Raw genomic sequence first — 138,825 nt, forward strand, 5'->3', positions numbered from 1 at the left:
TTCTTTAGCCCACTGTGCCACCCCAGTTCAGACATGGCCATATGCAAATCAATCTGACCCTGTGCCTCATGGGAACCGTCCAGCCCGAACTGCCAAGCCATGCCTTCCCTGAACCGGAAACAAGCTTCCAGGACCGGTTTCTGGCATTTCAGCCGTCTTCAGCCAGGCTTGCTTGAATCCAGTGGCAAAGTGAGCAAGGGACTCACGTCTGAGCATACCCTGCCAACTTATGGCGAACAAAGCGGTACAAAAGGGGGTGGTGATGGACGGATCATCTGAACCAATCAAACACTCACACCCAGTCAACAGATCTGGGTTTAATCCATCGCCGTTCTTTTGCCCACTCTGCCACCCCAGTTCAGACATGGCCATATGCAAATCAATCTGACCCTGTGCCTCATGGGAACAGTCCAGCCTGATCTGCCAAGCCATGCCTTTCCTGGACCGGAAACAAGCTTCCTAGGACCGGTTTCTGGCATTTCAGCCGTCTTCAGCCAGGCTTGCTTGAATCCAGTGGCAAAGTGAGCAAGGGACTCACGTCTGAGCATACCCTGTCAACTTATGGCGAACAAAGCGGTACAAAAGGGGGTGGTGATGGAAGGAGCATCTGAACCAATCAAACACTCTCACCCAGTCAACAGATCTGAGTTTAATCCATCACCGTTCTATAGCCCACTCTGCCACCCCAGTTCAGACATGGCCATATGCAAATCAATCTGACCCTGTGCCTCATGGGAACAGTCCAGCCCAAACTGCCAAGCCATGCCTTCCCTGGACCGGAAACAAGCTTCCTAGGACCGGTTTCTGGCACTTCAGCCGTCTTCAGCCAGGCTTGCTTGAATCCAGTTGCAAAGTGAGCAAGGGACTCACGTCTGAGCATACCCTGCCAACTTATGGCGAACAAAAGGGGGTGGTGATGGACGGATCATCTGAACCAATCAAACACTCACACCCAGTCAACAGATCTGGGTTTAATCCATCGCCGTTCTTTTGCCCACTCTGCCACCCCAGTTCAGACATGGCCATATGCAAATCAATCTGACCCTGTGCCTCATGGGAACAGTCCAGCCCGAACTGCCAAGCCATGCCTTCTCTGGACTGGAAACAAGCTTCCTAGGACCGGTTTCTGGCATTTCAGCCGTCTTCAGCCAGGCTTGCCTGAATCCAGTGGGAAAGTGAGCAAGGGACTCACGTCTGAGCATACCCTGTCAACTTATGGCGAACAAAGCGGTACAAAAGGGGGTGGTGATGGAAGGAGCATCTGAACCAATCAAACACTCTCACCCAGTCAACAGATCTGAGTTTAATCCATCACCGTTCTATAGCCCACTCTGCCACCCCAGTTCAGACATGGCCATATGCAAATCAATCTGACCCTGTGCCTCATGGGAACAGTCCAGCCCAAACTGCCAAGCCATGCCTTCCCTGGACCGGAAACAAGCTTCCTAGGACAGGTTTCTGGCACTTCAGCCGTCTTCAGCCAGGCTTGCTTGAATCCAGTTGCAAAGTGAGCAAGGGACTCACGTCTGAGCATACCCTGCCTACTTATGGCGAACAAAGCGGTACAAAAAGGGGTGGTGATGGATGGAGCATCTGAACCAATCAATCACTCACACCCAGTCAACAGATCTGGGTTTAATCCATCACCGTTCTTTAGCCCACTCTGCCACCCCAGTTCAGACATGGCCATATGCACATCAGTCTGACCCTGTGCCTCATGGGAACAGTCCAGCCTGATCTGCCAAGCCATGCCTTTCCTGGACCGGAAACAAGCTTCCTAGGACCGGTTTCTGGCATTTCAGCTGTCTTCAGCCAGGCTTGCTTGAATCCAGTGGCAAAGTGAGCAAGGGACTCACGTCTGAGCATACCCTGTCAACTTATGGCGAACAAAGCGGTACAAAAGGGGGTGGTGATGGAAGGAGCATCTGAACCAATCAAACACTCTCACCCAGTCAACAGATCTGAGTTTAATCCATCACCGTTCTATAGCCCACTCTGCCACCCCAGTTCAGACATGGCCATATGCAAATCAATCTGACCCTGTGCCTCATGGGAACAGTCCAGCCCAAACTGCCAAGCCATGCCTTCCCTGGACCGGAAACAAGCTTCCTAGGACCGGTTTCTGGCACTTCAGCCGTCTTCAGCCAGGCTTGCTTGAATCCAGTTGCAAAGTGAGCAAGGGACTCACGTCTGAGCATACCCTGCCAACTTATGGCGAACAAAGCGGTACAAAAAGGGGTGGTGATGGATGGAGCATCTGAACCAATCAATCACTCGCACCCAGTCAACAGATCTGGGTTTAATCCATCACCGTTCTTTAGCCCACTCTGCCACCCCAGTTTAGACATGGCCATATGCACATCAGTCTGACCCTGTGCCTCATGGGAACCGTCCAGCCTGATCTGCCAAGCCATGCCTTTCCTGGACCGGAAACAAGCTTCCTAGGACCGGTTTCTGGCATTTCAGCTGTCTTCAGCCAGGCTTGCTTGAATCCAGTGGCAAAGTGAGCAAGGGACTCACGTCTGAGCATACCCTGCCAACTTATGGCGAACAAAGCGGTACAAAAGGGGGTGGTGATGGACGGAGCATCTGAACCAATCAAACACTCACACCCAGTCAACAGATCTGGGTTTAATACATCACTGTTCTTTAGCCCACTCTGCCACCCCAGTTCAGATATGGCCATATGCAAATCAGTCTGACCCTGTACCTCATGGGAACAGTCCAGCCCGAACTGCCAAGCCATGCCTTTCCTGGACTAGAAACTAGCTTCCTAGGACCGGTTTCTGGCATTTCAGCCGTCTTCAGCCAGGCTTTCTTGAAACCAGTGGCAAAGTGAGCAAGGGACTCACGTCTGAGCATACCCTGCCAACTGATGGCGAACAAAGCGGTACAAAAGGGGGCGGTGATGGACAGAGCATCTGAACCAATCAAACACTCACACCCAGTCAACAGATCTAGGTTTAATCCTTCACCGTTCTTTAGCCCACTCTGCCACTCCAGTTCAGACATGCCCATATGCAAATCAGTCTGACCCTGTGCCCCATGGGAACAGTCCAGCCCGAACTGCCAAGCAATGCCTTCCTGGGACCGGAAACAAGCTTCCGAGGACTGGTTTCTGGCATTTTAGCCATCTTCAGCAAGGCTTGCTTGAATCCATTGACAAAGTGAGCAAGGGACTCACGTCTGAGCATACCCTGCCAACTGATGGCGAACAAAGCGGTACAAAAGGGGGCGGTGATGGACAGAGCATCTGAACCAATCAAACACTCACACCCAGTCAACAGATCTAGGTTTAATCCTTCACCGTTCTATAGCCCACTCTGCCACCCCAGTTCAGACATGGCCATATGCAAATCAATCTGACCCTGTGCCTCATGGGAACAGTCCAGCCCAAACTGCCAAGCCATGCCTTCCCTGGACCGGAAACAAGCTTCCTAGGACAGGTTTCTGGCACTTCAGCCGTCTTCAGCCAGGCTTGCTTGAATCCAGTTGCAAAGTGAGCAAGGGACTCACGTCTGAGCATACTCTGCCTACTTATGGCGAACAAAGCGGTACAAAAAGGGGTGGTGATGGATGGAGCATCTGAACCAATCAATCACTCACACCCAGTCAACAGATCTGGGTTTAATCCATCACCGTTCTTTAGCCCACTGTGCCACCCCAGTTCAGACATGGCCATATGCAAATCAATCTGACCCTGTGCCTCATGGGAACCGTCCAGCCCGAACTGCCAAGCCATGCCTTCCCTGGACCGGAAACAAGCTTCCAGGACCGGTTTCTGGCATTTCAGCCGTCTTCAGCCAGGCTTGCTTGAATCCAGTGGCAAAGTGAGCAAGGGACTCATGTCTGAGCATACCCTGCCAACTTATGGCGAACAAAGCGGTACAAAAGGGGGTGGTGATGGACGGATCATCTGAACCAATCAAACACTCACACCCAGTCAACAGATCTGGGTTTAATCCATCGCCGTTCTTTTGCCCACTCTGCCACCCCAGTTCAGACACGGCCATATGCAAATCAATCTGACCCTGTGCCTCATGGGAACAGTCCAGCCCGAACTGCCAAGCCATGCCTTCTCTGGACTGGAAACAAGCTTCCTAGGACCGGTTTCTGGCATTTCAGCCGTCTTCAGCCAGGCTTGCCTAAATCCAGTGGGAAAGTGAGCAAGGGACTCACGTCTGAGCATACCCTGTCAACTTATGGCGAACAAAGCGGTACAAAAGGGGGTGGTGATGGAAGGAGCATCTGAACCAATCAAACACTCTCACCCAGTCAACAGATCTGAGTTTAATCCATCACCGTTCTATAGCCCACTCTGCCACCCCAGTTCAGACATGGCCATATGCAAATCAATCTGACCCTGTGCCTCATGGGAACAGTCCAGCCCAAACTGCCAAGCCATGCCTTCCCTGGACCGGAAACAAGCTTCCTAGGACAGGTTTCTGGCACTTCAGCCGTCTTCAGCCAGGCTTGCTTGAATCCAGTTGCAAAGTGAGCAAGGGACTCACGTCTGAGCATACCCTGCCTACTTATGGCGAACAAAGCGGTACAAAAAGGGGTGGTGATGGATGGAGCATCTGAACCAATCAATCACTCACACCCAGTCAACAGATCTGGGTTTAATCCATCACCGTTCTTTAGCCCACTCTGCCACCCCAGTTCAGACATGGCCATATGCACATCAGTCTGACCCTGTGCCTCATGGGAACAGTCCAGCCTGATCTGCCAAGCCATGCCTTTCCTGGACCGGAAACAAGCTTCCTAGGACCGGTTTCTGGCATTTCAGCCGTCTTCAGCCAGGCTTGCTTGAATCCAGTGGCAAAGTGAGCAAGGGACTCACGTCTGAGCATACCCTGTCAACTTATGGCGAACAAAGCGGTACAAAAGGGGGTGGTGATGGAAGGAGCATCTGAACCAATCAAACACTCTCACCCAGTCAACAGATCTGAGTTTAATCCATCACCGTTCTATAGCCCACTCTGCCACCCCAGTTCAGACATGGCCATATGCAAATCAATCTGACCCTGTGCCTCATGGGAACAGTCCAGCCCAAACTGCCAAGCCATGCCTTCCCTGGACCGGAAACAAGCTTCCTAGGACCGGTTTCTGGCACTTCAGCCGTCTTCAGCCAGGCTTGCTTGAATCCAGTTGCAAAGTGAGCAAGGGACTCACGTCTGAGCATACCCTGCCAACTTATGGCGAACAAAGCGGTACAAAAGGGGGTGGTGATGGACGGATCATCTGAACCAATCAAACACTCACACCCAGTCAACAGATCTGGGTTTAATCCATCGCCGTTCTTTTGCCCACTCTGCCACCCCAGTTCAGACATGGCCATATGCAAATCAATCTGACCCTGTGCCTCATGGGAACAGTCCAGCCCGAACTGCCAAGCCATGCCTTCTCTGGACTGGAAACAAGCTTCCTAGGACCGGTTTCTGGCATTTCAGCCGTCTTCAGCCAGGCTTGCCTGAATCCAGTGGGAAAGTGAGCAAGGGACTCACGTCTGAGCATACCCTGTCAACTTATGGCGAACAAAGCGGTACAAAAGGGGGTGGTGATGGAAGGAGCATCTGAACCAATCAAACACTCTCACCCAGTCAACAGATCTGAGTTTAATCCATCACCGTTCTATAGCCCACTCTGCCACCCCAGTTCAGACATGGCCATATGCAAATCAATCTGACCCTGTGCCTCATGGGAACAGTCCAGCCCAAACTGCCAAGCCATGCCTTCCCTGGACCGGAAACAAGCTTCCTAGGACAGGTTTCTGGCACTTCAGCCGTCTTCAGCCAGGCTTGCTTGAATCCAGTTGCAAAGTGAGCAAGGGACTCACGTCTGAGCATACCCTGCCTACTTATGGCGAACAAAGCGGTACAAAAAGGGGTGGTGATGGATGGAGCATCTGAACCAATCAATCACTCACACCCAGTCAACAGATCTGGGTTTAATCCATCACCGTTCTTTAGCCCACTCTGCCACCCCAGTTCAGACATTGCCATATGCACATCAGTCTGACCCTGTGCCTCATGGGAACAGTCCAGCCTGATCTGCCAAGCCATGCCTTTCCTGGACCGGAAACAAGCTTGCTAGGACCGGTTTCTGGCATTTCAGCCGTCTTCAGCCAGGCTTGCTTGAATCCAGTGGCAAAGTGAGCAAGGGACTCACGTCTGAGCATACCCTGTCAACTTATGGCGAACAAAGCGGTACAAAAGGGGGTGGTGATGGAAGGAGCATCTGAACCAATCAAACACTCTCACCCAGTCAACAGATCTGAGTTTAATCCATCACCGTTCTATAGCCCACTCTGCCACCCCAGTTCAGACATGGCCATATGCAAATCAATCTGACCCTGTGCCTCATGGGAACAGTCCAGCCCAAACTGCCAAGCCATGCCTTCCCTGGACCGGAAACAAGCTTCCTAGGACCGGTTTCTGGCACTTCAGCCGTCTTCAGCCAGGCTTGCTTGAATCCAGTTGCAAAGTGAGCAAGGGACTCACGTCTGAGCATACCCTGCCAACTTATGGCGAACAAAGCGGTACAAAAAGGGGTGGTGATGGATGGAGCATCTGAACCAATCAATCACTCGCACCCAGTCAACAGATCTGGGTTTAATCCATCACCGTTCTTTAGCCCACTCTGCCACCCCAGTTCAGACATGGCCATATGCACATCAGTCTGACCCTGTGCCTCATGGGAACCGTCCAGCCTGATCTGCCAAGCCATGCCTTTCCTGGACCGGAAACAAGCTTCCTAGGACCGGTTTCTGGCATTTCAGCTGTCTTCAGCCAGGCTTGCTTGAATCCAGTGGCAAAGTGAGCAAGGGACTCACGTCTGAGCATACCCTGCCAACTTATGGCGAACAAAGCGGTACAAAAGGGGGTGGTGATGGACGGAGCATCTGAACCAATCAAACACTCACACCCAGTCAACAGATCTGGGTTTAATCCATCACCGTTCTTTAGCCCACTCTGCCACTCCAGTTCAGACATGCCCATATGCAAATCAGTCTGACCCTGTGCCCCATGGGAACAGTCCAGCCCGAACTGCCAAGCAATGCCTTCCTGGGACCGGAAACAAGCTTCCGAGGACCGGTTTCTGGCATTTTAGCCATCTTCAGCAAGGCTTGCTTGAATCCATTGACAAAGTGAGCAAGGGACTCACGTCTGAGCATACCCTGCCAACTGATGGCGAACAAAGCGGTACAAAAGGGGGCGGTGATGGACAGAGCATCTGAACCAATCAAACACTCACACCCAGTCAACAGATCTAGGTTTAATCCTTCACCGTTCTTTAGCCCACTCTGCCACTCCAGTTCAGACATGCCCATATGCAAATCAGTCTGATCCTGTGCCCCATGGGAACAGTCCAGCCCGAACTGCCAAGCAATGCCTTCCTGGGACCAGAAACAAGCTTCCGAGGACCGGTTTCTGGCATTTTAGCCATCTTCAGCAAGGCTTGCTTGAATCCATTGACAAAATGAGCAAGGGACTCACGTCTGAGCATACCCTGCCAACTGATGGCGAACAAAGCGGTACAAAAGGGGGCGGTGATGGACAGAGCATCTGAACCAATCAAACACTCACACCCAGTCAACAGATCTAGGTTTAATCCTTCACCGTTCTTTAGCCCACTCTGCTACCCCAGTTCAGATATGGCCATATGCAAATCAGTCTGACCCAGTGCCTCACGGGAACAGTGAAGACCGAACTGCCAAGCCATTCCTTCCCTGGACCGGAAACAAGCTTCCTAGGACCGTTTTCTGGCATTTCAGCCGTCTTCAGCCAGGCTTGCTTCTATCCAGTGGCAAAGTGAGCAAGGGACTCACGTCTGAGCATACCCTGCCAACTTATGGCGAACAAAGCGGTACAAAAGGGGGTGGTGATGGACGGAGCATCTGAACCAATCAAACACTCACACACAGTCAACAGATCTGGGTTTAATCCATCACCCTTCTTTAGCCCACTCTGCCACCCCAGTTCAGACATGGCCATATGCAAATCAGTATGACCCTGTGCCTCATGGGCACAGTCCAGCCCGAACTGCCAAGCCACGCCTTCCCTGGACCGGAAACAAGCTTCCAGGACCAGTTTCTGGCATTTCAGCCGTCTTCAGCCAGGCTTGCTTGAATCCAGTGGCAAAGTGAGCAAGGGACTCACGTCTGAGCATACCCTGCCAACTTATGGCGAACAAAGCGGTACAAAAGGGGGTGGTGATGGACAGAGCATCTGAACCAATCAAACACTCACACCCAGTCAACAGATCTGGGTTTAATCCATCACCGTCCTTTAGCCCACTCTGCCACTCCAGTTCAGACATGCCCATATGCAAATCAGTCTGACCCTGTGCCCCATGGGAACAGTCCAGCCCGAACTGCCTAACCATGCCATCCCTGGACCGGGAACAAGCTTCCTAGGACCGGTTTCTGGCATTTCAGCCGTCTTCAGTCAGGCTCTCCTGAATCCAGTGGCAAAGTGAGCAAGGGACTCACGTCTGAGCATGCCCTGCCAACTTATGGCGAACAAAGCGGTACAAAAGGGGGTGGTGATGGACGGAGCATCTGAACCAATCAAACACTCACACACAGTCAACAGATCTGGGTTTAATCCATCACCGTTCTTTAGCCCACTCTGCCACCCCAGTTCAGACATGGCCATATGCAAATCAGTCTGACCCTGTGCCTCAATGGCACAGTCCAGCCCGAACTGCCAAGCCATGCCTTCCGTGGACCGGAAACAAGCTTCCTAGGACCAGTTTCTGGCATTTCAGCCGTCTTCAGCCAGGCTTGTTTGAATCCAGTGGCAAAGTGAGCAAGGGACTCACGTATGAGCATACCCTGTCAACTTATGGCGAACAAAGCAGTACAAAAGGGGGTGGTGATAGACGGAGCATCTGAACCAATCAAACACTCACACCCAGTCAACAGATCTGGGTTTAATCCATCACCGTTCTTTAGCCCACTGTGCCACCCCAGTTCAGACATGGCCATATGCAAATCAATCTGACCCTGTGCCTCATGGGAACCGTCCAGCCCGAACTGCCAAGCCATGCCTTCCCTGGACCGGAAACAAGCTTCCAGGACCGGTTTCTGGCATTTCAGCCGTCTTCAGCCAGGCTTGCTTGAATCCAGTGGCAAAGTGAGCAAGGGACTCACGTCTGAGCATACCCTGCCAACTTATGGCGAACAAAGCGGTACAAAAGGGGGTGGTGATGGACGGATCATCTGAACCAATCAAACACTCACACCCAGGCAACAGATCTGGGTTTAATCCATCGCCGTTCTTTTGCCCACTCTGCCACCCCAGTTCAGACATGGCCATATGCAAATCAGTCTGACCCTGTGCCTTATGGGAACAGTCCAGCCCGAACTGCCAAGCCATGCCTTCTCTGGACTGGAAACAAGCTTCCTAGGACCGGTTTCTGGCATTTCAGCCGTCTTCAGCCAGGCTTGCCTGAATCCAGTGGGAAAGTGAGCAAGGGACTCACGTCTGAGCATACCCTGTCAACTTATGGCGAACAAAGCGGTACAAAAGGGGGTGGTGATGGAAGAAGCATCTGAACCAATCAAACACTCTCACCCAGTCAACAGATCTGAGTTTAATCCATCACCGTTCTATAGCCCACTCTGCCACCCCAGTTCAGACATGGCCATATGCAAATCAATCTGACCCTGTGCCTCATGGGAACAGTCCAGCCTGAACTGCCAAGCCATGCCTTCTCTGGACTGGAAACAAGCTTCCTAGGACCGGTTTCTGGCATTTCAGCCGTCTTCAGCCAGGCTTGCCTGAATCCAGTGGGAAAGTGAGCAAGGGACTCACGTCTGAGCATACCCTGTCAATTTATGGCGAACAAAGCGGTACAAAAGGGGGTGGTGATGGAAGGAGCATCTGAACCAATCAAACACTCTCACCCAGTCAACAGATCTGAGTTTAATCCATCACCGTTCTATAGCCCACTCTGCCACCCCAGTTCAGACATGGCCATACGCAAATCAATCTGACCCTGTGCCTCATGGGAACAGTCCAGCCCAAACTGCCAAGCCATGCCTTCCCTGGACCAGAAACAAGCTTCCTAGGACCGGTTTCTGGCACTTCAGCCGTCTTCAGCCAGGCTTGCTTGAATCCAGTTGCAAAGTGAGCAAGGGACTCACGTCTGAGCATACCCTGCCAACTTATGGCGAACAAAGCGGTACAAAAAGGGGTGGTGATGGATGAAGCATCTGAACCAATCAATCACTCGCACCCAGTCAACAGATCTGGGTTTAATCCATCACCGTTCTTTAGCCCACTCTGCCACTCCAGTTCAGACATGGCCATAAGCACATCAGTCTGACCCTGTGCCTCATGGGAACAGTCCAGCCTCATCTGCCAAGCCATGCCTTTCCTGGACCGGAAACAAGCTTCCTAGGACCGGTTTCTGACATTTCAGCCGTCTTCAGCCCGGGTTGCTTCAATCCAGTGGCAAAGTGAGCAAGGGACTCACGTCTGAGCATACCCTGCCAACTTATGGCGAACAAAGTGGTACAAAAGGGGGTGGTGATGGACGGAGCATCTGAACCAATCAAACACTCACTCACAGTCAACAGATCTGGGGTTAATCCATCACCGTTCTTTAGCCCACTCTGCCACCCCAGTTCAGACATGGCCATATGCAAATCAGTCTGACACTGTGCCTCATGGGAACAAAAAGGGGGCAAAATTATTCCGGTCCACCACTGACTTTGTCAGATTGTTGTGGAGGGAAGACGGACCTGCAGCACGCCCTGGAAGTGATTACGACTTCCGCATCATTTCGGCGTGCAGGTTAGCAGACCAGTTCTTTTCCCTAACCCTGCATAAAAGGACCATTCTTCTCACTCCCTGCTTGATTCACAAAGCAAGGTAGATGTTTTTCGTAGCGCCAATTACCCAAGCGTCGAGCGCAGTTCTTCATTAGTTTATTTGGATGCATTGTTTTCTGTATTTTAATTCTGCTTTTAAATTGCACGTTCTCACCTATTTTCTCCGCTTCCCTGGTCCACCGCTGACTTTGTCAGATTGTTGTGGAGGGAAGACGGACCTGCAGCATGCCCCGGAAGTGATTACGACTTCCGCATCATTTCAGCGTGCAGGTTACTTGGATACCTAAGTATAAAAAAGGACGATTTTCCAAACGCGCAGTGGACCACCAAAGGCGCGCCAAAGGCAATCCCGTCTGCGACTGTCCGTGCCTGGTCCGGCCCTAGGGCCAACCCCCTGGTCCCCCCAGCCAAATAGATGGCGACAAGCCACTGGTATACTCTCCTGATCAACTCAAGAACTTCCGAGACTACGGTAACTTGCCTACCAATCCCCACACCTCATACCGTAGAATTCTTACCTATCCATTCATGCCCTGTCATTCCAACTGCTATGTTCACACATTTAATCATAAATCATCCTATTCCTTAGGACACAACATACATATGGCTCTGATAAATGCCGCTCCCTTCCTAAACATAAATACGACATTCAGGATCTTATTGAGAGCTACAAACTGGATATTCTTATGATAACCGAAACTTGGGCGATGCAACTGCTGGCCCTGATTTTCATACAGCAACCCCAGACGGATACTCAGTCTGTAGACACGACAGACAAGGGAAAAAAGGTGGAGGCCTTGCCATTATATACCGGAATAGTTACTCCCTTAAATCAGAACTAGTCCCTTCAAAAACATGTGAAGCCTGTTGCTTCACCATCTCAATTGCACAATCTCCCCCTTTCAAAGGCATTCTCCTATATCGTCCCCAAGGATCGCGTCCGCAATTCCTGCTCTCCTTAGACACCCTATTAGAATCAGTTGCAGGTGAAAACAACTTCTCTATTTTAGGTGACTTTAATTTTCACTTGGAGGCTCAAGGGGATCAAGATTCAACAGCTTTAAGGTCCAACTAGAGGTGGTAGGCCTTCCACAACTGGTTTCCTCTCCTACCCACATTGCGGGACACATTCTTGATAGAAATTTCTCTAATAACCAAAATCTGACTGTAGGAAATATTATACCTTTACCATGGACTGACCATCACGCAGTATTTTTTGACATCTATCATAAAAATAATCAGGCTTCCCGCCCTATCACCGCACTCCCTAAACAGTTTAAAGCATGGAGCAACATTGATTCCCTTGAATCCACACCTCGGTACTCACTAATCAACCTGTCATTTCCCCTATTGACCCTGACTTAGCAGCCATTTCATATACTAATTGGATAAAAGATGCAGTCAATAAGGCGGTACCCACCAAACGCAGATCTAATAACAGAATCACTCCTTCTGCGCCATGGTTTAACAAGTCTCTTAGGTGTGAAAAGCAAAAATGTCAAAACCTTGAACGCAGCTGGCATTTAAACTACAACCCCTCCAATAAATCAATTTACAAACAATCTCTTGTCATCTACAAACGCCTTTTAATCACAGCTAAAAGTCAATTCTACTGTCACCAAATTACTCTGCACACAATTCCGCTAAACAACTATACCAAGTGGTATCTAAACTTGCAGGGCAGGGTTCAACACCCCCTACCATCGCTACGCAGAAACTCTGCAACTCTCTGGCAACATATTTTCAAGAGAAAGTATGCTCCATCTACAATGTTTTCGCAAATACCAATCCCTCCTCCATATCCTTGGTGGACTCTAGTGATCCTGGCACATCTTCTGCCTATAAAAAGGATATCATCCCCCCGGTCTCCCAATCCCCGACTTTTGATGAATTTACTTTAGTTTCTGCTGACATCATCCTACCCCTCATATCATCATCAAAATCGGGATCTCCTGAGGATCCTTGCCCCCCCTGCTATCCTCAAACTTAACCCGGATATTATTGGAGCCAATCTGGCCACCATAATCAACTCTATGTTCAAGACTGGAATTTTCCCTACTGTATGGAAAAAGACAATTATCAAGCCTCTCATCAAAAACCCTAACCTGGATCCAGCTGAAACGGCTAGCTACAGACCCATTGCCTCTCTCCCCCTCCCAGCAAAAATTGCTGAGAAGGTGATGAACATTCAACTAACCCAGTTCATCGAGCAACATCATTTACTTGATGATACGCAATTCGGTTTCAGAAAGGGACATGGCACAGAAACCGCCCTTATCAAAGCCTCGGATGAGATTAGAAAGATAATGGATAATGGAGGAGCGTCGGTACTTGTCTTGCTTGAAATTTCTGCAGCATTTGTCACGGTTGATCATGCTACTTTGATCGACCGTGTCACTGCCCTAGGAATCGGACATAGGGCCAGGGACCTGCTAGCATCATTCCTGGCCAATCGCTCACAATCTGTTATGCTAGGCCCTTTAACATCTCCCCCATTCTCATTCCCATGTGGGGTCCGTCAAGGATCCTCGCTAAGCCCAACTCTATATAATATCTATGTGCTGGACTTGTCGAGGGTCATCAAATCCTACAATCTGGGCCTTACCTCCTATGCTGACGACACCCAACTTGTGTTAGCTATACAAAACGATGGTGCCAGGGTTGTAGCCAACTTTCAGAAAGGAATGCTTGCTAAAGGCTCCTGGATGGTGGATAATTCCTTGAGGCTGAACTCTAGTAAGACAGAGGTCATGATTTTTGGTAATCTGACCCCAGCCTGGTCAGCTCTTTGGTGGCCAGCTGATCTGGAAACACCCCCTCTCCCAGTTACCAAAGTAAGAAATCTAGGAGTCATCTTCGACACCAAACTTTCCTTTATGCACGATGCCAACTCGGTAGTCTCATCCGCATTTCATTCTATTAAAATCATAAAAAAGCTTATTCCATACCTTCCAGCCTCAGCTGCCAAAATACTGATCAGCACATTAGTAATGTCCAAAGTAGATTACTGCAATGGACTCTTGGTCAATGCACAAGAAAACGTGCTCAATAAACTCCAGCTAATTCAAAACACGGCAGCCAGACTCCTGACAGGTACCCCCAAATGTAAACCTATTTCCAAAGTAGTTCGCCAACTCCACTGGCTACCCATTAGAAGCAGATCCATGTTCAAGGCGCTCTGCATTGCCTATAAATCCATCCACACAACTGGCCCCAACTTTCTCAAGCAGTCTCTCTGCCCCTACATTCCCCCCAGACAACTCCGATCATCCAGCACCAATCTTCTTATTGTTCCACAAACAAAAAAGGCTTCCTGGGGTGACAGATCGTTCCTACACGCCAGCACCAAACTTTGGAACAAGCTTCCCTCCAACATTAAGACTAGTCCTTCCCTGCTCGTTTTCAGGAAACAGATAAAGACCTGGTTCTTTAACCAATGATCCATCTTGTCCCTCTGCTTTGTTGGTCTGCAGCGTCGAGACACCTTAGGGTATATGTGCGCTTTACAAAATGCATAAATAAATAAATGAGCAAATTCCTACCTTAAATCAGTACAACCACGACACAAGATCGGCAAACCCCAAACTATCTCTACTCTCGGGTTCCGCGTAGTTAAGACCTACATTAACTTAAAATTGTATTTTACTGCCCAGAACATTTCTTCTCAATGCTGCCACGAGAAATGAAGACCCACACGAACTTGAATGGTTTTTTATTGTTCAGAACAAGTCTTCTCAATGCTGCTACTCCTTGTTACTTGCAGACTATGTTTCTTTGTATGCAATGCTCCCCTTTGAATGTGTTCACCTTACGCCTTATGTAAAGCGCTCTGAAACCCTAGCTTGGGTATGGTTCGCGCTCTATAACACTATAAAAATAAAATAAAAAAATAAAAAAATTAATGTATTTATTAATTAATTTATTTTATATAATATTTGTAGCTTTATGTTATATGCAATGTATATTATATGTGTTCTTTTTATATGTTTAATATATTTATTTGTATATTTTTAAATATTGTTTATTTCTTTGTATGATTTTTTAAAAATCTATTGTTTAAATGTTATTAGTAATTTCTGTTTTTCAGCTATCCAACACTTTCCCTAATGTTGCACTCACGGAGTGGGAATAGTAATTTTTACCCCTCCGCTATCTAGCACTTTCCCTACTGTTGCACTCACTGGAGTGGGAATAGTAATTTTTACCCATCCACTATCCAGCACTTTCCCTACTGTTGCACTCACTGCAGTGGGATTAGTAATTTTTACCCCTCCGCTATCCAGCATTTTCCCTACTGTAGCACTCACTGGAGTGGGAATAGTATTTTTTACCTCTCCGCTATCCAATACTTTCCCTACTGTTGCACTCACTGGAGTGAAAATAGTAATTTTTACCCGTCAGCTATCCAGCACTTTCCCTACTGTTGCACTCACCAGACTGGGAATAGTAATTTTTACCCCTCCGCTATCCAATACTTTCCCTACGGTTGCACTCTTTGGAGTGGGAATAGTACCTTTTAATCCTCCGCTATCCAACACCTACCCTACTTTTGCACTCACTGGAGTGGGAATAGTAATTTTTACCCCTCTGCTATCCAATACTTTCCCTACTGTTGCACTCTTTGGAGTGGGAATGGTATTTTTTTCCTTTCCGCTATCCAACACTTTCCCTGCTGTTTGTCTTACTGGAGAGGGAATATTCAGGTTTGCCCCTCCGCTATCCAACACTTTCCCTACTGTTGCACTCACTGGAGTTGGAATAGTAAATGTAGCTATTTTGCTATCCAACATTTTCCCTACTGTTGCATTCATTGTATTGAAAAATGTAAGTTTTATTACTGGCAGATGCATCAACGTAGCCTTTTGCTATTCCTAAATAGCGATTTTTAATGAATCGCTATTTAGGAATAGCAAAAGCCTATGCATGTAGGAATCGCTATTAAAATAGCGATTCCTAAACATTCCTTAATTGCTACTCGCAAATTGCTAGTCGCAATTAAGGAATGCTATACCATTCATTCCTATGGGCCTACAGTTACATAGGAATGAATTGGAGATTGCATGAGCAATTTGGGAGTACCATTAGATACTCACAAATTGCTCATGCAATTTCAGGGGTGCAAGGGTTTCAAAATGACACCCTTTTTGCACCCCTGAAATTGATCTCTGCACATATGTTGCACACACACATGCCCTAAGGGCATGTGTGTGCGCAACATGAAACTGTGAAAAATGCACAAAAGTGCTTTTTTCAAAGTTTTAGCAAATTACCATGAAGTTCAACTTCATGGTAATTTGCTACTCCTGTTAGCGAATTCGCTATTTTTTTCGACATTCATGCATTGCATTTAAGGAATCGAAATTTGGGATTCCCTAAATGCAATCGCAATTTAAGGAATCTCAATTTAGAGATTCCTTAAATTGCGATTTTTGCATTTGGGATGATGCATCCCAAATGCAAAAATCCCGGTCGAAAATGGGCAGATTCTGAGAGTCTGCCCATTTGCGACCGGTATTTACTTTGATGCATATGCCTGATAATGTTTTAATTTATTGTAAGATAATAGTTAAATATATGTATATGTATAAAATATTATGTTTGTGTGTTCATATTTTTTAATTAAGTTTATTTGTTATATTTAGTTAAAATGTATATTAAATTTAATTTATTTTGTTAAAAATAATATTAATATTTATTACATTTAATTTATTTTATGTATATTTTTTAATCAATATTTTTTACATCTATATTTTTAATTATATATTTTTGATTCAATATTTACCTGTTTAAGTATAGGGAGTTGATATTTTTGCATTCTATATTTTTTCATCGATATTTTTGTCATTGAGATGTCAGTGAACCGCTAGTGCTCCAATGCCTTCAGGGCGAGTTAACACTATATACAACTGCAAAAACAGTCAATTTAGGATTTTGCCTCTTTTGCAGTAGTGTACGAACTCTTGGAGAAGTGAGTAGTGGAGGGGGGGAGTTAGCTGTAATCTTATCTCCTTTAATGCTATCACTTAAGTGGCTAAACATTCCATACCTCCAGAGTCCCTTAACTGAAGTTTGAATGCTCAGCTGTGTCTTTTGCCACTGGGCATCATTACTCAATACCTCTTGCCTTCACATATTCTGTCAATATGAGTGAAATACACTCAAGATTTGTTTCTACTGCAACAGCACTTCAGTGCGTGTATGAGTGTCCGCTTTCTATGTTTAGCCGGAGGTAGCTGTAGTTTACCAAAGCAGGCGCACCTGTCTGTTTTTCGTAAACATGATCTTTTTTCACTATCCATACATCAGTCGGTTCCCATTCCATTATGGCCATCTCAGCAGACTTAATTAGGCTGCTGCAAGATGTCCTGAATCTGGATGACAACCTGTAGGCTTGGGAGTACATCCTTTTATGCATCTGCATGTTTGTCTGTTTCTGTTCACATGTCTGTGTGTGTTTGCCTGGATGTTTGTGTGTGCAATTCATGGCTTTTTACAACAAGGCAATCCGCTATTTTCAATCAATCAATCAATCAGAGCATTTATATAGCGCACTACTCACCCGGAGGGTCTCAAGGCGCTGGGGGGAGGGGGTCCGCTACTGCTCGAACAGCCAGGTCTTGAGCTGCTTCCTGAAGGCGAGGTGGTCCTGGGTCAGGCGGAGGTGGGTCGGAAGGAAGTTCCAAGTCTTGGCGGCCAGGTAGGAGAAGGACCTTCCTCCTGTGGTGGCTCTTCGGATGCGGGGGACGGCGGCGAGGGCGTGGCTGGTCGATCGAAGCTGGCGTTTGGGAGCGTAGAAGTTGAGGCGGCTGTTGAGGTATCCTGGTCCTTGGTTGTGTAGGGCTTTGTGTGCGTGGGTGAGGAGCCGGAAGGTGATTCTCTTGTTGACCGGGAGCCAGTGCAGGTCTCTCAGGTGTCCGGAGATGTGGCTGCGGCGGGGGATGTCCAGGATGAGTCGTGCTGAGGTGTTCTGGATCCGCTGGGGTCTTTTCTGGAGTTTGGCGGTGGTTCCGGCGTAGAGGGAGTTGCCGTAGTCCAGACGGCTGGTGACGAGGGCCTGGGTGACCGTCTTCCTGGTCTCGGTGGGGATCCAACGGAAGATCTTGCGTAGCATGCGCAGGATGTTGAAGCACGACGAGGAGACGGCGTTGACTTGTCTGGTCATGGAGAGGGAGGAGTCCAGGATGAAGCCCAGGTTGCGTGCGTGGTCAGTTGGTTTGGGTGCGCTGCCCAGGGCGGGGGGCCACCAGGAGTCGTCCCAGGCGGAGGGTGAGGATCCCAGGATGAGGACTTCCGTCTTGTCCGAGTTCAGCTTCAGTCGGCTGTTCGACATCCATTTGGCTACGTCTGTCATCCCTTCGTGCAGGTTGGCTCTGGCGGTGGCGGGGTCGTTGGTGAGGGAGAGGATCAGCTGGGTGTCGTCGGCGTAGGAGATGATGTTCAGGTTGTGCTGGCGTGCGATGGCTGCGAGGGGGCTCATGTAGACGTTGAAGAGTGATGGGCTGAGCGAGGAGCCTTGAGGAACACCGCAGATGACTTCGGTGGCCTCCGATCTGAACGGGGGGAGGCGGACTCTCTGTGTCCTTCCGGCGAGGAAGGAGGTGATCCACTCCAGTGTCTTCTCCTGGATTCCGACGTTGCTGAGGCGCTGTACTAGGGTACGGTGGCAGACAGTGTCGAAGGCCGCGGAGAGGTCCAGGAGGATGAGGGCCGCTGTTTCTCCGTTGTCGAGCAGGGCTCGGATGTCATCGGTAGCTGCGATCAGGGCGGTCTCGGTGCTGTGGTTGGCCCGGAAGCCAGACCGCGAGAGGTCGAGGGAGCCGTTCGTCTCGAGGAAGGCGGCCAGTTGCTTGTTGACGGTCTTCTCGATGACTTTGGCCGGAAACGGGAGCAGCGAGATGAGGCGGTAGTTCTTGAGGTCGGTAGGGTCTGCTGATGGTTTCTTGAGTAGAGCGCTGAGTTTGGCGTGCTTCCAGCTCTCCGGGAAGGTGGCGATGTTGAAGGAGGTGTTGATGATGTCCCGCAGGTGGGGTGCGATGACAGCGTCGGCCTTGTTGAAGACGTGGTGAGGGCAGGGGTCTGTCGGAGATCCGGAGTGGATGGAGTTCATCGTGCGGATGGTGTCTTCGGTGCTGATCGGGGTCCAGGCGCGGAGGGTGGTGGTGGAGGGCGGTGGTTTGGTCGTGGCGTGCGTCGGTTGAGTGCTGAAGCTGTTGTGTATGCCCGCGATCTTGTTGTGGAAGTAGGCGGCGAGGGAGTTGCAGAGGTCTTGCGAAGGGGTGATGTCGTTGTTTCCGGCGTTGGGGTTGGAGAGCTCTTTCACGATGTTGAAGAGTTCCTTGCTGTTGTGTGCGTTGTTGTCCAGTCGTTCCTTGAATGCGGTTTTCTTGGTGGTGTGGATCAGCTGCTGGTGTTTTCGGGTGGCGAGCTTGAGGGCAGTCATGTTTTCCGGTGTTGGGTCTCTGCGCCAGGTTTTCTCGAGTGCTCTGCAGTTCTTCTTGGAGCTCTTGAGTTCGTCGTTAAACCATGGGGCTTTCTTGCTGCCGGGTCTGCTCGGCGGGGTCTTCAGCGGGGCGAGGTCGTCTGCGCAGTCGCTGATCCATTTCGTGAGGTTGGTGGCTGCTTGGCTGGGGTTTGTTGTGCTGGTGGGAGGGTTCTTGCTCAGGGAAGTAGCGAGCTGGTCTGCAGTGATCTTGTTCCAGCTTCTGCGGGGAGCCTGTTGCTGGTGGTGGTGGATCGTGGTCCTTCTGAAGCTGAAGTGGACGCAGTTGTGGTCCGTCCAGTGGAGTCCTGTGGCGTGGCTGAAGGCGATGTCCTTGCTGGAAGAGAAGACCGGGTCGAGCGTGTGTCCGGCGTAATGGGTGGGGGTGTCTACCAGTTGCTTGAGTCCGAGGTTGGCGAGGTTGTCCAGCAGGGTGGTGGTGTTGCGGTCGTTGTTGTTCTCCAGGTGGAAGTTGAGGTCCCCGAGGAGGATGTAGTCGGCGGAGGGGAGGGCGTGCGGGCTGATGAAGTCGGCGATGTCTTCGCTGAATTGTGTGCGTGGTCCCGGGGGTCTGTAGATGAGGGTGCCTCTGAGGGTGGTCTTGGGGTTGATGTGGATCTGGAAGTGCAGGTGTTCGGCGGGTGCGATGGTGTCGTCGGTGTTGGTCGTGATGCGGATGGAGTTCCTGTGGATGATGGCGATGCCTCCTCCTGTCTGGTTGACGCGGTCCCTCCGGATGATCTTGTAGCCGTCCGGGATGGAGATGGCGATGTCGGGAGCAGAGGAGGCGTTCATCCAGGTTTCCGTGAGGAAGGCGACGTCTGGGTCTGTGGTGTCGAGCAGGTTCCAGAGCTCGATGGCGTGTCTGTGGACGGAGCGGGTGTTGAGTAGGATGCACTTCAGGTGGGTGCTGCTGGAGTTCGGCTTGGCGGGTGCTGGTGTGGCGTGGGTCCGGTTGCAGGTGAACTTGCAGGAGTGGCAGCTGAAGGGTCCGTGGGTGCGTCTCGGTGTGGCTCGGTAGCAGCCCGGGGTTCGGCCGGTGTTGAGTGCGTTGAGTTCGGTGGCGTCGTAGGTCCGTCTGGTCGGCTTCCGGCGGTGGGGGCCAGGGGTCCTGGCACTGGGCGCGGTCCAGGCGCGGACGGGCGCAGACGGGCTTACCTTTGGCGCACCGTCGGCGCTCATTCGGTGCTCCCGCTGCGGGCGTCCGCTGCGCGGTCGCACTGGGGGCGTCATAAGAGGGGAGCAGGGAGGGCGGGTCAGCTGGGAGGCGGGAAGGGGTTACCCAATCGTCCGGCGAGGGGGCGGGCCGCAGGCAGGAGGAGCGGGAACGGGACCGGCAGAGCGGGCGGCCCAGCGGCGGCTGGGGCGCTGCTGGCGGCGTCGGCGAAGGAACTCTGTCAGTAGGTCAGCAGGGGCTCTGTGGCAGGCGCGGAGAGGAGCAGGGGGGCGACCAGGCCAGAGGCGCAGTGGTCGCTCCCCAGAAGCAGGCGAGGTCCCCTTAAGAGGGGAGCAGGGAGGGCGGGTCAGCTGGGAGGCGGGAAGGGGTTACCCAATCGTCCGGCGAGGGGGCGGGGCCGCAGGCAGGAGGCGCGGGAACGGGACCGGCAGAGCGGGTGGCCCAGCGGCGGCTGGGGCGCTGCTGGCGGCGTCGGCGAAGGAACTCTGTCAGCAGGGGCTCTGTGGCAGGCGCGGAGAGGAGCAGGGGGGCGACCAGGCCAACGTTTGTGGATAAGAGCATCACTGTGAAGGTGCTGCATATGGAATTGGTGGTTTGGGGCTGGTGTACTTTAGTGCGAGGCTTTTTGGCAGCGTAGGCCATGGTGCTGCAAAGCCAGCGGTGTGGTGCTCTCCTTTATTAGCACCCCTCCTCCATCAGTCCCATGATCCTGCATACATGGGTCTGAGTTGTAACATATTGCAATAGTACCTAGGAACAGCACAGGCCTGATTCTAACAATATGCCCTCTCACAGTCAGATAACAATTACTAGATACACCCCCAACTGATACTGAAGTTATTAATTTTACAAATACTCTCTGCTTCTTTGGCTTACTTTTGGCCAGTCACTCTCTAAGAGAGCATTTCAGCAGTCTGCCCCCGCTGCTCACTCCCTCCTACTGTGGTAGGTAAAATACATTGCCATTTAAAATGCCAATAGCTCTAACTTTAAAAAATTTAGATCTATTGCATTTCCTATGCTTGTTGTGCCTTGAAGTTGGGTTTCAGCTGTGCTTTGTCCCACATCCGGACTTCCAGTAGTGGCTGGTGAACTATGCAACTGATGGAGGGTAAATACCTACCTAGCTGAACTGCCTGCGAGGAGAACCAGTAGTGATCAGTGGGTCTCCACCTCTGAGAAAAGTGTGCAAACAAACACAGAAAACAGATAATTTCACAGCAAAAAGAAAAGAATTCAGTACATGTCTTAGGATTTACATGTATCTCTGTAAGGCCACTCATGAAATATTCCAGTGCTTCATGGTCTCCCAAGAGAATCAGACCCACCTATTGGGGGCTTGGACCACCAAGAAAATTAAGTTAAAATTAAGGGGCTCATTATGATGGCGTAACAATCGCCACCGTCGTAATGAGAATTACCCACCGCCATATTAGGATGACGGTGGGTATCGCGGCGGATGCAAAGTCCGTCCGCCGCTTTTCCGCTGGTGGCAATCGTTACGATTGCCTGCTGGGCAGACCTGGGCCACATATTAGGATGTGGGTGATGTATAGGCCTTTCCATGGCAGCGATGCCGCCATGGAAAGGCTGGCGGGGATTGGCTTTGGGGGTTTAGGGGTGGGGTGCACTGGGGGGTACCCCCCTGCAGTTCCCTGCATCAAGTGGCAGGCACTGCCTGGTGCCTGCCACTTGGTGCAGGGAAATGCTGTCCATGCTCTTTTCATTTCAATCTTTATTTCGATCAGTACAGATCATAAAAGATTACAACAGAAATTGAAGATTAAAAAAAAGGAAAATCAGTTTGTAATTTAAAAATTAGGTAAAACAATGGAGATAAGCAATAATTAAAAACATTCCTGGGAATAATGTAAAAGGAACAGTTAGGGAGAATAACAATTTTAAAGATCATCAAGCAATGCTTTTGTCCGTACTTAGCTTGATACAACGATTACGAATATGCCACATAGCTGTTAAAAACTTCGCCACAGCAAACACAATTGGGGGAAATAGGTCAGTCTTTAATATTCTATAGGCTGGGAGATGGAGTCTAAACCCAAGATTTTTCAAGAGTGGAACAAGCCAGTATTTTCTTGGTCTGTGGTAGGCTTTACAGAAAAAAACAATGTGGAGATCATTTTCATGAGGATGTCGGCAGGCTGGGCACTGTGTAGGGGGCTGGGACCTAACCCATGCTCTTTTACCATTGCGGACGGTGCTGCAGCCAGCAATACCGTCCGCCATGGTAAAAGGCCAGGATGGCCATACTGGCGTGCGCATCCTAATTGGGCTGGTGGGACTGCTACACGTCTGGCGGGTGGTCCCATCACCGTTATGTTGCGGGCGGACTGATGTTTCCATTGAAAAGGTTTTGTTGGCTTACCTGTAACGTTGGTGCTGCTTGATGAATCTGCATGAAATTTGGGAGTCTCAGCACATCGGGCAAAATTACAGCACATCAAGTTTTTGCAGAACTGTCTACAGCTGGAAAACCTACAGCAGGGGAACCGAAAATTGATTCTCCTTGAGCCTCCCACAGGAATGTTTGCTGACCACCACGGGATATATGCATAACGTGGTTTACAATTATGCTGTGCGTTCTTGTACTATTACCCCCACCTTTCTTCAAACAGCCGGATTAGCTCAGATAATATCCTTCATGAACATCTTAAACTGATCCCAGGACTCCAAGCACCAAGCAGGCATATCCTTCACCTACAGTCGGTCCTATATGCTCTCCTTGTCACCTCCAGGTCATTCTTATACTGTGTGTCCTGTTTGTGAAAACTGATGCTTAAATTAGCACTACAACGAAACACTGCCCGTTGCTTAGTTCTGAAACAAGATTAAATGAACTGAACAAACCCTAAACTACCTTTATTCCCATTATCTATGAAAAGCATTTCATCGTGATGCAGGCAGAGTTCTAAAAAGAACTAGTCCATTTGATTGATCATCTCCCTGCATCTTGTGCACACAGACTGCATTTCTGCACGGCAGATGGTAGATAATATAATAGCTACACTTCCCTTAATTACAATCTGTGCGCTCGCCTCTTCTCCCCCTTATTTATTAAGTAATCACATTATTTGCAGGTGGGCTTCTTCTGAATATGACCACATTTCTGCCTTGGGTCCTTCTTTGCTGCCTTGTACCCGTGTGTTTCGTTATGTAGACGTGAGGGGGCCTGTAACTGACAATGTACTCCATATTGCGTGGAGTAGTTTGGGCACGTGTGTTGCCCCATTCTCATCGGCCCCACTTGTGAGCGCTGTCTGCCACCGGCAGGTATTGATTGGTGCGGTTCAAACCCACCGCTACCAGCCTCACTACTGGGCCTTGTAAGGGGTGCAGAGGAAGATTGAGGGGTTCGAGACTGGGCGGCTGTCAAACACGAAAGGTGTGGACGATTTTCATAATGAGGGACATCAAGGAACCTGTGGCCTGTGACAAGAGCCTAACCTTTGACTGACACTGCCCCAGCCCAACTATCCTTTCAGAGGCTCAGACCAGCTAGGAATCCCACGGTTTCTGCCTATTCCTCCCCACTTCTGAACACAGTGCAAAGCATACGGCTTATTGTGCAGGCTCACAGTTTCAGCACAGACCTGCCCACTCCGCTTGGGCATACTGGGGCCAGCGTCCCACTGCTCTCAAAAGGTCCAATTTTGCATAGCTTGCTCTGTAGTCTCCCAATACCATCTTATGCCTGTCCACTTTCTGCATGTGGTGTGTGCACCCTTCCTCTGCAGTCTCGCAATTTTCTCATAGGCCTGTCCACTTCGGCATATACTGGGCTCAGCCTACCCTTTGCTTTGGTGTCACATTACTGAGGTCAGAGCGCCCTTTGCTCTTCAGGGCGCTATGGAGCTCTGCTTTGCCCCACAGAGCTGCCCGACACCGCATATTCTGACATGCCCTCTGCACCCACCCCTTCTCCCTTCACTCTTTTGCCAGGCGCTCCTTGTCCTGCTTCTGCAGATGACCCACGTATTAGGCAGAACAATGGAAGGTGCCTGGAATAGTCTATCATTATCTCATGGGCAGGGGTGACCTCGGCAAGGGCCTAATATGGCTGTAAGAGGAGCCTGCATCCTTCAACTATTAATATCCACCTGGCCTTTCTCTTCCAGCAGGGGAGGCGAGGAGGGGGGCGTGGGGGCAGCAGCCCCCGAGCCAGCCCTGCCAGACAATGCCTCTTCATTCCAGACCCGGCCCCGGCACGCGCTGGAAATAGAGCTGTCCGCGCGAGCCCAGAAATGACACCCACGTCAAGGGCAAACCACGCAGCCGAAGGCCCCGCCCATTGCAGGTGCTGAGGCTGAAAAAGGACACGGCCCTTTAACTGCAGCTCTCATCCCGCCGCCGGAACGTGGACAGGTTCTCCCGGAGAAGGATAGCGGAAACAACTGGGGGGATCCTTAGATGGCACGAAGGAAAACATGTCATTTTCTGTTAATAGTTTGCTACACATTTCATCGATTCTGTGGTTAAGCGAGCCTCCTACCAAATCCTGTAGTGGCCCATTTATGTGTTAGGTATGCATGATATGTTATTTGACGGAACACTTCGTTATTGTCTGTCACCCTCTCCCAATGTCCTCAACATATTGCCATTTTGCTCTATTTTCCATTTCCTCCCTCAATCTAGGTAGGCCTGGGGTACCATTCCTCCCATTCACCGACATCTTTCTCTCTCCCTTCCTCATTCTAGACGACAAGCCTCCATCGTGGCACAGAAAAACACATTCTCTAAACTGAGGAAAATATTTATTTCTAAGATTTGAACAGAAGAGATTGGTGCCAAGCCATGCCCAATAAATGAAGCAGGCGCTGTTGGCGAGAGCGTCCGCAGGGGGCAGGGATGGTGTCCATGGTTCGAGGCTGCAGCCGCAGGCTGTTCTCATAGCAAGGCCTTGTCGCAAATCTGCCACCTGAATAAAAAAAGATTACATTATTCAATGTCAAATCTGTAGTACTACTTTGAAGGCGTATTTATTTTTTCTGAGCGCTTGTAGACACTTTTATTAAATAATTTCCATAATCTACTTTGTTTTATGTTAGGGTTTTAGTTGTTTATAAATAAAAAGTTACCTTTAAAAATGTCACTATTGTGCATTTCATAAAAAAATTTCAATAGAGTGACATGAGGAGAAATGGTCATTTCACATGAACTTCCACAAAGAAAGCTTTAATTTCACAGACATATGGAGAGGTGTACAGGAAATGGTAACATGCTATATACAGGTAAGTCTAAATTCGCCTTTTCTGGCGCAAGGACATTCTCTGGTGTATTTTCTCGCCCCCATTTGAGCTCTGGCCTTTGACACCTCTGCAGAACTCGAGTCAACAGGTCATTTTAGGGAGAAATTCACTTCAGTGAAATACTTAGGACGTGCACTGAAAAATCGGTATAACAGTCACCTGCATCAAGTAAGCAGTTACAAGGTCTTGAGTTCATTATGGGAAAATTATGATTATTTACCAAGACCCTACATACATGGGGGCAGATTTATGAAGGCCTTGCGCCGCCGGTGCATCATTTTTAACATGGGAAAAAGTGACGCACCGGCGGCGCAAGGCCTTCATAAATCTGCCCCTTGGTACTTTATCGCTGTAGGGTGGCAACATTATTTACCAAGACCCTACATACATGGTACTTTATCGCTGTAAGGTGGCAACATTATTTACCAAGACCCTACATACATGGTACTTTATCGCTGTAAGGTGGCAACATTATTTACCAAGACCCTACATACATGGTACTTTATCGCTGTAAGGTGGCAACATTATTTACCAAGACCCTACATACATGGTACTTTATCGCTGTAAGGTGGCAACATTATTTACCAAGACCCTACATGCATGGTACTTTATCGCTGTAGGGTGGCAACATTATTTACCAAGACCCTACATACATGGTACTTTATCGCTGTAAGGTGGCAACATTATTTACCAAGACCCTACATGCAGGGTACTTTATCGCTGTAGGGTGGCAACATTATTTACCAAGACCCTACATGCAAGGTACAGTATCGCTGTAGGGTGCCAACACATTTGGCAAAAGTAGCAAATACACAAATACTTCATAAAATGTGCATCTCGGTAGCAGGGGCAGTGCCTTTGTCTTGCTTTAAGACATCAGCCAGTCTTTAATGTAAGTTTCATAATTGAGTGCAGGTACTCCATAAGCTGTTTAGAGGTATTCAGATCACTTTCCATTCGTTGGTAAATCACCCAGTCGTTTTGGGGGAATGAGGCGCTATTTCTAAGCTCACTATTTAGGGGTGAGGGAGATGTGTAGGAGGCATAGGTACGTATAACAGCCAAGCAATCCGCTGTTATGTGGGCCACCTGCAGCACGCTCTGTCTTGTTAGCAAAGAATGCTGTGAATGCTGGGACTCGAAGTTTTCTTTTCCCATTCTAAAGTATGGCTTTAAAGCTCTTCTTGCAAAATACTATTGACTATAAAACAAGAAAAGTGAAGGTTCGCACATGAGATGGGGTGAACAGGCCGAGCCGGCCTTATTTATTTTCTGAAGCTAAAACTGAAGGAGGAAAACAGAAATGTTAATGGTGGACACATATCTGCCCATCAATGGCTTCCACTAGTTGTCATCGCAGCTTTCCTAGTCTCTTAGTTTTGTAGTAACACTCTGTTAGAGACTGCAAGGAGAGGCAAGGTCAAGGGTCATAAAGCAACGAGCAACAACTTTGGTGAAAAAGAGAACATGTGTTGTATTTCACCACAGTGCACGCTGGGAGATATTTATTCTATTTTTCACTGCCTCAACTATGTATTACAATATATAAGGATGGGATCATGCTCGGCAAAATGTCAGGTTGCACACTGGGGTAAGAGAATGGGGCTAGAACGAGATTTAAAGTCAGGGGGTCATGAACTGGGCAAAGGAGTCCTTAGGAGAGAGCACAGCCTTAAGGTCGTGCCTCGAGAGACCCTGCTTTAGGGGACACAGTGCCCTAGGCTGTCGTTAGGCTGAAAGCTCTCCTGGTCACTGAAGGCTCCTGGATCTGGCCTCGAGTGGAATAAGAGAGTGCGTTAAGGGATGTTGTCTCGCCCCCAAGGCACATTTAGCTTATGGTACTCACCGTGAGTAGGACAGCTTTAACCCTGCACGGCTCCGGATGTTTCAAACTTCTTCTTCCGACCCTCCATCCCACTCAGGGCATCAATATTTTTCCTCCAGTCCCCTACCTCTCGGATCTCCTGTAGGGCAGAATTGAAAATGGTAAATTAGACTATATCTTTGAACGTGAGCTGAACATCCTCCACCAGGGCGAGCCTGGGTACCCCAAGCAGCCCTGGCTAATTTTGTCAGACCATTCCCCATACGGTCCATAGTGACAGCGAGTGAGCTTGACCCTACAAGTGAAGTGCGGGGTGTTCTCTCCGGAAAAATTAAAAAATGGTGCGCTCTACAACACATTTTTCATTATATTTGCAATAGTATTTGCTTTTTAAAGAATAGCAAATTATGACCTTACATTACACCAGGATACAGCAATCTTTTGTTGCGGCCATTCCATCATTCCATCACTATCACCCTCCAACAGTGTCTCTCATCTCTCCATAGCCCCTTACTCACATGTATTTAATTTGATTTATAGCACCACTCATACCAGTATAGGGTGCCGGAGCACTTTACTTCACACACACACATTCAGAGCCAAAGAATCATATGTGTGTAATTAATGTATAGAAAATGTTACATAAGCTGAAAGGAAACACAAGGTGCAGGATTTACATGTCATCCATACTGGTAAGCATTTTTTAGGATCGCTTGGTCTGAGGACGCATACATTTAGGATTTAGCGATGGTGGCTCCCTGTGCAGCAATCTTTGTTGGTGCCCACCTCCAAAAACCTCCTCCTCCACAATTCCCATACTACTACTCTCCCCACGTGCCCCTCATCTCCCCATTGCCCCTCTTTCACATGCATTTCATTTGTTTTATAGCTCAAAGCACTTTACATCACACTCACATTATTCAGAGCCAATGAATCCTGTGTGTAAATCAGTCTATAGGAAATGTCACATCAGACAATGAGGATTACAAGGTGTTGGAGTCACATGTCACTGGATAAGCACAAACACAGGATTTAAAATGTATTACAGTGGTTGGCTTTACTAATAAGAACATATTTCTACCCAAATGAACCCTTTTTTTTAGCAACATTAGGGTATTGAATGACTAGGGGAAAAGATAACATTCAAACCTATATCATGCAGATTGCGGTTACTTCTTTGAAGCCAGTTCATAGCTCCCTGTGCTATATGAGGGTTGTAACATATGAACCATGAGTAACAGAAGGATCTCGGTGACAACAGCAGTAACCTACTGAGCGAGCCACATAAAATACAGTTCGGGGATTTGTGTGGTACGTTATTTGCAGAAAGCATATTAACCCTCTGCGCTACTTTATTATGAGTGGAAACTGCCACTAGATACAACTCCGACCTCTTTCTAGACAGAAAATTAATCACCAGAACCATCTTGACATTTTTATTGTTGCCTCAAAACTGCTGGACACACAAGATACTCTGCAGAAGGTGTTTTTAAAAATCATGTTATTTCTAAACATGCCATCCCCTCAGCTCCCTCTCTTGAGGGCAGCACCACGGGCACCGCCCTAGAGAATGCCCTGGAATCAAAACATAACACAGCGGTTGGGGTCTGATTTACTAATAAGAATGCATTTCTACTCAAAGAAATCCATTTTAGTAACATTAGATCAGTGAAAGACCAGGAAAAAACATACGTTTCAAACGTGTACCATGCAGTTTGCATGCACCTATTTGATGGCAGTTCATAGCTTTCTGTGCTAGATTACGATTGTAAATTGTGAACTGCAAGTAACTAAAAGATTTGTGATAAAAGCTGTAACTCACTGAGCTTTGCACATTAAATACAGTTATGTGGTCTGCATGGTACATATTCTTTGCAGCAGGTACATTAACCCTGAGCACTACTTCAGGGGAGCCAAAACTGCCAATAGACAAAACTCCAATCACTCTCCAGCAGGAGCATTATTCACCAGAGTTATCAATCTTGGCACTTTTATTTTTACCTGGGAACTTATGGATATACAAGGAACTTTGCAGCAATAGTGAGGAGTGAGTGATTATGCTGGCCAATCCTGCTGATCTTGTTACTAGGGGACGATATTGCAGCATTGCTGAATAACAAGCCAGCAGTAACAACAACAAAAAATCTCCCACCCCTCCAGCCTCCCAGCCTGGTAATGCTAGTCCTGCCTTGGCCTCCATATTCCACTGCTAGTTCTAATGCAGCTTTGTGTTCTGAAGGGCCTAGCCTAAGTACAGCTTATTTCATGATTCTAAGAAACCAATTTCCCTGCGGAGGTCTAAGAGTTGGAATTCTACCCCTGAACGTTTTCTTCTCCGTTTGGTGAAGATTCGTCAGTTTTTAGGCGATTAGAATAAATGAATCATGTGTAAATGTGCAATCATACATTTTATTCTTTAATTTTTTATCACAACAAACTATTTTCCCATTAAAGGACCCCTTTCCTAGATGTCCACAACCGATGTTGGTGATCTCTTCATTGAACCATATTAAAAAACACACCTTCATTTAACAGGAATACATCTACATACTGTTCGAGGGTGGTCAGCTACCCACAAACTACATGGAATCCTAGATATTTTAGTTGTTTTCCGCACTTTGCAGGGCCACTGCATTCGTAAGACCCCTTTCCAAACGCTAATCTTACATTTTCAACAGTGGGAAAAGTCACAGTGTTGGTGGACATTCAGTTAATCTTGACACTGTAAATCAGAATGTGAAAATCTAAAATGTACATATTTTATATATCAGTTGATAGAGTGTTCTCTTAATTACTGTAGGAAACTGGGTTACTAGGTGAGGGGATGAAACCCTACTCAAACAGCTACAACAATTCCTGTCAGGGTGAAGTGTCAAGCAAACCCGGGCGTAGCCCTCTTGTAGCTTGGCACAAAGCAGTCAGGCTTAACATACAGGCAGTGTGTAAAGTATTGATGCAGCAAATAAAACAGTAGAAAAGTGAAAGACAATACATTTAAAATCATACACTAATTTAGAAAACTAGAGTAAAATGTAATAAATTATTTGAGACCAACAGATCAAAAATCCAATTAGCAGAACCGGAGATGTGCAGTTTTAAAGATTCAAGTAAAAACAGTACTTAGAAATGCAAAGCGCCAACTGTGGTTATCTGGCCATGCTGAACCGGGACAGGGTCACAAGTTTCAGACTCACAGCGATGGAACACAGGCCAGATGCAGCGTTCAATTCAGGCCCACCGAACAAAGGGGCATATTATCAAGGGGCTTTATCTCCGCTTTTTTGGCTTTAAAAGCCAAGAAAGCGGAGATAAAATTATCTCCCTATTACCAAGCTGTCGCTAACACCAGTTAGCGACAGCTAATAGGAGATAGTGACCATCTTGGGCCCCGCTTTGCATGTCAGTGATATTTATCACTAATGACATGCAAAGTGGGCGTGCCAAGATGTTAGCGACTGAAAACAGTCGCTAACATCGCTATCTCCTATTACCAACTTTTGGAGATATTCGCGCTAAGCGCGAATATCTCCAAAAGCTAACACTTGCCCAGGAGCAGTTCTTAGCCATGTTATCCAATGGGAGGTGGATAACATGGCTAAGAGCATTTGCTCGATAATGCATGAATATCGCTGACTTTTCAGCGATATTCATGCATTGCGGCCGTTTTTTATCGCATTTGCGATAAACCTTGCTAATAGCAAGGTTTATCTGCGATAAAAATCGCCGATTTGCGGCGATAATTTTTGTCTCTAAATAAGTTAGAGACAAAAATTATCTCTATTGGTTGGTAATATGCCCCAAGGTACCTTCAATGCTAGTTGTGGAATGTTACAAGATCCCGCATTGAGGATGTGTTGCGTAGCAGCAGTCAAAGCTGAGATCTCTACCTTCAAAGGGTGCAAAATGCAGCTGCTCGGATGCTACTTCACCTCCCGAGTAGATGTCTCACAAACAGTGCTATTCATAGACTACACTGGTTGCCAGTGGCGAAACACATCAAGTTTAAAACTCTTTGTATAGCTCATAAAATTTTAAATCTGCGGGCCCCGGACATTTCGATGCATCTCCTTACGCCCTATGTTCCCACTACGTGCATACCCTCAAGAGATCAACACTTGGCTGTTGTCCCAAAAAGAAGAAAGGTCCGAGCAGGGGGGCACTCCTTTTGTGCCATAGCTGCAAAGCTCTGGAACTCCTTCCCCATTGGCATCAGGAGCATCAGTAATCATGCCCGATTCCTTTAAGCTATTAAAACCTACCTCTTCCCCTCCTGAGTGACCCGGTGCTCGCTTTATGGTCCTCCTAGCAGTTCTGCAGCAATAGCGCTGGGACCCCCCTTTGTTGGGACAGCTGTGCGCTATACAAATCTGATAACATAACATAACAACATGAAATGTGGGCTGCAGTGCAAGATCCTGCATTGAGGATGCAATGCACAGCAGCTATTCTGGGGATCTGTGGGGCTGCAATGTGAGGTACTTTGTTGAGGCTGCATTGGGCAGCAGCGGTTCTGAGGAGTTGCGGGGCTGTGATGCAAGGTCCTGCGTAAAGGAGGTGTTGCGCCATGATGGTTCTGAAGTTCTGAGCGGTCCTGCATTGGGCATGCATCATGCAGTGGCGGTTCCAATGTGGAGTTGTGAGGGGATGCTTCTCATTGTGTCGGTTCTGCCCAACATACTATAGCTGGGCTTGCAGAGCACCTTTAGGCCCACATCCAAGGGTACAAGACTAGGGTGACACCACTTGGGGGCAAGACTCAGGCAGAGTCCAGGTGCAGGGTTAAAGGTGGTCAGAGCCTTTAGGACACTGAATGGATGGCGATGCGGGAAGGCCCGACATGCGTCCCTTGCAACCAGCGCTTTCGGCAGATACAATACTTTAATCTGCACCGAGCATACCCCACCCCTCCCCAGATAAATAAGTATTTCCACCGCACTGACTCAGACTGCCCCAGATGCTGTTTTCCCAATGCAGACCTATTGTACATGCTTTGGCATTGCCCTGCCCTAGTGGAATACTGGGCCAATATAGCGACCCCTTAGGCCGGCTGCACCGAACACATCATCCCTTTTCAATGGGTGGTGTATATCTTGCACCTCTTCAAAAGAGCAACAGGGTCACCTCACAATTCTTGTACCTGGGCCTAGTCACAGCAAAACGCCTGATCACTAAGAGATGGAGGGCTTCAGTAGCACCTCACGCACTGGCCTGGGGCTGCTCATTGCTCAACTGGGCCAGGATAGAGGGAGTGACCCTGCAAAGGGAAGACCTGCTGTGAACTCGCAAGTTTCCCCTAGCTAGTTGTTGGGGGACTATTGTGAACGATCTACAGAAGCTAGCCGCACCCACTGAGGATGTACAAGACAAGTCGGAAGTCTAAGCAGCTCTAAGACAACAAATTGCTGTCACTACGGCGTTGACTTAGTTGGGGCAGTGTCCCTCAATCTCTACTCATCCAGGCATAACATAGTTGATTAACACATACTACAAGTAAATAAACACCTGATATAGTACCTTGCGGCTTTAGGTCGCGGGTGGTTATCCCCTTCCCTTTGTTGAGTTATTTTGTTCTCATTATGTTGAGCCCACTGTTCAGAGATGCATTAAACCATGCACAGATCATCAATGTTCCACATACCACCAGGCTGATTACACGGTTATCCTCCATTCAGGTGACCTACCGATACGGACCTCTTTAATCCCTCATGCATATCACATCAAACACATACTATTATTGCTGTTTCATCAACAGTCGGCATGCTAGAGTGATTACTCTTTATGTACAGTGGCATTGATTTATTGTTGTAATGCAATGTGTTAAAAATGGCAATAAAAAGTAAAAAAAAAAAAAAGAATCTCCAGGATATCACAAATGACAGCTCAAAACTCCATGGTCAACAGAAGAGAGTGAAAATGCCAACAGTTTGCAAGTGCACATGGTCTCCCTGGACTACAACGTGTTGCTACCACCTCCACCACCAGTAACCGCACAGCTTGGACTGAGAGGACAATAGTCACCTTCTATGAAAAAGGGCACATTTTGGACCAGATTTCTGATGAAAAACAAAAATGTGAAAAGCTGAATACCTTCAGTGGACTTTGACTATTGAACTCTCTGGAGGAAAAAAGGCTATGTGAGAAAACGTACAGGGTATGACTGCACATACTTTGCAGAGCATATAGAAGACTTTTATCCAAACAGCAACTACTAGCTGAAATTTAACACAGACAAGAACAAGAATATCGTCCCATGAGCACCATTTTTATGTTGTACGACATAGGCAATGCAAAGTGAAGAAGAAAATAACCTGGGCTTCAAAACTGATGAGAATCTATCAAACTCTGCCCTGGTCAGTAGAGTCTCATCATTACTTCTTTTACCTGAGAGTACTAAAGAAAGTCCTCCACAATCTCACCTCTAGCTACCAAACTGCAGCTATTTTTCATTATTGGCTTGATATTCTTCTTGAAAATTCCCTGTAGTCCAGTGTCTTCTTTTGATAAGGAATCTGAACCTGAGTCAGGATGTCACTGCCAGCCTTATCTAATGGTGCAGTGAAATCTGATTGTGTATCACCTTTGCCTACAGTCTAAACTGGTTGTCTGCAACCAGATAGTTCTCTTTAAAACCTTGTGGATTACAGATTGAGCAACATAGTCACTTTCCAATAGTTTCCATCAGTTGCATTCCATTCCTCCATCTATACTCCTTAGATTCTGGTTCCTAGGGTTTAATACAAATTACTTAATTCCATAAGCAAAGGATGGGGGGCTGGTTGTGTCTTTTTGTGATGCAATGCTCTTTGTGGAAAGGCTTCCCTCAGTGGCGGTTCGTCCATTGGGGGCGTTGGGGGATTGCCCCACTAGCCATGGACGACCGTCACTGACTGTGTCACTGTCTGGCACTGCGCATACCCATTACCAACACTGCCAACAGTCATAATAATGCAAATGCATTTGAGGTCGCCGGTCGGGATGTCATCGCGATCGCGGAAGGACTGGTGGGGGGCGGGCCGGCGGCAGTGAGTGGCAGGCAGGCAGATAGCAGCAGCGTAAGCGTGGCAGGGAGGGCAGCAGCAGTGTGTGCGCTGCGCATTTAGGACAAGTCATTTTTATGACTTGCCCACGCATGCGCACACACGCAGTAGCCCCTTCCCTCCTCCTCCTCCCCTAGCACTCAAACAGGCAGAGACCCGGGGGAGCCGGGTCTCATTATGGGCAGTATTAGCCCTGCTCTTTAGCCAATCCTGGCACAGTGGCGATGTTAATGCTGCGCCAGGATTGTCTGACTTACCGCGCACGAGGATGGTGGTCTCAGGAGAGTGAGGTGAGCGCGCAGACCTCGTCAGGTCAGACCTCGTGACGTGACTCGTCGTGCCTGTGCAGAGTCATTGCCTCCTTCTTGGTGACGAAGTGTGAGAGTGTTTGTCGTCAGACAGTTCTGATGAAAGGCAGCACGTAAGTATTTAAAGTTGTGATTTCAAACTAGTTTTAAGTTAACCCCAACTCTGCAAGTGCCTGAGAACAGGCAGGGCGTGTAACACTTTGCTGTTGCCTTCAGGAAGCTTCCTTTACAAAAGCATGGAGGGCCCCTCCCCCGCTTCGTGAGACAGAATAATAAGGGGTTCAGAGCATGTGCTTAAGAGTCTCTGCTGGTTTGGGTACAGCCAGGGGCAGGGCCCTAAAGAGAGCCAGCGTATATCAAGGGAGCATGTGCTGGACTGCCATATGCTGCGCACCCTCCCTGGAGTTCACCGTCTGGTAGGTTTCCAAAAAGCACACCGCTGAGGAGAGGGCACAGCACAGCCCATGCTGCTTCACCAAATATTATGTATTATATTGGTACGTTCTATCCCAGTGAAAATCCAGTTAAGACTAGAGTCTGTCCAACGAGCTCCCACGCGTTCCGTGTGCTCGTTACACCGCCGTGCTGCCGAGAGGAGGCTGATGGGCGGCTGACTGCTGCTCGCATGGCAATGTCATTTCTATTCCTTCCTTAGCATCTAAAAGGGAACATCGTGTTCAGGTGAGGGCGGGGCGGAAGGGGGGAGGTGAGAATCAAAAGTAGAACCTTATGTACTTGAACCAGGAGTGGGTCCGAACCATTACATGCTTGCAAAGCTCCTTGGCCTCGTTGCGTTGAGGGTGGAATGCACTTTGGGCGGTAATTCCGAGTACCGCCAGGCGATATGTAACTTTTAACTTTCGCACATATAGCTGTCAGTGACACAATTTTATGTGCGACACATCAGCTGCTTCTACATTTCTTGCCAAAAGCACTCTGCACTCTGGGACTTGCAGTCTTCTTTAACGGGGTGAGCCTAGAATGTACCAATAAGCACGGGACTTTTGATCTTGTGTAGTAAAGTTGGAGTTCGTGATGGCTTCACAGACGATTTATTTATTTATTTGTGACATTTGTAGAGCGCACTGTTACCGTACGGTGTCCTGGCGCTATCTTGATAGCTCCTAAACTGCATCCCCGGAACTAGTTTACAAAAAGCCACGTTTTTAGCTTTCTCCGAAAGGTCATCAACTCAGGGGACAGTCGGAGTGCCACAGGAAGAGCATTCCAGGCCACCGCCGCCCCTCGGCTAAAACTCCTGCCTCCCCAACACACTTTCCTGATGCGTGGGGTCTTGATCAATCCCAAAGTGGCTGACCTCAGAAGTCTACCTGGTTTATACAGGGGAAAGTGTTGCCCCAGGAATGCTGGGCCTATACCATGGGTCGCCTTATAGACAATACACATGCTTTTAAATAGGATCCGCTTCCTTACTGGCAACCAATGTAGTTTCACCAGTTCATGGGAGATAGATGCAAACTTAGGCAAGCCTGTAAGTAGGCGCGCTGCTGCATTTTGCAGTATCTGTAACTTGTCAAGTATTCCCTTCTGGGCTTCAAGGAGCAAACTGTTGCAGTGATCCAATCGTGAGAGCACCAAGGCCGTCACAACGTTTTTTTTGCATTCCCCTGGGAGAAACGGAAGAACCTTCCGGAGGATTTTCAATGTCCAATGGATAGATGAAGCCAAGGCATTTACCTGAGGTCCATAGGAGAGTCTCTCATCTATAATGACCCCCAGGTTCTTGACCTTATTGACTGGGATAGGAAGACTCCCCATCTCTTCTGGCCACCAACTCGGGCCCCAAAAATTGACCTTAGAGCCAAACAGTATCACTTCGGTTTTAGCCGAATTAAGTTTTAAACAATTTCCGGCCATCCATTTATTCACAGCCTTCATGCACTCCTGGAACTTGCTGGCCATATCAGTCTCCCTCCCTGGTAGCAGTGACACCACAATCTGTGTGTCATCTGCATATGATGTGAGTTCGAACCCATGGGAGCGGATGACTGGGGCCAGGGAGGAGACATAGACATTGAACAAGGTAGGGCTAAGTGAGGAGCCCTGAGGAACCCCACAAGATGGTTGCAAGGGTTTCGACTCAAAGTCCCCTAGCGCAACTACCTGGACCCTGTTGGTCAAAAAAGATCTCAAAATGTCTAAGGCCTTCCCCTGGACCCCACATTCTTCCAGCCGGTCCACCAAGATGGTATGGTGGACCGGGATGTATGACGTTACTCCGCATACCGTTACAACTACCTACCATTACAACGCGACCATTACAACGCATACCATTACAACGCATAGCGCTTTGGGGTGCTGGATAGTGGTAAGTATAATTTACTATTCTAACTCCAGTCCCCGTGGACCCTAGGGAAGGTGTTGGATAGTAAATTATACCATTCCCTATCCTATAGCGCCCCCCAGCGCAATGCGTTGTAATGGTATGCGTTATAAAAGTCGCGTTGTAATGGTAGTGCGGAGTAACGAATGCGTTGTAACAGGTGCATACCGGTGGACCGTATCAAAGGCCGCCGACAGGTCCAGCATAACCAGGGCCGCCCGACCTCTGGAGTCCATCACCTTCCTGACCTCTTCTGTTGACTAGATCAGGGCGGTCTCCGTGCTGTGGCCTGGTCTAAACCCATGCTGTGAGATGTCTAGCCCCTGAGTGGTTCCTAAGTGTGTACTGAGCTGGATGTTCATGATCCTTTCTATGATCTTGGCCGGCATAGGAAGTCTTGAGATTGGCCGATAACTTTTGGCAGAGTAAAGGCAGCTTTTCCATAGTGTAACTATAGTAGAAAACTTCTGTGTCATTCAAAACCCCACATATATGTCAGCATTTCTCATTAAGCCCAGGTTTTGCAATTGCGCACGGTAGCATGTTAGGATTTATTGAGCTTTCAACGCCAGTGTTGCCTCATTTTGAGAATATACCCTTTGCATATGTCTTGGAATTTCACAGCAATGTATTTTTTTATTTTCTTGCTGCTTTGGATTGCCTGCTTGAAACTTGCACTGCGGGGTTCTGCAGTATCCCTGGTCCGCTCTACGTTGCATGAAATGCTCAGATAAAAATACAAATCTTTCCTTGCCTGGAGGGAATATTGCACCATGGAAGGACACCCACAGGGCTGCGGACAGCCATTCATTTCCTATGCCTAATCAGGTAATGGTTTGCATCAAGTCCACCCCCTCAAAAAGTCCTGGTGTTTGCAAAGGCATGACTTGGCAGTGGATCTGTCGTAACATATGCTGCTGACAGCTATACTGTTGTAGATCCTACAGTATACCATGGCTTCTATTTATTTCAGAATAACCCGTGCTCATATCACAGTTTCATTAACTCAGAGCGAAATTCTGAATTGCTATTTGCGTTCAGAAAGTTGTCACGACAATTTACGCCCCACCACTTGCAAATGTCACCGTCCGCCACTGGCTTCCCTGTGTCTTTCTGCTTCATCAACTACTTTTTCCAGTTTCAGAAAGTAAAAACATCGCTTTCTAAGATGAAACCCTTTAAGTTCCTGCAATTTGTTGTTTGTTAAGTATATGCTTTGAGACTGTCAAATTCTATATCTCTATAATGGATCTGCAACCACAAGAAGCCATAAAATAAACATGTGTAGGAGTAATGTTACCTAATACAATTAATATTTCTATTTGGAAGTAAATCATATACTTGATAAAATAAAAAATATTGGCAAAATTGCCTCATCAAATTTACAGACAAACTTGCAAAAACATGTTTGTTTTTGTTAGACGATAACCTGCAAAATTACTGCATGGGAATTGTGAACAACTGGATTATTTGTTGGGGTGAACGGCAGTCCAAATCAACAAAAAGAGAGGTAGGGAGAATGAGGAACCACTGTTAGTCCCCGGTTATACTTATTTCAACAAGAAAAGAGTGTCCAAGAATAAATCTATAATAACTGAAAGGAGCAAAGATATCAGACGAATACACAACTCCACTCAGGTATGTATGGAAAGCCCTCACTCACCAACCTGGTTGGTGACATGCTTCATCATCGGGCCTCACTGGAGAGGCTGAGTGCCTCCCCAGTGTGCTTCAACGCCAGAATTACTGCGGAGGAGGTTTTTTGTGAATAGACTTAATTTTAATATGTCCGAGTGATCAAACATTAAATCTTTTTTTGATACACTACAGACATTTGTAACCATCACTATCACTTTAAATCACCCACTTCACGTCTATTCACAAAAAAACCTGCTCCGCAGTAATTCTGGAGTTGAAGCACACTGGGGAGGCACTCAGCCTCTCCAGTGGGGCCCGATGATGAAGCATGTCACCAACCAGGTTGGTGAGTGAGGACTTTCCATACATACCTGAGTGGGGTTGTGTATTCGTCTGATATCTTTGCTCCTTTCAGTGAACGGCAGTCCACCACAAGTAATAAAGTCACTATTCTTGTTAGGTCCAGTAAAGGTTTCAGTACTTTAAACAAGAGCTCAACCCCTGGTAGCTATGGAACAGAGCAGACAGGCTTAACTTAAGAAAATGTGTAAAGCATTTAGAAGTACCAAACCGTTAAAAAAATTGAAAACACAACACAATAAAATCCCCCCTCCAATTTATAAAATTAGAGAATATTTTAATGAACAAAATGGTACCAGAGAGGCAAAAGTCCAATAAGGGAACTGGAGACATGAATGGCCATAATATTTAATGAAACTAGCATCAGAAAGCATTAAGCTCCAATAGTGGCCATCTTGTCATGCTTGACGTGCTATTTAAAGCCATCTTAGACAGAGAAGCAAGCTTCAGCCCGGTGAGAAGTTTTACCTTATGACTTAGTCCCTGAAATGGAAGTCAAAAATCCTCAGCAGGGCAAGGCAGCAGGCTGTGGACGAAAAGGGCTCCACAAGGCAGGATAGCCAACAGACAAGGTCCCGGTGAAGCTGCTGACTTTTGGGAGGACAAGTAAGAGCAGGAGAAATTCAAAGTCCAAATAAGGTCACACATTGACAGAATACTTTTGGGGCCTACCCCAGTGAAGATTTCTACATTCAAACTTAGAGCATTTTTTGGAGCTCAGTCTCTTCCAGCAGGGCAAGGCTGCAAGTTGCAGCCAAACAGGGCTCCAGGAGGCTGAATACCCTCTCAACAACATCCCACTGAAATCAAATGTCTTTGTGCTGCAGAAAAGCTCAGAGCAGGAGCAACCCAAATCTTTGGCCCATTTGCAGCACACCATCATTGGATTAACCTTCAAGGTTTGTCCCGGTCCTCCGGAGGATTTTGAAGACAAAAACGTTTTAAAGTCCCAGTTATTTCAGAACGTTAGGAGAAGCACACTTTGACACAGCACAGGGATCCAGAACTTCAGAAACAGCACTTGGGAATCAAGACTGACTCCCGCAGAAGTGACCACCAGGGTTCAGGGCAGGTCATGTTGGAACTGGTCAGCTTGGCTCTTTAGGAAAACAGGCTTCTTACAGCTTTTGTAGCCCTGTCACTTAACGGGAGGTCATCCAATTGACCTTTGGACTCCAGTTCTTCTTCCTTTATACAAGTGGGAGTAGGTCCAGCCCATCAGATCTCTTCACAGGTCTCAACAACAGGTGCAGTCTTTTTTCTGTCTTCTACAGATCCAGTAGTGTCCTTAAGAAAGTACCTAGGGTTGTCACATTTACGTCTGACACTAACTTGTGCTTGGTGAATACTCCTGGCCCCTCCATTACAAATAGAGAAAATGGATAACCCTATTAACCTTTGAAGCAGCTCCTGTTTGCCTTACAGTAAACAATCACACTCTACCTAAATCCAACATGACAGAGTCTATGTACCCACCCAGAGGTGTGGTCATGATAATGAGCAGTCCCCTTTTCCTTTGTCATTATAAACCAGTTCTGCGGGAAGCTCCCATTCTGCTGGCAGTGACGCTCGCCTGACTAGGAGACCAAAAGAAGGGGCTGGCCCAGGATATATCCGCCTGTGACAGGAGAGGTCCCTTTGAAGTTAGTAAAATTCCTGGGCCCAACCCACAGGCCATCCTGTCAAGGGAACAACAACACCTCCCTACCTCCAAGGTGTTTGTTTCAGCTCTGGGAGCAAATTCACAACTCATCAAGGAAGCTATTCAGATCCTGGGAAATAGTCTGAGCTCATGCAAATGGGACTCCAGAGGCTTTAGGCAGGGAAAAGTAACTTCCTAAAAGTCTCTTTTATTTAAAGTTAGCACAAATTCAATTTTACAATTACGTTGGATTTAAAATAACTATTCAAAAGAGTCTTTGAAATATATTTTAGGTGTTTCCTAACTGACATTAGCATTATAACGTGCAATAAGGTAATCTAATGGTTTTCTGTGGAACAGCCAGCCTTGCTACAGTGCAAATACCTTTTGGGGCTTGTACATTGTAATGAAATGTGTATTATTGCTTTTCTACATGTCCGACTTTAAAATAACATGCATCATGCATTAGGGTTTATAACGCCTATATAGAGGTGACTATTTAACATTTAAAAGGAATGTTATGACCCATCAAAAGGGTTCATTTTGACAGGTCAAATCGCAATTTTAAAACTCCCACAGCCAGTCTACAGTGATACGCTTGGTAACATACTTCACATTGTCACTGTAGTGGTGTCATAAAAGGTGCTTCAGTCCACCAGTGACATTTAACTTGTAGTCCCTGGGTACATTTTGTTATTTATACTATGTACTTAGAGGTAAACTAAATATGCAAATTAGCAGTATAACCAATTTTCACATGTTTTAGGGGTCAGAGCACATGCACTGGGACCAGGTTAGTAGATTCCCAAATGCAAAGAGTCTGATAAAGTAGGGGTGTGGGAAACATGCATAATTTGCTGTGGTGTAATTATGCAACATTATGCCAAATTACGCATAATTGCACAAAATGTATCTCACACTTGACAAATTACCTGAAGGGTCCATTTGTGTAAAAAAAAATCAACATAAAAATTGATTTTTCAGTTGATTTCTGGCTGCTTGTGCACAAAAACACTAGTACTCGTATGCAGATTTGTAGTTTTTCTCAAAACAATAACTCAAATGTTTTGATCGGGTAAAAATCGACGTGAAATGTTTCTCGACTGACTACATTAAAGGTACTTCCAGTCATGTTCAAAACACTGCTGATCACATTCTGATTTGTAGTTTTACACTTAAACTTACCTAAATGGTCTACTCAGGTACAAATTCTGCCTGAAATGTCACTTGCATTCAAAAGTTATGTGGCATAATGGTGCAATCGCTGTCATGTTGCATACATTTTGTTATGCATAATTACTAAAATTATGCCAATTGCACCAGCAAATTAAAATTTCACCCAGGCCTAAAAAAAAAAAACAGCAGCATCAGTCCCCCAAAATCGGGGTGGTCATGAAAAAAGAAGCCTTTTCCCACTTAAATGAAAATTTAAAAGTGGTATATTTTAATTGAGCAGTACTACAGTACTACCCCAGTTTTATTTTCATGAAAGAATTTAGCAGCGTTTTTCCCCTGGATGGGTGTACTTCCTCAATTTCTTTGGCAGTTCACCCATGTTATGGAACTGTAAACTGTAGAATGACTCAGTAGAATCCGAATGCACAGAGATTGTAGCTGTAAATTTTCTTTTTGCTCACCATATATTGTATATCTGCATGAACTAAAGAAACATATTTACCTGCATTTAAAAAAAAAATTAAATGGCTTGAAAATTTTGCGCTTCCATTTCAATATGAATCCTAAATGTAGCACATTAGAAATGGGAATTAAACTTCTACACATCCCCACAGCAAAGGCAAAGTAGAAAATGTAAAAAGCCAGAGGGCTGATTATAAACATGACCATTTTTTCAACATAATGGAATTGCATTAATAAATTTTACATTATTTACTGACTAACAGAAAAGGGAATGAAATTAAAACTTCATTATATGTATGGGGATAAAATAAGAAATATTCTATCACAGTAAGGGAGAGTTAGCAGGAAACAAAGCAGATATGCTGAAAGCCTCCTATCTTCTGGCTCTTCTGGCACCCTATTTAGACTTAATTTTAACTATCATGGTAGGTTCTCACATACCTTATCCACGTCGTCCTTCTTCACCTGCTTGACCTGCTTCAAGTTGGCCCGGAGGTCCATGGCAGCCTTATGCTTGGTTCCGAGGAGCGCGCGCATCATGGCGTCGGCTGAGATACGTACCCTCCTCAGCGTTGGGCGCTTGAACTTGCCCCGAAGGTCGAAAATCTTTTGGTTCAGGTCTTCAATCTGTGAGAAAGAGGAAGATGGGCCTCATGGTGAGTTTGGTTGAAATAGAACCCATAGCGGATCATATGTAAAGTGAGCAGAAGAAGAGGGAGGCTATGAATAAGACGCAGGTATGGACACCTTGAAGCATGATAGCAGGGCATTGTTTCTATGGCCGTACCTCTGTAATGCTTTTGTTGACTTTCGCCTCCATGTCATACCTCTCTTCATCTATGACATCAACCTGGGTGTGCAGCTCCCTGCAGAGGTCCTGTGTGAAGGAAGAACAAGGGTCAATGGGGATACAGAGAAAGGAACAGAGGCGGCCCAGCTTACAGGCAGGGGTGAAGCTTAGTCAGTGAGATACGTGAGAGTATGAACCTCCATTTTCCCAATGAAAAGAGCAGTGGGCCGCAGGTAGAAAGGTCTGAGATGACCAAGGTCCGGGATGGACTGTTGCAATGAGGAGCATGGTCAGTACTGATTTGCATTAAGTGGGCTTCTGAGTCTGTTTTAGAGTTTGCCAAACAGGTGTTAGGTGATAGAGTACCCTGTCCGCCAAATCAAGGTCCGCAGGCCTGATTTTGAATCGGGCCCATCTGCCAGATGATGACAGAGTAAAATGTACTCAGTCGGTGTAAAATGTCCTCTGACATTCCAATGGAGTAGACGCCATTGAAGCCATCCAACTGTCCGCCCTATTTTGAATGGACAGTCAGGTGCCACTTTCTTTACTGTCCATTGGCAGGGGAGGATGGTGAAAAAAGAAAAATGAACGCAATACAATTGGAGGAAACTCTCATGGTTTAGATGGTCATTAGTTTTTTTTGTTTTTTTCAAGAATAAACTCCTGCTTCAGAATTATGTTTTTACAAAATAAAAAACTTTAGAAAAGTTTAACTGCTAGCCATTATGTTTTACAGAGCCGCCCTTCAAACTTTTCCGACATTGAGAAGAACGACCATGATGGTGGTCCCTGCCTATGGATAAAGTTGTCTGCGGGGCTGGCAGACTTCTATACATTTGGCGGGCTGAGTAAAGAGAGCGTGATAAATGTAAAGTCCTCCGCCACACTGTCTGAATTTCCCCTGTCTGCCAAATCCTAAATCAGGCCCTCATCTTCGGTGGCACAGTGGGCAAAAACACATTTGTTTGCAATCTTACCCTGAGTGATTATCAGTGGTTTGATTATTTGCAAGCATTTGTCACATCTCATTTGGCTTGTTTGATTGCCAGTAGTATGCCTGGAAGCATGAGACTGGCCAGTGGCGTAGCTAGATCTCTGGCCGCCAGTGGCGGTCTCTGCGGTGACTGCAGTGAAGAGCAGGAGAGGGTGCCGGCAAGAGCGAGAATTTTCTTTGTTTGCCTCCCTGCAGCAAATGCATTGAGGCACGGGGGTTGCTATTGCTGCCCCAAGATGACAGGCAAGAATGGGTGGAGGCCGCCCCCCCAAAACTCGTGCTGCTCCGGGGCGGGCCCTCTAGCTACGCCACTGAGACAGGTGCAGTATTCCAAGCCTACTACTGCCAATGTTTGTGAATTATAAAAAGTAGTACGTTTTTATCCATTCAAGGAATACTTCTGTGGGTGCACACACCTCCTTATACAATCCCTGACTCACCCTGGACCCCTTACCGCCACAGCCCGGCCCTCAGACACATCGCAGACCATACGTTGTGACACCTTGGCAAATGTTTACGGTACCCATGCCCTAGACCGAACGTCCAAGCCCAAAATACATTTATTTGAGGGGTGTCACACCCCAAACACCACTCCCTAAAGTATCCACTGCCAGGGAAAATGGGAAATGTTCCTGCCGCTTGAAGACTACTGTAGCTTGCCAATCATTCACACATCAGACCAGTGCTTAATCTGAGCCAGTGTTTTCCGGTGCTTGGCAACAGCACTTGATCTCCGGAACCTGCACTTAACAGCTGCCACGGGGTGGTGCTGTATGTGTAATTGTGTAAGATGAGCAGAAACACAGTTGTTTGTTAATTTAATGTACATTAAAAACAACTAATACCTGCCACCCAAGCCATTCTTAAAGCTTGGGCGGCCTCAATCAGTCTAAATTGTCACACTTACAGCAGTGTGATGGTTACTAGTCATGGTTAATAGTTACTTATTTTTTTAAAACAAATTAAGCACTGCATCAGGCGCACATCTGAAATATGACCTGGATTCTAAAAAAAATCCCGGATTAGCATATTGTCTGTCTATAACATCAAGGGGCGTGCCATTTTACATTTTAGCATCATTCATTATTATTTAGGCTTTCTAGTTCGCAGTTCAACGAAGTTTCCCTGAGGAGGTTTCCCTGAAGAGAACATGTTCGGGCTGCCTGCGCCCCCCAGCGGTGAGAAGCTGGCACAGCTCTTACCTGCAGCTCCAAGAAGGAGAGCCCAGATAGCTGCAAGGGCTCGCAGTGTTCGGCCAGGTAGCGCTCCTTCTCCCGAGCCCGCTCTTCTTCCTCTTGATCCATCTCATTCTTTGCGATTTGAAGCATTAACGACTATGGTGACAAGGAGAGGGACGTGGAGATGGGCGGGGAAGCCAGGGCAGGAGTAAATGAGAGAGAGAAGAGACCAAGAACGGAGGAAAGACAGAAGGAACCAATAAGGTGACGAATAAACAAGGAAATATGGAAAAAGAGGACAAACGAATGAAGAGAAAGTGAAGAAGGACGGATGAAAAGAAATAACGAAAATGAAAGAAGAAAAGAAATTACGAAAGAAAGAAATTAGGCGCACAGAACAAAAAAAAACAATATACAGTGACAGGAAGGGAAAGAAAAGGATGGGAAAGGGAGAAAAGAAAAGAGCTGGTAAGTGGAAAACACGTGACCAAAAATGACATTAAAACCGAGCCTGTGGTTTTTCCCTATGTGATTGACTGCTTGCCTTGAACAAAGGGTAGGTGTCACCTCATACTGTGAGCTGTCGTAACACCTCAAGGGCAGCAGGTGGTATCATAACAATGGGCTTATCACCCATCAAGCAATAGAAGGGGCAAGGGAAGCTCCTACCACCTAGTGACCATTATTACAGGTTTACACTGTCTTCTGATTATTAATAAAAAGCTTTCCGTTTCCTTTTTAACAGATCCCTGCTGCATTCCCAAAGTGTTGCAAGTACTTTTTCCTGATACAAACGTGTACCTAAATCGTGCATACATATTTTTAGGGTTAAGTGCAGATGGCCTTTAAAGTCCCCATATGATTCTATGGGTCATATTTACAAGAAACTGGTGGAGCATGGTGTTTTGCCAAAATTGGTAACGCAACGCTCTAACAGTTTCAAAATAAAAAGATACTCCGTATTCACAAATATGCGGTGCATCCATGCATTACCCCTCACGCTGACTAAAAAAGCTGCCTAGCACCATTTTGCTAGGGTGCCTGCACTGCAGGGGTAATTGTTTATGTGCGGAAATAAAACATTTCTCCTCGTATCGCCTGCTTAAGATCAGGTATTCCTGGTGGTATTTTTGAAATGGCCCCATACCTTGTTAATATGTGGCAGCGTCAAAAAGCAATGGGTGTTGCAGCAGAACGCCCACTGCAACACCCATTGCACGCCCCTTTCATGCTAAGTGCTACGTGAATAGGGGCAATATTTACAAGGTGGCGTTAAGCCACGTTAAGTAGCTTAACGCCCAGAACTTTGGAAAAAGTGACATTCTGGTGGTGTTAATTCCTTATAATTATGCCCCTAGGTTTGATCAGAGTGTGAAAGCATAGCACCTGGGCTGAGTAGACAACATGGTAGTTCATTCTCTCAGTTATCGGGCTATAGGCAAAGGCAGGATATAGGTTATGTTAGCAGTATTTGCACAGCACAGAACTACCAGTTCTATGGCCTCTTTGCGCTATTAATCAATGCAAAAAAGCAACCAGATTCTGGCTTCAGTAGCTCCCGGGTTCAGCCTCTTCAGGTCACACACCCTCTCACTCCCTGTTATCTGCAGCAACATCATTCACTCACCCAGATACAACAAGGGACCACCGAGGAAATAACACACACCCTCATCTGCGGGTGCACAAGACACAGCACCTAAGCAACCATTTCAATATCGCCTGAAAAAGGAGCTCACCTTGAGCTGTAGCTTGCGTGAGGCTGTGATCTTGGGTTTTCTCTGCCAGAAAAGATTTAAAAAATATGATTTTTAGTAAAAGACAACGTGTTATAACCAAATTTGTGCATGTCTGACAATTATGAATACACACAAAAGCACTGAAACTGCACTCACACAATATCACCGGATAACAGAGGGCACAGCTGGGTCCTCTGATCATGTGAAACTATTTCTTGGTGAACTTACCTGATGGAGGATCCTGAGGCGGTTTTGCTGCTATCTTATTTTATCTTGTTTACATCAAGGGCTGTTGTATGTGATTACATTTTAAACGAGATATGAAGGAAGATGAATGTTTTAAAAAAGGGGCTTAATCAAATACTTTAATTTGTTTTAGCAGAATTTTTTTTATAAAGCAACATTATTATTTTGACTCTTTGCACTGTAACAAAAAACAAGAAAAAGATAAACAAATGCTCCTGTCAGATAGAAATCATTTACACAACATTCCACAAGACTTTTAAGCCCCCACTTTACAGAACCACTCACCTAAGGGTTCAGGATGTCGATCAATCTCTACTTTATCCCTCGAATCTATGATGTGACCACCACTTCCTCCAGATACTTTCATATTTGCAGGTGAATTCCCTAGCTTCATAAATTGTTTCTACCATCTGGCCACATCAGTCCATGCTCTTTGTCCAGGCTGATAATAAAGGAGTTCCAATGCCGGGCTATATCTCTTTTTGCTATCACTGTTCCCAAGCCCACCAATGTCTTATCCCCCTTAAGCTCTCCCACATTGTCTAATGTACCCAACAGAGTGATCCTTGGTTGGGCCTCTATATGAGTCCCCACTACATGAGAAAGGATGGTCAGGATTGTGGTCCAGTAAGCATACGTCACGGGGCATTTCCACACCATATGATAGAAGCCCCACTTGGGATCTCGGCACCGACAGCAGGACGGGGAGTCAGGGATACCAGTTTTCCACAAGCGAAGGGGCATCAGGTAGACCTGGTGAAGGTATTTAAATTGCACAAGGCGGAGTCATGTGGAAATTGCCAGTCCTCAAGGTGTCATAGAAGCGTCTCTCCATTCTGCTTAATCCAGTGTGCCAACCCATCACACTCTCAGGGGGCCCAATAACTCGGGTGAGTGCGCCCGAGGGTTCTTTAAATCTTTGAAACCCCAACCATTCCCTAGGTGGCCCATAAGATATCCACCCTCTAGAAGGCTATGTTCTGGGTTGTCATTCAGTTCCTCCAGATAAGCAAAGAGGAGACGGCGGAGCTGGAGATACCAAAAGAATTGGAAAGTTGCTAACTGGAAAGCTATACTCAAGTCTTTAGGTCTGCATAAGGTCCCGTTCCCAGACATTGCCTAATTTTGAAATTCCTATGTTGTCCCACCCTTTAAAACCCTCCAAGTTCGACACCTGGGGCAGCCATAAGACCTCTCACATTGGAGTTTCTAGTGTTAGTTTGTGGTCCCACTTGGTGCATCACAAGGCAGCTCTCCATGCCCTGAACACCACTTGGGTCTGCTCTGGAAGGGAGGTGGGGATGGGCGTGCCATACAGGATGCCCAGTACCTTATCCAGGACTAGCAGAGATATTTTGCCCCTATATGCGAGATCATCCCAAACCCTATTCCTCCACTCATTAATGGGGAGGTGTTGAGTTGCAAAGTAGTAGAGTCAAACATTTGCCATGGCCAGGCCACCGTTGTATACCACACAAACCCATTCTGGGAGTCCCATAAGCCCCTATGAATCTGCATCCCATGGCCATCACGGCATCAAACCAAGCCCGTGGGATGTGCAGGGGGTAGTTTTGAAGAATGTACAGAAGCCTCAGGACGATCATCATTTTAAAAAGCGTTATTCTGCCCATGAGGTTAAGGGGGAGTTTATCCCACTGTGTCATGTCCTCCTGGGCTCTCCACGTCATGGGGCCGAGATTCAGTCTCCATGTTAGGCCTGATTCCCAGGAAATACATATCCCCAGATAGTGGAAACGTGTGTGGCGTATTTGGATTTGGGACTGCCAGGATTTGTCTCTGCAGTCGCCCCTCAGGTGGACCTTACAGGGATTTGTTCCATTTGACCTTTAGCCCGGAGGCCACCCCAAAGACTCTAAGATGTGGAGGAGTCTAGGTCCTGTCAGAGCGGGCGGGACATTGTAGAACGCTCCACGGTCCTCCGTCACCAGGCCTCAGTCAAACCCCCACACCTGATTGTTGCACCAGATCCAAACTGTCAAGGGCTCTATGACTAAGGCAAATGGGAGAAGAGAGAGGGGACAGTCCCGCCTGGTGCCCCTCCCAATGTCAATCCTGTGAGAAAGCACCCCGTTAATTTGTTCACGGTCCTGCAGGCCAGCGAAGAGGGCCTTAACATATGTGTAAAACTTAGTCCCGAGCTCCAGCTTAAAAAAGGGCTTCGTCCAGCAAGGTCCAGTTGATGATATTGAACGCCTTTTCAAAATCAATTAAAAGCAGGGGTGCCGGACTGTCCAGGGCCCATGTGCGATCCAGTGCCAGGTTCACTCTGCAGATGCAGTGCCGGGTACTACAACGAGGAATAAAGCCACACTGGCCCGGATGGACCAAGTGGGGGATGGCTTTCAGTAGGGGGTTGGCCAGAAGCGTCACGTTACAGCTTAACCTCTGTGTTAATGAGGGAAATGGGCCAGAATGATGCACACACACATACAAATTTCCCTCCATGCCAGTAGGATCATGTACAATAGGAGACCTTTATCCTGCCATGAGGCAGTCTGGTAGAATGGACCGTCATCTCTGAATAGAATCAAGGAAAGATTGAATTCGACCCTAGTCTTAAAAACTCCCAACAGAGTATGCCCCACTTCTTCCCAAAAATGTTCCAGTTCTTTACATTCAAAAAACACATGGATGTCATTCGCCATCGATGTGTGACATCTCGGACATTTTGGCGGAGGTATGGTGGCAAATTTTGCGATTTTATGGGGAGTGTAATAGAGCCTATTGACTACGAAGAAATGATTCTTTTTCAGACAGGCAGGTTTTATATACTTATATAACGTCTTTAAGGATGGTTCGAGCATGGCCTTGGCCTGCGATGCCATAGGGGAATTGTTCCATATAGCCTCTAAGGTTGGGATCCCGTTATCCTCAGCCTATAATAAGTAGTCATACCATACCGAAATTTCTTTTTTAATTGGTAAGATGGATTGACACAGCCTTTCAATTTCTTCATTACCTTTTATCTCTTCACGTTCTGCTGTGTGCCACGACACCAACTGAAGGTATTTAAACAGGGGCGGTGGGTGACATTTATAAGTGGTGGGGCGCAAAGTGATTTGCATACAGCACCGTAGCGAGCGAGCGCAGCGAGCGAGCCCGAACCCCAAAAGGGGGGTTTGGGGGTATTACCCCCCCACGAAAATTTTGGAAAAAAAAGAAGAAAAATCGTGCATTTTCAAGCAAATTTGAGAAAGCAGGAAGGTTAATAAAGCAATTGTGAAAGTGCAGTTATTACATTAAAAGATGGCATAACATAGGTAGCTGCTTATTCAGTATAACCACAGAGCTTCATACATTTCGTCCTATTACGCTCAGGTGCTGAATTCAGACTATAAGACTTTCATGAAAATCTCAGCTCTAAGAGTAGAAGAAGTTGCACAGCAGTTGGGAAACAGCCTTCACAAAGCATTGGGAACCACAGCCCACACAGCTCTCACAGGCCGCACAGCTCTCACAGCCCGCACAGCTCTCACAGCTCTCACAGCCCACACAGCTCTCACAGCCCACACAGCTCTCACAGCCCACACAGCTCTCACAGCCCACACAGCTCTCACAGCCCACACAGCTCTCTCAGCCCACACAGCTCTCTCAGCCCACACAGCTCTCTCAGCCCACACAGCTCTCTCAGCCCACACAGCTCTCTCAGCCCACACTGCTCTCTCAGCCCACACTGCTCTCTCAGCCCACACTGCTCTCCCAGCCCACACAGCTCTCTCAGCCCACACAGCTCTCTCAGCCCACACAGCTCTCTCAGCCCACACAGCTCTCTCAGCCCACACTGCTCTCACAGCCCACACTGCTCTCACAGCCCACACTGCTCTCACAGCCCACACTGCTCTCACAGCCCACACTGCTCTCACAGCCCACACAGCTCTCTCAGCCCACACAGCTCTCACAGCCCACACTGCTCTCACAGCCCACACTGCTCTCACAGCCCACACTGCTCTCACAGCCCACACTGCTCTCACAGCCCACATTGCTCTCACAGCCCACACTGCTCTCACAGCCCACACAGCTCTCTCAGCCCACACAGCTCTCTCAGCCCACACAGCTCTCTCAGCCCACACTGCTCTCTCAGCCCACACTGCTCTCTCAGCCCACACTGCTCTCTCAGCCCACACTGCTCTCTCAGCCCACACTGCTCTCACAGCCCACACTGCTCTCACAGCCCACACTGCTCTCACAGCCCACATTGCTCTCTCAGCCCACACAGCTCTCTCAGCCCACACAGCTCTCTCAGCCCACACAGCTCTCTCAGCCCACATAGCTGTGAGCTCACACAGCTCTCTCAGCCCACACAGCTCTCAGCCCACACAGCTGTCTCAGCCCTCACAGCCCACACAGCCCACACAGCCCACACAGCCCACACAGCCCTCACAGCCCTCACAGCCCTCACAGCCCTCACAGCCCTCACAGCTGTCTCGATTTTGAATAGAAGTCATTACAGATTACACAGAAAATCACGATGGGGTGCATTTAAGAGGCGTCTTTTCTCTCATGCCTTTTATGACACCTAACTAAATTAAAGTATTTTAACATCATACATCTGGCATTGCTAACATCAATTGAACCATGGTGCTGTGACCCCACTTCTGCCTTGTGCTTCCCGAGTTTGTGTTAATGCTATTAAACCTTTAAGTAAGGGTAGAGCCAGTGGGGATCTGAATATCTAACAAAGGCCATGCAATATCACAGGCCTATTTGGGCATATCACAGGGAAAGCAGTCTATTCTCTCCAGACTCCTACCGATAAGTATTTATCTCCAGTCTGACAGTACTATTAAAGCACATACTACAGCGCGCCTTGAAACAACACTTTGCTCACTACTCAACAGGGATAGAGATGACTGACCAGTCCTAACAGGGGATTTTAACCTTAACTAGAAATACAATTTGATGGATCGTCCATGTCTTACATGCACTGACAATTTCTGGGGTATTCCCAGGACAATAGTTGCACCTCAAAGGCATGAACCCAGGGGTCTTAGACTTCTCAAGACATTACCTTCATTAAATTTTCCTTCTCTGAATGGAAGGTTCCCTGGCAACAGGCCGCTGAAACAGACACATTTGTTGGCACATTATCGAAATGCGGTGTTTGACTATACTTTTCTCCCAGCAGGGTTCTTTGACATTGTTGATTCATTTGAAATTACACATCTTCTAGAAGAGTGGCTTCCGCAAACAACTTGTGACACTGTTTGTCCTGATCTTACAAAGTTCATGTTAACACTAGGCCACAACATAGCCTGAAATGTACCTATGCGTAGACCTCTTACCAGTAAAATATGGTACATGCAAAAATTGGAACAGCAGAAAATAGAGCTAAACAGGTTCTTGGGCCACACGAAGAAGTCACTATTGAATGCAAGTACGTCAAATTCAAATGTGCCGCCAGGGGTGCTCCAAGGCATTCTGGCAATTTATAAATAACCTTAATTGCCAGCATTAAAAGGAACCAGGTAACTCAATCTCTGGTATAAACTGGATTGCCCGCATCACCAGGAGATTGGGCTTCCCCACAGATGCTGAATTATCTTGTAGCCATGGTTCACATTATATTCTAAAAACTTCAAGACCAGACAGTTCACCAGGCCCCAATGGCCTCCCCACCGCCCTCTTCAAGTCTAATGTTGATTAATGGGTTCCTACCCTCTCACACTCTATAGCAGTGCATTTGAAACTCAAACAGTCCCTGTATTATGGCGATGATCAATTTTACATCCGATTTATTAAAAGAAAAGAAAAAGGTGATGTTGGACTGGTCCCAAACTATAGACTGTTTAACAAGAGCTTAAAAAAGAGAAAAACATATGAAAGTTTCCACGTCACAGATAAACAAAGCTGCAAGGTATTTCTCCACAACTGTCATTACGTTTTATTAAAGCTTTGCTAGTTGTCTGACGTTGAAGAAGACTGTAAAGATATGTTTTACAGAAAGTAGGTTCATGGGAAACAACTCCCACAAAGTCTCACATTTAGTGGAAAAAGTTGCTTGCAAAAAAGCTTTTGTGGGAAAATTGTTCTGCAAAGAATGCTTGATGCAATGCTTTGTAACGCTGACAAGCTTCAAAGTGTGCACTTTCTGTCGACCTCATAAAAGTGTGGGGAAACATTCAGTTTTACACTGCCATGATTTTAAAGGGGATATGTCCAACATAGTCCCAGGAACGCCAGATCCGTGCCAGATTTTCAGGATAACCGCAGACGATGTAAATGAGTTTGGTTTAGATTCACTGAATGTAAGCTATTTTAAAGCAGTATCTGGGAATCTGACATGGACCCAACCCTCCTTGAACTTCGTTTTACATGTGTGACTTTTCCTGTTTTGCATTGAAAATAAGTCTACTCTTTAAAGGTAGTTTTTTTATTGAGGTATTTCTTTTTGGGAAATCATGCGTCTAACCTTCTAACCTTTGCACCAAACCGAAGTGACTTGCGACACATGTCAAAATAACACCAACGTACTAATTAGCGGCTTTTAAAACATGCGGACGTATTATTATATGCAATGGCCAGCCTAAGGGTATATGCATTAGGTATGCGCTGTAGTGTCCCAGAGATCAGCACTTTCATAGATCCCCAATGGACGCACCGCTACTGGATCCAGCTATATGCAAATCAGTCTTGACCCTGAGCCTCATGAGAACAGTCCAGCCAGAACTGCAAAGCCAGGTCTTCCCTGAACCGGTAATAAGCATCCTGATACCGGTTTTGGGCTAACAGACTCCGCACTTGCAAAGATACTACACGTAAATCCCTTTGTGAATAGCAAGCCGTTGTAAACCTAACAAAAAAGTTTTCCTTTGTGAACCAGGCCTAGAGTATTCTGCTTATCAGAACATAGAAATGAAAGCTGTATTATAATGATAACTTCAATTCCCATGCAGAACTTGGAACGGGCAATCATAGATGCACTTGGTAAGTACCACAACATGCAGTATTGGTATTCATTGGGAGTGGTACTATCGCATAAAACAGCAGCCTGGGCCCTGGAATAGAGTCATATGTATCCACTAGGAATACAGAAGTGATGCCTAGACTTCTGTGCCCTTTGCACCACATTACAGTACGCTTTGAATGCCAGCCTCTGCGCATGGATTTACAGGATTCATGCACCACCTCCCTGCCAAGGATCCAAGGTCTGCTTGGAGTATTTAGATGTCCATTAATGCCTCTGCATGCATGCTCGATGCTATATTGAAAATAGATTTATGTCAAGAAATGCTGCCCGAGCAGAGATTAAACTGTAGCCGCTGCTCCCACAAACGCCCGTCCCTCACTAAATAACGTGACCGAGGCGGCCCAGCTTTCCATACAATAAATTGCAACGCAGAACAAGCAGCAGAGAAAGAAAAAAACACACACAAAGAAGCTGAAAGTTAATTAAACTGTACCACAGCTGAGCAAAGAACTGCTTAAAATGTATTTTGTCCTTTAAAGTACCAATAATGCCACCTGTTTTTTTGTTTTTTGTAAACCTTGGGGAAACCGTACTGTAGCAAAGAGGGAATTATGCAAAATCATGACTGAAGAGCAAGTAATTAATAATTCAAAATCAATTATGTGGTGCAATTCATGCTAAAAAGGCTCGATTGGTGTGTGGCCTAGTCAATTGTCGCACACTTGTGTTAGGTTCTTGAGGAAAATGTATGGAGCTACGGGGCGACTATGTATAGGGATGTGCAACGTTTTTAGTACATAAGGGTTAATTTTTCGTTGTTGGCAATTATTCTCCTTTCAGTAGTTGCAGGTTCCTGCTTTCCCTTCACACATACGTACCCCAAGAAGAGCATAACCTTTTCTTCCACACTTTCGTGTCCTAGGGCGGTATCATGACCGTGTGTGCTGGCAGCGAGCAGGGCTGTGGGCAATATTTTGATTTCGAGTAATTCATATCAGGCGGAACGAATGGGCTTGGCTTGTGTGATACACTTTGTTAAACACTTTGTATTCTTCACAACCCCTATGGTTTCACAAACGCAAGAATAGGGGGGAGCAGGAATTAAGTCATGGAACTCAAACAGACACGAAAGTCATCCAATCATGAGCAAGGGACAGGCCTAATGTCTGCTCTAAGCACATGTTTAAATATTGGTCCATTACAGGTGTCTGTAGCAAGACAACAAAAACACTTAACTGCATGCTTGAGGTCTGTGCCCACTGAAACACCACATTTCCAGGTTTTAATCTTGTAGTTATGCGAGGTAGGGGAAACGTTTATCTGAAAGGTGCAATGCGCATCAGCAGTTAAGGGCACAAGGGAAGTCTTCCTCTAGTGAACCCATAGCCAGAACTCTATCTACTGATACCTCCAACATAGTTAGGACTTGAGTTTTTAATATTCCCCCAAATCTCACGCTCTGTTTGTTCAATGGAATATGTTTTACATTTCAGGAAACTGTCAGCCACTTACCAGAAGCGATAGGAAGCGACTGACAGGCCTGAATCTGTGTCTATAAATGTCACTTGGGCAATTCATCAAGTTAATTTTCCTTCATGGGGCACAGAAGGCGTCCTGATATTTTTTCACGTGAGTTGAGATCACTGACAGGCACTAATTTCACTGTTGACAGAGGGCTTTCACCGCCTTGCCGCCAGCGCCAGCTAATGGCCACGCGCCTCTTGTCGGCGCGTGATGAGAAGTGGGTTCATTATTTGGTCAGATAACTGCCTTATTAGGTGCATTCAGGCCTCTCCGCAGATTCTAGCTGTGATAAATCGTTTCATGGAATGGTACAACGGCGGGTGCCTGAGGGCACCTGAGAATCGACATTTAGTGAAATAGCCACATTTAAAAGCGAGGAGGATGTACATTGCTTTTCTCATCATTAATCAATGGTGCATAAGATATATCATTGTATTTCGCATTAAACATTAAGTTAAATAGAATTTCTTTGTTTTTGGGCGTTCTTTGTACAGTGACATCGCGCAACAGTAGTGTGTCATATTTCACAGATGTCAGCTGTTTTTATATTTCATTCAAAACAAAAGATACTACCATGTGATATTTTCTGTTGTTAATCAGGCAGCTGGGTTCTTTGAGCAGACATAAAGTGTTACTGCATGTGAGCTAGTGTTCTTTAAAGAGCTGCATATTTAACTATTTCCTAATTTTAAATCTCTCCCACTTCAACTTCTGTCTGGATGTAATACGTTGGCACTATATCAGGCAGGGCCTAGATCCTGATTTGTTCTTACAAACTTCCATTTTCGCTGAAAAATGGATTACTAGCCAGCTGCCATTACTGATGTTTGCACCCATGATTTGCTGTAGGGAAAATAAAGTGCCAACTGTGCAAAGGACCTTTTGCACATGCATAATTAGGGAATGCAATGAACTTTGTTGGTGTTGTTCACCAATCCTGAATAAATTACTGAAAATTGAGCAACTGCAAATTTGCAAACCCTGTGCAATCTCAAAGTCATTAATGATCAGACCCCAGGTTCAAAGTGCAAGTCATAATCTGGCTATTTGGCATCCATTTTGTAAGCTTCAGAAGGCGTACCATGGTTTCCGCCTATGGTAGGACTCACAGCTGCAGCAGTTGTGTACCGATACCCCCCTACGATCCCACTTCCTGGACACGAGGGTCACTACTTTGAAACCTAAGCTAAATATGCTAAATCTGAAGGCATTACCATAAAGTATTATCACATGGTATTTCCTACAGCTATAAAGTTGGGTCCAAGTACATGGAAGAAACGCCTGGGATAACGCAGTCATTACACATCTTTCTGTAGCGTTTCCATTTGGCTTTCACCAGAATTTAACAGTCAGCATTTCTGTGAAATAAAGCTGCCGAGGGCACTCACCGTCTTTCTTCGGCAATCAGGAATACGAATCGGCATCTTGGAAACTTTCCCCACGACGTCTGCCAAGGGCTCCTGCTGCTCCTCTCGCAGCCCCTCCGGGCCAGGGACGACTGCTCGCACAGAGAGGCTGGTGATGCTCACACGACCACTGACTCCACACACCACCACGAGGAGGGCCAAGAACCGGATCCTACGTCAGCAGCGCGGCATCCAATAATGGATTGCCCTGCCCTGCTGCACGGTGACCGGCCAATGGATTGGCTCGGGGGGGCACACTAGCTGCTCGCCCTGTCGCCAGTGTAAACGCCGGGGCTCCTGCCTGGTTTAACCAGCACCCCCCTGTCACTAATATCATGGGGGAACTATCATTGCGCATGCGCGGGCAAGTTTTAGCCCCACCGCAGCATATGCGCATTAGGTATGCCTGCAAGCCCTGACTCTGACGTAGACCTGGTCTGGACTGTCACTCACAGTCACAGACCAGCCCCGCCGCCCGGCCCAGCCCCCTGCGCATCCCGTTTCAGTCGGGTGCTGCCCGGGCCGGATAATTGCTGTAAATTAATTTAAAAAATACACGACTGAGTTCAGTTCTGTTTTGGACAATTATTAATATACTTGCAGCAGCGGCGGGTCCATGGGCTGGTGGGGCTACGCCCCTACGCCCCAATGGACGCACCGCTGCTGTATTTAAACCTTGATAGGCCCATCCTTACCTTTGCCCTCAAATACTCCCATGGATGTACCCCTTCAGCATCCATCAATTCCATCCAAGTCATGATTCCTGCCCTCTTTATTGGTATCGCCATGGCATCTTTCAGGCAGTCCGGGGTTCCGGGTGAGTCCCACACTGGAGCTAAATCTGAATAATAGCCAATCCCACTGCTTACCCTTACCCTATACCATATCTCTAAAGCTGTCTTTAGAGTCTTCAGACGAACCCGCTTGAAGTATCTCAGGGATCCAAATGTGTACATAAAGGCCTCACCTCCACTTCCCCCTTCAACTCTCACCATTTCCCCCAGCAGTCTGCCCCAGGATGAATCATCTGGCTTAGTAAGTAGCATCCGGATGCTCATTAACTGGAATGCCACTGCATACAGGCTGATATCGGGGAGAGCTAACCCTCCTTTTAATAACCTTCGTCTAAGCTTCTTCCAAGTCAAGCGAACCCCTTTGTCCCCCCACACAAAGCTCCCTATTTTACTCTGTACCTTACTGATATCTTTCTTTGGGAATGTTAATGGTATTGCAGAAAAGAGATAAGAAAGGTTGGGGAGAATGACCATCTTCACTAAGTTAACTTTCCCGTAGATAGTTAATGGGAGATTCTTCCATCTGCTGAACAAACAGTCCATTTCTCTAATTACTCTGTCCAAATTTAACTTGGGGATTCGATCTAGTTTCTTCACAATATATATCCCTAGGTATCTAAACTCAGGACTCACAGTACCACTCCATTGATCTAAGTTCCAACACATGACCTTTGTCTTGGATCTATTTACCTCATATTCTGATATAGCCCCAAATTCTGCCGACAACTCCTCTATCCGAGGAATAGCTACACCTGGGTCACTTGTGTATAATATCAAGTCATCCGCATACAGGGCCAATTTAGAACTATACCGACCTGACCGAAATATAGTTATAATTTCATCGAGCCTAATAGCTTGAGCCAAGGGTTCAATGTATAAATTGAACAATAACAGGGAGATAGGACACCCCTGCCTGGTTCCCCGCTGTATGTTAATAAGCCATTTAAAAGGATCCGTGCAGAGGCTCCCTTATAGCAGTTCTTTAGGGTCTGGATAAATACTGGACCAAAATGTTAGGCCTTCTTGTAGGCATCAACCCATCCCTGGAATCCCAGCTCATTGAAATCAGGCCTGCCCACTCCCTTGAGCCCGGTTCAGAACAGCATTTATGAGTACAGGAAGTAGTACTACAGGCATACAAGCCAACATTTTAGAAAAGGAAAGTGGGAGATTTTATTTTTTTAAAGTCGGGAGAATGTATTCCTCTCATTGACTTCTCTTGAGGCCTGAATCGGGTCATTTGTCATGTACCTGCACTTGGTGAAATATAGCGTTTCTTTCCCTTAACTGTCAGGAGCACAGACAAAGCGCTGTGGCAGGCGGTGCACAGACATAATATCGACTCCAAAATATCGTTTGGACAGAATATCGAGTTTAAAATATCGTTTGGACAAAATATCTACAGGACAGAATATAGACAGCCAAAATATCGTTTTTAAGGTAAGTGAAGTAATATCGACTGTAAATAATATAGAAAGTGAAAATATGTAAGTATATAATATAGATAGTAAAAAAATTCGTTGTTATTATTAGGGTTCAGGGTCAGTTTTGGGTTTTTGGGTAAAGGGGTATTTTTAGGGTTCAGGGTCAGTTTTCAGTTTTTGGGTAAAGGGGTATTTTTAGGGTTCAGGGTCAGTTTTCAGTTTTTGGGTAAAGGGGTATTTTTAGGGTTCAGGGTCAGTTTTCAGTTTTTGGGTAAAGGGGTATTTTTAGGGTTCAGGGTCAGTTTTCAGTTTTTGGGTAAAGGGGTATTTTTAGGGTTCAGGGTCAGTTTTGGGTTTTTGGGTAAAGGGGTATTTTTAGGGTTCAGGGTCAGTTTTCAGTTTTTGGGTATTATTTTATTATATTTTGTTACTATATATATATGTTTTAATAAATATGAAATAAAAAAATATTTATTTAACTTTCATTAATTATTTAATTATTATAAGTTAATTTAAGTAATTTTAAGTATATTTTAGTAATTAATTATTAATATTAATTTAATTTAACACTGCTTTTAGTAAATACGATATTTTTTACAACTATATTTTTGTAAACGATATTTTTAACTCGATATTTTTGTACTTACCTGTTTGTAGATAGAAACTCGATATTTTGTCTCTCGATATTTTGTCAACGATATTTTTGATGGTCGATATTCTGTCCCTCGATATTATTTCAGTGATCCGTGGTAGGCAGAGAGAGTGTAACAAAAATGCTGTTTACTGGCCTGCAGGAGCAGGTTACTGGCAGTGCATACTCCGAGCCACACAGGACCAGTCTCTGACTAAAGAAACCCGTCGAGGTATCTAATTATTTCATGCAGGAATCAGGAGGCTGGAAACAAGCCTTGAAATCAGTAGTTTCCCGTCTGAATCGGGAGTGTTGTCACTAATGACTGCAGGTGTTCTCTTTTAAATGCTCTTACATGCCTGTCAATCAGCCCAAAACGTCAACTCATATTAGTACAAGGGCAGGGGGCACAATCCTTTCTATTTGTTCTAATTGTAAATTAATATTATATTTATATTCCAGTGATATTGCCATTTTGGATGCTATGGGGCCAATTCCCAAAGCAATCATAGAGGGTTGTATGACATTACAACGCATGATTTTACCACGCATGCTTTTACATCGCAAGTTTTACAACGCATGCCTTTACAACACATAGCGCTTTGGGGTGCTGGATAGTGAATAGTTTAATTTACTATTCCAACTCCAGTCCCCGTGGATAGTAGGGAAGGTGTTGGATAGTAAATTAAATCTATTCCCTATCCTAGAGCGCCCCCCAGCGCAATGCGTTGTAATGGTTTGCGTTGTAAAAGTTGCGATGTAAAAGCATTGCGTGGTAAAAGTTGCGTTGTAAAGGATGTTTCCCATCATAGAGTACAGAACGAGTACTGCAGGGGTACTACCTCACTTACTTCAAAATGCCTTAGTAGATAACCCCTCTCGTCTTTTCTTAAGCCTTCTCTGACATCATGCTGCTCCTGTTGCTTCTCAGGCTCTCCTTGAATGTCTTTGCCTGCTTGTGCATTTTTACTTTATCGTTGTTTCTTTCCTATGACCTTCGCCCACAAATTGGGGCTCTACTGGAATTACTTAACATGCGCCTTATTGATTGGTGTATTTGTTCTATTGTGCAGCACTATGTTAGGTGGTGTGCTATTTACATTTTTAAATTGATAAAATACATATTTTGATGAATGAACTTCCTAGAGACGTTTGTGCGTATTACAAAGCAATGTATTCTATTGTTTGCAAATCCAAGTAGATCATCAACAGAGTAAATTCTGGTAGAATAGTGATGATGATGAAGAGGTAATTGGGACAAGGCTCACAGGGAGACTGCACATCTGAGATAAGTACATTTTTCAGTATTTCACTTTGTGAAGCCTAGTTGGAAGCCTCAGATTTGTGACTGATCACAGACAGCCCGAAGAAGGCTAATTTCAGGGTCCAGGCCAGTTCTCTCTTCAACTCAAAGTTGTGAACTCTTATATCAAGAAGCGCAATGCAGCCACAGAGCCTGCGATGAGAAGCCACCTTTCTTGGAATCTCAAAATGTTACCCCAAAAAACTTGGTCTTGCAAGGTACTTTTTTTTAATATTGTTCAATGCTAAGATCAACAGAAGATAAGAAAGAACTAATAAAAACATTACCATCATCAGAAGTATTTATCAGTTCCACATTAAATCAAGAACTATTCTAGAGGAAAATCTCTTGATCAGAAATCCCCCTTCTCCAGGACATGCACTAGAAGATTTAAAACAAAGAGCCTCTTTCCACGCCCAAAGAAACTAAAATCCTAATTCCTCCCAAATATATTTTTCAAAATTCTAATTCATGATTCCACCTCTGTTGAATGGAGGGATCTTCTGCATTATCAATGGCTTGTTCTATTTAGTGTGACACCAAGTCTGCTAAAGCTGTGCTGGTGCCATTAGACCCTCTTTTAACACCTTGCGCGCTGCGGGTTTTCCCGCTGTGCGCTGACTTTTTCAAAAAGCCGCGCTACACGACGAGGCGTACGACAGGCGTAACTCATGACGAGCTGAGCTCGTCATGAGCGTGGAAGGGGTTAAATATATTTGCAATGACATTTTATCAGTGATTGTTCCGACTGTCAATCCTCCAATGACCCAACCAGAAGGTGATATGTTCTAGTAGCTAAACTTCCAAACTTGAGAACTTGGGTCTAATGGTGTAATTGTGGGCAAAACACGTAACGTTCCTGTGCATAGAATTGTGAAATCTAATCTAAATAGAGTGCAACTGTAAAGGCATGAGATGTAAATGTATAAAGCAAATATCTAATGTCCTCCATTGATGTATAGATCGTGTATCATCTCCTAAATTCCCAAATGATTGTACAGTGGTCTGCTGTTTCCCATCTAGGTTTGTGATATATAAATACCAATAAAAATCTACATAGATGTATCCTTTACGTTAAGCCTATCTGCATCCTTTTGTGTCACTCAGCCATATTTTCTTCCCCTGCCACCCTGTCAGGTCCTAGTGCATGCACAGTTGCATCATACAAGCAAAGGAGCCACCTATGCCTCTGGCAGAAAGATCTCTTTCCAGCAATCTCCCCTACCTTAACCTGAGGCTCTGTTGCATATGAGCGGTAATTGGCAGAAGAACGCCTCCGGATGGGCGGGGCTGTAACAGGTGGAGGTGGTGGGGGAGCAGGTTTGAGCGGTTCAGGTTCCATCTCAGCTTCTTCCTCCTCCACTTCCTCCTCTACTTCTTCTTCTACGTACTCCTCTTCTTCTTCCTCTTCATACTGTGAAGTAACAAGAGAATGGTTTCACATCATATGCGGTTTAAAGCCAATCACACCCAGTTGGTGCCTGAAATTGATATGGTGTGTTTTTCTTTCTACAGTGGCCCACATGCCAGGATTAGCCAAGTAGCGCCATATTGTCCCAATATCCCCCATCATATCCTTCCCTTGATAAGAGGCTTTCTCTTTTTTTCTCAACTCAATATTTTCACAATTCAGCCCTTATTGTGCCTGCAGAACTCTCTGTTACCCAGCGCATCCAACAGCCTTCATGCAGTAGGTGACTTGTTATGCTCAACAGCAGGAATATTTACTTTATTCATTTCCAAACAAAAAAAAAAATTGTCCTTGAACAATTTGTGTGCTTGCATCTAACTCTTCTTTTATGCAGGGTTTCCATGGTTATTGGTGAGGTTGTCTCTCACCAGGATCAAGCGCTGAAATTGAAATAAACATTTGTTGGTTTTTTTGGTGTCAGGGATTATCAAATCACTTTTTGAAATTTAAAATCTGAGATTAGGGAAAGTCTGGTTTTCGCTGTATCCCACTTTTTATTCGCAATATAAAGGATTAGGCATAAGATATGCCTCTGAATGTTTGCTTAATTTAACTGATTTATTTATTATCTATAACCAGTTTTGCATTCTGCAGCACACATAGAAAGAGGAAAACGACTCAATTGTTTTTGTGCAGGACTGTGTCCCTTCCTTTACACAAAAACAATCATGCTAATAATGCAGACAACTTTGAACCATGGTGCAAGGGAGCCTGTGTTGGCACTAGGCACCAATTTGTGTGCCAGAGCAGGCAGAATGGACAGGAAGTCACAGGTTTTCGTTAATAACGTGAATTCCTGTCCTTTCCTCTTGACACAGAGCAGTGCAGATAAAATATAGGGAACATTGATAACGTTTATTATTAAAAACTGTTAAAGTATTTTAATCTATAATATAAATGTTAACACATTTTAAATATGTATATTTTTAACTTCCTACCCAAACAAAATGCTATAGGAACATTAGGCTATCAAATTTAATGTGTTTAGATTATTCATTTAAATATATACATTGAATTATAAATATAACTATAAATATATAATAATATTATATAATATATTATATATATATATATAATATATTATAAATATAATATAATATATTTTATATATATAAAATAAATTATAAATAATGTTTAAACAACAATTACAAACACCCTCACTAACATTTTTAATATGTGAGTTTAATTTAAGTTGCATTTAAATTGAAATATGTTTACACTGGAATTGATTTCTTAAATTATATTTAGTTGAATGCCTAAAATGTTGCAATTTCGTAATAATGATGTATTTTTTTACATACACACACACACACATATATGTATATTTCCACGCCCCCACATTTCTTCCTTATCTTCGGTGGCTCAGTTTTACGATGGTGCATGGACGGGCAGGGCCAACCCGTCATCTCAACAACAACTTTCTTCCAGTCTACCTTCTTGAAAGAAATACCGTATACACTTACGGGTGCTGTTCAAGTACCTTTATTTGTTCAAATTGCTGCAAGCCCCAAAGCAAGTCAGTGTTAAGCCTTGTTCACGGTTCACAATGTATTTCTTTCAAGAAGGTAGCCAGGATGAAAGGTGTTTTGTCATATATATATATGTGTAGTAGCTTCAAAAGTTAAGTTTGTAAACAACTGCCTTATTCTTTTGTGGGTGCCTGTTTGAATTAGCACATCCCTCTCTACACTCCTCCTTAAATTTCCCAAACCCCTCATAATTATTAGTAAGCCTTCCCCATTTTCCAGTCACTCCTCTTTTCCCCTTCCACGATGGTGGAGTTCTCTGTACTGAAAAGACAGGAGAGGTAGAGGTGGAAGTCTACACCCGTAGGTTTGTGAATAGCATTTTGTAGTATGTGAGCAGTATAATTGTAGTATTATTTAACTTCCACCGGAATGCAGTTTGGGAGTAGGCCCTTCAGAAGTTTTCAGCAGTAATTTAAACTTTTTGAAACTCAAATAACTTCCCTAAATTTTAAAAAAGTTTGCACAATTAAAAAAAGTTATAAATAAGTTTTCTAACGTTTAATATAGATGTATGCATTTGCTCAAGTATAATAGTTGGTCTTTAGGATATTGTTTGTAATTTATCGTTTTTATTTGCTGCCAAGAATCACAACTTTAAAAAAAATCTAACGTTTTTGGGTAATGAATTGTGACGTTATATTGTGCTTTGATAGTGCCACACCCCAGATGCATTCCTGCATGATTGCACATTTATCTGTTATTAGTAAATTAAGTCATTTACAAGCAAATTCATTTTTTAACTGAACAGAAAATAATGATGACTAAACATTGACATGATGAAAAAAATATAAATATGGATAAATACAAATAGAGAAGTAAGAGAAAAAATACCAAAAAAACGGGTTCCTTCGTCATAACTCTTTTCCTGTTTTCCAGTGTGAAAGATAATAACATTCCGGTGCGTACTTACCATGACTTCATCACTGCAATGAAAGACACAAAAAACAAGAATTAGGACTCTGTATTTTTGCGTTAACAAAACTACATCCTGAGCTAAGTCACAGTGGTGAAGTGTGATGCCTTCTGAACGAGAGTCTCACCTGTGTTTTTGAAAAGCAAAAGCAAATATTTTTGGCTTGCAGCTGCACTAATAGGCATAGTCTACTCTGTCATGAAATGTGATTATGGATAAAAAAACAGGTCTGGCTGACAGTGTCGTATTTGACATGGGGAACTATATTTTTTGCGGTTTCAATGCCCATCTGTTGTGTATCAGATTTCTTTATGGGTGAAACTACATTTTAACAGAAACGTTATGTGCCCCGATTAGGCTGGGGGGTGCTAACAATAGCAGCAAAAATGTATATATGGGATAAAGTCTACCCTAACATACATTACACGGATATAGAAAGTCACCAATGAGAGAAACCAATATTGAGGAACGAAGCTGAAGGGGGTATTTTATTCCTTATAATACATGGTGATACCATCATTCTACCTGCTTAAATCTTTATTGTCTTGCTCTTTCATATGAAGGAGATATTGTGTCTGCAGACAGGAAGAATAAAAGTAAAACCTGTACTGCAAAATTGAACACAGCAAAAGGCAATTAGTATTTTGTTGCAAAAAGGAATTTGAATCTTTCATATAGCCTTATAGCCCGCCGTAGTGAGTTATGCTGGCCATTGAAGGCCCTCTCCAGCGTTTAGCCTGGGCCTTTAACAAGGGAGCGGGGCTTTAATGGCGTGTATAGCCCAGCTATGAAGGGCTATAAGGCAATTAGAACATTCTGCCACTGGAGGGCAGAATGTTCTAACAAATAAAACAAAGGCCTTTGGGAGCCTGAGGGGATAGAAATCCCCTAGGGCTCTGGGAGGCCTTTGTTCAAACAATATTGGAATGTTGCTCTGTGGGCTCTTACCGGCCCGTAGAAGCATGGAGCACTCCATTGTATTCAATAGAGTGCTCAACATTCCAATGTTCTAATATTGGTTAGATTTACAAAATGCTGTGGCTCAGAATGAGTATAATTATGCATAAATTCTGTCCTCCCTGTAATGACTTTTAGCGTGGAAAAAATAAACATGCTGCCATTAATATCTCTTTTGTACTATACAATTTTAGGAAAAACAGATAAGAAGAATTTAAAGCCACTCTCATTTTGTTTAAACAGCAGCTGTATTTGCCTTCTCTTTGTCCTGCCGGTCACCTTCACTGCTGGCACTAGGAGGACATATTGCGACGTCACAACTTATTCGCATTAACATATTACAGTAGAGCAGCTGCATCATTTCGTTATTACCGTTGAATAGAGACGTCACAAACTAATTTTAATAAGAAAATCAGAGACAGATTTTAAAATGCCGGATCCCATGTATCATACTCATTTACAGTCTCTTCGGCCATGGATGCCAGCAGGGTGTGAGCCTCCAATGAAGTTTCGTGGGCCATTCAAAGCAACTAGGAGATTAAAATCTGTTCTAATTTCTAAGGCCACTGAGTCTCTCTAAAATGAAGTTTATGTAGCCATTGAGACCACCCAGGAGTGACATATAATGGTAGTCTGCACGGTCAATAGTGCCAGCAGGGCAGAACAGCAACTGGAAAACAAGAAGAGATATAGTAAAAAGCAAGCTAACAATTGGAGTTCCATTGTGATTCAAAATACAGAGTGCTATATGAAGGAGTGCCTAGGGTCATTGTCTGACAACAAGAGCTACACCAGACTAAGATCAGATCCTAGACCTTCATTGTGAGAAGGAATAGAGCATCTGGCTTTGAACATTGGTGTAGCAAGGTCAAGTGGTACCCGGTGCGGAAAATTACTTGTCACCCCCAGCTTGACAAAATGGCAAAAATATGTGTTTAAAACAAATATTTTTGCCATTTTGTCACCCGCCTCAGTGATGACACCCAGGGCGGCCCGCACCCACCGCACCCCCCTTCCTACGCCACTGGCTTTGAAGAAGTGGCAGCATGTCGGATCACTATTTTCTCAATCCTAAAACCTCTATCATAGTAAATGGACTTTATTTGCATCGAGAAGTCCTGATTATGTCCTGTTATCTAAGACATACACTGAATGTATTACACCTAATATTATTATACTCAGACAGGGAGGCACATTTTAAAATCATTCCACATAGTGAGCCCTTAACTCTAATAGAAGGATTATTATTTATGGACCACAGATTGCACAGATAACTCTCTGATCTCTTTTGTTATGGAGTGTACAGATCTTCTACTAAATAATAGTAGTCTTGCTTGAAAGAAAGTCATTGTCAAATAAGAAATTTCTTAGGCAAATAGTGCATTGATAACATCTTGGTCACGTGTTGAGGAGACAATGATAGTACATTAGGCTTCCTTATGTAAATGTAAATTGTTAATCGAATGAATACTTAAACTTTATGGCCCCATTCAGTGAAAGTGAACTTTTATTTCTGTACATAGACCTATGGCCATTTGATTGATGTCTGTTGACCAGAATACAAACAAAAGCAACCTATAAGAGTTCACTTTTACATTCAAAATGTTCATAAATTGCTCCTAGATGAAGGACTTCCACAACCCACTCAACAGTTAATCAACAAAAGTGAGAGCCTATACAAAGAAATGTTATAGCAAGCCAAGAAATAGGTACCCAATAACATCAGGGATACATTACTAGAAAATAGATCTAAAGAGGAAACAGAAAGTATAAATGGCATGGCAACATATAACCCACTTTCAAACAAGCTGAAGTAGTCTAGAAAGAAACAGTGGTGGGCTGATGGTTCACCATGTAATGCAGATGCTGCTATATTTCAGGTTACACTGACGGGGGAAGCCGGTGTTGAACCTGAATGCCAGGAACTAGGGTTGGAAGGCCTTGTCACATGTGGGGGGATGCTGTGTACCTACACTTAATGTACCATTGTTTTATGTTGCTTTTCTTTATTTACTGTAATATTTTACCCTCTACTTCGCTATTGTTACAGCTGTATTAAGCAACTATTGGTGCATGTTGTTCCCTGATTCTGACCTAGACGTGCTCCTGTAGGTCCTGCTCTTGTCACCCTTGATTGGTTGCCAATCAATGAGAGAACTCTATTCAAAGCTAAGGGCTTCTGCCACTGAATTCTTGTTAATGGCAGGGGCCTTCGTTGTCTGACCTCTCTGGTGATTAGACACCACTCAGACTTTAGGCGTAGGTCATCAGGTACCAATCTGGCTGTGGTTCCGCGTGTGAAAAAAGTCACGATGGGCGGCCGCTCTTTTTGCTTTTTAGCAGCAAAGTTTTGAAACTCCTTGTCTCTTCAGTTGAGGATGGAACTGTCGGATTAGTGTTTCGCAAGAAGCTTAAAAAGTGACTTTTCCAATCGGCCCTGGACCTAGGTAATGGTGGGTAGGGCGGATGGTAGAAAGTTTGTGGTTTTGTGATTATGGGTAGGAACGACTGTTTTAGTTGCTTGCTGGTTGGTGGTGATTGTTGGTTGCTGGTTTTCGTGGCTTCCTTTCAGAGCGCGGGACATGCCTTGGGTCGTAACTATGGGGCATATTATCAAGGACGGATTTAAGATTATCGCCGCTTTAGCGTCAGGAAACTGCCGCTAAAACGGCGATAATGGACTTGATAATATGCCGTAGAGAATTCCCATAGAAGGCCATGTTCACACCAGAAAATCGGCTTCTTAGGGCATATCATCAAGCCCATTATCGCCGCTTTAGCGGCAGGAAACTGCCGCTAAAGCGGCGATAATTTTAACGCGATAATTTTAACGCCGTTTCTTGATAATATGCCCCTATGCGCTTTACAAATCAGACTTTTACTATTGTTATTATTATTACTTAGCCTGACATGTTCCGAAAATGAAGCAAGGGTAATGATGGGGCAGGGATTAATATATTTTGGTTGGCAGTTCCAAGCATTCGGCAGGAGACAGAAAGATAGAATGCTGAGAAGCAGTAGATTAGCCAGACAAAGATTAGACATTCTCATAGAGACGCGGCCCAGGAGCTGACATATGACTTTAATAAACATATTTCCTGTTATCGGCACTATTAAAGACCTTATTTTTAAAATCAAGGACACGCATTGTGCGATAGCCTTTATACCTCATCTTAAGACAAAACTGAAATATGCTAAACTCCACCACAGGTCCTGATGAATGCGTCCAACCTAACCGAGCAGTCTAAATGCTTAAAAACAATGTCCACTTGTTATTAATATTCTGGAAGAGAGGCATTATTAGAGTTTAACTTGTTCACACAATGTTAATATGGGGAGTTTTGTAGCGTAGTATGGAGTGAGGCCACATCTACCGAAATGATAGGGACATTTTACACAACGCATCTATGGGGATGATAGGAACATTTTATGCAACACATCTACAGGGAAGATAGGGGAATTTTACACAACACATTTATAGGAAGATAGGAACATTTTATGCAACACATCTACAGGGAAGATAGGGGCATTTTACAAAACTCATTTCTAGGAAGATAGGAACATTTTATGCAACACATCTACAGGGAAGATAGGGGCATTTTACACAACACATTTAGAGGGAAGATAGGGGCATTTTACACAACACATTTATAGGGAAGATAAGAACATTTTATGCAACACATCTACAGGGAAGATAGGGGCATTTTACACAACACATTTACAGGGAAGATAGGAACATTTTATGCTTCACATCTACAGGGAAGATAGGGGCATTTTACGCAACACATCTACAGAGATGATAGGGGCATTTTTCCTAAACGCATCTATGGGGATGATAGGGGTATTTTACACAACACATTTACAGAGAAGATAGGAACATTTTATGCATCACATCTACAGGGAAGATAGGGGCATTTTACACAACACATGTACAGGGATGATAGGGGCATTTTACACAACACATTTACAGCGAAGATAGGAACATTTTATGTAACACATCTACAGGGAAGATAGGGGCATTTTACACAACACATGTATAGGGATGATAGGGGCATTTTACACAACACATTTACAGCTAAGATAGGAACATTTTATGCAACACATCTACAGGGAAGATAGGGGCATTTTACACAACACATTTAGAGGGAAGGTAGGGGCATTTTACACACCACATTTACAGGGAAGATAGGAACATTTTATGCAACACATCTACAGGGAAGATAGGGGCATTTTACACAACACATTTATAGGGAAGATAGGAACATTTTATGCAACACATCTACAGGGAAGATAGGGGCATTTTATGTACGATAAGTACAGGGAAGATAGGGGCATTTTACACAACACATTTACAGGGAAGATAGGAACATTTTATGCAACACATCTCCAGGGAAGATATGGGCATTTTACGCAACACATCTACGGGATGATAGGGGCATTTTTCCTAACGCATCTATGGGGATGATAGGGGCATTTTACACAAAACATTTACAGGGAATATAGGAACATTTTATGCAACACATCTACCGGGAAGATAGGGGCATTTTACACAACACATGTACAGGGATGATAGGGGCATTTTACACAACACATTTACAGCGAAGATAGGAACATTTTATGCAACACATCTACAGGGAAGACAGGGGCATTTTACACAACACATTTATAGGAAGATAGGAACATTTTATGCAACACATCGACAGGGAAGATAGGGGCATTTTACACAACACATTTATAGGAAGATAGGAACATTTTATGCAACACATCGACAGGGAAGATAGGGGCATTTTACACAACACATTTAGAGGGAAGATAAGGGCATTTTACACAACACATTTATAGGGAAGATAAGAACATTTTATGCAACACATCTACAGGGAAGATAGGGGCATTTTACACAACACATTTACAGGGATGATAGGGGCATTTTATGTAACATATGTACAGGCAAGATATGGGCATTTTACACAACACATCTACAGGGAAGATAGGAACATTTTATGCAACACATCTCCAGGGAAGATATGGGCATTTTACGCAACACATCTACAGAGATGATAGGGGCATTTTTCCTAAACGCATCTATGGGGATGATAGGGGTATTTTACACAACACATTTACAGAGAAGATAGGAACATTTTATGTAACACATCTACAGGGAAGATAGGGGCATTTTACACAACACATGTACAGGGATGATAGGGGCATTTTACACAATACATTTACAGCTAAGATAGGAACATTTTATGCAACACATCTACAGGGAAGATAGGGGCATTTTACACAACACATTTACAGGGAAGATAGGAACATTTTATGCAACACATCTACAGGGAAGATAGGGGCATTTTACACAACACATTTATAGGGAAGATAGGAACATTTTATGCAACACATCTACAGGGAAGATAGGGGCATTTTATGTACGATAAGTACAGGGAAGATAGGGGCATTTTACACAACAAATTTACAGGGAAGATAGGAACATTTTATGCAACACATCTCCAGGGAAGATATGGGCATTTTACGCAACACATCTACGGGATGATAGGGGCATTTTTCCTAACGCATCTATGGGGATGATAGGGGCATTTTACACAAAACATTTACAGGGAATATAGGAACATTTTATGCAACACATCTACCGGGAAGATAGGGGCATTTTACACAACACATGTACAGGGATGATAGGGGCATTTTACACAACACATTTACAGCGAAGATAGGAACATTTTATGCAACACATCTACAGGGAAGACAGGGGCATTTTACACAACACATTTATAGGAAGATAGGAACATTTTATGCAACACATCGACAGGGAAGATAGGGGCATTTTACACAACACATTTAGAGGGAAGATAAGGGCATTTTACACAACACATTTATAGGGAAGATAAGAACATTTTATGCAACACATCTACAGGGAAGATAGGGGCATTTTACACAAGACATTTACAGGGATGATAGGGGCATTTTATGTAACATATGTACAGGCAAGATATGGGCATTTTACACAACACATCTACAGGGAAGATAAGAACATTTTATGCAACACATCTCCAGGGAAGATATGGGCATTTTACGCAACACATCTACAGAGATGATAGGGGAATTTTTCCTAAACGCATCTATGGGGATGATAGGGGTATTTTACACAACACATTTACAGAGAAGATAGGAACATTTTATGTAACACATCTACAGGGAAGATAGGGGCATTTTACACAACACATGTACAGGGATGATAGGGGCATTTTACACAATACATTTACAGCTAAGATAGGAACATTTTATGCAACACATCTACAGGGAAGATAGGGGCATTTTACACAACACATTTAGAGGGAAGGTAGGGGCATTTTACACACCACATTTACAGGGAAGATAGGAACATTTTAGGCAACACATCTACAGGGAAGATAGGGGCATTTTACACAACACATTTATAGGGAAGATAGGAACATTTTATGCAACACATCTACAGGGAAGATGGGGCATTTTATGTACGATAAGTACAGGGAAGATAGGGTCATTTTACACAACACATTTACAGGGAAGATAGAAACATTTTATGCAACACATCTCCAGGGAAGATATGGGCATTTTACGCAACACATCTACGGGATGATAGGGGCATTTTTCCTAACGCATCTATGGGGATGATAGGGGCATTTTACACAAAACATTTACAGGGAAGATAGGAACATTTTATGCAACACATCTACAGGGAAGATAGGGGCATTTTACACAACACATGTACAGGGATGATAGGGGCATTTTACACAACACATTTACAGCTAAGATAGGAACATTTTATGCAACACATGTACAGGGAAGATGGGGCATTTTACACAACACATTTAGAGGGAAGATAGGGGCATTTTACACAACACATTTACAGGGAAGATAGGAACATTTTATGCAACACATCTAGAGGGAAGATAGGGGCATTTTACACAACACATTTATAGGGAAGATAGGAACATTTTATGCAACACATCTACAGGGAAGATAGGGGCATTTTACACAACGCATCTATGGGGGTGATAGGGCCATTTTACACAACACATTTACAGGGAAGATAGGAACCTTTTATGCAACACATCTACAGGGAAGATAGGGACATTTTACACAACACATTTCTAGGGAAGATAGGAACATTTTATGCAACACATCTGCAGGGAAGATAGGGGCATTTTACACAACGCATCTATGGGGATGATAGGGGCATTTTACACAACACATTTACAGGGAAGATAGGAACCTTTTATGCAACACATCTACAGGGAAGATAGGGGCATTTTACACAACATATTTACAGGGATGATAGGGGCATTTTATGTAACACAAGTACCGGGAAGATAGGGGCATTTTACACAACACATTTACAGGGAAGATAGGAACATTTTATGCAACACATCTACAGGGAAGATAGGGGCATTTTACACAACACATGTACAGGGATGATAGGGGCATTTTACACAACACATTTACAGCAATGATATGGGCATTTTACACAACACATTTACAGGGATTGTTAGAAAGGGGATTTCTGGTTGGCTAGGGCTTGCGTCTAAGCCAGGCAGGAACCACCACTCTAGTCAGGGCAAGGGAGTTACATGCAGAAGATAACCCTTGCTCACCCCCTTGGTAGCTTGGCACAAGCAGTCAGGCTTATCTCAGAGGCACTGTGTAGAGCATTTGCGCAACACACACATAACAGCAGAAACACACTAGGCACACTACAAAAGAAACTCCACACAAGGTTATATGAAAAATAGCCTTTGTATTATCCAAAACACATTAGAAATAATCACACATATACACTGTGCCAACTGGTACCAGGTAGTAATTTACAGGGGACTATATACATGACCGGGCCAATCGGGCCACTGTCAGAACCATTAGAAAGCACAAGTAGTAAATATAAAACAACCAGTAACTTCTGGTAAAATACTGTACTCAGCATCATCACATTAGGCATTAACATTGTAGCATGACATTTGCATTAGGCATCACATTAGGCATACATTGTAATACCCAGCAGTGCACCCCTGTAACACCAGAAAGATGCACACATCATCTGGGAGCCTTGCGCCACTCCAGGACACCAAATGACCCCAGGCCAACTGGCCTTCTCTGGGGCCCAAATGCCCTCTGTCCCAAAAGTCAGGGCTCTAAATGATAGGGCTTTCCCACTGACCCTCCGGCTGCCTTAGTAGCTAAACCGATGTGCGCAATGCACTGGGGGCAGGGAGTGTATCTCACTCCTTCCTTACTATCAAAATGAACATGCCCCATTGTTGCAATTGCCCGCGCTCCTGCAGTGCAGCTGAGGAAATTGGCTTTGGCAACACTGTGCCTCTGGAGCTCCAATATAGGACCCCTGCAACAAAGTTGCCCCCATGTTGCAGCTTTGCGCGCTTTTGTGGTGCAGCAGTGGCAGACAAGAGCCATGGCACCAACCGTGCCCAGAGAGCCCCCCTCACTTGGTCTCTTCTTTTGGAGAAAGAAAACAGCAACTACAGTGCCTCGCACAGACCTCACTCACCGGGGCCTTCTTATCAGGCACCACAGGTTACTTCAAGGTAGGTGGGGAGGGGAGACTCCGACTCGGTCTCCCCCTCACAGAAAACAGCCCTAGGACCCAAGGTAGCCTCACAACACAGGCAGTAGGGGTTAGAGCTGTGAGAAGTTAGCCTGGCATATGATGTACACTAGTTCTACTGGGCAGCCTGCACCAGTCTAATCGACCCTTATTGATGGTGGTTGTAAAGTCAACCTTCTAGAAAGCTATCCTAGTGGTTGCATGAACCAGCAGTCTTCAGGCTAAGACTTCAGTAGGCGAGTTAAGCAAGTTGTTTTACCATATATAATCCCTTGAATACCAAATGAAAGGACACCACAAAAGGTATATATCAAATATATATGTATTTAATCTAAACACAATCCCTCTGCACTCTTTATGAGGTCAGAGGTCAAAATACAATACAAGTCACACAGTTAATATACGATAAGTTGTACAGTATACGTTATGCCCTAGGGGCCTCACAAACCATATACTAAGAAAGTGGAATAAGTACCACGTGAGAGTTGGAAAGCAGGCCTGGGCCCTGTGGAATCACTGGGGTTACACTAAACAACCCAAGGTTAGGAAGTAGGAGGCCCACGGGAGACGCGTGCAGTGTCTAAACACAGACGCGGGTTACCATTGACTTTCAATGGGAAACGAAGAAGTTACAAATATCCAATTTAAGGACACTTTCGGATGGACTAGGATGGAACCCATTCTAACTAGGACACTTAGAGAGTCAAGACCCACGGGAGCACTGGAGTACTCGTGTTACTTCACCCAGGGAAGCCGGGTGCATAGGTGTCTTTTTGTGTCGGGTTTCGTCGCCGTTTTCTATGGAGAGCTGCAAAGAAGTGCTGCAGGCGACCAGAGGAAAAGTGTCCGGGTGGATCCAAGGGTGGATCGGTGATGTGAAGAACCTGAAATCAGAGGGGACAGAGTCTGGGTCACTAGCCAGTGACGAGGAAGGTACCAGGAAGGTACCAGGAAGGAACCAGGCGATGTTGGGTGCTTGAAGGTGAAGAAGGTGAGTTTTTCTCTTCAGCCACGAACTCCAGGAGGCATCGACGATAACCAGGCGCTGGATTCGAGCTGTCGCACAATGGATCTAGATGACTGCAGTGTCGGTATCTCGATTGAACTCAACAAGCCTTGGCAACCGCAACCCATGCAGGATATTGAGATTGGCTCTGTTGCAGACCAGCAAGGTCTGTGGCACTTCTCCTTTTCAGAGAAGCTGGAGCAAGCCTGGGGCAACCAGGATAGCAAGTTAGATTCAAGATGGCATCTTCAGGGGGCTCACTAGCCAATGGGCAAGGAACTGGGAAGACACGTCAAGCTCAAATGCAAAGGCGTGGCCCACGGGGCACTCGCAGAGTGTGGGGGCCTGGGTTTCGGTGCAAATGGTGCTTGGGGCTGGGGCTTCTTGTACCCCAATGCACAACTTACTGAGGCTTCAGGAAAGGAGTGCAGGTAGCAAAATGCAGGAGGAGAAGGAGAAGTGTGGCTCACTGGTTAGAGGAGGCAGACCCTGAAGCAGAGGTCAGACCCGGGACCAGGGTTCAATTCCCGACGCGGCAGGGTCTTGAGCCCAAAATATCCACGGACTCGATAATTCTCGTTTCGATGCCTACTCGAATCACGGGTTCACACTCTGCAGCTCTGGGCATTAGCCTGCTTAATCTCCACTACGGCCCCCCGCGGCGGGATGCCTGGCTTTCACCTTGGGGATGCCCATTACGGGTATCTCACAGGGAAAAGCCAGGACGGGTTCCCAAGGCAAGCTCCGAGATGCCTACGGGTAATCGAGCGCTATATGAGACTGCATAATAATAATAATAATAATAATGTCCAAGATGTCCGGTCCCACGTCTCTCGTGTCCGCCACGGGTCTCAGTTTTGCTGTGGATGTGGATCAAGGTCAGAGAAGTCTGGAAGTCTAGTTTTTGAGTCGCAGAGTCTTCCAGTTCCGACGGGAGCCTTGAAACTGTAGACCAGCAAAGTTGCTGTTGGTGCCTGTTTGCACAGGGTGGTCACTCCTTGACCACAAGGGAGATGTCTTCCATCTTCCAGTCAGAATGGAATGTCGAAGGTCCAAGATATGTCTTTCAAAGATTCATTCAGGATAATCTAAAGTCCCAGGGACACAGCTCCTATACTTATACTAAGGATGGGGGCTGGATTATCTGACTAGGTCCCTCCTATGGGTGGACCTGAGAAAGGGGTGGTTACACCCCTTTCCCTTTGTCCAGTTTCACGCCAGAGCAGGGCTGGAGTGCCCCAGCAACTGGTTTGAACCGGGCAGGCAGTGTCTGAAAAAGCATCTGCTGATGCAGCCCTCCCTGCCCCAATACAGAAAACCCTGTCTGGGGAGGTGCTGGCACCTCCCTGGACAGGAAACCTATTGTCCAGGCCTCCGCTGCCGGAGTTTCATCCAGCAACAGGAGGTCAGACTCGTGTCTGTGGCAGCAGCATCCATTTTGTGATGCTGAGGCTCTGTTTAACTTTAACCGGGTAAAGCAGTAACTTCATGTCTTCTCCCTCTAGAAGGGTGGAATGCTACCCCCGCCGCCAGAATTGGCGGGGGGGGGTAGTATTCCAAAGTGTTTGACACCTTACACGACATGTTTTGATAAAGCCAAACCAAAGTTAGCATTAACCGCGAGGATTATAATGCACTTAAGAGTATATGGTATGGCTATATCATAGAACAGCTATAAGGAGATGGTTTTGAAAGCTGCAGAGGGGCTCAGCTCATGCTAGGGCACCCTCTGACATAAAACCAAGCACTCTGCCTCCAGGATTGTTGAGGCCTACCATAGGAGTGGCTTAAAGGTGTATATGTGTCTATATAAGAAGGTATATATAGGTATACTGGGCCTCATTTATGAGGCTGTGCGTCACTTTTACGCCACCGGTGCGTCACTTTTTGTGACGCACCAGTGGCGCAAAAATGCGCCTTGTTGTGCCATATTTACAAAGTGACACATCTAGGTAGATGCGTCACTTTGTAAACCCCTGAACCACATTATACCTGCGCCAGGTATAATGTATGCAAGGGGGGTGTATTGACGCAAGGAAGGGTCGTAGAAGTGACGCAGTGAAATCTATGAGATTTCACTGCAGCACTTTTAGGACGCCGTTGCGTCAAAATCTTGCGCCTGCCTCACAGCAGGCGTAAGACTGACGCAGGCCCTTTCACATGGGGCTTGCCCCATGTGAAAGGACGCATTGCTGGAGTTGTGTCACTTTTGTGACACACTCCAACAATGCGTCACTTTTGCACTTACAGATACGTCAGAAATACTGACGTATCTGTAACTCCTTGCGACATGATGCGTCATACATTAAATATGACGCATCAAGAATGTCGCAAGGAGTGCGCACTGAGAAGTGACGCATCGCTGCTTTCACGCAGCGATGCGTCATTTCTCATAAATGAGGCTCACTATATCTAAGTAAGGGGTGATCACACCACCTTTCCCAGGCTGTGTGAACAGACGTGTGGTGTCAGTTTGGAAGGCAAACCAGGGGTGGCACAATACATGCTGCAGCCCCTGGTAGGCCTAAGGTGCACCTATGCCCTGGGATACCTAGAGTACACTATACAGGGGCTCACAAGGGTGACCCAGTAACCAATCTGGTATGTACCTAAAGTACATGGTATCAATTTAGAGAGGCCCACAGCCACATTAAAGTTGGAAAACCAGAGAATCACAGCAAAAAGTGGGGGTGACCATAGGAAGCAGACCTTACTCTCCTACAAGAGCTTCGTGCTCACTCACCCGCTTTGAGCAGCGCTGACTCCGTGCAGTGCTGAGGGGTCGACCAAGTCTTCCTGTGGCTTCTTCCTTCTCGAGTACGCAGGGCTTCCCTGCTTTCTCCGGTCTCTCTTCTTTGGATGCCTGGGACCTGTGCCGTACTTCAGCTGGGAGCCCGCGAGGCTCCGATCCCCACCACAAGATCCGGCACATGCGGGGCACTCCTTGGCCATGGGAGCCCCGCCTCCAACCAGGCACCATCTCTGTCGGTCTTCTGGCGGCCTTTCCTCTAGATTGGCTGCGTACAGCACAGCTCCGCCCACAACCAGGCAAGTCCCACCTGAGTTCTGGTTTTGCGGCACTCTCTGTGGCTCCTCTAAGCCCAGAAATGTGGGGTAGGCTCCCGCTCCATGGGGCACAGAATGCGGGGTTGGCTCCTGCTCAAAGGAGCAAGGAATGCGGGGTAGGCTCCCGCTTCACCCCTGTAGGCACCAACATGCTGGGTGACCTCCCACTCCACTCCTGCAGCACGGGGGAATCCCTACGCCGGGATTTCCCTAGAAATGCTCACACAACACAAGGCTGCCGGCCTCACAATCCCTGGGGCATTCTTCGCGCCAAGTGCGCTTCCCAGGAAACGTAGCCCACGACCACCAGGGGCAGAGCTGGGCGCAGGCAGGCCAGCTCACAGGGCCCTCGGCATAGGGACAATCCCTCATGGCGGTTCCTCTGATGGGATGATCCCCCCTGAAGTCCTAATGTTTGAGCGAGCTGTGCTCAAGAGTCTAGAAAACAGACCCAATACTAATGAATATAACAACCTCAGCAGAGCAGAAAGGGATGCTGCTTCCTCACTAGGAAACGACCCTACTGTTGTGATTAAATCAGCTGACAAGGGGGGTGCGACAGTGATCCAAGATGCCACAGATTATGACACAGAGTGCAAACGCCAACTGGCTAACCGCACACACTATAGACCACTTTCTGTGGATCCCACCAGGACACTGACTAATGACATCAACAGTCTACTACTTGAAGGAGAGGGAAATGGCTGGATTACCAAGAACGAGGCTGAGTTCTTGCTCGCCTCTGACCCGGTAGTTCCCTACTTTTACACTCTCCCAAAAATCCACAAGGGTGTCAGCCCTGTCCCAGGAAGACCCATAGTGTCAGGGATTGGCTCACTCTTAGAGCCACTTTCCAAGTTCTGCGATGTGTTCCTTCAACCACTTGTTAGGAAAATTCCTTCTTTCCTCCAGGACACACGTGATGTGCTAAGACTTATTGAGTCCATTGATGGGAGAGACAACGTTGATCTACTAATAACATTAGATGTGGAAGCGTTGTATACCAACATCCCCCAGGCAGCCACCTTAGAAGCGGTTGAAATGACCGTACGCCAAGAGGAATGGACCTCTCCGACGCCCATATCCTTCATCATGGCATGCGCTAGTATAGCATTAACCGAGAACTTCTTTCAGTATGGCACCCAGTTGTATCACCAAATCAGAGGTACGTCTATGGGTTCGACTTTTGCTCCCAGTATAGCCTGTATCTACATGGCCACCTTTGAGGAACAGACTATCCACGCACCCACGAATCCTTTTAACCAGAACTTGACGATATGGCGTCGTTATATCGACGACATTTTGATCCTATGGAAAGGAGACCGGGCAACTGCTGAGACTTTCTGTGCCTGGATCAACCTCCAGAATCCCTATCTGAAATTTAGTGGGACTATATCAGATACAAGCCTGCCATTCCTTGACCTGACAATCCAACTGACCCCAACAGGGCTGAGTACAACCCTGTACAGAAAAAATACAGACCGTAATAGTCTCTTGCCCTATGACAGTCACCACACCAGAACCCTTAGAGATAACCTGCCCTTTGGGCAATTTCTAAGAATTCGGAGGAATTGTAGCTCACGAGCTGATTACAAGCAGCAAGCCTCTATTCTACAACATAAACTACTAGACAGAGGTTACCCTACCAGACTGGTGCAGAACTCATCTAAAAGAGCCCTTAACAATCCTAGGGAAACATTGCTGGAGACACGTCCGAAGGTCTCTGAAGACGTTATCACTTGCGTGACTAAATACACGAAGAACTCCCCATTCATTAAAAAGACAATTAAGAAACATTGGGGTCTTTTGAATGCTGGAGATCTCTCGATCACGCAACCCCGTTTCGCATTCAAACGGACTTCTAACCTCAAGGATAGCTTGGTACACACCCGACCAAGAAGGAAGGCTCCCAATAGCCAGAACACACTATGGAGGTTACCCCCTGTGGTAGGTCACCATCAATGTGGCAGCTGCGTGGTTTGTCCACAGAATAAGCAATGCAAGGAGATTAAACTCACCGACTCATTACATGGCACTTAAAAAGGCATACCAATTGCAATAGTTCCCACTGTATCTACCTTCTGATATGCCCCTGTAATAGATACTATGTTGGCATGACAATGAGACAGGTGAAGGTTAGGATCATGGAACATAAAAGCAACATTCGCTGTGGTAAGACCCATACCAGGCTGTACGAACATTACAAGCAGCGAGGCCATCCCGCAGATAGCATGCAGTGGTTAGTACTAGAATCCCATCCCTACATGACACAGCAGGCATTATTTAAACTAGAACAAAGATGAGTTCATCGCCTTAGCTTGGACACTGTGGGCCTGAATGATTCGGTGCCCTGGGCGTCTGTTAGCAGATAAATTACTGTCATTTCTCGAAGGCTACAGTGAGCAAGTATTCACTTAGCCTTGACAGGGGTATCTAGTCTGCTCTTTCTATAGGGTGTTCCCATAGACTGGCTGCTCCCATCTGATTTCAGTCTTGGGCACTGCACTGACGGCCACTCTTTGGATGCCCTTGCATCACTACTGACATCACTCCAATATGGCCGCCGTATGAGAACTCTACATTACACATTACACTCTACATGATGAGAGATCCCTGGCATTACAGATTTGTCAGCCATCCAATCCAGATACATACCCCGGGAACCAGCTCGCTTCTCGGACGTCCTACCCAATCCCATTCCACCGAGCAAATGTATGTGAGGATTCAACCTCGAGATAGTTGTGAGATAGTTGTGAATCTGGGCTCCACGAGCCAGATTCCCCTTGGGTAGTGAGAGGGTTTATCCCCCGTTGAGGCACATGTCCGGAGGGATACTGGGGCTTGTCAATACCAACAGCGCCAGGCATTAACCTACCACTTGACACCATTCAAAGATGGCCGATCAGCAAACGGCCGCATTTCACCTACAGTAAGCGTGCAGACGTAACCTCGATGCTAGCCACGCCCCCCGTGGGCGTCCGAGGCAACGCGGCGTTCATAACCCTGGTCCTGGCGGATGACGGGCACCAGCTGTTCTGCGCCCTGACCAGGCGCTGTACGTGGGGGTAGGTGCTGACAGGTGATGTTCCCACGCCGCTCAGGTAAGTGTGTGCCTGGGTTCCTGCGATGCGGGTCCTCTGGATGTCTTCGCTTGCACTAGAGGTATGCCTGATGGTCGACCGCCGAGACCCATCTTGTGTGGTCCTTGGAGACACAACGCTGCCACTGGTCCGCTGCTCCTTTCTGTGGGTACTATGTGCGGATGTGGGGCTGGAAGCGGACTGGGGGTTGCCCGACCTCCCCTGACGCCTTGTGCTGACGGGGGGTTGGGTTGTCCTCGGCCCACGTTCCGGTTCTGTGCCTGACACGTCGGTCCTCCTGCGGGATACCTTTCCCCGACTGCGGCTTCCTCACCCGGTGGCTTAGCGTTCAGGTCTCCCCTGTGCTGCCTTAGCATTGGGTCCCTCCCGGGGGTTAGCTACTGTCACGGGCTGCCTCTATCTGCTTCGGGTACAATGGTGGATTCCGCAGCGCTCTACCCTTTGAGCATTTCCTGTTCCCACTTGTGAGCCCCCTCTACAATTTCTGTTCCCAATAGGTACCATATCCATATGCGTGTCGAACCCACGGGAACAGTCTGCGGGGCCCTAGTAGGTTTCACTTAGGGTACGGACCATGCTCCTTCACATACATTATTTTCTGTATCCACTGTGAAAGAATGGCTTTGTGTTGTTGTTTTCTTCCTCGAACGTAGATAAGTTTGCTTCCTCGAACACAGAAAATTGCCCTTTTCCTTGTGTTCTTTTGTTTAAATTTACATAGTGAGTCCATTAGTCAGCTCTTAATTTTCTTGACTGAGTAATGGTTGCTCGGTGAGGTGCCCCCACTGTGCAATAGCTCCACTCACCGATTTTATTTAGCCCGTGTTACGGCTATTAACGACCAGACAGTGTGTGCCCTCTGGAACCACTTCAAATACAGATATCATTTGCACATACATTTGGTTTCTGCTACCTATTTGACCCTTCCTACTTTTCCTTTTAGGTCAAATCCCACAGAGTAGGACCAAAGGCCTGCCCGTTTACCGACCTACCAAGGTTGTATACTTTCTATGTTTTTAATATTTTCACTTGTGTGCACTGTGTAGTACGCTACCGATAGGTCCTGAAGAATTGCCCTACTGGCATGAAACATGTCGACCAATAAAGAGGGTAGAGTTAGTCACCTGGACTAATTAGGCAGGTTTCAACTCCCCCTTTTCACCCTTTTACTAAGGGAGCCAGCCACGCCATTAAACTCCCCCTGTGGACTGACTCACCTTTTTTAAACACCCTTCACCACTTTTTCACGACTACACCACACGAGAACACTCACACTTCCGCTCATTTTTTCGGCCGGGACAAAAGATCTCCACCAAAAGTAGTACCCTCGGGTACTCCGTCAGTCATTGCAGCGCCGGTCTGATGTAGGAGCAAAGAGCCGATGATGAAGCACGACACCTAGCCGCTGAGTGATGAAGTATGTCACTTAGTCTGCTGGATGTGTGAGGTTCTTTAGTCCCACCAAGGGAACCCCTTAGTTCCCTGCTGGTTCACTTTCCTCTTGGTCACACACTATTACAACAAACTCTGGGGAACTCTGTACTTCTAATTGTAGGTTCCTCCTGGGGCCCAGCAGGCACACGTAGCACCCAAACAGCACATAAACATGGGGTCACAGCCCCAATATTTATTCACCTTTTCTCTTTGTTCATCCCTGGCACAGGGCATTGGGAACCAGTCTCAACTGGTTCTGGGGGGTACTGGAGCACTTTGTATACAGTGCTCACACCCTCCTTTGTCAGGTGGGGGCTCGGTCATCAGACACACCACAGGGGGCGGAGCCAGCATTTACCCAGGCAGGCACAGACCTATTCAGGGTCAGGGGACTACTCCTCCCACTACTCCAAATGCAGATCTCCCATTCAGCCTAGCACTTACTCACCCTCCCCTCCCTGGAGCCACATGCCTCACCAACCCCTGTCACTCCAGAGCCAGACATGCAATACACATCAGGCAGGCAGACACATAGCACACAGAAAGGCCAACTTCTAAAAGTGGGATTTCTAAAATAGTGATCATAAATCTGCGCACACCATTACGCAGCATTTATTATCACTATTCCAAACATACCAAACTTGACCATGCTTCTTCTTTCATATCAGGAATTACCACTGAAACACTTATCAGGGAATCCCCAATGCATTCCTATGAGCGCGCAGCCTCACAGCAGTGAGAAACCAAATGGCTGTTTTTCACTACCAGGACATGTCACGCACTTAAGGTGCATGTCCTACCTTTTACCTACAATGTACCCTGCCCATAGGGCTAGCTAGGGCCTCCCTTAGGGGTGACTGACATGCAGTAAAAGGGGGTCACAGACATGGCACACTGTAGGTGTCCCTTCACAGCAGCCGTAACACTGCACGCACAGTCCATGCAATGGCAGAGGCCTGAGACAGGTTTGAAAGGCTACTTTGGTGGGTGGCGCAAGCAGCGCTGCAAGCCCACCAGTAGCATTTCTTTTACTGGCCCCTGGTGTATGAGATACCACTGTACTGGGGACTGATAGGTAAATTAAATACGTCAAACAGGTGTATACCAATCTTACCATGTTTACTACAGAAAGCACACACACTTTACATTGGACAGCAGTACTAAAGTGCCCAGAGTCCTAAAACCACAAACACCAGGCCAGAAAAAAAGACTAGGAGGAAGACAAAAAGTTCAGGGATGACTCTGCGAAAAGGTCAAATTCCATCAGGGATGATAGGGGCATTTTATTTTACACAACACATCTACAGGGAAGATAGGGGCATTTTACACAACACATCTACAGGGATGATAGGGGCATTTTACACAACACATCTACAGGGAAGATAGGGGAATTTGACACAACACATCTACAGGGATGATAGGGGCATTTTACACAACACATCTACAGGGATGATAGCTCATTTTGGAACCTACTGGCTCTGTAAGGGATACTGACTAATCTGACACACAACATAACTTCGAATTGTAGTGATTTCCCACTCATGAGTGGACCAACTGGTGACGCATGCCACTAAGTAGTGGGTGAGGGTTTGACGCCCTTTTAAAGATATATCCCCAGGGGGAGACGCGCGAGCGCGTCAACTAAGGTGGCCGCCGCCACCGGAGCTCCGTGATCCTCGGAGCCTATAACATCATTTAACGACGAATTCCTGTCATAAAGTCGGCGAAAATACCGGCGCTTGCCTCCTGATGCGACCTTCTACCTGTGGAGTCCTTTCTGTCGAGTTTCTGAATCGGAAGTGTTTCTCCAGCCTCCATGGTTCCTGCTCCCAGCTGCTCTTCCAGGTATTGCCGGAATTGAGTGCCTGGGGGCGGAGTAATATTTATGACAGAGGCTGGCTTGGGCTTAGCTCCGCCTACTGTCCTATTTAGCTGCTGCACCTGTGATTCTACAGAGTTTTTTGGTGTTTTGGTCCTTATTTACTACATTTCTCTCACATTTTGAGGTTATTTTTCCTCATTATATTTATTCTACACATTAAGGACTATTTTTGCACCTCAAAATGGATTCTAAGAATTCATCCACTAATAAAAGGAAGCAGCAGATTTCTCCTCTTCCAGCCAAATCTAAGGTGGTGGAATCCTCAGAACCTTCTCTTGCTCTAATTTTGGAGGAAATTAAAGCCTTACGTCTGAATACTGACACCATTGCCTCAGAAGTCAAAAATGTTCGTAAGGATATGGCTTCTATTTCAATGAAGGTATCAGATAATGTCATTATAATTCAAGATAACAAAAATAAGTTGGACGCTTTTACACCTTTAATGGCCAAAATTATTCCAATGCACACTCAGCTGCTGGACTTGGAAAATCGCAATAGGCAATATAATCTTCGCATTTTTAATTTGCCTGAAGAAGTTGAAGGGACGAATTGTCGGCTCTATCTTGAATCTCTTCTGCCTGGTCTCTTGAATATTAAATTCACTGAAAAATTTGAGATTGACAAAGCCCATAGAGTCCCATCACACCGGAACCCTCGTCATACCAAGCCAAGGCAAATGATATTTAAGGTGTTGCGTCATCATCATTTGGTTCTTATTCGAAAAGCTGTGAGAGAAATCCCGTCATTGTTGGTGAATGGAACCAAAATCTTCATCCATCAAGATTTTGCTAAAGAAACTGTGGCTATTCGTAAAGAATTTTCTTCCCTTCGTCCACAGCTGAGGAGCCTTGGTTTCAAATATGGACTATTTGATCCTTCTACAATGCGTGTCTGGAAAGACAATGTCTCCAAATCCTTTCAGCGTCCGGAAGATCTTCGACTTTTCCTTGATCAACAAGCTCCTCCATCCATGGATACACAAGATCCTAATTCCTGAATTGAGTTCGCTGACTTTATGTGGCTCGTTTATGCATAAATGTATTCATGGGCTCCAACGGTAACTGGCCATGCTTGAGGAACGGGTGTGCGTTTCCTTGTCTTTATTCATGTTGCTTGTTTGTACCTTACTCTCTCTTTTATGTTTTTCTCTCTCCTATTTTTCGCTTAGAGTTACTCTTTTAACCTGTCTTTCTTTTCCTTCTTCTTGTTCTCACTCCTTTCTCTCCTTTCCCTTAACTCTTAATGGCTACTATTCACAATATTAAAATTGTTTCTCTTAATGTAAAAGGTTTAAGACACCCAATTAAAGGTATGAAAATTTTAGATTATTTAGGTAGTTGTAAAGCTGATATTTGTTTTGTCCAAGAGACGCATGTTGAAGATAAAGTTTTACACTATATGAACAAAAAGTGGGTAGACTCTATTGTTTCTTCACCTGCTGCGGGTAAAAAGAATGGGGTCGCTATTTTCTTTGCCAAAAGATTGCATTGTCAAATTTTAAATAAGATTTCTGACTCTGAAGGCAGATATATTATAGTCAAAGTCAAAATTCATGACTCTATTTTCTTTTTGTTTAATGTGTATGGTCCTACAGCGGATGACTCTGTTTTCTGGGCTACTGTTACGACTGAAGTTCTAAAGTTGGGGACAGTTCCCTTGATTTTTGGGGGAGATTTCAATGTTTTTGCGGATCCATTGCTAGATAGATTATCTACCATTAGATTTAGACCGTCCAAGTCTTTTCATGCCTTTAAGACTTTTCTTCATACCACCAAGTTAGCTGATATTTGGAGATTGCACTATCCCACTGGTAAGGAATTTTCTTTTTTCTCCAATCCTCATAATTCCCATTCCAGAATTGACTATTTTTTACTTTCCCCCGCTCTCATTCAATTTGCAAATAGTCCTACCATTGGTACCATTGATATATCCGACCATGCAATGATTTCTTTTGTTTTAAACGTTTCATCTTCTTTTGCTAAGCACTCAAGATGGCGTATGAATACTGACATTGTCCTTAATGACACTTATAAACCCAAATTGTTGTAAGCAATTCAGGATTATTTAACATTCAATCCGGAAGGCTCTACCTCTGTTACTAATCGATGGGATGCATTTAAAGCCTATATCAGAGGGTCTACAATGTCTATTATGGCACATGAAAATAAGAAATTTAATTCTAATGTCAAATCTTTAGAGAAACAAATAGCTCATTTTGAGCGTTTATTTATTACGTCTAGTGATCCTCAATATAAACTAAAACTACAAAAACTAAGATATGAATTTAATGCTATTCTTAGTACGAGGGCTGGGGTTCAGCTTTCTAAGTCTAATGCTAGATTCCGTTTTAACACCAATAGGTCTGGTAAGCGTCTTGCTAATTATTCACGTATTAAAAGGGATAAAACGCAGATTACTTCCATTCAAGGTCCTCAAGGTAAAATTGCACTTTCCCATAATGATATTGTTCAAGAATTTTTAAATTTTTATTCCACATTATATAATAAACCAGATTTTTGTAATGAGCATATAATTGATGATTTTCTAAAACATTCTGATTTACCTCATATTTCTCCCTCTGATAAACTTGGGTTAGATTTACCTATTACTAAAGATGAAATCCTAACTGCCATTAAATCGCTTCCAAAAAACAAATCCCCTGGAAATGATGGCATCCCTGCCGAATTCTATAAAGAATTTCAAAATCATCTTTTGCCTTATTTGTACCAGATTTTTTCTCATTTTTCTTTGTCAGGTACTATTTCCGGCTCTTTTTCAGAAGCATTAATTGTTGTACTTCCTAAACCTGATAAAGACCCTACCCTTGTTGCTAATTATCGTCCCATTTCTTTGATTAACCAGGATTGTAAATTATATGCTAAAATTATTGCCTCTAGGTTAGCTCCTGTCCTTCATTCTATCATTCACCCTGACCAATCTGGTTTTATGAAAAATAGATATTCTGCTAACAATACGAGAACGTTATTACATATTATTGAACAAAGCTCTACAATTCCTGTCCCAGCTGGCGTTATGGCATTAGATGCAGAAAAAGCTTTTGATAAAATTCATTGGCAGTTTTTATTTAAAACTTTGTTTTCTTTTAATTTTGGACCATCTTTTATTCGTATGATTTCTGCTCTATACTATGCTCCCACTGCTCGATTGTTTATTAATGGCCAGATTTCTAACCAATTTTCCCTTTTTCGAGGGACTTGTCAGGGTTGTCCCCTATCCCCTCTTTTATTTTTATTGGGAATTGAGCCTTTTCTTAATTTCATTCGTAAATGTGACAACATTCATGGTATCACTATCAAAGATGTTACTGTTAAAACTTTGGCATATGCTGATGATGTGTTATTATTTATTAGTAATCCTGCCTCATCTGTTCCATTTTTACTTGATATTATTTCTAATTATTCAGCTGTATCAGGTTATAAATTAAATGTTAGTAAAACTGAATTTTTTCCGTTAAACATGTTATGTACTCCTGATATGTTACCTTCACCGGATATTGTCTGGCAAAAGAGTAAGTTGAAATACCTTGGCATATTATTTTCATCATCCCTACATGCTACTTTGAAATTAAATTGTGAGTTCATTCTTGAGTATGTTAAACAAAAAACTTCCAAATGGTCTTCCCTTCATCTTTCCTGGTGGGGGAGAATGGAGTCTATTAAAATGACTATTGCTCCAAAAATATTTTATTCTCTTGCTATGATACTAACTCAATTTCCACTTAAATTTTTTAACGATATTGACAAACTATTATCTACATTTCTTTGGAACAATAAACCTCCCCATATTGCCTATAAAAAATTAAAAATTCCTAAATGCCAAGTTGGTTTTGCATTACCTGATTTCTTCCTATATCATAAGGCCTTTATACTAAAACAAAGCTCTTTATGGTTTAATATTTCACCTATTGTTAGTCCTCCTATTTGGTTTCACATTGAGACCTCCCTTGTAAAACCTTTTCCTTTATTGTCCTTGTTAACTATGTCTCCTACTTCTAAGATTATACATTCATCATCTATAATCAAATCATCAAGATTAATATTTAATGATTTAGACTCCAATTTTCCATCCCCTTTACTTTCTACGGTGCATTTGTCCCTGTGGCACAGCGCCTTAATCAAATTAAATCGGAATGTCTCTTTTTGGTCTTCTTGGATTACTAAGGGTATTTTTTATCTTAAGGATGTTTTCTTAGATGATGCATTTATTCCATTTAGTCAACTCCAATTAAAATTCAATTTGCCATTGTCAGATTTGTTAAAATATCAATCTCTATGTAATTCTATTTTAGATTCCTTCCCAAATGGTATCCCATCTATTGTATCAGCTGATTTTTTAATTTATGTCAATACTGTTTCTTTATCTTCTAAAGCTGTTTCTGTTTTTTATAAAAAACTTACCGTCTCATTAGGCTCCAGTGTTGATACAATTTCCGCTTTTTGGAATACTGAGCTCTCTTTGTCTATGTCAACTGATTCATGGTCGTTAATTTGGACTAATAGTATTTCTGGATGTTTACCTGTATCAATTTATCAAACCAATGCTTATATTTTGTTTAATTCTTTATGGACTCCATTGCGTTTATTTAAAGCTAAATTATTACCATCAAACCTATGTTGGCATTGTAATTCTCATCCTGGTTCTTTACGTCACATGTTATTTGATTGTCCTATTATTATGAAATTTTGGTCTGAAGTATGGAATGTGATATTGAATTTTTTTTCCCTCTTTCTGATTCGCTTTCTTATAATTTGATTATATGTAAATCAGTTGGTTTAAGTACTCCCCTTGAAGATACTGAAGCAAAGTTATTTAACTTTTTGGTTTCGGCTGCGATAAAATCAATCACTTTTTGTTGGAAGGATGCTACTTCTCTTTCAGTTCATGCTTGGTGGTCTTGGATTATCTTTACAAGAAGAGGTGCTCAATTATCTCTACAAGGTGTTCATCATAATTCTTCGCATTTTCAATCCTTTTGGACTCCTATAGATTCTTATGTACAGTTATGATTCTTGTTCTCTCAATGTTAATATTTTATTCATTGATTACCATAATGTTTTTTTTATATCTTATTGGTAACTCTATTTATCTAAGTTATTATGCTATGAACTGTATATTTCCCCTTCCCTTCATCCCTTCCCCTTCCTTCCTCCCCCCCTTCATTGAGTTATCCTTTGATTGACAATCCTATTTTGCGATGTATTTTATTTGTGACTGTTTATTTATGATTATTCTTATTCGCTTTCATGTAATTTAATGAATTACTTTTTCAGTTTTTGTATGTATTTCTGTGTTTCTCCATTGTCAAAATTCAATAAAATTTTACTGAACATAAAGATATATCCCCATGCCTCTTCAGCCATGCCATTGTACAAATAGAGGGCTAATAGATTGACCCCTACCTTTCACTATATGAGACGAGCAGTAACAGTTGTTGGGTGCGTTAGCATGACTGGGGAGGGTGGACTCCTACTTTTAAGTCATCCAAACACTTACACTTTCTGTAATACGAGTAGCTCTTCAGCCAAATTCGGGGCAGGATGAGAGCAAACTAAAAAATGCTGGTAAATTAGTTGCCAACAATTCAGGGCGTAGTCTGGGGACTTAATTCATACATGAAGCTAGGCAGGTCGTGTCAGACTGATACTAGCAGAAATGTAATTGATGTCAGCAGTTAAAAAACTCATTGCAGTGCAAAGCTTTGGCTTATACTTACTCACCACCAATGTCACCAGGTGCTGGGGCACGGCTGACGTCATCAACTTATGGAATCACATACTATAAGAGCAAATGAACAGCTGGTACTTACTCATCGGCCATCCTGGGTGGCACGTTCTTGATGTATGCAGCTAGAGATAAAAAGAAATACATCACCATCTGCTTCTTCTCGGAATCAAAAATGACAAGAGTTTCTGTGTGATGGCTTAAGACTTTACAAACATGGTTGTTGAGATTGGGAGTATAATATGGCAGTACAGCCTTCTGCCAAGGGCTGGAGCTGCTTGTTGAATGGCATTTCCCTGAGGAATAGACATTTGCCGGTTGCGAAGGTATGTATACTAGCATAAAGGGCATTTGACAACCGGTATAGCCTACGCTAGAAGGGCCATGATACTATTAGACCTTTTCAAACACGTTGGGCAGAATTTTCTTCATTAACAGGGATGTGGGTGCCTATCACCAGCAGCACAGGTCATATTGTTTTGGGTCAAGGACAAAAAGTCTGCATGTTTATTTTTTTCACAGAACAAGCAGTCTTGACTTCCAACAGCAAAAAACCCTTTGGGTGCCAGTTTACAGTACAATTGTAGGATTGTCTGATGCTAAGGCAAGATGTGCATTCATATGTATGTGGTTCAGAAAGTTTTATAAGGTTCAGTAACACAAAATGTTTACTATTAGGATAAGCAGTTTAAGACAATACATTGAGTTATACACATAAATTACATTCAGTTGCAAAATGTAATGGTTACAGAATGCTGCTTTGTTCTATGCAAATACATGTAGGAGAAAGGTGAAAGACTGATTTTATTTTGAAAGAAAACAATAATATTTGAAACGTTGAAAGCAAATGGCTGAAGGTTGCAGACAGTGTGGTTAAACTGTAATGCAATTTGTTTGCTTTCAAAATAAAATGTACCCCAAAAACTTCTGAAACTTGAACAAGATGGACAAAGATAACAGACAATTTTACTAAACTATGGTGCACTTTTAAGATTTTTAAATACAGTTTCTCTAAAACAACGTTATATTAAAACACAATAATGGAGAATCAGTGTAAAACCAAGACAGATAGTCTAAAATTAATATGGTTCCCAATCTTTTAGAAAGTGATGAAAGTGCCTCCGTAGGGCTATGACCTTACTTATATTGGTGTAGTCTCACGTTTTTCAATAATTCGCATATTTTTAATAGAAATAAGCATGAAAAACCTGGAACAGTTGCAGATTTCCAGATATACTCCTGGCAAACTTTTGTGAATTCCATTTTCGAATGAGAAAAAATACATATGTAAATTTGCTCATTTGAAAATATGCAAAGTCGAAACTCACTTCCTAAAACATTCATTCGTTTTCTCCAGGAGAAAAGTATTTTACTCCACGGAGAAACTCCCTTACCACCATAGAAAAAGTTTTAATCCTGCCCTTGTCAGGATTACGTTTCTGACCTTTTTTTAAGGAGGGAAGGGGTTGGAGAGGAGTTGTTGAATAACTATAATCAGGGACAGGGCTTTAAGTGGGATGAAAAAACTCAAAGGGGGGTGGACAATGTAATTAAGGGCGTGGTTTATCAACAGTAAGCTAAAGATCTGTGCTTAGCATAGTGTGCCATCCGTCTGGTGTTTTGCTGTTTCTACCATTGCATCCAGATATATAATACAGCAGGTAACTTCATACCTACAAGAAGTCAGGACTATTGGCTTTGTCAATGGTTGTTAGTTGCGTAAGATAAATAAACAGCAACTATGGCTTGTATATAATATTGTAAAAGCTTCCACTTAAAGCCCTGGTGACCCCACGACAATGTTGGTGCTCCTGAAATTTAACAAAGAGATGGGAAATCCAGAGAGAAAATGAATCTCTTTAAAGGATTTCCCTTCAAACTCACCTGGCATGACGTTATGCCATACCTTCTCCTCCAGTGAGAAGTGAGCAGTGTGAGCATGCGCACATCGATGTGCCTGCTGTCACTGCAGCCCTGAATAAACGGACCGCCTGTGCCAGGGCACAAAACAGAGCACGGTAGAGACCCGTTTCGAGCCCCCTTTTACAAAACTGCCGGTGCTCTGCACCAGTGAGACCCGGCCCACCTAAAGCCCTGATTAGGGAAGCTTGAATGTGTGTAAACAAAAACAAAAGGCATTCCAGCCCTGGAAAGGCCATTTCCGCCTACTTCCAACCGTTGTGAGTACATTTTTCTGACATGAAAATGTTCATGTGAGTAAATACTTTTTGAGTGACAAAAGAACTTTTGCATGTGCTTGTCACATTTATTGCAAGCTTCTAAGATAAGCCCTTTACATTTTGACTCTGACGAGACTTCGAACAGTTTACAAGTTGTAAAATGTTTAGATCTTGGATAGCACTTAGAGTGTGCTGACAAACATTGCAAACAAGTGAACTGTGGCACAATGAGATTAAGGGCCAGATGTATCAAGATACACTTTTGCGATTCTCAAATAGCAATTTTTAAGGCATCGCTATTTGAGAATTGCAAAATGGTATGTATGTAGAAATTCGCTATTTTTTAGCGATTTCTTAAAATTCCTTAATTGCGATTAGCAAATTGCTAATCGCAATTAAGGAATAATTTCCCATTCATTTCTATGGGCCAGGAGGCCCATAGGAATGAATGTGAAATTATTCTCAATTTGCGATTCGCAATTTGCTAATCGCAAATTGAGAATAATTTCAAGAGTGCAGGGTGTCCAAAACACACCCTGTTGCACCCCTGAAATAAGCATGGGTGCACATGTGGTGCACATACATGCCCTAAGGGCATGTATGTGCATCACATGGCACTTTGAAAAATGCAAAAATGGGCATTTTTCAAGAAATTCACAAATTACCACCAACTTGAAGTTGCGATTTTTTTTTGCTTCATACATTGCATTTAAGGAATCGCAAATTTTGAGATTCCTTAAATGCAATCGCAAAATAAGGAATCGCAAATTTGCGATTCCTTATTTTGCACTGAAATTTGCTACATACATACCATTTTGCTCAAATGAGTTCGCAAACGCCGAAATTTTGGCGTTTGCGAACCCATTTGAGCGTCATACATCTGGTCCTAAGTGATTTGCCCAGGAATGACATAATCAGGTGAATTAGAGAATGTCAAACGGTGGGCAATCAACTTTATCTTTAGTTGGCATCCTAGGCCCTATGCCGCAAGTAGACGTTGAGTTTATTTTCGGTGACGTTTTTGTGAAATAAAGTGAATATCCAAAATTAAATTTGCAAGAGCAATACATGGCACTTTAACAGTAACTAAAGTAAGAAAGAGAACAATGTTATATTGTGAACTCTGCAACAATCAAAATCCCTGGCATTTTAAGAGCCTTACCATGATCAAAAAGTTAACCTAAACAGAGCCCATTCATAAACCCCTGACCCAATATGATCCATAGCATAATCAGTGGGGCTATTATCATAGATATTTTATAATGAGACTACAGCTGTAATTTATCACCTCATTGCTTGCTACCAACTGGAAAAAGTGGGTTTGTTCTACAGAACAACTAGATTTCTGAAGCATCCTGTCCTTTGGGCAACTGGATCACCCCCTCTTCAGTTACGATCACTACCCACAGGAAAGGGTGCATAACCAGGTGGCAGTGCAGTAAAATTGGAGGAAAAATTGTAAAGGTTGCATAAGCCAAAATGTTGGATGCCTACCTAATGAACAGAGAATGGAAAATAATTGGGGACATTTTAAAAAGAAGCTTAATCAGCATCTACTTTAAATTCTGAGATGCGACCATGTTCTCAGACTACTGGACTCAGCTGTATTTACCTGTTATGAGACATGGAGTTTTATGTTTTATGTGGTATCTTGCTTAATGCTTTGCTTTGTTGGTTGTAAGCCTATGTTGAAAGTTACCTCTGTGCTCAGTTGTTTGTCCGGCACCCTGAAGTTAGGATTCTTCTGTCATTTGTTACGCATTGTGAATATAAATAAATGTATTAAACAGTATGTTAGACCTGTCAGCCTTAGAGTGGTCTTAAAGTCCTAGGACCAGATGCATAAAAGGAAAATCTGGTCGCAAAGGGGCAGATTCTCAGAATCTGCCCCTTTGCGACCTGTATTTTTGCATTTGGGATCCATCATCCCAAATGCAAAAGTCGCAATTTAAGGAATCTCTAAATTGAGATTTCTTAAATTGCGATTGCATTTAAGGAATCCCAAATTGAGATTCCTTAAATGCAATGCAACAAAGTAAAAAAAAATGTGATTTCGCTAATAGGGGGAGCAAATTACCATGAAGTTGAACTTCATGGTAATTTGCAAAAACTTTGAAAAATGCACTTTTGTGCATTTTTCAAAGTTTCATGTTGCGCACATACATGCCCTTAGGGCATGTGTGTGTGTAACATATGTGCACAGATTAATTTCAGGGGTGCAACAGGGTGTCCTTTGGACACCCCTGCACCCTTGAAATTGCAATCTCAATTTGCGATTCGCTAATTGCCAAACGCAAATTGAGAATGTCTTCCCAATCATTCCTATGGGCCCCTAGGCCCATAGGAATGAATGGGGAGGTATTCCTTAATTGCGACTCGCAATTTGCGAGTCGCAATTAAGGAATATTAAGAAATCGCAATTTTTTTAGCAATTTCTTCATGCATAGCATTTTGCTATTCCTTATTAGCGAATCCTTATTTTTCGCTAATAAGGAATCGCAAAATGGATGCTTGATGCATTTGGGGGTTAGCCTTAGAGTGACCAAGTGTTTTGCCTCAATCCTCCATATTTTTCTGACCTCGTTTTTGTTGACCTTAGAATTCATTGCACTTTACCACTCCTAACAGGTGCTACAGTACATGTGCTCACTCCTTAATACATAGTAGTTTTGGCTTATTCCCAATTGGCATATTTAATTTACTTACAAGTCCCTAGTAAAGTGGTACTATGTGTATCAAGGGCATGTAAATTAAATACTAGCCGCACAGGGAACCAAGGCAGTAGGTCACTGGCTAATCGCTTCGCCTGCAAACTAATATGTTCGCCTAATGCGAAGAGCCTACGCCCTGTCCGATGAAGCAGAATAGAGCTCTCAACTAAGTCTCTTTTTCTTTTTTCTTTTGTATGCTCACTTATTCAGATGAGCGTTCATACCCCTAGCAATTTTGCTGGTGGGTCAAACAGGGGATCAGGGTAGGGTGAGCCTTTTAGGGGGCCCACACCTCCCGTCCACCTGTTTTTTGGTCCTGAAGAAACCGGGCACTGTCCCATTGGTAGAAACATGTCGACCAACACATACCAACACATATAGAGATGAGTCGGTCGTAACTTGCCCACTACCATCTCGCAATTATTTTTTAACATTGTTCAGTTACTCTACAATAAAGTTATTCTTTGAGTTAAACCAGGAAAATGTTTAACATAATTCATTTTTTGCACCTACAGACACAACCCGCTCCACTGTAGTTCAGGTGTCGAAGCACACCCTGGTGACGCTAGGCCACCAGGGTGGACCCCGATGATGAAGCATGTCACCACCAGGTTGGTGAGTGAGGGGTTTTAAATAAAAGGAGATTTTTTCCTTTTATGCCATTCAGTCTACCCTCCAGACTATTGACTTTATAATCTGCAGGGGATACTCCTTGTTTTGTTTCTAAAATACTTGCCCCAGGGGAATAGGAGTAACGCTGGTCCAGAACCGGTTCTGTGGACAAACCCTTACTCTCTCCTTTGATTATCTCATGTAAATTAAATGTCACTAGTGGGCCTGCATGCTGGATTGTGCGACACACTTAAATAGCCCTTTCAACATGTCTCAGGCATGCCATTGTAGCCTGTGTGTGCAGTTTTAAACTGCCATTTGGACCTGGCAAATGAAATTTTTTGCCAAGCCCAAACCTTCCCTTTTAATATATAAAAGTCACATTAAGGGCATGCCCTAAACAGCCTACTGGGCAGGGTGCACTGTATTTAAAAGGTAAGACATATACTGTTAAATTTTGCATGTCATCCTAGTGAAAAACTCTTCATTCTTTTTTCCACTAATGGGAGGTATGCTTCTCCAATAGGAGAACATTGGAGTTACCTTATTTCCTTTAAGAAACAATAACTTCCAAATGGAAACAGGTAAACAGTTCATGTTTGGTGTCTTTGGAATTGTAATGAAATATCCTGTTATATGGGTAGGTCGAACTTTTGATTACAATTTTGAAAAAGTCTCTTTTAGAAAGTTGCCATTTTCCCGCCCTAGTCTATTAGTGCTTGCAGCCTGTCTCTGGGCCACATAAGTGGGTGTAGTTGGTAGTTGGTCTTTGTGTATTCCTCCTAGAAAGCGAAACATAATTGAGAGCTTAGGTGTGCCTGAATGGGCCATCACTGGGAGGATGGAAGAGCAGAGTTAGGCACAGCCCCACTTACAACTGAATAGGCTGTGTCCTGCCTTCACACAAAGGCTTGCTTGCCTCTTGTAGTTAGTCTGGGTTGGAAGGCAGGCAACCTGAGCACTTCAAAGGAAATCCTCTAGATGTTTCTCTCACTTGAAAGAAGACACCAGGTATAAATATTGGACTTCAGACACCAACTCTTCAGTACATTTCTGGACCTGTGGAAGACTCTGCCAAAGAAAAAGGACTGCTGTGATGCTGCAAGTACTGCTACTCTGCTGGATTGCTGCCCTGAAGGATTGCTGTCTACTGTGCTGACCCCCTTCCTGCTGTCCTCTTGCCTGGGTGAGAAGGATTGGACCTGCAACCTGGACCCAGGTCCACCAGAGTGACTCCAAACGCTAGTCTCTTGTAACAAGCACCTGGACTCTACAACTGTGAGTTCTAGCCGGCCAAGTGGTGCCACCCCAGTCCAGGACTCTTGGAAGTGGGCCTAAAGGTGTTCTGCAAGCTTATCTGTGGATCAAGCAGAACCGGTGCATCTATTCTACCGCATGGCGCAACCCCAAGCAGAATCGGCGCATCGCCTCTGCTGCAAGGAGTCTTCCGTTACACAAAAGGGGGTTTTTACCCAATAAAGTCACTGAGACCTGGGTGCTATATGGTATATAGAAAGAGGGGTCCCAGTAAGTGGTATCAAAAGTACACATGAAAAATTACTATATACATTAAAAATAAAGAGTAAGAGGAAAACAAATTAACACACTGTTATTTAATCACAACGTGTTTTTAAGCTGCATATATGTAAATGTAAATGTAAATGTGGGTGTACTTGTAAAGCGCACTGCGACTCCATGGAGTATCCTGGCGCTGAAGGCCGCTGGGGAACCCGTCCTGGTTTTCCCTCTGAGATGGTCCCTTTCTGGGTATCTCCAAGGTGAAACCAGGCATCCCCGGCATCTGTGGGGGGCCATTGTAGAGATGAGGCAAGCTTAATGCCCAGAGTTGCCAAGTGTGTTCCCTGGTTAGAGTAGGCACCGAGGCCAGAATTATCGAGTCCGTTTTGACCCTGGTCCACGACCCTGCCGCGTCGGGAATTGAACCCTGGTCCGGGGCCATTCTCTGCTTACGGGTCTGCCGCCTCTAACCAGTGAGCCACACCACTCCACCACTCTATATCATTCTGGCAACACAATTGCTTAAGTGCCCCGGGAAGAGGAGGGTGGGATGGGGTGTTTGTGTGAGAAAGGAGGGCTGTGCAGAATCGGTCATAGTGCAGGAAATGACATCAAAGCATGAAAAACGCATGAAAACACCATCAATCTGGCTTCAGAGCACTGAGCCAGTATACAAAAGTAGAGCAGCTAATGCTCTGCAAATTTACAGGACACCATGCTACCGACGCTAATGTTAATAATCTAAATGTTGGTTGCGCCGGCTGGTGTGGGGTTGTATCAGTCGACGTTTCGACCCCAAAGCGAAAAGGTAGGTATACGTAAAACCTTAAGACGGGGTCTTCATCAGGACAAAGGGGATCAAGAGGGGCGAAAGATTCATGGATAGTTAGGCCGTCTGGCTCCAACAAGGGACTGGAGAACGTAGAACAACCTGTAAAAACAGGGTGAGATTGTATTATTATTAGGTTATCTAGCTCCTTAGAGTCAAATTCAGTCAGATGCCATCATGATCATCTCAGTATTGTTAAAGGGCTCTAAAGGGCATAACGGTCCTTGCTATTAAAGTCAGTCCGATGCCATCATGATCATCTCAGTAATGCAGTGGCGGGTCAATTTCAAGCTGTGCTTCGGAACAGAACGAGCCGCAGCCGCGGTCTTCGCAAGCTCAATGGAGGAAATCTCCAGGTCCTCACACAAAGCCTTCCAGTATAGCAAGGAGTCTTCCAGCTCAAGGACTCCATGTAGACCTCACAGCACTCAGCCTCATTGGAACAGCCACTGCATGATGTATTCCCGATGCAAGGCCTTGCATCGCTAGCCTTGAGTCAATGGCAGCCTTGACGATAATGCAGGATTTCACATAGCAAGCCCCGCAGTCTTATTGGAACCAGCTAGTGCAAGATGCATCTTGGATGCAGGACTTCACGTTGCAAGCTTCCTTCATCGACGGCATCCTCAACAGTGATTCAGGACAGCTCCCTGGAACTGAGGCTGCGCGACACATCTCCAAACCAGACGTCGCATCCCCTCAGCTGCGCGACACATCCTCAATGCAGGACCTTGCAATGCTCCACAACTAGGATTTAAGATAGTCTTGTTCAGCTAGCCTAACTGGGTCCCTGTAACAGGCCTGCGCTCTGTCACAGTTGGCCTGAACTTGTGACTTTGTCCCAGTCCAGCGCAACCAGATATCCACAGTTGCCACTTTGTGCTTTTTGGTAGTATTTTCGCTGAAATCTCAAAAATTGCATATCACTGGTTCTGCTGATTGGGTTTTTGTCATTGGTCTTGTTTTATTTATTAAAATAAGTGTACTCTCTGTTTCTAATTTGGTGTGGAATGTTTCCTGTGTGGAGTTTTTACTTTAATATTGTTTGAAGGATTGCACAAATACCTTACACTTTGGCTCTGCCTGATTGCTATGTGACAAGGTACCTGAGGGTTGAGCACAGGTTAATTAAGGGTTTGCTTCTGACTTCACCTTGACAAAGCTTGTGGTTGCTGATTGAACAGGGTTTGACCCCACTCTACCTGTGTCCCATTTCTTACACAGTGCAATCACTTCTGCAGCCTACCTCCTGACCCCTTCCTGTCCACCTGAATGTCGATGGGACCCAGGTGGGTCTGCTGAGTGGTGCAGAGCTGATGGCAGTTGTCATTCAGGGGCTATCGTCACAGCACAGCCACCCCTAGCAGGGCTTCCACAATCATTTTCTGTTGTCTTTTAAATATATCAAGAGTACCCTCAAACAAAAGGATTCGTTTGGGTCTACACTTAGATATTTTTATGGTTTCAATCTTTTTATTGATTTTAAAGATGCATAGATTAACAATAGCCGCCACGTACATCCCAAGGCCAGTGGGTAGCAATAAGAGAGTGAACATTTCAAAGAAAATAAGCAAAGGGAGAAGTAGAAATATGGAAGAGGAATGATTAAAGATTATTGTGCCTAGAGAGGGTCCTTGATTTCATGTTGCTAACAGGTGGCCACAGGGGGGGGGTATTATCCTTACTGGGGGTGGTCTTCTGGGAGGGACGGTATGGTAGGTAGTTGGAGTTTAAACCTCAACTGGAACCCAGCTTTTGTCCTGTATAACATAATATCGTGGTTGAGTTCGCTATCCGTCACCCAGCTGGGCAATCTTTTATATGTTTTGCACGACCATGTACATGCCAATAGAACAAGAAGCCTTTGCACTTAGAAAGCAGCCAATGGTTTTGCTAATACTTCTCTTACCTCCTCTCACCTCTCCCTGGCACCCTCACTTTCACCTCAAAACCTCCTCAAAGACAACCTATGCCTCCCTCTCTCCATTCCTCTCACTTGGGTGTGTAGTCCCCTCACTGTCATAAAATAAACAAAAACACAGGTGCACCACAGAAAAACAATAAGATTAATTCAAAGCCAAGTGATCACATGAGAAACGGCTCCTCAGTCGGCTGTATCGTTTTTTCTACGTAACAGAATAAAGAAATCAAAACTGAGGAGCCGTTTCTCATGTGATCACTTGGCTTTGAATTAATCTTATTGTTGTTTTTCCGTGGTGCACCTGTGCTTTTGTTTATTTTGTGGAGTTCCTGTTGGAACTAACACTGTGACGGTGGGTGTCGACCAGTGTGCACACATTTCCCTATGTTGATAGGAAGGGAACTTTAATATCAGAGTAATTTTGGGTTAGGTGCTGATACTAAGAAGGTTCCACTGTCTTCTCGTTTTTCTAGTCCCCTCACTGTCATACCTCTGCCTGTCTCTTTCCCACACCCTTCTTTAGTCACTCTCACGCTTCCTCACGCATTCTCCTTACTTCCTCTTTACCTTAAACCCTCTATGCTCCCTCTTTGCCCACACACTGCTCATCTCATGTCCTCTTCCCTGACCCAAACGCAGGGGTATATTCACAAGGATTTAACTCCGAATTATCCCCACTTGACCTCATCAAAAGTGGTGATAGAATTAACACCCCATTCACAAGCTGGTGCAAACAGCAGACAACACCAGTATTCCCGCGATAACTGCCCCCAAATTTATCTCCACTGTGGACACCACCCACTAACACTAATGAGTTGCAGAGTAGGCGTTCCCGTACAAAAACACACGAGAAAACCACAACACCACATTAACAACGAACTGCCAGATCTGCGAAGTGAAGGAAAAACAGGAGATAAACCCCATTAGCACCAGGGATTTTACACCTGCCTTTTGCTGGTGTTAAGCAGGACGGCAACCCGCAGCATGAAAGGGAACACAGCTATGAGCCACACTGGAAGACCCACAGGTGCCTGGTTTGTGCCCCCGTTCTTCCCCGGCTGATGAAGAGGCCGCCTGAGGCTGGGTCCCAGGGGAGGTGTATCCTGCAGTGCTGGATAACATCAGCTGCAGACCAGGGCAAGTAAACAGGGGCACAGAGACACCTGGCGGCCCGATCCTGGGAGGTGCATGAGCTGCAGCATCGGAGTTGTGGTTGACACCGGCAGCCAGGCGGCGCAGGCCTTGCCCTAAGCAGCAAATCCCAGGAGTGATGGTGAGAGGCCTGGCCCTAGGGGACACAAGAGCTGGGGACGCTGGCATCACTCCTGGCATTAGAGCAGTGGAGGTAGGGGGGCTGCCCCCATGTTACTGCCAAAACAACCCCCCATGACCTGGAGAGTCGTGCTTTGTTTGGCTTCAGCGGCCCCCTCCTCTTCCTTCCCTCCCCATCCACCCCTCCCCCCCCCACCGGTATGAGCATCTGAGCAGGACTTTGGAGGGTGCCTTGCAGGGGGACAGCTGTATGGAGGCGGGGGTGCCAGCCTACTTCACATCCCCATGCGCATGGTTGAAGTGCACGTCCTGTAGATGAACCTGGGGGTGCAATTGACTGCAGTGCACAGACTTGGCCAATAATCTTTTTCCCAGCCCTTCCAGCCCCCACATGGGGGCCGTGTGGATTTCCGCTGGACAAGGGAGGACTGGCCATTATCACTGAAGTCACACCATACGGAGGGTTCTTATCCTCCACTCACCTTTCCCTGCCTTCATTTACCATTGCTGCAACAAATGCTCAACGCAAACACCCCAGCCCCACCACGTCATGTGTGTCAGCCCGGGCTGAGACAGCTTCCCGGGCACACACACAGCCGCACCCGAGTACTTCACAGGTCTTCAGAAGACCATTTACTTATGCGAATGAGCTCATCGCTGGTTTTTCTGTGTTGTGGTTTGTTTTTTTATCTCCGTAGAGATTGTTGTCTCGCGGATATTGGCGGACTATCGCATGGTACCGCCGTGTTGTGAATTCCACGTTGACACGGTGTGATATTACCGCGATAGGCTGCGATGTGAAAAGTTGCGTTAGCAAACTCTGGTGATGTTTAACTCATGTTCTTGTGAATATCCCCCTCAGTGTTATTTTCCCTCCCGCCCTCGTCTCCCCTCCTGTGCCTATAATTTTCCCATCATCCTCCACATCTCTCGTTTCTCCTCTCACTGTCTTTCCTCCTTCAAGCTCTCCCATGCCCTCCCTCCCTCCCACTTGGTGATTATTTCCCAGTTTTAGCACCGTGCCATGGCCCGGGTTTGAAGATAATGTGCTGACTGGTTGACTCATGCCTCTAAATTTACAAACCTTTATCTCACGAGCTGACATCCGGGGCCTGGAGAGGCAGTAGAGCCCCTGCCCTGGAGGAAGCAGATAAGGCCGGATGGTTCCTGGTGAGAACCCGCACCTACAAATTACTGTGCCCCCATTGGACAAGAGCACTGAGAGCCCAGTGACGTAAGGGGCCACGCTGAAAACGGGGAGATCTACGCCCTTGAACAGATGGACAGTTGGAGCTCGTGGTGGGCAGAGAGGGTCTAACACCGCCGCGGCAGACAGACAAGTGTACAGAGTCTAGGAGGACATTTATCTGTCAGACGCCTACACAGGGGTGGGGAAAGAATGCCACTTAGATAGGGAAGCACGCACATGAGGGTGCAGTACGCCCTGACATTAGGCCCTGGGCAGGGCATAGCGTCAATACGTCCTGTGCCCTCATTTTCGTGCGTGTGGGATACTGATACTGGGGCTGACAAAGGCATGACCTGCCACTGGGTTATGGAATAGACGGGCACTGTAGCATAGGGATCACTCTTCCTTGAGTGACTTTACATCTTGTACATTTGCAATTTTTTCTGTTTGTATCTTTTATGTAACGCATGTAATTCTAAGTCCTTATGTTTTGCAACTGGTTCTTATGTAAAGCGCTCTGACACCTTCGGGTAAAGTTCACGCTATAGAAAATCGCATTAAATAAAAAAAAAATAATAATAATAATAATAACTCTGGGACATAACTCTGGTGGGCTGGCGATCGCTTACACTCCAGTAGTAATTCAAAGGCAGGCGGTGCCAACCTGCTGTGGCAGGAGAGGCCACGCTCCTCGCCCAGTGGCTTTCCACCTGCCACATTTTAAATCTTCTAGCACTGTGATGGGGAATGGTTTGCTAAAAGCACTATCACTGTGGTGGCGGGAGACTTTTTGGCAAAAATGAGATGTTAGACGTGCCTCCACTTCAATTTCAATGAAGCCCAAGAAAACAAAATGTACATGACACACATTTCAGCACTTCTCATGTTTGGAACCAGGGCTTTAAGTGGGATGAAAAAAACTGGGGGGGGGGGGTCTCTCAACGTGGCGTGGCCGATATAAGTAAGGGCGTGGCTTAAAAACACCTACGCTAAAAATCTGTTCTTAACATAGTGTGCCGCCCGACTTGTATGTTGTTGTTTCTGTCATTGCATCCAACTATATCATACAAGTAACATCATACCTACCTACAACAAGACAAGAACTATCCTACCTACAACAAGTCAGGACTATTGGTTTTGTCAATGGTTGTTAGTTGCATAAGATAAATAAGCAGCAACTACGGCTTGTTGTAGATAATATTGAAAAAACTTCCACTTAAAGCCCTGGTGACACCACGGCAATGTTGCTGCTCCTGAGTTTTAAAAAGAGACGGGAAATGCAGAGAGAAAATGACTCTCTTAAAAGGATTTCCCTTTTCTCACCAAGGCTCACCTGGCATGACGTCATGCCGTAACTTCACACTTGTGAGAAGTGAGCAGTTTGAGCAGCGCACATCGATGTGCCTTTTGTCACTGCAATCCGGAAAAAAACAGACCGCCTGTGCCAGGGCACAAAACAAAGCCCAATAGAGACCCATTTTGAGGCCCTCTTTAAAAAACTGCTGGTGCTTAGCACCGGTGAGACCCAGCCCACTTAAAGCCCTGTTTGAAACTGTCATGGTTCGTGACCACCATGGTTTACATGGTCATCGTGGACATGCAATATATGAGTCGGAAGGGCCTCCTTTAAAGGGGAAGGTGTTGCATATACCTTTAACTGTGAATTCTGTTGTTCTTTGTTAAGTTGTCCTACTTAAAGACCCATACTTTAGTGGTGGTAGAATTAAATTGCAATGATGTATTGGAATGGCTTTGTCATTGGGGACTGGAGTCAGCTGTTGAGCTTACGGGAACGAAAGTAACAACGCTGCTCTGCTCCTGCTTGCTGGGGAATTTATCCTACAATCAACTTCAACTCAAACGACCTTCCGCGTGATAGTCATTGATACAAATGGATTTACTCTCTATCAGCCCCACAGAAACTCAGTTTTTTAAAATTAAGATTAGGGGTGATAAACTTGTCTTGCCACCTTCCCAAATGGAAAAGAGAACAAGCCCCGGAGACATGTCGATTTTGCGGCAAGCATAGGGAAGATATAATTCATATTGTGTGCCTGTGCCCCAGCCTCCTGAAAGAAAGAAGGCTCCTCCTACGGAGGGCCTGGAATAACAAGGAAGTCAGATCATGCAGATCCGCAGTATTGGCCTGCTTCGACCCATGGAACACATATTTAAATTGCGCACTGGTGAGGTTTATGGACTGCGCAGTAAAAAAACTAGGGAAGGGGAGATGCAGATCGTTAGCTCAGCCAGAGGCGCAGATGCTTGGACCTCCACAATAATAATTACTGCTCTGTGGGCACCCTGAGAAAACTGGTCGGAACTGCAAAAGTACAATCAACATAAACAAGCATTGAAAATGCAATAGGTCTCGCAATAACGCGAGTCTGAACTATTAGCATTGTAAATGATTATGCCCTTTATTTTTGCGTTCTGGTTTTTGGAACATAAATAAAAGGCTTTGCCATTTACAAGGCCTATAGCTTAAATTTGCGTTAAAACGAGACCTATTGCATTGCAATGGTGGTGGTGCTGCTGAGTTTTCTCTGAATCTGCACCCACAATCTGCACCCGTGTGTGAGTGGCGTTGCGTGTGTGAGTGGCATTGCGTGTGTGAGTGGCGTTGCGTGTGTGAGTGGCGTTGCGTGTGTGTGTGGTGTTGCGTGTGTGAGTGGCATTGCGTGTGCGAGTGGCGTTGCGTGTGTGAGTGGCGTTGCGTGTGTGAGTGGCGTTGCGTGTGTGAGTGGCGTTGCGTGTGTGTGTGGCATTGCGCGTGTGAGTGGCGTTGCGCGTGTGAGTGGCGTTGCGCGTGTGAGTGGCGTTGCGCGTGTGAGTGGCGTTGCGCGTGTGAGTGGCGTTGCGCGTGTGAGTGGAGTTGCGCGTGTGAGTGGCGTTGCGTGTGAGTGGCGTTGCGTGTCAGTGGCATTGCGCGTGTGAGTGGCGTTGCGCGTGTGAGTGGCGTTGCGCGTGTGAGTGGCGTTGCGCGTGTGAGTGGTGTTGCACGCGTGAGTGGCGTTGCGTGCGCGAGTGGCGTTGCGTGTGTGAGTGGCGTTGCGTGTGTGAGTGGCGTTGCGCGTGTCAGTGGCGTTGCGCGTGTAAGTCGCGTTGCGCGTGTGAGTGGCGTTGCGCGCGTGAGTGGCGTTGCGCGCGCGAGTGGCGTTGCGTGTGTGAGTGGCATTGCGTGTGTGAGTGGCGTTGCGCGTGTCAGTGGCGTTGCGCGTGTGAGTCGCGTTGCGCGTGTGAGTGGCGTTGCGCGCGTGAGTGGCGTTGCGCGTGTGAGTGGCGTTGCGCGCGTGAGTGGCGTTGCGCGCGTGAGTGGCATTGCGCGCGTGAGTGGCGTTGCGTGCGTGAGTGGCGTTGCGTGCGTGTGTGGCGTTGCGTTTGTGAGTGGTGTTGCGTGTGTGAGTGGCGTTGCGTGTGTGAGTGGCGTTGCGTGTGTGAGTGGCGTTGCGTGTGTGAGTGGCTTTGCGTGGGTGAGTGGCGTTGCGTGGGTGAGTGGCGTTGCGTGGGTGAGTGGCGTTGCGTGAGTGAGTGGCGTTGCGTGGGTGAGTGGCGTTGCGTGTGTGAGTGGCGTTGCGTGTGTGAGCGCGTTGCGTGTGTGAGTGGCGTTGCGTGTGTGAGTGGTGTTGCGCACGTCAGTGGCATTGCGCGTGTGAGTGGCGTTGCACGTGTGAGTCACGTTGCGCGTGTGAGTGGCGTTGCGCGTGTGAGTGGAGTTGCGTGTGTGAGTGGCGTTGCACGTGTGAGTGGCGTTGCGCGTGTGAGTGGCGTTGCGTGTGTGAGTGGCGTTGCGTGCGTGGCGTTGCGCGTGTGAGTGGCGTTGCGCATGTGAGTGGCGTTGCGCGTGTGAGTGGCGTTGCACGTGTGAGTGGCGTTGCGCGTGTGAGTCGCGTTGCGCGTGTGAGTGGCGTTGCGTGTGTGAGTGGCGTAGCGCGTGTGAGTGGCGTTGCGCATGTGAGTGGCGTTGCGCGTGTGAGTGGCGTTGCGTGTGTGAGTGGCGTTGCGTGCGTGAGTGGCGTTGCGTGTGTGAGTGGCGTTGCGTGTGTGAGTGGCGTTGCGTGTGTGAGTGGCGTTGCGTGTGTGAGTGGCGTTGCGTGGGTGAGTGGCGTTGCGTGAGTGAGTGGCGTTGCATGGGTGAGTGGCGTTGCGTGGGTGAGTGGCGTTGCATGTGTGAGTGGCGTTGCGTGGATGAGTGGCGTTGCATGGATGAGTGGCGTTGCGTGGATGTGTGGGGTTGCGTGGGTGAGTGGTGTTGCGTGGGTGAGTGGTATTGCGTGGGTGAGTGCGGTTGCGTGGATGAGTGGGGTTGCGTGTGTGAGTGGTGTTGCTTGGGTGAGTGGCGTTGCGTGGGTGAGTGTGGTGTTGCGTGGATGATAGTGGGCTTGCGTGGGTGTGAGTGGCGTTGCGTGTCTGTAAGTGTTGCTGTGTGGGTGAAAGTGGCACAGAGCCTTTGATGTGGCCTGGCGCAGGAGAAATGCTGCTGCTGCTAATTAAATACAAGAGTGGCCGGGAAGCGGCCGGGAAACACAAGTACGGCCGGCCACATAATTAGGGGAGGAGAAGCCGCACAGCACACGCTGGGAGAAGCCCCTTGATGTGCTGTGCGGCCGTGATGCGCGCTCTGTGCTGGGGGAGGGCCATTAGCCTGAACTCGCGGCAGGTCTGTGGCCAGAGAGTGGGCAAGAGAGAGCGAAGGCGTAAAGGCAGGAGCGTGTACGGGGCAGCGTGAAGGGCTGACTGCACACTGAAGCAGAGGCACACAGGCATACCGCCGTGTGTAGACAGAGCAATCAAATGCGCTCATAAGGTTCACGTACTGGGACAGACCCTATTCTTCAAAGTGGGTATGAGTCTTGGTAGGACAACATCCAGTGATTCTGGACAAATAAATCACGTAACCTCTCCGTACATAAGAATCAATGTGTCCTTGTGCAGAGCAACTGATTCCTCAGAGTAAAGCGCTCTGATACCTTCGGGTTGGGTTTGTGCTCTATTAAAGTGCACAATTAAAAAAAAAAATGGAGACTGAGTTTAAACAGAAGAACTCGTAAGGAGTGGGGGAGGCAAAGATAATGGATGTGGCGTGATGGCTGGAGCCGACGTCTGTGAAGCTGGGGAACCGGGTTCAAGTCTCAAAATACACAGCTGCCAGTGAATGAACATGGGTGGCACCACAATACCCTAGCACAGCAGAGCATGCTGGAGGAGCGCCCACCGAGTGCTGGCAATACAAATGGTGGTGCTGGTAAATTTCAGAAAAGCAGTGAGGCCTTCGCAATGGAGTGCAATGGGTGGAAGCAAGGGATCATGGAATGAAAGAAGGGAACTGGAGAGGTGAGGAAGGAAGGAAGACAGGAGATGCCCTTTCATGGACCTGATGGTGGCTGAGGTGTGGGTGCCAGCTCGAGAGGTAGAGATTCCACATGGCACTGCTGTCTGTGTGCCAAGCCTGACTATGTTTGCCGTGAGTGGGTACAAGGCAAAGATGGAAGTATAGAAGCGCAGATGGGAGTAAGTGAAGAAGAAAAAGAGGTGGCGAAGCAGGAAGTGGGATAAACGTGCTGGGAGGAGAGATGGGGGGAGGGGTCTAGAGGCCTCGGAGCACGAGTGTGATGGCTGGGGAGGGGGAGCACAGGGAGAGGGGAGAAAGCCTTTGATGCAGTAGGGGGCGGAGCGGATACCTTTAAAGAGCTACTGGCGGCACATGAAGTGTGAAGCAGTGGGGGGGGGAAGCTCTTGGAGGCAGGAGCAAATGGTAAGGGGAGGAGAAATGCAGCTGGAAGGCTCGGGCAAGCTCGTGCACGAGGACGTGCACTTGATGAAAACGCCTTTTTGATTGAGAGCTTAGTTTAGCTCTTGGTTTCACCCCAATAGGGCTCGCCTATTATATCCCTGCGGGATATTAATAGGCGAGCCCTAATAAAGGGCTGCGCGGACAGGCTGGACACCTTTAGTCTGCAAAACACAATCCTGGCCACAATTATTTTGAAGGGATTGTCTTCAAAGGTGCAGAGCACAAATAAGAGAGTCTGGACACATGGAGGGCTGGGCATTCTTTTATTACTGTTACCAGGGTCCTGCTTCTATCCAATCCAATCCAACAAGTGTCACATTTTTACTCATAATTTTATCAATTTAATAAGTATCAAAATGTTTTATCTTTTGTATTGTGCAAAGATTTTTTTTAAATCATGCAATAAAGTTTCTTTCTTTCTTTCTTTCTTTATTGAAAGGGAGGCACTTGCTTGTGCGTGGAGCTTAGAACATTTCAGGCCTTACGTCTGGGGTTCGCATTTCACCCTTAGGAGCGATCATAAGCCTCTAACAAAATTTCTTAGAACAAAGGGTTTGCTGACTGCTTCTCCCAGACTGCCTTTCATGTCTGTCAAATTTTTGGACTATAATTATGATGTGTGTTTTGTACCAGGGGTTAAGAACAAAACTGCAGATTTTTTTAGCAGGATGCTTTTACAAGTGACTGACCAACCCTCAGAGAAGTTTAAGAATTTTTGTGTAGCTGAAGTCAATGAGGGCATTTTAGAAAATGAATCGGTGAAGGCTGCCGTTAAGGATGAAGGTTTGCAAAAAAATTGTATGCAAGACTAAAGATGGTTGGCCTTCCAAAAGTGAATTGAGTAATGAATACAGAGTCTTTTGGGAATTGTGACAGGAATTGTAACTTGAGGGAGGAAATTTGCAACGTGGTGTGAGGGTTATTCCCCCATATTCCTTAAAGAATAGAATATTAGGATTATGTCATTAGGGGCATTTGGGGGATATGAAAACAAAAGCCAGGGTAAAGCAGGTTTATGGTGGCCTGCCATTGACCAAGCAGTTGAGAGGACGGTAAGAAGTTGTGTTCTGTGCAATAATTCAAAAGAAATCTCAAAACAATTAAGCCTCCTTTATGTCCTTTAAAATGTCCTGAAATGCCTTGGGAAAGAATTGGATTAGACATTTTGGTTCCCATCCAAGATAGTGAATCTCCCAAGTATTTGATAGTATTGCTGGATCATTTTGCAAAGTGGCCTGATGTTGAAATTGTACCAAAATCAGAGGCACAGACCATTGTATCTTTTCTGGATAACATGTTTTTAAGAGAAGGGTTGCCCAAGGTCATTTTGACAGATAATGGTCCGCAATTTTGTTCTGAAGCATTTAGTTCTTTTTTTTTTTTTAAAGGAATGGCATAGCACACAAAACCACCTCTGTTTATCATCCAGCTGGAAATGGGGCAGTGGAACACTTTAACAGGGTGCTAAAGAATACTATTCAGTTGGCAAATGAGGCGAATCTTTCATGGTTTAAGGAAGTGTGGCACACTGTGTGGGCTTACCGGGTCACGCTGTGCAATTACACAGGATTTAGCCCATTTGAGCTCATGAGAGGCAGGCTGCCTAGGATGAAAGACAGTGTACATTGGAAGCGTTACTTCAGGAGGAGCAAATGGACCCCTGCCTTAGTCAAAGAACGTGAAAAAAATCACAGGTTAAATGTAAGCAATATTACGACAAGAAACTTTGTAATATAAATAGGTAATTGGGTAAGAGTCAAGAAACCAGGAAGATACAAAAAAGGTGAGGAAAGGTTTTTCCGGCCTTTGAAGGTAGTCAAGGTTTTGTGTAGTTCTGTTCAGTTAATGGATGGTAAGATCTGGCATTTGAGTAAAGTTTCTTTGAACAAAGGAGAAAATAAGATCCTTGAGGATATTTCAGGTATGAGTGTCAAGAAATCCTCAGACTGGTTGTTGGATGAGGCAAGCGTGAAAAGTACGTGTAAAAGTCCTGGTGGCAACGCCTGTGAGGATTTTGGAAATTCTGTACGAATTGGTGCTGGTTGTGATCAGGTTCTCTCTATATCGTCAGGTGAATGCGGTGAAGATCTTAGTAACTCTATGCGTAATAGCGATGAGGGGGACCAGATTCCGTCCACATTGTCGGGAACATGTGGTGAGAAAAAAGGGTGGTTAGGTCACACGCTTAAGACACCCAGTAGATTCCATGACGCTGTCTGTGAGTGAGTATTGAGTGGTTAAGGTTTCTATGTTGTGGTTTAGGGTTCCATGTTTTAATTTTGTTAATGTTTTTATTTTGTTATTGTTTTGTTCCAACATTTCCTTATGCATAAGGAAAAGTTATTTCCCTATAGCTCTAACCTTTGCTGATTTATTCACGTGTAATTAAATTTATATTTTATATTTTTTACTTTGATCTTTGTTTTGATGGTGAAGATTTGTTGTATACCTTTAACTGTTAATTCTGTTGTTCCCTGTTAAGTTGTCCTGCTTAAGGACCCCTACTTTAGTGGGGGTAGAATTAGAATGCGATGACGTAGTGGAATGGCTTTGTCATTGGGGAGTCAGCTGTTGAGCTTACTGGACAATGTTGCTCTGCTCCCGCTTGCTGGGGAATTTATCCTAGAAAAAACTCCAACTCAAACGACCTTCTGCGTGATCGTAATTACTACAGATGGCCTTTTGATGCAGAGTAGCCTGTGGGATGGGCCACAGGCAAAAGTTTTTTGAAGGCGGTGCCAGTTCAGGCTTTGCCGTTGGATACTCAGTGGCCCTTTCTACCATACTTCAAATGAGGCCCACAATCTGGAAAGTCAATGACTTTCACACTACAGCTGAAACGCAGGATCCATTGAGCATACTAACACTAGTTAGGAGAAGGTTGGCAAGCCTGCTTCCTGCCCACACCCTGCTAGTTTCTCTGTCCAGTGTGAAAACTAATTTCAGAACCCCTCCCAGACCTGTGGGATCACTGACAGAATATCGACAGTTAAAATATCAAGATGACAAAATATCGAGGTAAAAATATCGACTGCCAAAATATCGACCTCCTATCTTCAACAGGTAAGTACAAAAATATCGACTCCAAAATATCGAGTGTAAAAAATATAGACAGTCAAAATATCGATTTTTTTAAATATCTTAAAAGTAATTTTAAAGTACTATAGTAATAAATATAACTAATTTAAACATACTTAAAATACTTAAATAAACATAAAATTAATAAATAATTATTGTAACAAAAAAAAAATGTTTTAAACATATATATATATATATATATATATATATATATACATATTATTAACAAAACATATACAATATTTTTTCCGTAGGATAGCGAGAGGTTTAAATTTACTATTCCAACTCCAGTGAGTGCAACAGTAGGGAAAGCGTTGAATAGCGTAGGGGTAAAAATTACTATTCCCACTCCAAAGAGTGCGACAGTAGGGAAAGCGTTGGATAGCGTAGGGGTGAAAATTACTATTCCAACTCCAGCGAGTGCAACAGTAGGGAAAGTGTTGGATAGCGCAGGGGTACAAATTACTATTCCCACTCCAGCGAGTGTAACAGTAGGGAAAGCGTTGGATAGCGTAGGGGTAAAAATTAGTATTCCCACTCCAGAGAGTGCAACAGTAGGGAAAGCATTGGATAGTATAGGGGTAAAAATTACTATTCCCACTCCATAGAGTGCAACAGTAGGGAAAGCGTTGGATGGCGTAGGGGTAAAAATTACTATTCCAACTCCAGCGAGTGCAACAGTAGGGAAAGCGTTGGATAGCGTAAGGGTAAAAATTACTATTCCCACTCCAGAGAGTGCAACAATAGGGAAAGCATTGGATAGCATAGGGGTAAAAATTACTAATCCAACTCCAGCGAGTGCAACAGTAGGGAAAGCGTTGGATAGCGTAGGGGTAAAAATTACTATTCCCACTCCAGAGAGTGCAACGGTAGGGAAAGCATTGGATAGCGTAGGGGTAAAAATTACTATTCCCACTCCAGCGAGTGCAACAGTAGGGAAAGCGTTGGATAGAGTAGGGGTAAAAATTACTATTCCCACTCCAGAGAGTGCAACAGTAGGGAAAGCATTGGATAGCGTAGGGGTAAAAATTACTATTCCCACTCCAGAGAGTGCAACAGTAGGGAAAGTGTTGGATTGCGTAGGGGTAAAAATTACTATTCCAACTCCAGCGAGTGCAACAGTAGGGAAAGAGTTGGATAGCGTAGGGGTAAAAATTACTATTCCCACTCCAAAGAGTGCAACAGTAGGGAAAGCGTTGGATAGCGTAGGGGGTAAAAATTACTATTCCAACTCCAGCAAGTGCAACAGTAGGGAAAGCGTTGGATAGCGTAGGGGTAAAAATTACTATTCCCACTCCAGAGAGTGCAACAGTAGGGAAAGCGTTGGATAGCGTAGGGGTAAAAATTACAATTCCCACTCCAAAGAGTGCAACAGTAGAGAAAGCGTTGGATAGCGTAGGGGTAAAAATTACTATTCCAACTCCAGCGAGTGCAACAGTAGGGAAAGGGTTGAATAGTGTAGGGGTAAAAATTACTATTCCAACTCCAGCGATTGCAACAGTGGGAAAGCGTTGGATAGCGTAGGGGTAAAAATTACTATTCCCACTCCAGAGAGTGCAACAGTAGGGAAAGCGTTGGATAGCGTAGGGGTAAAAATTACTATTCCCACTCCAGAGAGTGCAACAGTAGGGAAAGCGTTGGATAGCATAGGGGTAAAAATTACTATTCCCACTCCAGAGAGTGCAACAGTAAGGAAAGAGTTGGATAGCATAGGAGTAAATTTTAATATCCCCACTCTAGTGAAAATAAATTAATCTAAGTCACATAATTATAAATTAATCAATTAATATATTTTAATTATCAATTAAGAATTAATTAATTACCAATTAAACATTAATTAACAATTTACTTAAAATAAATACCAATTAATTATTTATCATGCTTAATAAATTATATTATATTACTTCCCACCCTATTCCCCTATAAACCCACAACCCGCTACTGCAAATAAAATATTATTATTCACATAATTATCAATTAACAAATAATTAATTACCAATTAAAAATTAATTGACAATTTATTCAAAATAAATACCAATCAATTAATTAATTAACATTTGTAATTAATTAAATTTAAATTACTACCCACCCTATTCCCCTATAAACCCACAACCCACTACAGAAAATAAAATATTATTATTCAAATAATTGTCAATTAAACAATTAATTTAAATTAATTATCAATTAAGAATTAATTATTTATCAATTAAAAATTAATTAACAATTAATTCAAAATAAAGACCAATTAATTCATTAACATATTTAATTAATTATAATTAAATTACTTCCCACCCTATTCCCCTATAAACCCACAACCAGCTACAGAAAATAAATTACTAACATTAAAATATTTATCAATTAATCAATTAAAATTAATTACCAATTATATTTGTATTAATTACCAATTAAAAAATAATTAACAATTAATTCAAAATAAATACCAATTAATTAACATATTTAATTAATTATAATTAAATTACTTCCCACCCTATTCCCCTATAAACCCACAACCCGCTACAGAAAATAAATTACTAAAATTAAAATATTTATCAATTAATCAATTAAAATTAATTACCAATTATATTTTAATTAATTACCAATTAATAAATAATTAACAATTAATTCTAAATAAATAACAAAAAATAAAATAACATATTTAATTAATTATAATTAAATTACTTCCCACCCTATTCCCCTATAAACCCACAACCCGCTACAGAATTATATTACACAAAAAAAATTAATATTAATTTACCTAAAAATTGATATTTTTGTTGTCTATATTATGTCTAGTCGATATTATGTCCATTCTATATTTTTGACTCGATATTATGTCCATTCTATATTTTTGATTCGATATTATGTCCATTTTATTGGATATTAAAATTTTCTAGTCGATATTTTGGTAGTCTATATTATGTCTAGTCGATATTATGTCCATTCTATATTTTTTACTCGATATTATGTCTACTCGATATTAAAAACTCGATATTTTGACTCTATACCAGACGTGTGAGTGTCCACCCGTCGTTCCCGGCCATACTCATGCACACTTACATAACAATCAGAGGCTGAGTCCTTGTTCGTGCATAATGGCTGCAGTTAATTTATACACATAGATCATTAAACATCGCATTTTTTTATTATCAGTCTTACAATCCATGTGTCAGTACTGCATGACATCTACAAAATTATCAACAGTCTAATTAGTTGGTTCATAAACTTATTACAGCACTTCTTGCACAGCCCCCTGAGTGACAGCCCTTCTTGCATGTGTCTAGCATTCGCCCTCTCCAGGCTTCTCTTGCTACTGATGTCTGAGTGGGATGCCGTCAGGCCTTGCTTGGGCTGCAAGTGCTGTGTCCGCTTGCTGCCGACCCCCCTTGCTGGCCATTCGCTTGCTCCCCAGTGCCCCTGCCATAAGGCATCCCAAGGACACTATTTGAGTGGCTTCTCGCCCTAGGCTAATGTGCTTTCTTGGCTGTCTACTTTTGCTGTTTCTGCCATGCTGCCTGTGGCTCCCCGACCGCTGGCAGTTCCCCCTCTATGCCCTGCTCGTTTATGAGTAGCACAATTGCTCCAGTGCCCACACTAGGTTAAGTAGGAATGTGTCCATCCCTACCCCAGTCAGATGAACCCAATATACCTCATAATACCCTGGTGTCCTGAGGTTGATGAGCCCCTGCCTCACGAAACGGCAACCGTTCCTCCTACATAATTTTGCCATTGAAATGTTCAATTTCCTTCTAGACCTTTCTAGTGATGCATGGTTCCTTGGCTCTCTCCTTTCGTGCCGCGCTATTTCTTCAGACCATATGATGTCTGCGGAGTGAACCAGCCTTGCAACTGCTGTCAAACCATATGTAATGGCCCCCAGTAAGTCTTTTCTCCCCAGGTTATAGGGCTTCCTGTATGGTTGGTAGCAATTGTGCCCATCGTTTGCCTGGACACCCCAACCATGTCAATGACGTGGATCATGACTGTGCGCGCCTCTGCCCAGCGTTGCGCCCTTGCGACATAAGAATGGCCCAGGATCCAAACTCTGTGGCTGCCTTCCGTGGGCCTTGTTGTGAAAGAAACAAAGTCTTAGATACCGGTGGGCCATATGTAACCTTTAAAGGCCCCTGACGCCCAGTGGCCCAGCTGGTTGATCTGCTACCATAGTTTCAGCTCCTGTGCGAAAACAATGTGATTCGAACTCCTTGGGTGGCAAACCCGCCTTGCTATTGCCATTCCCACTACTGCAGAGAGTTGGAAACAACTTAGGTAAGACCCGTCCTGGTGCATGAAGAGCAGTTACCCTTTGTGTACCCCGAGTACCATGCATTGAAACATGAGACACACCGGACAGCATGAAATATTATTGAGCCAATCCAGATACTTGCTTTTACCTTTCCCCTCCTGGGTCATCTTTGACCAGCGCATGTAAACCGTCATTTACCCGTGGCCCATGTGCACATCTTCCCCTGCATGCAAGCTGTCCCTGGACTGCATCTGGAGGGGGCAGCCAGTTCACTCATCCTGTAGGCCCCAAAGAAGGCATGGGTGAATACTGCTCTGAACAACACCACTTGGTGCCTCTGACTGCAAATGTGGGGGAGCGCTGCCAGCAGCTTTGTAAGCATATAGTCTGTGGTCTTTGCACCTAGGCTGCATCCTCTCCAAGCCCTTCATTGCTGTCTTGCAGTAGAATTAATTTGCTGGGTCCACCCCTGTAGCCAGCTTTGTGTAATGTGATATTGCACTGAGGTGGTTTCTGCCCATGCCTTACTTCTCCCCACCTTGACCGCCCAATGGATGAATTCGGTCACATCCCCAGTTGCCACCGAACTGTGCCCAGCTGCACTGGTGACCTTTTGGAAGATGTCCCAACACTTACAACATTTTTGCTCCATCTTGGGGCCTTGGGGGCCAATGCGTTCTCCACTAGAATCCTTAGGTCAGGTGCACAGGGCCCCACATCTGTTCAAGCATGGGCCTCATGCTCTCATCCATGTGTGGTACGAGTTCTCTGAAACTTTGCCATTGAAAACGAGACATCGCATCAGACATGGAATTATCACATCCTGACACATCCCTGGCTCTAATCACTATGTTAGCTCTTAGTTGGCAGTCATAGCAGTCCCACCACCACTGGGCATTTCACAGTCCCTAATTTCAAGGCCGGCATTGTTGTCCCCCCACAGCGTGATTTGCTTGTTAGTGATCCTTTCCCTCCAATTTGTAAATGCAACGTTGATGAGGAAGAGCTCAAGCAGTGTATTGTTCTTGGTGACCCCTGTTTTGTGTCAGGAGTCCGGCCACCAGGCCGGCGTCCATGCAGAGCCCAGTATGGCCCAAAGCCCTTGCTCACGGCGGCATCTATAAATAGCTCTAATTGCTTGGCTGTTACCCATGGCCCATGCCACATCAATAGCCCATTAAAGTTAGCTGAGAAGGCGGGCCACTGCTCCAGGTCCTGGGGGAGCTCCACCCTGAGATGCCTCTTTGTCATCCCCTTGGTCAACTGTTAGAAATGGGATTACTGGTTGGCTAGGCATTGCACCTGAGCCATGCAGAAACCACCACTCTAGTCAGAGCAAAGGAGTTACACGCTGAAGATAACCCCTGCTCACCCCCTTGCTCACCCCCTTGGTAGCTTGGCAGAGTTGTCAGGCTTATCCGAGAGGCAATGTGCAAAGTGTTTGCGCAACACACTCACACAGCAGTGACACTCTAGGCACACCACAAAAGAAACTCCACACAATGTTATATAACAAATAGCCTTTGTATTATCCATAAAACACATTAGAACACCATCACATATATACACTGTGCCACCAGGTACTTGTCATGACTTTACAGGGATTACATGGATCATTAGTGGTGGGGCGGGTGGAGTGCAGGAGCAGAAATGGAGGAGATCACGGGGCAGTTAAAATAAATAAAGGCTTACCTGATACTCCCGGCTGCCTCATGCCTCGGTGCTCCCCTGCTCTCCTGCTCCCACCAGTCCCTGGGAAACATCATATATTTCTCAACCAATCCAGACGCTACTCTCACCTTAACGGAGGAGCTGCCGCTGAACAATCGTGCAAAATGTGGCAATTGTAATCTAGCAGATTGCACAATGCAAGTTGGTCCACTGTTTCTTTCACATTCTTACCATTATTTAGACCTCCATAATTGTGTGACACCACCATCTGACTGCTTTACTTTCTCTCTACATTACCTTGCCTAAGCCCGGAACGCCTAGATCCAGAGTAACAGCTTGTCCTCAGTCGATCAATCAATCAAGGAGGGTTCTAATAGAGCGCGACTACTCACCCGTAAGGTCTCAGTGGACAGAACTGCTCAGAACAGCAGTTTAGAAACTCAATTTCCGAATTTGCTGACAGTCACACTTTTTTCCTGTAGTGGCTAAGAACCAGAACCAAGGGCTCCTACTTCACCGCAAAAAAAATCTGTAGAATAGAGCTTTTAATTTGAAGATGTTTTCTGTTGCCTCTGTCCATAAACAGGGTGCCAGATATAAGGAGAGAGGTAAATATTGGTGGTGTGCAGACAGCCGCACAACCAGGATAGTTCTTAGTTTGTCATTGGAAAGCTACTCTACCTCTTACCTTTCTACAACTTCCATGGAGGGAGAGAACCCTCCCCTGCAAGAGCCATCAGGAAATCAAGAACCGGAAGGGTTTGCCCTGTTGAGGCGTGAGCTCTCAACAAAAACAAATGTGTGACTAATGTGGAAATCAATACTCAGCAATAACATACCCTTGTATCATATCTAACATTGTCGGATCATATGTGTCATAAAATACAACACATAACCTTATATAGCGTATGATCAACGTGTATTAGTGTTATATCACTAAAAAAAAATCACTAAAGCAAGTTCTCTTTGACAACACATTAAGGGGCATATTCACAAGGTGTTAACTCTGATTTATTTCCTCTTTAACACAGCTAAAGTGGAGATAGATCTAACACCCCATTCACAAGCTGGTGCAAACTGCAGACAACACCAGTATTCCCGCGATAACTGCCCCCAAATGTATCTCCACGGTGGACACCGCCAACTAACACTAATGAGATGCAGAGTAGGCGTTCCAGTGCAAAAACACACGAGAAAACCACAACACCACATTCACAACGAACTGCCAGATCTGCGAAGGGAAGCAAAAACAGGGGATAAACCGCAGTAGCACCAGGGATTTTACACCTGCCTTTTGCTGGTGCTAAGCAGGACAACTACCCACAACGTGTAAGGGAGCCCACCAAGAGCTACACCTGAAGATCCACAGATGCCATGGAGGCAATGATCAGGCAGCTCTGATACCCATGAGGGTCACAACACCCACTGCCACCATCCCCAGCCCCCGCCATATTTCTTTAATGACCTGCCAACCCCTCAGCATTCACCCATGAATGCATTTCCATCTATCACTTGTAGGTGCTGGCTGGGAGGGTCTTACACTAGAGCAGGGGTACAGAGGTCGGGGAAAGGGCCTCTGTTGACACAGCAGTCTTTCAGGCAGCATGCCAAATGTTAAATGAACCAGACAATGTCTCGTGCATTTGTTATTCACTTGACATCCTAACCCTCACATCCTAATATTTGTAGGGTCATGTTCGCAATGCGATATCGCCTGGGTTGAGAAAGGTGAGTTATCTGGCGTTGATGTGCCGATCCAAAGCTCTCGCCTGCTAACTCAGGAATAACTATCGCCATTGCCATGTTGTTGTCGCCTGTTTTCTCTGCTGTTCACTGCAATTGTCGCCGTGTAGCGCGGGTTTGTGAATATCACGCTATCACGGCGAAAAAAATCGGGGTTAGGCAGTGCTAACTTTTTTCCCAATAAATTACTTGGCGATAGTTATCGCACGTTCTTGTGAATATACCCTTAAGTTTTGTAGTAATATCTCTATATTTTTAGATAGAAATATATGAAACGATTTTTATGCCACAATTATATATTATTTCCTGTATTGAGAATTGTATAGTTTATATGCAATTGCAACTGCTGGTGACTAGATTTGTTACGCCCGGGTCACAACAAGAAAGAGGTTAGACAGAGATTGAGCAGTTTATTTGCAGCACCAACATGGACGCCCCTTCTAATAAAGAGCATATTGGGGTGCAGGTACCCGCGGGGCAAGGATAGTCCAGGACCTATGGAGTATCACGAAAGCAGGCTCCAGGTGGCATATCAGCGTTACAGCAGTGAGGGCGAACCACAAGTAGAAGTGTCCATTTATGTGCCCTCTCTTCCTGGGTTTAAGGCTTGCTTTAGCCAAGACCTTTCGATTTTGGTAACATAAAATAATCATAATGACGACATTAGTAATATGGGATTTCTGCCGGCCTCCTTCATCTATTGGTCTGTTATTGCACCATTCGCATTTTTCTTCTGCCCGCTGTGGCACTGGTTGATGGGTCAGTCCACTTCAGCCATTGGCTAACTTCACAATGTGGGACGGCAACCTGCCCGTTCACAAGGAGCGCATCAACACACAAAATAGTTCCTTTCAGGGCATGCACTACTGTGGCAATGTCGGCTTTTTGAAAGCAAACTTTGTTTTGGCTTTTAGCCAGTTTAGATTAACGGGAGTCAACAGCTTCCCCGACAGTAAAGTTCTACAAGCAATGAGACAAAATGATCACAGACAAAGACAAAAGTCTGAAAGTCACAGCCACATCTGTTGGCATTGCCAGTGCTTGTTTAGTGGGTATGTGTGCTACAGCGCTGAACATACTTCATGGAACAGTGCAGCGTTTTACATACAACATGCTTAGGGCACATGATCACCTGGAGCCCGTGGTGCTCTTATAACAGGCTGGTGCCTGAGGAAGACAAGATCACACAAAGCAGGATTTGATTAGGGCGGCGCTGAGGGTAAGTCGAGGTGAGGAGAAAGATCTCTTCCCACCCCCACTGTTTGTATCCTGTTGATCACAGGTTCGAATCCCGTCAGGGCCCGCTCGGCCTTCATCCTTCTATAGTTTATAAATAAGTGCCAGCGGTTTACATACTTATAAGCCTGTAAAGATAGATCAGTCTTGACGCATGCATTACAAATATGAAATATTATTATGCACCACTGAACACAGTGGCACTCGAGACCAGTGCTGTGAATCTCCTGCGTGGTATACAGCGCTACACCAAAAATAAAGAGAGCTCAGCACAGTACCTGAGGCTGGAGGCTGGCGGCAGGCGGCTGGCCTCCTCTGGGTGAGCGCGGGAAGAAGTGAGGGGCGCTGGAGCTGCCCCAGGAGGGAGACGGGTCTATGGAAACAGCAGGTCCTTGTAAGGAGCGGGGGCCTTCCTGGGACAGACCCCCTCCCGTGGCACTTCTGATATCACTGCCGCACTGATACCTCATCTGTGCCAGGCATTCCTTGCTGTTATCAGTGACCCCTCTGCTCCCTGGCACAGCTCTCAAGCCCTCTCTGCTATTTTAAGCGAAAGAATCCAATAGGAATTCATTTAAATCTCGTTCTTTGGTAAAAACTTGACGGATTTCAGGGGTTTGGTTATTGTGGGGTCTAGAAGGACTCACAAAAAACGTTAAAAGCACAACTTTGTGCAGTTCAAAGCAGGTTTCACCCATTAAAGCCCTGGCAGCAACTTGGAAATAAAAAAACACAGGAAATGTAAAGCTTTGCGTCTCTTTGTTGCACTTCGCCAGTATGTCTTCGATTTAAATACCGATGGCGCCTATAAAGTTATATATGACACTAATAATGTAACTGTATCATTTACAACCCCTACCCCATCTCACGACGGCATCTATGCTTATTTGTAGAATCTGAACTCTTCATGTATGTATTCGTGCACGCATGTGTGTGTTATTTCTATAGCGTGCACCTAGACAAAAGGTTCCGGAGGTCCAAGACACACATCAAGTCAGCGAGTGATGGGAGAGGAAGCCGGGCTCTGGAGGTGAGTGCACAGTGAGCTGAAGATGTGATATTCTGTCTTGTTTTTTGATTTTTTTTTACTTCTTAGTCTGGAGTCTTTACTGTGTAAGGTGCCCAACATACAACATAAAGACGTTAGTGGTGGTGCAGATGTCCACCTGAAACTGACCATAAGGTAAGAGGCGGTGTAAAACCCTGAGTAAAGCATCCAATGGGTGAAAAAAAGCGCCTGTGTCCAGTGGGGATTGACAACTGATAAACAAAGCACAGCTAGCCCCCCCTGCACATCAATCCTAACCCCGGATTAGTGCAATAAAACCTTGAATAATGAACACTCACGGCTTGGACCTGATTCAACCGAGTCTCTTTCCGCTCAGCCGACCTCCCCCTAGCCACCGTCCCAAGTATTTACAGGAACAGAACAGGTGGAAGATCCTTATCCTACCTCGCAGCCAAGACCTGGAACAAACTCCCCCTCCACCTCCGACGGAGCCCAACACTGCACCAATTCAGGAAGGACCGCAAGACCTGGCTCTTCGAATGACCCCAACGGAGCCGCTCACACCCACCCTCAGTACCTTGAGACCCTCACGGGTGGTAGTGCGATCTACAAAACCCTGTCTGATTGATTGATTGATTCACATGGTGTTAGCATTAGTCCATAAATTGGGCCATAACATGCCCGAATAGCACAGGACTCGACTTCGATTCTGCGCTAAAATTGCATGCTTTTTAACATATGCACTTTGACCTCATACAGACATGTCAACCTTTTAAACAGAACTCAGGCCTCACCAGGTGACTGGGCGGTGGAGATAGAATTGCCTACGCAGGGTGGGGGCATCAAAACCCGCTGTGGATCCCCGAGGTGAGGGATGCACCCGGGCAAGTAGGCGGGCCAAGAGTGGGCCCATCTGCACCCGTTCGTGGTTGAAAGAGCCTGGACCACGTCTCTTAGATCTTACAACTGTTTATTCCCCTGGTGCCATGGTTGTCTGTAAACAGAAACTATGGGCAGGAGAAAATCTGTCGGTTTATCCATGCCCCTATGGTCCAACAACAGCCTTGATTACTAGTTATTTAATCAATGCTATGGGTGCAATTAACCCAAATTGAGGGCATAGAAGAAAGACTGTGGGCAATTAAAAAAGCACTATCAAAGGTCATGGTCAAAGAGTCAGCCGTAAACATTACTACTGGGAGCTTACTTAACGAACCCACTCCACGTGTACAGATGGGTGAGGCTTCCAATCTCTGTATTTTCACTGGCAATGTAATAATTACATCTAATAACAGATCATCTAACAGTGGTGACCACTGGGCCCTCCATCGTCAAAAAGCGAAAAGGACCCTTGCACCACGTGAACAATCGCCCAAGGAAAGCACATATTGGAATCAAATGGCCACCTTAATTAGTGACTAGTCTACTACCCCACAGCAGACACCGTGAGCCAGGATCTGCTCCATGCTGAGCACTAAATCCTGAATTCACTGAAAGTAATGTGGTAAATAAACAGATTAAGACTTCAGCGGGTGTCCTCAGGCCGCTAATTGACCCTATTCGTTCCCTACTTAGAGGAATAGACTCAACAATGAATAAATGATTACAGCAAAGGCCCTGTAAGTTTGGGCAAATTAGGGCGCTTACTGCATAGGTTGAGACAATAAATGCTACCACAGGGAACCTTTGGTATACTAATTCTCATTAAAGATTTAGTGGAGGTGGTTTCCGCTGGATTCACCCATTGTCACCACCTTGGGGAGGTGCACTCACATTTGGGGAGGTACCTGACGCACTGCGTCACATCCACATGACGTTGAGTCAACAGGTCCACAGTCTGGGGATCCACTATAGCCTTACAGCCTGCCGTAGAGGGCTAAACGGCTATTAAAGGCCCTCTCCAGCGTTCGGCGAGGGCCTTCAACAAGGGAGAGGGACTTTAGTAGCCGGTATAACCCAGCTACGAAGGGCCATAAGGCTATTAGAACATTCTGCCACTAGAGGGCAGAATGTATTAACAACAACAAAAAAAGTCATATGGGAGCGTGAGGGGATTGGAATAACCTCAGGCTCCCAGAAGCCTTTAAAGAAACATTGGAATATTGGAGCTCCAGGCTTATACCAGCCATTATAAGCCCGGAACACTCCATTGTTTTCAATGGAGCTCCCAACATTCCGATGTTCTAATCTTATTTTTAACATCCTCCCTCATAATTTGACTCGATTAACACAATCAAAAACAGAACTGGAATCCATGAATGCTAGGTGTTTACAGTCCCTCTTCACCTTGGGGTGTTTGCTGATTATAGGTGAATATTCAAGCATTGGTCGATAGTCCCCAAGCCTTGTCTAAACCCGTACTGTGCATCAGAAGTATACCTTTCTCAGTAACCCAAACCTCCAATCGATCTAATAAAATTCTGCCGAACACTTTGGCGGGGGAATCAATAAGGGAGATGGAGCGATAACAGCAGGAGTCTGATTGGTCACCCTTCTTAAAGACAGGGGCAATGATTGAGTTACATCATAATCTAGTGGGTCCAGCACATATTGCACAACTCAGGCCGTTAATTATAATGGGGCCCATAGACCTGTATTATGATTAAACAAATCAATAGGTACCCCCATCCTGAGCTGTTGCTTTCTTTCTTGGACTCTGTTCATTTGCCAAGATTACCTCCTTCAGAGTAATTTCGGGAAAACTCTGTTTTCCAGTTAGGTAATTCTAAACATTGCTGACTAATGTATCTGGCAACGTGGTGCTGTGAAATACCTTGCAAAAATGTGACACTCAGAGATTCGCTGGATGGGCCGTGTCCGTGTTTGTATTATGGTTATCTTCAAAAAAGGAGTATTTACAATTTTGCAAACATTAGATACATCGTTCTTATCGCTGGCCTCAATTAGTTGCTCCCAGGCTTCCTGCCTGATAACGCTCTTCCTTTTCTTTATTGCCTCCTTGTAGCATTATCTACACATCCTTACCTTCTCCATCACTCCTGGTGACTCTCAGAGCCCTAAGGGGCAGCTATGCACAGATCACCAGGCCCCAGCAAACCATTTATTTTTCTTTGCCTCCATACAAGTTAGTGCAAAGACAAAGAGCTTCTTTGGAGATTTCCTTTCCATTAATACTGGGCCCCGGTTACTCTGGGTTCCATATCCTTACGGAACCCTTTATGCTTATAAGTCAGTCAACCTGCTCCAGTGGGGTACATCAGTTGGGGATCTCAATGGTTGGCGGCCTAAACATTAACACTGGTGAGACAGCAGCAGTGGGACATAAAGTTGCTAGGCCTATAAAAGCAGGCAAGAGGAGCTGCCTTGCTATTACTCTGCAATGCTCTTGCACCTGTAAATGTCAGTCTCCAAGGTAAAAAAAAAACCAACCAGCTGTGGATCCCTGAAACTAATTACAACACAATCCCCTTTCTCCCCGTTGGGGCTGTTACCCACCTAGAATACTCTAAAACTGCGATTATGTCTTATATAGAGCATCACAACGGAGGTTTCTGACTGCTTTACCCAGCCAATGAATAGATTTGCTTTTAGCGGACAATCATCTACAGTTTGATGTGTTTGTAAAATCAGAATATTTTTAAGATTAAGATTAGGCGGGGTGTCAGACAAGGATGTGTTCTGACCCCCCTTTCTTTTCTGCCTCTACATTAATGATCTCGAGTCATTTCTTCTAATTGTAGAGGCTGGTACTCCTAGGGGTTTATTTATGAGCCCTTACGTCACTTTTACGCTGCATCCCTTTTTAGGTCTCGCTAGACGTAAGCAAAAGCGAAGCTTTTGCGTCTAGCGAGACAACTATAGTAGTTACTTTTCGGGGAATGAGGACAGCAAAGTGCCACGCGCATTTGCAGGCCGAGATTCGACCTCGTGAACGCGCACGTCGTCACTCACGCATGCGCACAAAGAAAGCCATACACACACTGCATATACACACACGCACCCTCCCTTAAACATACACACGCGCACACAGACAGACAGACACACGCACAAACACACTCAAACAGACACACGCGCATACACCCCACCCCCACTCACCCCTCCTCTCACTCAACACACTTACCTGTTCTGGCGGTGCTCGGCGGCGGATCTTCATCTCGGGCGGCGGTAGCGCTTTGCGGGGCTCTCTCACCACATGAGAGCCCCGCCTTCCCCATGCGCCCGGCCGCTCTTCACCCGGTCCCCCATCTCGGGACCGGGACTCAATGCGGAGCCTTCGTGGCTCCTCGGGCAGCTCTCGCTCCCTCTCGCCGCGATGGGGTGGGACTTCCGGTTGGGGCCGCGCTGTGATTGGCCGGCTTCCCAACCGCTTCCGGGTCGTCGCAGGCAGCGCGGCGGCCCGGCGGGGATTTGTTTGTTTTGTATTTGGACCTTTATTTTGCAGCTGCTGTCTATGGAGGAGTTTTATTTTCACCTTACTCTTACGACTGGATTGTATGCCTTAATTTTGTGTGTTACAGTGTGTCTACTTTACTTGTATATAAAAGGTTTGTTATTTTGTGTTCTATAGCATCGGCGAGTATGGTGAGTTTTGCTCTTTGTAAGTACGGTGTCCAATTGCAGTGTTCTAGAAAGTTAACTATATCAGTTGTCATGTTCTGTATTCTGCCTTCTTGCATCGGCCACTTTCTTTCCTCGCAATGCCATTTCATTATGTTTCTCCTTTGGTGTCAGTTCTCAACCTCTTCCCTTTCTCCAGCATAGGACGCTCCCTGTGCAGCGGTCTCAGTTGTGAAAGGTCCGATGCAGTAATACAATATTTGTCCATGTTTTCTCAGATCCTTTTTGTGACATTTTGTGACAGTGAAAGCATGCGTTACAGTGAATACGAGTTAGTAGCTTATCAGTAACATTAAAAGTGTCAGCTTCTTGGTTATTTAATTAATTCGCAGCGCTTGCTGAAAAGGCGCGTTTCTACTCACTAACCTAACAAGCATTTGCAATGCAATAGGTTGCACATTTATGCAATTTTGAGCTATTGACATTGCAATTAGCATTGCCTTTTATTTTTGTTTTCGTTTTTAAAACATAATTAAAAGGCATTGTCATTTACAATGCCAATAGCTTAAACTCGCATAAATGCGAGACCTATTGCATTGCAAATGCTTGTTTTTGTTTGAAATCTGTTTTATTTTCTCAAACAAAGAAAGTAGGGTAAAAGGCCCCTGTGTACACAGCGTTAAGCCTACAACCCAATCTGGGCCGGCCGCGTTCTTTTTTGGAGTCATTGCATACCAGAGAGAAGGGTCTGTAAAAGGTCAAATTTAACACAGCGTATCGCCTACAACCCCTTGTAGGGCCGGCTGCGTGATTTAGTGTATGGCGCAATAGCAACGTATTATAGAGTTTCTTGAGGCCTGTTCAGGAGCAGCCGCGTTAGGAAAAGTGCTGCTCAGGTCCCTGTGTGCATAGCGATAGGTTCGCAGTCCATGCAGGGCTAGCCGCGCCCACTGCGAATGTTTCTCGGGGGGTGTCCAGGCAACATGGGCACAATTATAAAGCAACATGACGCCTTCTACTCGTGGCAAACAAACTGCATACACTATTTTATGTATCAACAAGTGCAGGGTGTGGTACATTGCAGGACCCATTAAGAGAATAACAAGAACACTATGAAAATGGGCAACTAGCCCCTATAAAGTGGATAGTAGGAGACAGACAGAAGCGAAGGCGGGAAACAGCGGGGGGAGAAATGGGAGTCAGACGCGGCTACCTAGGTGGGCGAGAGTTCCGGTCATGGATGACACGCAACAATCGCTTATCAGAGGCGCTAAGGGGTCCTCAGTGAGCGCACTGAGAGCTCGGTGATTATTTGTAGGCTGGACATGGAACAAGTTTATTGTGGTTGGGCGGGAGCAGAGTGTCTTCAAAGAGACGCAGCACTCTAAGCTTAACAGGCAGGTATCGCGCGTGTTCTATTTTACAGAGGTGTTGGACCAGGGGGCGGCACACAGCATTAAAGCGAGTCTCACGCAATTGCAAACGCGCAGTGAAAATTTCCATAGTTAAAACATGCCACAGTTGCACAAACTGCAGCAATCGGGGGCACCTTCTACCTTTTCCAGTAGAGTGCAATGAGTTGTTTAGCTGCCCCAAGCATGTGCAAAGCTATAGTCCAGTCGCTGTTCTTAAGTGCTTTCAAGGTGGCAGGTTTGATACCCAGGAGAACCGTGGCTGAGGAATCAGGCAATGGGAACCCCAACACCTCTTTAATGTGGCTAAGGACTTCCTTCCATAGCAGGGACAGGAGCGGGCAGGCCCACCAGATGTGAATGAAGTCACCAGGTGCATTCGAGCATCTCCAACATAAGGGGGACGTTGCAGGGAACATACGATGTAGCCGGACCGGCGTATAGTACCATTGCATGATGATTTTATATGCATTTTCCCTCTGTGAAATGCTGCGGTAGACCCTAGGGATGTCGCGCCAGAGTCGTTCCCACTGTCCAGGTGTGATGTCCGTGCCCGACGCCAGGTGCCATTGACGCTGGTACGGGTGTAGCGTCCATGAAGGCGGGTGCTGAAGGATCTGGTAGGTTCGGGATAAGAGGCCCTTCGAGTCATCGAATGAGCGGACCAGCTGCTCAAAGGGGGTGTAGGGTCGGGTAGCCACCCGCCACATAGCTGGCGACGATACTCAGTGGCGCAACTGCACATATTGTAAGCGCGCTTCTGGCGGGAGACGAAATTCGTCCCTGCACTGGGCGAATGTCTTTAGGAGTCCCCCCTCAAACATATCCCCAATGACTCTGCACCCTCCCTGTAACCATTTGACAAAGGCTTGCGTATGATAGGCCGGCGGGAAGAGCGGGTTATCTGCAATAGGGGTATGAGGTGAAGGGAACGTCGTCAGACCCTTACGTACAGCAATTTTGTCCCATATGTCAAGGACCGTTTTGGTCGGCACTGCCATATAGGCACTGCGGGAGCGTGCCGTCCGGTGAAGCCAGGTAAGGTCCCATATAATGCGCCCTGTTGCCATTCGATCCATGTGGAACCACACCTTTTAACTTTCTGTAGTTGTCCATTCCGAGACTATGCAAAGGTGGGAGGCCCAGTAAAAGTCCAGAAGATTGGGACACGCCAGAGCCCTCCGATCTCTGGGCAATATTAGGATCTTGTGGGAAAATCGTGGTCGACGGCCACCCCAGATAAACCAGTATCTGTTGTTGTGGTATGGGGTAGGAAGACATTGAAACAAGTACAAGATTCTCGGGAGGAGAGACATTTTGACGGCATTAAGCCTGCCTAGCCAGGAGATAGTCAGAGGCTTCCACCTCCGCATGTCCTCCCTGACAGCCGCCTTGCATTCACGCCAATTGGCCCGAGTCCACGCGTCCAGGGAGGGGGTCAGTTTCAGGCCCAAATAGTGAAAATAGTCTGAGTTCCTTTGGTATGGAGCTAACGCCTCCAAGGCTGGGAGCTCCTCCTGTGGGATCGTGAGGTTTAATGCCCAGGACTTGGTGTGATTGATTTTAAGGCCGGAGGCCCGTTCAAAGGTCTGCAGGAGGGCGTGAAGTGCCAGAAGTGAAGCGTGCGGGTGCGACATAGTTAGAATAAGATCATCCGCAAATAATGCCACTTTGTTCTGGCGTTCCCCTAGAGTTAGGCCATGGATGTCCTCATTTTGCCTAATCATTTCTGCCAGGGGCTCCACCACCAGGGCAAAGAGCAGAGGCGATAGGATACAGCCCTGCTGAGTGCCCCTGGATATAGAGAAGGGTTCTGAGAGCTGCCCGTTGACACAGACCCGCGCCTGGGGGGAGAGGTAGGGCGCCATGATCCTCGAGACCATGTTATGCCCCAGACCAACCTTGCGTAGGACCGAGCGAAGAAACCCCCATTCCACCCGGTCAAAGGCCTTCTCCGCGTCAAGCGAGAGAAGGCAGGCCGGGATCTTTCAATGGAGCGCTTTCCCTACCAAGTGGGCAATTCGTCGCACGTTATCCGCGTCCGTGTCCGGTCCGTGTTTAATAATGCTATGGGGCGATAAGAGGCACACTGAGTGGGGTCCTTTCCTGGCTTGGTGATGAGAGCTATTTCTGCCATGCCCAAGGAGGGCGACGGTCCCTCCATGTCTGAAAAGGAATTATATAGACGCAGCAGGTGGGGCTGGAGCTGTGATATGAACAGACGGTAGAAGGCTACCGGCAGGCCATCCGGGCCTGGTGTCTTACCAATGGGGAGATCCCTCAGCGCCGCAGTCAGTTCCTCCGGCTGAAGAGGGCCCTCCAGCTGGGCAGCATGATGCGGGTGTATTGGGGTCCCCGGCCAGTGGTCCAGGACCTCATCAATATTAACTTTGGGTGGGCGTATCCGCCTTGTAGAGAGCAGTGTAATACGCCCTAAAGGCGTTGCATTTCGCTCTTTCCGCTGTAACCCGCCCTCCATCTGAAACCTGAATGTTTGTGATGTGTGCCTTTGCCGCCCGAACCCGCAGGCGCCGTGCTAGCAACCGCCCCACTTTGTCCCCCCCTCAAAGTACCGCTGTTTCAAGGCCAATAGAGAGCTTTCGGCCTTGTTAGCCCGCAGATACCGGAGCTGACCCCTAAGCTTTGCTAGCTTCCGCCTGTGTGAGGGAAGAGTGCTCCTAATCTTGCACTTCTAGTTTCTTTATGTCCGCGGAAAGGCTGTCTTCCAGTTTACGGACTTCCCGCGAACGCGTAATTGCCAGAGACGTGATGTCGCCTCGGATCGTCACCTTAAAGGCGTCCCACACCACGGGGAAAGGGGTCTCAGGAAGGTCATCGCACGCAACATAATAGTCTATGGCCGTCCGAATTGATTCCACAGAATCCGGCTCTCGCAATATGTACGGCGGTAAGCGCCACCGTGGCGGACGGGCTGGGCCGGAAGCTGGGTCCTGCAGAAGGAGCTCAACGTGAGCATGATCAGAGATCAAGATATCCGACATAGCCACCATTAACACATCCCTTATAAGCGCGTGCGAGATAAATAAATGGTCTATGCAGGAATACGAGCGGTGGACATGGGAGTAGTATGAATAATCTCGTGCCTCCGGGGAATAATAACGCCAAGAGTCTATAAGGCCGAGTTCTGTCAACTGGTTCCGAAGCGCCAAGGACATGGCACCTGAGCCATTCGAGGAGGCTTCACTACGATCTAACGCGGGGTCCCACACTAAGTTAAAATCCCCTCCTACCATTAGCGAGGGATCGCCCTGTGGTAACTGTCCCTTAAAAAGTGTCCAGAGATAGGAGTCCTGCATCTGGTTTGGCGCATACACATTGCACAGCATGAGCGAGCGTCTGCCAACCTCCACCCCCGCCCTGAGAAAGCGCCCATCTGAGCTACGGAAGGTTTTTAGGGTCCCCTGCCTGATGCCGCTCCTGCAAAGGATAGCCACCGCCACCGTTTTAGCATCCGCCGTCGCCCAGAACTAGAGGGGGTATTTAGGATGGGCCATGCGCAGGGTATCGTTCTTAAGCAGGTGGGTTTCCTGGAGGAAAACAATGTCTGGGCAGTGCAATAGGATGTAGCGCTACACTTACCTATGCTTATTAGGGGAGTTAAGCCCTTTAACATCGAGGGAAAGGATCTTTAAAGGGTCTGTAGGGGCCATTAACACCGTAGGTCACTGGTTAGGTCGCCAAACCTCCCACATAGCCATAACCCGGTCCGCCCAAAGGATAGTGAAATGGAGCCCCCTCTATTTGTCAGCGCCCGCTGCAGCCACTCACCACACACCAGAAGCAGGGTAGGGGAGAGAGAAGAAGTCTTGGGTCCTCCTACACCCTAGGGTTCGGAAGGACCCAGAGACATCACTCTCTCAGGAACGGTGGAGGGTAGGTCGATCGCTGCCCACAAGTCCCTCGTAATGGGATGCTCCGGCACCAGCCACTCTGTCGAGCACAGGTGGAGGGGTAGTGACCAGAACACATCAGTGAACAGCCAGGACAGGCAAAAGGGAGTTCGCAGAGAATGGCGTGGGGAGCAAGGCTGTTTAGCCAGAGCCTGGGGAGTCTGGGCCCCCCTCCGCTCTGTCCCCCTCCAGAGACCGGATATGCTCAATAATATAATTCTTGGCCTGCAAGGAAACATGTTCGTCTAAAGGCGGTGTCCGTCTGCACCGGTGCACAGTGGACCAGGAGGCCTTGGCTGGTACCCGCACAATTGGCGAGGGACGAGTCGGGCTGGCTGGCCGGGAGGTGGGTATACGTAGTAGCAGAGCCGCTTCCTGATACAACCTTATCACTCTGCGCTTGGCTTCCCATTGAAAGATAAGGGCGAACGGATGGCCCCACTGATATGGGATTTTAAGGCTATGCAGTCTGTCCGTTACTGGCCGGAAGGCACGGCGGCGTCGCAAGGTGTTGGGGCCAAATCTTGAAAAATCTGGATTTTATGCCCTTCGTACGTAAGGTCCGGCTTGTCTCTCGCCGCCCGGAGGATGGCTTCCTTCTCGGTGAAGAAATGGACCCTGGTCAATATGTCCGGGAGGAGGCCTGCTCTCCCCGCGGGCCCGGCAACACGGTGGGCCTGGTCCAAAGCCGGCGGAGAGGCGTCCTCGTCCCCCCAGACTGTATGTAGAAGCTCATTATGTCCTTCCCTTCTGCCCCAAGAGGAATGCCCCGGTACGGAGGTTGTTCCGGCGACTGCGATTTTCGAGGTCCTCCTGCTTCATCTGGAGCTCTATATGTTGATCTTCCACGACAGCTAGGCGCTGCCAGAGCTGTTCTTGATCTTCCGTACGGGCATCGACCGTCTTCTCCAGTCTGTCCTTCCGGAGCTCTCGGACGCAGGAGTTGACCTCCGTGCGTAGGGACCCAATTTCAGATTTCAGTTCGGTCATAAAGGAGGCCATGAATGCTTCTGTCACTGGTTGCGATGCTTGCGTCACAGGCTGCGAGGCTCCTCCTGACTGAGAAGCCGCCTCCCCTGGGCCGGTCCGCCCGCTTTGCCCCATTGCGTCATAGCGTCGCAACCGACGTTTTCTTGGAGGTTGGAACTAGGGCGTCTTTTCCACGGTTATTGTGCATCATCATAGATCCGCTAGGAGCCAGCCAGGCGACAAAACCAGAGGTCCAACACGGCAAGGGTCTTGAATAGAGTCACAGGGGCCTGCAACGGCCCCACAATCGAGATTAGCAATGTTCCGGGGGGGGGGGGCAAAGACAAGATCTTCTGCGCAGTATCTCAGGGGAGGATCGCCCAGTCAAGCGCCGTAGGGTCCTCTGTAGTGTCTCAAGGCCGCCGGGGCACCACACAGCATGTCAATGCAGGCACTGAGGAACTCTCCAGACCAGACCCAGATGGCCACCCCACACTGGGCCGCTCCTGCACAGAATCACCGGCCGCCCTGCAAGGTCTGCGCCGCCCTCATGCCGCCGGGCCAACCCTTGCAGCTGCTTCCTGCACCAGAGCCCTCCTGTCACTAGGTCCTTGAGAGAGAAATGCGAGGTGTAGGGGCTCTAGGTAGGTTGCCAATCCCAAATGTGTCTCTGTGTGCCGGTACCAGCGTCGCTGAGCCACCCAATGCCGGGGTCGCAAGTTGGTGGGCCCTGTCTTGTACATATCCCCAGTAAATTCTGCCCATGCCTGTTGGCACATTGTAAGGTGTGTGTTTTTATCTAATGTGTTTTGGTGTAATACAAAGGCTATTTTTATACATAACCTTGTGTGGAGTTTCCTTTGTGGTGGGCCTTGGGTGTTGTTGCTGGGGGTGCGTGTGCAAACACTTAACTCGCATTGCCTCCGAGTTTGGCCTTACTGCTCGTGTCACATTACCAAAGGGGTGAGCAGGGGTTATCTTGGCGTGTAACTCCCTTGCCCTGACTTAGAGTGGTGGTCTCTGACTGACTTTGGCGCAAGCCCTGGCCAGCCAGGGATCCCATTTCTAACATTGGCTGGCAGCGGAAGGGATCCGGATTTGTGTTTGCGCTGTACCACAGTAGCAGCTGGCTGCACCACAAAACTCTGCATTTTAGATAAATCACATTTTGGGGATTATTGTTTTAAGTTTGCTAAAAAAGTCATTTCTGTGGAAATGTGTTTCTTGTGCACTGTGAGTTAGGTGTCCCTAGCTCGGGAGGGTAGATCATCCCCCTAAGTGCAGTGTGTTTTCTGGATTCACCAGAAGGGTGGGATCCAGTGGTGGCAGCATAAATGTGTCCAGTGCATGTGTCCTCCGTCCCTGTCCTGGAGTAATGGTACCTGTGTCACGTGTGGTCAGGTTGAGAAATCAGGGGTGGTAGAAACTGCCTTACCAGTCTGGAGGGGGGGGGCGTGTGTGGATGAATGGTGTGAGTTCTCTGGATGGGGAGCTTGCTGAATACTTGTGTGCTCTTGTTTTGCTCAGATACCTAAATTCTGTGTGTTAAACTTTTCCCAAGAACGTCTGCAGAAGTGGAGCCTGCTTTTGATTTCTGTGGTCTGTTTAGAGACAGAATTTTGGAGTTGGTAAGGTTCTGGGAGGAGGGAGACATAGGGGATGGAGTGATTCCAAAAGGAGTGGCTGAGGTGTCTTCCAGCCCAGCGTGGTGGAAGAGGTTCAGTGTAGCCCAGCTAGGTCTCGGTGTAGGGGCTCACGTCCTGTCTCAGAGGAGAAGGAGTGGGTGGGACTGCATGTCTCCAGGTGCCCGAAACCCAGTCTCAGGGCCTGGAATGTTTCTGAAGGGGACGTCAGGTCGGGGGCCTAGGCTGTACCAATAGGTCATTTGAGGAGGATCTCCCAGAGTGTTTGAAGAACATAGAACATCAGTGAACAGAGTTTCAGTAGTTCTGGTGTCTGGCAGTACCGCTCCAGTTGGGAGGGTGCAGAAGTTCAGATGGAGGGGTGCGAGGGGGATAGGTTCCCCAGTGAAAGAACCAGTGGGTCAGGGGACAGCCAGAAGGATTGTGTCACCTGGGAGTGACCAGGGTGATGCCACTTCTGTCCTGAGTGTCAGGCAGACTTGTACACAACACATTAGTTATGTGTCACCCTCAAGGAAGTCCTGACCAAAGGGGTACGTCCCTCGGTTGGGGAGCCAGTAGCCGGTGTTTCTGGATCTGGACGTAAGGGCAACTGTACGTAGTGTCCTGAAGTTACAAGAAGGAACTCCTGCCTGAAGAGAAGGAACCGGGTAAGCTGTATGGGGGATTGACCTGCGGTGGTTGCCTTGCTGCTGAAGGAGAGAAAGTCTTAGATTATTGTTTTCAACTTGTAATAGTCCTGGTGCGCCAGGCATCTAACCAAAGGGTAGAGTCCCTAGGTTAGGAAGCCAGGTTCAGGTGTTTGCCTGTCCTGGACGGCAGGGCGACTGTAGCCAGTGTCCTGGCCGGTTTGTCTTCTAGGGGTACCTCTGTGAACACAGGCGGGGCTCATCTTAAGTGAAGAGACCCTGTGTTTCCCAGAAGGGGTGGTACAGGCCTAGCAGGGATCTTTAGGGTTCTTGGCTGAGTGTTGTGGTACTACCCTGAGAGCAGGTGGGGCCTACCTTAAGTGGAGGGACCCTGTTCTACAGTGGGAGGGTGCAGAACTCTGGAAGGGGGTCAGAGGGAGTTTGACCCCTGTGCATCCGGTGAGTTTGGATCCCAGGTGGTAGACCAGTGGAGAGAGAGAGTTCCTGAACTGGTGGGAGAGTTGTGTTCTGGAGGGTGCTTCTCCTGGGAAAGTGCGCAACCCCAGAAGTAGAGGTAGGGTGGGGCATTCTTGCCCGTGACCTCTGGTCAGCCTGAGGGCGCGGACCCTAGGTTGAAGGATCAGTGGTAGTTTGGAACTACCCTGAGAAAGGGAGTGGAGAATAGCTATTGTATGCCAGGGGTTTCCACACCCCGCTCTGTGGATTGGCATGGACCAGTGGTATCTGGGTGGCCTAGGGCCTGGTCCTAGCCGTGGACAACTAAGGAGTACCAGTGGGGTAGCCTAGTTGGGCCTGTTTTTTTTTTAAGTATGTGCTTGTCTTATGGATCAACGTGGCGTAGAACCGGAGGGTGTCCCTGCAGTGCGGCCCGCGTCCGTGTTCTGTCGCCCAAAGCAGGGAAGTCCATCACAGTGGTGATTGGTCTGCCCTGCGTTTTGGCTGGAAGGGGGTTGTATTGGACTTGACCCTTCTGGCAGGTTCACCCCTGAACTTTTTGCTTTTGACATATGACCTGGGGATGGTGATTCTTGGTTTCTGCGCACTTTCACTGTGTCCCAGTGGAAAGTGCGTGCACACTCTGAATGTTGTGATGCATCATGTGTAATATTCCTATGTCTTTACCCTTATATGTATGGTGATACTTAGGTGGTTGTTTTCTCCTAGTACAGGTGTTGCTAGTGAGGTCCTGGTTCCCTGCGTAATATTCTCCTAAGGTGGTTAGGGTTGAGAAGGTGGTACTTACCTTACCAGTAGTTACTGGTTGTGTGCTCTATGTTTCATTTTTGTCCTACAGTGATTATTATTCTAAAATCTTCAAGTGCATATTCCTGACAGTGGTCCATGTGGCCCTGTCTTGTACATATCCCCTGTAAATTCTGCCCGTGCCTGTTGGCACAATGTAAAGTGTGTGTTCTTATCTAATGTGTTTTGGTGTAATACAATGGCTATTTTTATACATAACCTTGTGTGGAGTTTCCTTTGTGGTGGGCCTTGGGTGTTGTTGCCGGGGGTGCATGCGCAAACACTGAACTCACATTGGCTCCGAGTTTGGCCTTACTGCTCGTGTCACGTTACCAAGGGGGTGAGCAGGGGTTATCTTGGCATGTAACTCCCTTGCCCTGACTCAGAGTGGTGGTCTCTGCCTGACTTTGGCACAAGCCCTGGCCAGCCAGGGATCCCATTTCTAACACGCCAACACTGACGTATCTGTAACTTCTTGCGACATGATGCGTCATACTGTAACTATGATGCATCCAGCATGTCGCAAGGAGGGCACAATGAAAGTGATTCAAACCTGTTTTCACACAGCGATGCGTCACTTTTCATAAATGAGGATCCTATGGTGGGAGCATGGCGACTTCCGGCTCTGTTATATGTTGATGATTGTGCCATTCTTTCCAGAACAGGGGTAAGGCTACAGAAGTTACTGGATAACTTTGCTTTGTTCATGAACCAACTGGGTCTGTCCATTTACAAACCTAAATCTTATACCATGGCTTGAGGTCGGTCTCCTAGCAGATTGAGATCTCATTATGTGAATAAGACTAGCCCAATTTGTGTGCCGACTTTCACGTACAAGGGGATCTCTTTGATAACAAAGGCACCTGGGTGCCTCTGGCGAAAGCCAGGAAGATCCAAATTGACTGGTCTATTGTTGCAGTTTTTAAGTTTTCTGCTAAACTTGGCTCCAAACCCTTGATGTTTATAAGACCAGATGTATCTCTGTATCTACGTATGGTGTGGGGATTTGGGGAGTTTCTGACACAATACATATTCAGGTCGCTGAAAATGCCTTTCTAAAAAGGTTGCTATCTGTCCTCACTAGTGTACCCACCTATGCTTGCAATGAGGCTATTGTAAATCGAGGACCAGATAAAACTTGCACTCTTCACGTTATGGCTTTCTATCTGGTCAAAATCAGAAACACTACTTAATCAAGCCCTGATCACTGATTGTTTGAGGCGTGATAAAGTTTGTAACATTCCATGGTTGACATGTGTAAGGGATTAACTCTGCTTGAGGTAGAGGCCGGCATAGGTAAGAGCTTTTGGGTGGGGGTCAGGTAAGTTTAAGAATAAATAAAACCACAACTTTGCGCTCTGCGTATCGCTGAGTTGGCAATGCAGCGAGCGCAAGGTAAGTGGTCTTATTTTTTATTTTATTTAATTTTACTTCTTTCGTTTACCGAATTACCCAACCCCCAGCCCTGCCTCGCCTCACCGCTCCAACCTATCCCGGCTGCCACTGTCTCCTTGATAGGGTGCTTGGAACTCTTTAACAACCCTCAGAGTATCAGCTTGCCAACCAAAACTTGCTTTAAAACTGAGGGGCATATTACCAAGCAATAGCGATAATTATCGCTATTGCTTGGTTAGAGACAAAAATTTACCGCTGATCTGCGGCGATTTTTATCGCAGATAAACCTTGGTATTACCAAGGTTTATCGCAAATGCGATAAAAAACGGCCGCAATGCATGAATATCGCTGTAAAGTCAGCGATATTCATGCATTACCGAGCTAATGCTCTTAGCCATGTTATCCACCTCCCATTGGATAACATGGCTAAGAACTGCTCAGGGCAGGTGTTAGCTTTTGGAGATATTCGCGCTTAGCGCGAATATCTCCAAAAGTTGGTAATAGGAGATAGCGATGTTAGCGACTGTTTCCAGTCGCTAACATCTTGGCACGCCCACTTTGCATGTCATTAGTGATAAATATCACTGACATGCAAAGTGGGGCCCAAGATGGTCGCTATCTCCTACTAGCTGTCGCTAACTGGTGTTAGCGACAGCTAGGTAATAGGGAGATAATTTTATCTCAGCTTTCTTGGCTTTTAAAGCCAAAATAGCAGAGATAAACCCCCTTGATAATATGCCCCTGAATTCCTTACAATGCTAATGAGTAGAGAGATCCTTGAATTTAGTAAGAGAAGGATGGTGGTTCACCAAATTTTAACCACCACACATTGTATAGAGCGCTAACTGTACTTTG

The 138,825-nt window shown here is 45.8% G+C and overlaps 1 protein-coding gene across 4 annotated transcripts; it reads right to left on the reverse strand.

The window, feature by feature from the left end:
• Window positions 1–25,246: 25,246 nt before the first annotated feature.
• Window positions 25,247–121,648, reverse strand: TNNI3 (troponin I3, cardiac type). Of its 4 annotated transcripts, XM_078655024.1 has the most exons (10): window positions 121,500–121,648; window positions 91,310–91,349; window positions 65,423–65,435; window positions 62,738–62,926; window positions 47,257–47,298; window positions 45,545–45,676; window positions 43,343–43,432; window positions 42,997–43,182; window positions 27,610–27,727; window positions 25,247–25,432 (listed from the first exon to the last, which is right to left on the reverse strand). In XM_078655024.1, the coding sequence occupies exons 2-9, from the start codon at window positions 91,318–91,320 to the stop codon at window positions 27,626–27,628; spliced, it is 765 nt and encodes a 254-aa protein (XP_078511150.1). In that variant the 5' UTR covers window positions 91,321–91,349; window positions 121,500–121,648; the 3' UTR covers window positions 25,247–25,432; window positions 27,610–27,625. The 4 variants fall into 4 exon arrangements, with proteins under 4 accessions (XP_078511150.1, XP_078511148.1, XP_078511146.1 ...); XM_078655022.1 differs by lacking the exons at window positions 91,310–91,349; window positions 121,500–121,648 and adding an exon at window positions 65,951–65,997; XM_078655020.1 differs by lacking the exons at window positions 65,423–65,435; window positions 91,310–91,349; window positions 121,500–121,648 and adding an exon at window positions 65,344–65,382.
• Window positions 121,649–138,825: the final 17,177 nt, after the last annotated feature.

This window comes from Lissotriton helveticus, chromosome 7 (genome assembly GCF_964261635.1).
Source record: "Lissotriton helveticus chromosome 7, aLisHel1.1, whole genome shotgun sequence".
NCBI classification, from domain to species: Eukaryota; Metazoa; Chordata; class Amphibia; order Caudata; family Salamandridae; genus Lissotriton; species Lissotriton helveticus.

What these genes read in the sequence shown, in the direction of transcription:
- TNNI3 (XM_078655022.1), bottom strand. Translation starts at nt 65,982, where the DNA reads ATGAAAGAGCAAGACAATAAAGATTTAAGCAG. An exon ending in CAACAGAGCCTCAGGTTAAG is followed by an intron (nt 47,299 to 62,737) that starts GTAGGGGAGATT and finishes CTTTTCTGGCAG; the next exon opens with AGAAAACCCAAGATCACAGC. An exon ending in TCAACAAAAGCATTACAGAG is followed by an intron (nt 43,183 to 43,342) that starts GTACGGCCATAG and finishes TCTTTCTCACAG; the next exon opens with ATTGAAGACCTGAACCAAAA.